Below are 123,993 nucleotides of genomic sequence, written 5' to 3' on the forward strand. Positions count from 1 at the left end.
ATCACATTTTGTTATAGTTGCAGTAGTATAACATATTTACTTGAACCAATTATTAGCCATATTACACTACTAAGCTAAGGAAAATTTGATCCTAACATTACAGGACAATCACCAAACTAAAACCTGAAACATCACATGTTGTTATAGTTGCAGTAGTGTAATAATTAATGCATTTAGCAACCATATTTATTTATTTTTGATTAAATCAAAACTACTTTGTTTTTTACAACAAAGGAATTTTGTATGTCTCAAATGATACCCCTTTGTTGCAACTATTTGAAAACGGAGGAAGTAAAACCTTTTGACAAAAAAAGAAATCACTAAGTCAATTTGATAAACACTTGTAGAATTATAGTTAAAAACCACCAGTAACTTAGACTATATCCATTTTTTGTTACTAGTCTAACAAATTTAGTCAAGATTTAAAGATTAAATACGATGATGAAAGCTAAAAATACGATTGATAGTCATTTGAAAAGAACATTACTCATGCAAGAGATTAAAGGAGTCATAATACTTTTAAAAAAAAAGATTCATCAGAAAATTATTCTATTCAAATTATTTGATTTTGTGTTTTGAGATATTAAATTGTCATTTTGGAATAATGAGATGTAATTATGAGTTTTTTGTTTACCAGTTACTAAATTTAATGATTGTGGGGGTGCATATTATCTTGTCTTTAAATACTTTTTGACCTATAAAGACCAATATGAGATTGTAGATTAGTTGGTGAGTATCTTTGTATTTCAAATGAGATGTTACGTGATCGAGTCTTTCTACACACATTTTTATTGGCATTTAACAGAAGTAAAGAGGATGAACAACAAAAAGGAAGGAGGCAACTTGTATGACTTTAAATTTGTCAAATTTACTTAGACTCTATTTTATTCAATTATTCTGACTAATTTCAATAATAAAAAAATCGAGTCTAATAAGTTAACAAATGCTTTTATAAGTTTCAATAAGTCCAAATTAGTTCTAGTAAATACTAACACCTTAACCAATAAGTGTAAATAAGATAAATTTAGATAATTTAAGTAAGTTGAATAGAACTGAGGTCTTATCGTATTAATAATAATGTGCTTGTTTCTTTTTCTTAATACTTATAATTTGAGTATAATGCTTGTCTTCGGTTTTAGACCTAAGGCTATTTCTTCTCGCCTCAAATATGAATTTTTGTAATCAGAATTATTTTGGTCTGAATTTTTCTAGCCTGATGTGATTTGATAAAAAGGTCCTGTAGTCTTACTAAAATAGACCATATTTTCAAATCCATAAAGAAGACATATTCATATATAAGAGTAAAAAGTAAAAATATGTCGGATTCTCTTAATATATAGTTGTCAAAAAGTAATTTATTATTTTTAATAAGACAAATTAAATGTATTTGGTGATTAGTAAATAGAACTAATAAGCTTCGAATTAGCCTGATTTGGATGCTTCTAATATAGTGTGGTATGAACTGATTTGTCTAACAAGAATAATTTAAGACTCTTCAAAATATTAAAGCCCCTTCCGTTTATGTCATAGTCCCCAATCCCCCTTTGTATAACCCAAATCATTGTCAACATCACGTGTAGAAGGAGTATCTTTGTTGACATTTTTGCACCATGTCAATATTTGAAGAAAGGCATAATAAATAGAAAAATTTGTCATAAACAATCTTTTAAATACAATTTTTTAAGAGAAAAAATCTTTTTAAAAAATTTGGCACAATAAGACATTAAAAGTAATTTTATTTGCGAGGAACAACCTTGACCGATTTTTCGGGCATTGATCGAGTATTTTGCGGCTTTAACTCACTAAAACCAAACATGACAAGACACGTAACCCATATTTCTTATGTTTCAACTCGATTTCCCTTCATATACCGATGAAGTCGATCTCGGAAAATACTTGATCAATGGCGAAAAATGGATAAAACGGAGTTGAAACATAAGAGATGCAGTTCACATGCACTCCACATGTTTGGTTTCAACGAGTCAACGTTACAAAATGCTTGGTCAATGACGGAAAATGGGTCGAGGTTATTCCTCACAAAATATTTCTTCTTAAGGTCTTCTTTTGTTAGATTCTTTTAAAAGGTTGTTTCTCACAAAAAATTGTATTTAGAAGATTGTTTATGATAATTTTTTCCAAATAAATTTGAGTAGTTGTTTGTTAAAAATGTCTTATCAACTGACCAGTCTAGTAATTAAGTTGTTGGAGGGTAGCAGCAAGCCCATTGATGTGTATGCGTGACCAATCCATTAAACAGAGCTCATGATACTTTAGTGAAATAGGCAGGCAGCGGCCCAAAACTAATTTCGTATCAGTATAAATCAAAGAAAAAACGACATGAAGTCATGAACCCACTTACTAGAAGTGGGTAGATCTGTCTCAAACTGAGGTGAATTATCATTATGGCTTTGAAACTAAAAAAAATTCGACATGATGACTTCAAAGTTTGTTTTTCCCTTCTTTCATTTATAGTTTAATACTGAGTTTGAACTTTGAATGTCCCTGCACAAAAAACAAAATACTGAGTTTGTAACACCTAATTTAGTTATCAAATACTACCTCCGTTTCTTTTTAATTGTTACACTTATACTTTTCACGCATGCCGATGCACTACTTTGAGCCTTTATATCTCTAATTTTGTTTTTGTAAAAAATATAAAAACTACATATTAATAAAATACATACTAATACGAATCTAACAAGATCCCACATGACTATGTTTTTATTCACGTATAAATCACAAACGAGGGTCAAAGTGCAATTTGTGAATAGTGTAAAATGTCAAAGTGTAACAATTAAAAAGAAACGGAGGTAGTAGTAACTAATTTATAAAATAGAATCCAAGTCATTACACCTATTTGATGTACCATCTAAAATGTTACATTGTAATTTTAGAATTTTCTCCTGATTCTCAATCTCTGGAAATGGGACGAAGTCATCTCAATAGTCAAAAAGCCTTGGACTGATGTAAAGGCTTTCAAATGCTACAACCTAGAAAGATAATGATATAAGGGCCTCAAAGTAATAGAGAAATCTTTTTCTAGTTAGATTTATATCAATGCAATGAAAGAACCATCCCTTCATAGATCACGTTCCTACTACTATAATTAAGACTGAAAATTTTCTCAAAGAAAAACTACTTTTTGTTGCATCGATCAATTGGCTTAGCAAATTCCTTAATTCTTCAACTTCGATGAAATAGGTTTAGCTCAGTTTCGGCTCGAAATAATGAATGAATCCAAATGCCAATGGGTTGAATTTTCGGCTGTACTAAGTTAAGTGCTTCTTTATTCATTAATTCTTGCTCAGTAGGAAGGCCTATAAAACAACGAGCTACTATCATTTCTTCATTATAGATTGAGATCTTCAATTCACTTACTTGAAACAAGCAAGGCCTTTTAGGGCCTCTAAACTGGAGTTAGAGCATGGTAGTGCGTAGGAGAAGTGGAAGTGTGATCTCCAAGTAAAGTATCAAGAGTTAAGGTTTGGAACTAATCACTAGTAGAATAATTGCTTATATCTGCGCCTGAATTGCCGCGGTTTTACCCATATGCAGCAATACACCACGTAAAAAAAATTAAAATCGAAATTTAACCTATTGCTGCGGTTCTGGGCGAAAACCGCAGCAATAGATGTCAACGATAGATTTTCAAAATTATTTAACCAAATATATTGCTGCGGTTTTCTTTAAAAAACCGCAGCAATATAAACCAAACGCTAATATAAGGCGCGCTACCAAACCCTTCTCTCAATTCTCTCTCAATCCGCGCCTCCCTCAATAAACCCGAAACCAAACACTATACTTTCACTTCTCCCTCACTCCGCACCTTCCTCACTAAACCCTAAACCAAACCCGACCCTATACTCTGACTTCTCCCACATTCCTGCGACTCCCTCAGTAAACCCTAAACGAAAAAAACACTAAACCTGTCATGCGATATCTCTTTCCTCTCTCCTTGACAAAGGAAAAACTAGGTCGTCACTAGCCTCCTAAAATCAAACAAACCTAACTAAATCACTAAACTAGGTGAAGTGATAAGTAAGGGTGGAAATCCGCAGGGAATATCAAGAAGAACACTAATGTTGCTAGTTGTTGCAAGCTAAGTCGAAGATTTAGCAAAAGGTTTGGTTTGTTAAACTAAGAACTAACTTAAGTAATTAACTAAGGTCTTAAGAAAATGCTAAATGATTAGGCAAGAAATTGATTGATAAAAACATTATTGGGAGAAGGGGATAAACACCATCCAATCATGATTTAGGAAACAAGAAGCGCGAAGTATAGGGGGATGGATCTAGCAACGAACCCTCACTCAATTCTCACTCTCATGAGCAATTAAGTAAGAAAATAACATAAACATCAACCCTAGTCTCCTCTCTCAACTTGACTAAGACATCAATCAACAAACATTCTAATCCTAGAATGCAAGTAGATAATAGTTATGCTATTGATCGATTGAGAAATCCAAACGAACCACTAACTTCTTATTCAAATACCAAAATCAATCATGGTTGGGTTTTTGCCCCAACCCCAAACTAATTAACTACTCACTAATCATCATAGTCATCATAATAATACTAATAGAAGGAGAAAATAAATCAAACATGAAGAACTAAATAATCAACACACCATCTAAAACAAGATTAAGATAAAAACTAAAATCTAAACATGGGTTAAACTGATTTTAGACAAAACTTAAATAAATAAAAAGATAAAAGTATAAAAAGTAGAGAGAAGAGGAGATATTACTTAAACCATGAAGAAGAAATGAAGATCTTGCATAAAAACCAATATTTTTATCATAATCCAAGCTACAAAACCATGGAAATCTACTTTCTCTCTCTAGAACTTCACTTTCTCTCACTAGATTAAGCTAAGAACTCTTTAAAAATGATTTATTGGAATAAAAAAGTTAAAATGTCATTAAGTGAAAAAAGTATTTATATCCCCACAAAAGGAGGCTAAAATCAGCGTTTAACAAAAAAATATCGCGAAAATAACAAGGAGCGCCCGCTCCTTATTAAATAGGAGCGCCCGCTCCTAACAAAGTGAGGCGATGGAGCGAGAGCTCAAGGGTAGCTCCTGGGTTGCTCCATCCCTACTGCCAACAAGGTGGCTGCCCAACAGGTGAGGAGCGCCTGCTCCTCAATATAGAGGAGCACCCGCTCCTTGTTAAATGCGCCCCAAGGAGCGCTTGCTCAATGGGAGCTCCTTGGTAGCTCCAAGCCTCTGCCCTTTTCTGCCATCCTCAATGCGCAAAGGAGCGCCCGCTCCTGTTTCCTTGAGAGCGCCCGCTCCTTGGCTCCTCATGCTAGGAGCTCCAGCTCCTTGGTAGCTCCCTCCTAGCTCCAACTTTCTGGTTTGTTTTGTCATGTACATGGGCTTGTGGGAGCGCCCGCTCCTCTTTCCTTTTGCACCTTTCCTCAAATACAAACAAATCAATCAATAGTTAGTGGTCAAAGGAGAGGGGGAAAGAACCATAAATTTCCATGAATTTCAATCTACCTAACATGCACCGTTAAGAGGATGAAAATGAGAAAATTAAAGAGAAAAGCGCATTTAGATTCAAGATTATCATGTAAATCTTGCCAAAATATGCATATGAGTGAGACTAAATTCTCACTCATCACTCCTCAATCAGATGTTCTTGTGTATAATGGCGGTCGTTCTTCGTCGTTCGTTGTTTTTCTTTGTTGCTTTCCATCAGTCGTGTTTCTTCGTCGTTCTTCTTTAATGGCGGTCGTTCTTCAATCCCGTCGTTCTTCATCAGTCTTCGCCGGCTGTTCTCCCTCCTTTCAGATGGAAGACTCGATCTGAAACTCGAAGGTTTCATCAATCTTCGTTGGTTGTTCTTCCTTCATCGTCGTTTCGTTTTCGTCGGCTCAAAGACTGGAATACTCGAATACTGGAATACTCCTTCGTCGTTCTTTTTTTTATTCGTTTTTTAATTGTTTCACATTTTATTTTTTCGTTTTTTAATAATTTCAGATCTATTTTTTTCGGTTTTTTTTATTATTTTAGATCTATTTTTTTCGTTTTTCTGATGTAATGTTGAATTTGTCTCTTTATTTTTTTGTTTATGTGTTAGAATTAGTATTAAGCTTTTTTGATGTAATTTTAAGTTTGTCTTCATTTTTATTTTCAATTTTTATGTTTTGTAGTTAGATTTTGATGAAAGTCTATGAATTTTTGCTATTTTTTTTGAATTTGTTCATCTTTCGAATTTAATGGCAAAATGCAAAAAAAAAAAAATTTTTTTTTTGACCGGTACCTTTACCTATTGCTGCGGTTTTTGCTAGGAACCGCAGCAATATGCTGATTATTTACTCCCTCTATCCCAAATTATTTGCTACATTTGCTTATCACAAAGACTAAGGAGGGAGTGGGCCCACTGCCATAACAAGAATTAACAAAAAAATCAAATAGGTAAATTGTGGGACCTATGTACTATATATGGAAATATTTACAAAAACAAAGGAGGGAGTGATGACAAATTTGTAAATAAAGTGTGGGACCTATGTACTATTTATGGAAATATTTGCAAATGTAGCAAATAAATTGGGACACACCTAAATGACAAAATGTAGCAAATAAATTGGGACGGATGGAGTATTATAAAATAGAGTATATTGCTGCGGTTTGCTCTAGAAACCGCAGCAATATACTGAATTTTGCTAATATAAAATAAATATATTGCTGCGGTTTTCCCTATAAACCACAACAATATGTTAAAATATTGTTGCGGTTAAAAACCGCAGCAATATATTAATTACCTATTGTTGCCCCCTTAATTGTTGTGCGGGCAAAACCGCCGCAATAGGCCACTTAATGACCACAACAATAAGCATTTATTCTACTAGTGAATGTGAACCCTCCAAGAAAGGGAAAGAGAAAAGACCTGATATGTTATCCTTAGAGTGAAGAGGACGGGGACCTCTTCTTTAGCTCTTGCCCTCTCGCGTAGTGAATTCCTTCCTTCTGAGCTACACAACGAAGAGAAGTAGTTTACTTGCTTGCTTAGCTCGAACATGCCAACAGCATTCCGCTCGAAATTCTTCGAGTATACTTCAATATCCCCTTCCGCTCATCTCTCGAAAACTTAAAAATGCACATTTAATAATCCTGTACAGGCTCCCATAGCAATAACATATTTTGGTTCAGACATTTGCTCATATAATCTTACTAAAGAAGGCGTCATAACTATGCTCTAGTATCTCCTGCTTCTGCTTGTTCATGGATTAACGAAAATGTGCAAAATCTCTATTTGCCTCTGCCATTCTATGAGTCTCTCCTAGTTGAACTAGATTTCGGTGTTGCGATATATGTTGGATAATTACGCTTGCAATATCAGAGAACTTTTGAGAGCTTATTTATGAGCTTGGGGTAGGCTCGGAACCACCTGGTGATGTAGGCTGAGACCTACTTGGGTTTCCGGATTTTATATTACGACGTGAAAAGACTCAAAAACCGCCATCTTCTTGAAGTTGCTCGTGCCCAGGCTAGATCACGCTACTAAAAACACCTAAGAATATTCACAAACTTGAGACTACTCTTGTCAAATTTTCCTTTTTGAAAATGCATGTAGTGCTCATTTTCAAATACGATAAAAAAGAAACTGAGAATAAATAGATGAAATGGACATCTCAAGTATGTAATATCTCAACCTCCTTTCATATCTGCTAATAAATCTCAGTAGTTAGTTCTTAGTTGGTTGTTCCAACTTCAAATTCATCTAAAAGTCTAAAGAAGCCACCCCATTTACACAAATTAATGCAGTAAATTAGCCACACCAATTAATTTTCCTTTCTAAAGTACAGTATCTTACACACACACACCTCTTTTTCTAGCTCCCATCCGTTTGATTTCGTCATATTCATTCATTGCAACTTACAAGCTGACTTATTTAGTTGAGAAAACATTAAATTCCTCGATGATGTGTCACTTTTATAGGAAGCATATTTTTCACTGTTTTTAGACCATAACAAATTTCTTACTAACTTTATCATATTATAAATACAAGATCCTTCACTTTTATTCTCTTCATCTATATCAAGATAATTTCTTTCAGTTTTTCTCTTTTGTAATCTTTTAAGATTCTGTATCTGTAATATTCAAATGGAGCTTCATATTCTACCAATCCTCACCTTTCTTTCTGTAAGTTTAATACACTATTTTTCTCAACTCCATTTTAATTTATAATTTATGGGACTTTAAATAGGTAACCACATCTAGATTTAAATAAAATGAACAAGTGGGGGGATTTTGTAGTAAATGCCAACTTTAGCTTGGTCTTTCTAAGTTACGCGTCAAAGTTGAGATTATTTTGAACTAATGTAAAGTTGGGATTATTTTACGAAGATTGGTGTAAGTTAAGAAAATAGTTTTTTCCCTTCTAGGTGATCTAATCTCTCTATACATATCTTTTTGTTTTTCAGGTTGCTCTTGTGGTTTGTCAGGCAGCTTTACCACCTGAAATTTATTGGAAGAAAATGTTGCCAAATACTGACATGCCAAAAGCTGTCAAGATTTCATTGCCTAAGCCTGGTATTGGTTCTTCAACATTATATATTCCTGGAAAGAGTTGTATTTTCTTATTTATTTTGATTTATAGCCGTCCGTTTTCTAAAGATCTCCCTATTGGTGTTTTGTGTGTTCTCTATGCATTCTCATGAAAATTAATACTATCTTCTATAGTAAAATAAATTTAAAAATCATAAAATATTAATATTAGTATAAAAATATCATTGATAAGAATCGAACAAAACCTCACAAATTTATACTCCATCCGTTTCATATTAATCTACACACTTTGACATTTTACACTATTCACAAATTGCACTTTGACCCTCGTTTGTGATTTATACGTGAATAAAAACATAGTCATGTGGGATCTTGTTAGATACGTATTAGTATGTATTTTATTGATATTTACTTTTTATAATTTTTACAAATACAAAACTAAAGATATATGTCCTCAAAGTTTTACATTAGCATGCGTAAAAAGTGTAAGTGTGTAGATTAAAATGAAACGGAGGGAGTATATTTCAACCATGTATACACTTAAAACACTTGAATAGTAATCTCTGAAGATTATTAATTAAAGAAGAGAGGGAGTGTGTAGTACTTCTTTATAATAGAGTATAGTACTTTTATGTTCGATTAATTGAAATTAAATAGTAACTTCCTGTAAAAAAAATAAAGAAATTATTAGTAACTTATATTTTCGGATCAATAATATGATTTTTTCCTACGTTTTGCCCCTATTAAAAATCTATATGGCATCCTTTGTAGACCACAATCTCGATGATCCCCTGTCATTATATGTTCATTGATAAATACTTTGGAGGAGTATTTTATGCATTCTAATCTCGTAGTAGGGTTTAAAACATGTTTAATTAGTTTAAGGAGAAAGCTATATGCAGCCCTAAGGGTTGTATATAAGAAGCTAAAAATGGAAATAAGTTGCATTGATTGATCATTTATTACATCGATTGATGCAAAAAAAACTCATAAATTCACAACTTATTTGTATTTTAAAAAGTACATTTATATCTTATATGCAACTCTAAAAGCTGTATATAACATAACCCTTAGTTTAAACTTCTTGTTTTAAAGCTGCGACAGATCCATAAGTTTTAAAAAAAATATATTAGCGAACGAAAAATACTTAACTGGTGAGAATTTTATCTCATGACATCAAGGATAGGGGTACACGAATCCCACCATGTGAGTGGCACTTAAGAGCACTCCCAATGGTGATGGGTTTGATCACCAAAATTTCCTACTTACTCATGTTTTGATCATTTCATGATCAAATGTATCACCTCCACCCCACTCATGAACAAAAAAACCATCAAACTTCACTTTATCTCTCCTACTTTTCACTACCCCACCTCAACTTTTTCTCTCCTATTTCTCTTTCCTACTTCAATAAATAATATAATTTACATATTAAAAATAAATATGAATCATCTTATGATTACTTAAAATTATAATAATTAATTACCAAAATTAATTATCATTATTGGGTTATTAGTAAAATAAAAATTTATTAGAAAATATGATTTTTTTCCCTCTTTTTAGGTGAGAAGGAGAAGGTAAAAAATTATAGAGAAAAATGATGTATAAATATTTTTAGAGAGAAAGGTGAGGAGGAGAAGTGTTTTTTTTTTTTGTTCTGAAATATATCAATATGGGTATCATTTTATAGAGGGGAAAAAAATATGAATTTTGGTATATTTTTTTTTTTTTTTGAAATACAAATTTTCTGGGAAATTCCGTGGAAATTTCCACGAAATTTCCCAAAAAGAACACAGCAGCAGCCACGTGGCAGCTTGCCACTGGCTGGTGTGTGTGACTAGGCTGATTTTGTCTTCCATTCACACATTTCATTTGCTGATGGATTTGTTCACATGGTGATGGATGACAAAACATGTCATTTGGTGATAGGTTTTCTATCACCAATGGGATGCATGTTTTTTTTGTTCAACCCAAATTTTCTGATTTTGGTGATGAGTTATGTCACCATTGGGAGTGCTCTAAAAGAGGATTCAATCAAATACATCATTGAGAATTAATAAATACCGTGTAAATTAATTCAATTGAAAACCACAGTTGTCAAGTGTCAACTGACCAATTCAAAACGGCGGATTTCGGGCTTGGACGAGTTTGCTAGGTAATTTAGTGGGCCGGGTTTTCTGCGGGCCTTGCTTAAAAATTGAGTGGGTTCAAATTTGTTTTTAGTAGAGGAGAGAGAAACGAGAAATAGAAATATGTTGATGCAGTGCTCTCTATATGGGCCGAATACATCTTCGGTCTTCCTCTGTATTGAAGTGCAAGGAAGCAATTATAGAGTAGTTATAACAAAATTCACCTTATTTTGTTGGCATGGATTAGGGCTACAAGTTGAGTTTATTTTGATATTTTATTGAGAGAAGAATCACTTAAACTTATCCTGTACCTTTCTTGTAAAAGAAACTTGAAATAGTTCCACATTTGCAATTGTTACATCTATCATTACAAAAATTTGACTATTAATATATTTAATTATTAAATAATAAAATTTATAAACAAAATTGATATTTTGATAATATAAACACAAATTATTAAAATAAGTGGTCTATTTTTAACATAAAATTAGACAAATTCAAGCCTATATTTTTCTAACAAACCCATTAAACTCACAAAATTTTCTTTAGAGGAATATAAACCAACCTTTTCTTTCAAAACTACTCCCTCTGTTCTAATTTTTTTTTCCTATTTTCACTTTTCATGTTTGTCGATGTAGGTTTTGTATGATTAACATCTTTAATTACTTATTAGAAAAAATTAGTAAAATCTGATATTCGTATGACTTTTGATATAATTTAATAAAAGCAATATTTATTTTGCATATTAATTTTTTCCAATTTTATATTATAATATGCAGAATATATGGAAGACAAAAGCACATCAGTAAACGTTGGAAAAGGTGGGGTCCATGTCATAACTGGTGGAGCCAAGCGAGGTGGAGGGACCAATGTACAAGTTGGGCCTCACAAAGGGGTCAATGTAAACACAGGAAAGCCCAATGGAGGCCACACAAATGTCAATGTTGGCCCAAAAAGTGGGGTTGGAGTACACACAGGGAAGCCCGGAGGAGGTCACACAGATGTTCATGTCGGCCCAAAAGGGGGAGTAGGAGTATCTACTGGGAAACCAGGAAAAGGAGGAGCCCATGTAGGTGTTGGGAAAGGAGGAGTTGTAGTTAGAGCAGGGCCCAAAAAGAAGCCTGTTTTTGTTGGAGTACATCCTGGCCCAAATCCTTTTGGGTACAATTATGCAGCTTCTGAGGCCCAACTTAATGATGATCCAACTCGTGCTTTATTTTTTCTAGAAAAAGACATGAAAACTGGAAACTCAATGAACTTGCACTTCACTTCAACCATAAATGCAGCCACTTTTCTCCCAAGAGAGGTTGCAAAATCGCTAGATTTTTCTTCTGATAAAATCTCGGCGATTTTGAAAGAGTTTTCGATTACGCCGAATTCCGAAGAAGCCAAGATGATTGAGGAAACAATCAAAGAATGTGAGGCTAAAGGCATCCAAGGCGAGCAAAAGCATTGTGCAACTTCTTTAGAATCTATGATTGATTACGCAAAAAACACCCTAGGAAAGAATGTTAAAGCCATGTCTACAGAGGCTAAAAACATCGACGACAAGGTCCAAAAGTACACAATTACAAACGTACAAAAGGTGGACAAAGACAATAAAATCGCGGTATGTCATAAGCAAAAGTATGCGTACGCTGTGTTTTATTGTCACAAAGCCAAGGCTACGTCCGCATATATGGTGTCTTTGATGGGTGTAGATGGATCAAAGGGTAAAGCAATGGCTGTTTGTCACAAAGATACAAGTGCTTGGAACCCAAAACACTTGGCTTTCCAAGTTCTTAATGTGAAGCCTGGAGATGTTCCTATATGCCATTTCTTGCCTGAGGATCACATCGTATGGGTTTCCAATTAGAATTATGGTGTGAGATAGTAGTTTTATGTTCTTGGTGTGGTTTAAGGAGTCTTAATACTTGTGTTGTTCTCTCTTGTGTTTGTTCTGTTTTTATTTTGCCTGTACTATAAGTATCTTACATGCATGTTTATAATGTATGGTTGATAATCAGTTGTTATAAGAAATACATATATCATAGTCATATATCATTGTTATTATATGGAAAGTTTGTTAAAAAAATACTTCATCCGCTTTAAAATGAATGTACTCACTTGCTTTTTTAGAGTTAAATTTTACAAACTTTGACAACAAATTTCTATTAGTATATAATTAATAACATGGTCATGTGAGATCTTGCTAAATTCATGTCAATGTGTAGTTTTAAAATATATATATTTTTTAATAATTTTTATTAATACGTAATTAAAGATATTCATGGTCAAAATTATACTCAAGTGTTGCAAACATCTTTGCTACTAGAGCAAATTCTCATTGTAGTCAATTCCTTCCTTTTGATGATTCCCAACGCATACTAGTCTCGCTTTTAATCTTAGCAATTTTCCTTCCTCATCTTTCTTTTCAATATAAACCCACTTGCTCCCAAGTGCTCTCTTCCCTTCCGGAAGCTTCTCCAAGGTCCACGTACCTTGATCTTATAAGGCCTTAATCTCGAATGCCATAGCATTTCGCCACCCTTCATATCTCATTGCTTCTCGAAAAGTTCTCGAAATTCGAGCCCGTGTTACTGCAGCAATCAATTTCTATGTTTCGAGGAAAAACAATCATAATTAACAAAATAGGTTATAGGATAAAAAGTACCTGGGAAGAATGATTCCACGGATGACAACAATGGAACTTTATCCGAATAGTATGTGTGACACAATCACGAACTTTTGTCGAAGGATACTCCCACGCTTCCCAAGACCCACTTCTTCCTCACCCGAAGCACTCCTCTCAACCTCCTTGGACCCACTTAAGTATTGTGGTTCTCGCTCACCCGCTGCTAGTGGTGCAGGACACAAAATATACGCTCATGAAATTTAATATCACGGGACACAAAAAACTCACATGTCTCCAAATCAAACAATTACCACCCCTTCTTTCCGAACGGGTAACCAACAAAGATCCATTTTCTAATCCGAGACTCAAATTTATCTCCTTTACTTCTTTGATTATGTGCATAGTACAAACATCCAAACACACGAGCAGGCTCATAAGACGGAATTTTACCGAACAACATCTCGTACGGGGTCTTGTTTTCAAGCAGAGGACTTGGAGTACAAGTAATCAAATAACATGCCGTCAAAGCACACTCTCTCCAAAATTTAATAGGTAATCTATCTTGAAATCTCAAAGCGCATGCCACATTCAAAATATGTTAATGTTTTCTCTCCACTTTCCCATTTTGTTGAGGAGTACCAACACAAGATGACTAAAAAATAATCCCATTTTTGACAAAGTAATCCCTAAGATGATTAAACTCGGTACCATTATCAGTTCGAACCACCTTTATGTCTCTATTTCATTGACGTTTTATTAAAGCAATAAAATTGAGAAAATAAAATTCAACTTCGGTCTTATTGCTAATCAAATAAATCCAAACGCCCCTAGAATAATCATCTACTATTATCAAAAACAAATTAAATTTGCACCACAAGACGAGGCTACCTTGTAAGGCCCCACAAGTCAATATGAGCTAAATGAAACAAATTACTAGCTTTATTTTCGCTAATAGAAAAACTATCTCTAGATTGTTTTGCCCGAGGGAAAACATCACACACATTATTATTCTTCCTAATTAAGTTACTCACAGGCGGAAGTAACTTTAGAACTTTCTTCGACGGATGACCCATGCATTGATGCCAAAGATCATGAATAGGCTCAATTATCTTTTTATATATGGAAATAATGTATACGTAAATATATTTATTCTAAAAATTATATAATAAAAAGTTATTAGTTTTATTGTCAAAGAATAAACTGAAAAATTAAATTTTTTAAAAAATAAATATAAAGAAGACAAGTAAACTAAAGATTATATATAATAGTAACAGATCGGTCCAAACTCGACACGATCACATCTCAGTTCATCAAGTTTCGAGATCGGCTCAAGTTTCATAAAATTAAACAAACACAAGCTGAACTAGTAAGAGTTCCGACTCGGTTTGATCGATAAGTACCCATATTCCTCTACATTCTTTTTGTTGCACTATTTACCTTTTCACATTCTCGAACACACTTATTTGACCATCATGATATCTAAATTCATAAAATTATAAGTTATAAATAGTTGGTTTTTGAAAATATATATGTATTTAGATCAATAGAATAATATACGACCTTACTATGCTTTTTCTTGTGTAACGGTGAAAAAATATTATGAAAATTGATTGATCAATAATAGTTAAATGTCAAATGGTGCAAAATAAAAGTATAGATAAAAGAAGAAGTATGAGAAATCAGGATGATCATATACTAATTAGTGAAGTGTACGTATCTAATTTGGTGAAATTAGTTACTATTTATGACAAAGTTTTTGAGGATAAGTGAGAAAGTTGATGGTAGAGAGTAATTAGTGACATTTTTACTTAATCATTAATGGCCATGCTCAAAAGTTTCCCCTAAAAGGTCCCTTACTCCCTTTTCCATGTCCCTAAATAGTTCCCTCAAAAAATTTCACTTTTTTCCTCTGATTCATTTAAGAGTGATGTGTTGTCAGAGTTACATTGGACATGCATATAGAAACCACATATGTGTATTAGCTCTCCTCTTTTCTTGCTTCTATATGTTTTCTTTCTTCTATATGTTTTCTTTCTTCACATTCATTTATTATTAGTAACCTTAAAATTAACTCACGATGACGCGTAAACAATGCACAAAAAAATTGATTATCTTACTAACTTTCGGATTATAAATACAATATCCTTCACTTCTATTCTCTTCATCTATTGAAAGACAGCTTAATTTGATTTACTACCATCATTATTCTTTTGGAAAATTTAAAGGTTATAATATTCAGATGGAGGTTCAAACTATAACAAGCCTCACCTTTCTTTTTGTAAGTTCAATACACTACTATTTTTTTTACTCGTTCTTGCACCTTGTTGAAGCTATGATGTATAGCGCACACCACATGTGCGTGTCCCACATTGATTAAATAAGAGAGATGAGTTCACTTTATAATGCAAAGGGGTTATATGGTTTTAAGGTGGAACCTCCTTTGTGTTGTGAAGTGGACTCTCTCTCCTTGTGATGGGTGCAGCCCAGGCCCATATTTAACACACCTTTTTATATATGGGTACCCACTTTTGCATATAAATATGCAAATTAACTTTAGGCGGTCTTTTAAAAGTTGGGATTATTTTAATATTAATGTGAAGTTAAAACTTATTTTGAAAATTAAGATAGATATATAGTATTATAAATTTTCTCTTAAATTTTTCTTTCTATGTGAGTGACAAAGAATTATCTTTCTTTGTCAGATTGCTGTAATTGTTGGTCAGGCAGCTCTACCACCTGAAATTTATTGGAAGAGAATGTTGCCAGATGTTGACATGCCACCGGCTGTCATGAATTCATTGCCTACGCCTGGTATTAGTTCTTTAATAGTATACATATCTTGGAAATTTTTTTTGCTTTGCCTTTCTTGATTCTTAATGCACAATTGCACATTACATCATACTGTTGAAAAAAAAAAATTAACGATAAACTTAATGTTAATTTAATTGAGGACAATTACATAGAACAAATAATGAAAAATTAGAAGTAAAATATAAAAAATGCAAAAATACGTATATAATATATAATATATTATATATATATATATATATTATTATATATTATTATATAATATATATTATATATATATATATATATATATATGCTATAGAATAACCTAAATAATAATCATATAGAGTGGTTACTTGAATAAAGGTATTATATAAAATGGTTATTTGAAAAAACTCAACTTTATAAGATGCTTTTGTAGTTGTTGTGTAAGAGCGAGGCCAACTTAGTTTAGTTTCTTTGGTTGTTTTTTAGCATTAGGATGTAATTCTATTTTAATTTGATGTGTATTTTCCTGATGTCAAAAAAAAACTTTATAAGATGGTTAAAGTCGAAAAATTCTAATTTTTAATATGTATGAATTCCTTCTTGTCCTTTTTCCAATTATAAATTATTAAATGGATAGAAGACCAAAGCAGTGGCAGATTATTGTTGGGGCGGGTGGGGGCTTGGCCCCCAAAACTGTATAAGATAAATTAAGTAGATTGTAATATATGTTATAAAACAAAGTGCGGCACAATGGCTTTGAAAGCAAGGTGTAAAAGGAAGTTTGAGTCCTAGAGGTTGCAAGTTCAAACCTTGCATCAACACATTTGGACTTTTTTTGTTTTTCTTCATTTTAAATGCTTCTCTTTTTTTCTTTTTTTTTTCTTTTCCTTCTTTCTTTTGTAGTCCTTTTTTCTTCTCCCCATTTATCTTTGGCTTATATCAATTTGCCTAATTTAGATTAATTTACTATCTTTTATTATTCTTCTCTAAAAAACTTTCTAATTTATTTAACGATAATATTACTTCTTATTTCCTCAATCTCATTCCTAACAATCATAAAATATAAGTTTATCTCTTTTTTTTTGTGACTTAAAGCAATTTAGTAATTTATTTAATTTTTTGTTACTGGAGTAATTTATTTAGTTGCTGATAAACTATACCTTCAATTTTTTTTAAAAATTACTCAATTTCTTGAATATTTCATAATGGAAAAACAAATAAATTGAAACAATTTCTTAAAAATTGCACCTTTGAGGTTTTGATTTATTACATTAGCTACAAGTTCTTTGTAGTCATTAATAATTGTATATTAATAATATTTTGATGTGTATTAGTGTTTTTATTCATCATTTAAAATTTTACACTAAAACTTTAATTTTATCAACTCGGCCCCTGTTAAATAGTAAGTCAAGATCCGCCATTGGACCAAAGCACACCTGTAAACATAGGGCAAGATTATGTGGACTATGCCAATGCTAGGGAAGCCCAAGAAGCAGCTGGAATAGGCCACACACATGTTCATGTTAACCCAGTACAAGGCGTTGGAGTACACTCTAGGAGGGCTGGAAGAGGGCACACCGACGTCGACGTCAATGCATTAAACGGAGTTGGGGTAGACACTGCAAAAGAAGGTAAAGGAGGAGCTAAGGTAGGAGTTAATATGATGAAAGGAGTTGAAGTTAATGCAGGTACAAAACAGAAGCCAGTTTATGTACATGTACATCCTGGATTTAATCCATTCGACTACAGATACCCGCATAAAGGCCAAGCTCAAAATAATGATCCAGGTCGTTCTTTGTTTTTCTTAGAGAAAGACATGAAACCTAGACATTTAATGAGTTTGCACTTCACTAAAACTACTAATGCAGCAACATTTTTGCCAAGAGATGTTGCGAAATCTTTACCTTTTTCATCTAGTAAACTATCGGCGATTCTTAAGGAGTTTTTGGTTGAACCAAATACTGAGGAAGCTAAGGTTATTGAAGAAACAATTAAAGGGTGCGAGGAGAAGGGGATTCAAGGGGAGGAAAAGTATTGCACAACTTCTTTAGAGTCCTTGATTGATTACGTGAAAAATACCCTTGGAAAGAATGTTAAAGCTATGTCAACGGATGCTAGAAATGTCGATGATAAGGTCCAAAAGTACACGATTTCATCAATGGGAAAGGTGGCCGATGATAATCAGGCCATAGTGTGCCACAAACAGAGATATGCGTATGCTGTGTTCTATTGCCATAAGAGTAAGGGCACATCTGCGTATATGGTGTCGTTGATGAGTGGAAGTGGATCAACGTTTAAGACAATGGCGATTTGTCATAGAGATACAAGTGCTTGGAACCCAAAACATTTGGCATTCCAAGTTCTCAATGTAAAGCCTGGAAGTGCTCCTATTTGCCACTTTTTGCCTGAGGATCACATTGTGTGGGTTTCCAAATAGATTTATATTTTTGGAGTGATTTTATTTTCTTGGTGTTGGTTGAAGTCCTAAAGAGTAAAGAGTTGTACTCTTGTGTTGCAATCTTTTGAATACTTTTCTTTGAACTATATGTATAACACATACCGAGATATAATGTATGGTTCAATAACCAGTTGTTATGGAAACTTGTTTCTTACATTATAATGTGTCGATCTTTTGTATACTTTTCTTTGAACCATCGATTTATATCGATATTGGCTTAGTTTTTGGCATTATGCCTTCAACCGGGGTTCAATTCCCATTATGAGCACTTTGAGAATAGGGATCTTCCTTATTCTCAAAGTGTCTAGCCCGTTAATTCGAACAAGGGTTTTCGATTCGTTAAGGCAATTCATCTTACTAATTTGAAAAAAAATTGTTGTCCATATATGACTAGAAAAAGGGAAAAAAAATGTAAACAAAATCAACTACAAATTAAATAGTTTAAGTTTTTTTTTTTGAAAGAGAAATTTCATTAATTGAAAGCCAAACGATATCTACAATAGATATTAAAGAAAAACAAGATACAATTAAACAAGGTCAAATCAAATTCGGCTTTGAAGAAACTACAATGAATCAGATCGTGCAATACAGCGCATCCCCCTTGTATTTGCTAAATCAAACAGCTATTGATGAAGAAGTTTATCATTCTGACATAATTTTGGAAGAGCATTCTTGATCGAGCCATGTTAACCGCATTCTAGATTCCAATTGCAATACCTCCATGTTGAGTCTCGAACTTCAACCACTGAGAATAATTTCTCGTACCTAATTAAAATAAAGAAACCCTACTCACAACTCCCATAGGGGTGAAGGAGACTCCACAACAGAAACTAAAAACCCCATAACAGGATTTGAAGAAATCTCATAAAGACATACTAATTTATTCAACAAAATAAGAGAAGGATTTAAAAACTGGAAATAAAAGGGGAAAAGGGGCTTACCATGGATGAAATCATCCATGACAACCCCTAAATTGTTGAAGAAAGGGTAAGGGAGGCTAGAATTTTAGAGAAAGAAAGAGAGAGAGAGAGCGCCGCTCTATTGAATAACTTTGGAATCTCTAATTAAATAGTTTAAGTTACTAGCTCACAAAAAGCTTCAATATTAAGGTATTATATAACAATAAACTAAAGAATGGAACTAGCTCACAAAAATATTCATAACAAATGTATAATGTTTCCTCCGTTTCTTTTTAATCTATATTCTTTCTTTTTTGGTCTGTTTCTTTTACACACTGGTACTTTTTCTATTCTTGGTAACATGTCGCATCTACTTTCTCATCTTTGTCCACTCGTTTCATCCACTTTTTTATATTCTAACTCACTTTTTAGTTTCTCTATCTTACTATTCAGTTTCTCTCTCATCTTTTCAATTTACCTATCATATTTTTGTACCTCCTCCTTGATTCTCCCCCAAAGTGAAGTGAGTAAACTTAAAAGAAACGCTAGGAGGAAGTAGTATTTAGTAAGTGCTTCATCTGTTTCAAAATACTTGACAGTTGATACATTTCTCTCGACACGCTTATTGATGTATATTTTAAGCCATTAATAACTCTAATTATCTTTAAGTAAAAATTATAAAAAGTTGATATTATAAAATATTATGTCAAGACAAGTCTGACAAAATTCCACATGGCTATATTATGCCTTACATAAAATTCACAAAACACAGTCAAAGGAGAGTTTGGAATAGTGAAAAAGTCAAACTGTGTCAAGTATTTTGAAACGGATAAAGTATTTGACAGACAAATATGACAATTTTAGCTCACAATAAGATTCAATTTAAGGTATTTTTTGACCAAAAGTCTTGAACACTAACTATAACAAGCGGGATGTATTGGCCTAGTGGTTTCATGTTGTGAACGATATATAGGTCACACACAGGTTCGAATCCTCCTCATCTTCTTTGTATTTTGTACTGCTTTCATGACTCATATGAATATTAAAAAAACTATAACAAGCAAGGAGGTTTATAAAATAATACTGGCGAGAAATTATAAAGAAAGACTTCAGTCTAAGGTAAATTCTTAAAGAATATACTAGACGACAGATAAACAAGAAGCTAAAATAGCTTCTGACAAGTTGATAATGTTAATGGTAGTTAATCGCGAACAAGTCCATTTTAGCTTATGAGAATTGATAAGAGTTTTGTCTCTCCTCGATCTCGTAGATCACATGCTGTGCTAACAATTTTATTGTCCCGTACATGAAACTATTAATTTAGTATAACGAGCAAATTTAAGGAAGTATTTATATACACTCTATTTCATAATTTCGATCTCTAGAAATTTATGTAAGCAATTAGCTACTTCAACGCAGTTCGTGTAGGTTTTCCTTGAACCCCATATATATATATATATATATATTGGGCATATGCGAATTGTTTCATATTAAAGAAAAAGGGAGAGAAAATATCATAATCTAAGATAGAGTAACTAGTCAACTATTGTCAATTAGTTTTAGTATGAAACTTCCTTTGGGCTTGTATGTGGACCGAACCGAACCTTTCAGGTAAGTACAATGTATACTTTTCAATCGGGATTAAATTAGAAAATTACATTAAAAAAAATCAAGACAAAGAGTTTGTTCTGGATGTTAATTAGTTATAGTTCCGTTAAATAGTAATTCATGTTCTTTAAAATTGGTTTATTTGTTATATAGAAGAGATTGATCACATTTAAGACACAACAACATTTTTAACGTTAAACTTTAGGCCTCATTAAAAAAAATTCTTAACTAGAAAAATAGGACGTAACTACCATCCCCAATATGAAATATTCTTTTTTTTTAAGGAAGTATCCAAAAACATTAATTTCAATCATCAAAGTCATACGATAATTATAATCGATATTCAGTAACAATATAAACAAATCTAACAAAACTTAATTAAATACTTATGTGAAGAAACTATAAATCCAAAAGGTTGACACTTCGGGACATTCTTGAATCGTTTTCTCAATATAAGAATCTTATAAGGGTGGAAACGCCGCTCAATCATAAATTTGTATAGTAACTGTGGAGACTACGGCTATGTTTGGCAACACTAGCTGAATTGAAGCTAAAATTGATAAGGTGGCTGAAATTGTTAACGTGTTGAAGCTGATAAGTTAGCTAATTGCATAACATGTTGGGTAAAATTATTTATGACTGTAACTGAAATATCTTTTTAGGCTTAAAAAGATAAAAAGAAAATAAAAAAAATTCTGCACCTGATCTCAGACGCTGTATATTACTCTAACTCAATTTCAGTCAAATTTTGGACTTAAATTTTATTTAAGTTCCGCCACCAAACACCACTAATCATATAAGGTGACTTAAAATTGTAGCACCTTATCATTTAAGTCACCTGAAATGCTTACCCAAACAAAACCTACAGTATAGGAATTGATAACTATTATATATTGCAGAAGCACATAACAAATTGTCAATAAACATCTAACACTCATCCTTTGAATGACCTCATACATTAAAACTATAGAAAAAGAGAAAATCCACCAATAAATGGGACATTATCTTATATATACGTACACATGTATACATATAGATTAATAATACCTTGTATTTTTTTGTTTTCCCACTTTATTTTTGGAAATATATCATTTTTTTTTGTTCTTACTTTTTCCCTCACAACAACTACCCATGTACCTTCATATGGTCCATTTTTATTTACATTTGCTCATTGGGTTTTTCCCAAAAGCAAATGGGAAGAACAAATAAATATAGAGGTAGTGCTAAATACCTAAATATAAGCTTGTCTAAATGTTTATTTGGCCCACTGAGAATTTCATGCATTGACCTTGTAAGTTGTTATCAAAATACAGTTATTTGATATCAAATATATTAGTTAAATTTGTACTAAGTTTGATAATTGGTACCAAATTTTTAAGTTGATACCAAGTTATTATTTGGTATCGAAATATATAGTCGATAAATTTGGTATTAGATTGTAATTTGACATCAACTTAATTGTATTTTGGTGATATGGTACCAAATAGAGTTAAATTCCAACAATGCTACGCTGATAATTACACAATGTGCATTTAGTTTAGTACCAATATGGAATACAGTCAAGTTGGTAACAAAATAGATTTTGGTACCAATTCATAAGTTGATACCAAAGTACAATTTGGTACTATATAGAGTTAAGTTGATATCAACATTGTAAATTATTATTACCAATTTAACTATATTTGATACCAACTTGAATGTATATTGATACCAACTTACTCTCCGACTAGTGAAATTATGGGCATATCCTTATTTAATTGGAGTCTAAAAACTCCAATAAATTGTCATCAACACTATTTCCCTAAACATAAACAAGACTTTGGACATCATCATTAGAAATGGTAAATAGAAGCCCCTATATGAAGTACAAGGCTAGAGTGTCTTTAGAGGAAGAGAAGCGACTTCTTTCTATTCGCTTCAAGTCCCACATGAATATATTTATAATAACTACTTGTAATATTATTGGAATATTGGCACACTAAATGCTAAGTAGATTAGTTAGTTAGATGGTTAGAATATAGAAGCTAGGGTGGCATCCATAATAATGATGACATTGAAGTATATAGAATTATCAAGCAGATTATTCCACCTGAGCAAGGTCGTTTTAAAGAGTGTGCAAAAAGTCCAACCGTATTGAGCGCCAACTTGAAAGGCCCTCAAAATTTTATATTCTCATACTTTCTTATGAAAATTGCTTATTTTTTCTTTATTGCGTGACAAAAAAAAATACATTTTAAAATATTTGCTTGTGTATGTACAACCTATTAATTTTAATGATATAAGCGTCTCATTTTCATTTTTAGAATAGGACTCCTAAAATTTTAAAGATTGCCTTACACATAAGCCAATTAACAATAGGTAGATCCTTGAATGACTTCGTATTTTTGTAGAGGCCCGTTGATCAATATTACTAACAGTAATCTCAAACACAATGTCTACCTAATAGTATTTAGTCCAGTCGCAAGACTCTTACCTCAGTTTTTAAAGGTTATAGGTTTAATTCTTATCGAATATGATATTTTTTGAGGGTTAAAAACGAGCTTAAGATTTTAGATAATCACGCTGATGTTTTGTCCACTATATTAGGCCTCATGATAATAATAATAATAAAAATAAAATAGTTTTATATATTATTAATAAAGTACGATTAATGTTCCCTTCATCGTAGTTATATCATTTTACTTTTTTTTTGGCGGGGGTGGCAAACTCTTCACTTAACTAGAGTACAGCGTAGTCTTCAAGTTGTAGTTTTATGATTAAAATAAGTCTCACCCTAGCGAATGTACGGATGTACCCCCAACAACTCCTATAAATAGTGTTAGTAGAAAGCAGTACTACACTACTACTCACAACTCACAAGTCACAACGCTTCCTTATATCCTACCTACTAGGCTACTACTACTACACCCTAAATTCTAATAATAATAATAATAAATATAGCAGTTGCTTCAAATAAGGTTCTAAATATGGCAAAGCTCATCGTGATCCTCTTTTCTTTATTCTCTTCGGTAAGTCCTCTCTATGCCTCACATGCATTTCTTCCTTGTTGGTTCATCGACAAGGAAAATATCCATTTAAATTTTAAGTACCATATGTCAATTGACCTTTACTTTGATCTACTTGGTATAGAGTCTAAATTAAGTCCAACATCAATTGTTAAGTTACTTCTTATTTTTTATAATCGCTCATTGATTCTTTTTTATTTTAATATACTATGTATATGACAAATTTAGTGGTAAACACGATTATTAACTATACAAGAGTGAGGTTGAGATGGTGGATTAGTGGCCCTCATATCCCCGAGGTCTAGAGATCGAACCTTTTGATACTTATTTGAGGATTTCCTCTTATAGGCAAGTGAGTCCCCTTCGTCTGGAAAAAAAAAAAAAAAACTACGTACACAAGAGTACTAAAAGCTATCAGATTAAGGATGCCTATACATAAGCTTTCTATATATTCTTTACTACTTTAGACTTTCTTCGTTTCTTAAAGATCGTTCCACTTTCACTTTTTAGCATATTAATACAAAACTTTGAACATTCGTATCTCTACTTATGCAATCGATTATTTTTTTTATAAAAAACACATACTTAAACACATTTTAAGACGAATCTAACAAGATCACACATGACTATATATTTTCTTTCTTACTTATAAATCACAAGTGATAATCAAAGTTAAATTTGTGAATACTGAAAAATATTAAAAGGCTCTTTCAAAAACGGAGCGAATACATAACAAGAATATAACAAAAATCATTTACTAGTCCTCCTGTAGTAGATTCGTCATAAATTTCTTTCTTTTAAGAAATATACTTTTTATTTGTACGTATATTGCAAGTCATATTTTAAAGCTTCGTCGTTCCATTTTTTGCCAAAAACATGGGTCCATGGGTGGAATTTGAGCAGATATGGCCTGAAATCATTGGAAATTGGAAGGGAATTTTATCTTACAACCGGGTGTATCATGTTCATAGTACATTTAAAGCTATTTTTTAACTCATTGGTCATTTAAAATCTCCAAATAAGTATAATCACATAATAGATAAACTTCAAATGAGCAAAAACTAACTGGATCCCACCAAATCTATTGGATCTAAAAAATGTGGATTCAGACTCTAAAAAATGGGGTGAGTCTAACATGGTCTAAGACAGATTCAGAACTGCTATTATCCCTACTTAAAAAAGATAAGGTTAGTGGATCCTTGTATAGTTATACCAGTAAAAAAAAAGTATAAATTTATACTTCCTTTGTTTTTTAATTGCACTATTTTTTTTTCACGTTTGTCGAAATATTTCTTTAAACGTCAATATCTATAATTGCTTAGGTAAAAATTATACTTCTCTTACACACATCTGTAATTTCCAGTTTTCATTCAATTAATTTCCACTTTTTGCTCTTCTCTTAAAGACATTTGTAAGCACTTTCAATGAGAATCGTGAAATTTGGGAATGTTTTTATTTTTCTACAGCTTGCATTGGTGAGACTGGGTAGCTCTGCATCAATTTCTCCAGAAGCTTACTGGAAGAATAAGCTGCCGAACACTCCTATGCCTAAAACTATCGAGGAGTTATTGACCCCAGCTGGTTGATTTCTAATGCTCAAATCTCATATACAATTTTAACTTCGACTCTATTTGTCAACACATTTAAGTCACTTTAGATGAATAGGTATTAAAAGTTTAAGTCACCTAAAATTAATACATTTTGTTTTTGCCTTTTTTTTTTCCAAGCTAACATATTTCATGAATAAAGATAAAAGCGAATACTAATAATTCGTGAATATTGAATAGGGTGCGCCGTGCTATTCTATTCCAATTTTTGTTATTATTTATTTATTTATTTAACGGGTATTTCAATAAGGCATTAACAAAAAATAGTTGTTTAACTCCTGTGATTATTCTCCTAACTTATTTTATTTGTCAAACAAAATAATTTCTTATTTGGAATTGATAGTTTGTCACAAATAGAGTTCATATCTTGGGAGTTGGATAATGACTTGCAAAGTGAGTAGTGTGCTTAGATATAATATTATGTTACTTTTACTTTCCTTCTCTCTTTTGAGGCCTAGCTATTACACAACTTTTGCTACCAATTACCAAACCCCACCCCGGCACTCTCACGGACCATTATTGCCCCCGTGAGCATAAAATATGTACGGTTCAGGTAGAAGATGGAAAGACTTACCACACCCATTTTTACGTCCATCTTATTGATAATTAGTATCTTCTTTATGTTCAAATTAGATTATCATGGATAACACTTAGAATTGTGGGTTTTGCTTTCTCTTGATGGGGTAAAAGAAACAACATAAAATTAAAAAGGAAGCTAAATTAGGTTCTTGTATATGGTAATTAGGCTACTAACGAAACATAAATTCCGATATGGACCCTTTTTTTTTTTTTTTATCTCCAACGTACATAGAAATAAATCCCTTTTTCTTTTATGTTTAAGTTCGAATATATTCCGTAATAAGTAATCCATTTCTTTGAATATAACGCAGGAGGTGAACCAAGTGATACACCACTTAAAGGACTTCAACCAAGTGCGAAAGAATCATTAGCCAGCATCAACGGCTACAATGGATTGTTATCTTACAGTAAAGCCTCTTTGAGAAGTCTCAATGGTTACATAGGACTTTTATCCTACAACAAAAAACAGTCGTTAGCTTCCTCTAATCCCAACTACTTATCTTATGATAAGCAAGGATTAGATTCAAATAATCCCAACTATCTATCTTACGATAAACAAGGTCTAAACTCCGAAAATCCAAACTATTTATCTTACAATAATAACAAGCAAGGATTAGAATCTACCAACGGTTACATTGGATTGTTATCTTACAACAAAAAGGGATTAGAATCTACTAACGGCTATAATGGATTGTTATCTTACAACAAAAAAGGATTAGAATCTACTAATGGTTATAATGGGTTGTTATCTTACAATAAGAAACAATTAACATCTACGAGTGGTGGCTATGGTAGTTTGTTATCTTACCAAAAAAAACATGCTGATCATGCCAAAGAATCGTTCCATGCAACCAAAGATCAAGTTTTCTTTGTGGAGAAAAGCCTCAACCTAGGAACAAAGATGACCTTACACTTCCAAAAGAGCGTGAAAAAAGGTTTCTTCCTACCTCGCGAAGTTTCAAATAAAATCCCATTTTCATCTAAAAAAGTACAAGAAACACTCCAAATTCTTTCCTTAGACCCTAAATCAAACGAAGCTTATGTTCTCTCAAAGAGGATTGAGTTATGTGAGGAGCCTACAGTCGAAGGAGTCGAGAAGAAATGTGTAACTTCGCTCGAATCCATGGTAGACTATGTAATCTCCAAGATTGGTACAAATGTAAAAGCACTTACAACTGAAGTAGACAAAGATCACTCAATGATGGAGTATACAATCAAAGGGATGAAAAATCTAGTGAAAAATGATCATGAGACTGTAGTTTGCCATAAGATGGGGTACCCTTACGCCGTGTTTTTCTGCCATAGGACGAAGACAATAAGGTCTTACATGGTTTCTTTAGTAGGGAAAGATGGTACCAAGATAGAGGCAATTGCAGCATGTCATAAGGAAACTAATGAATTCTTAGACAATTACGCGAAAAATGTTCTTAAAGTTGTGCCAGGAAGTACCCGTATCTGCCATTTCCCAGCTGCTAAGGATACCATTATATGGGTTCCCAAGTAAAGGAATTTGAGCTTGTTGATAGCTTTCTTAATTTGTTGCTTTACATTATACTACCCTTTGTTTAATTAGTTTGTTGAAATAAGTTACGAATTTCGGACCTTATTGTCTTAAATTTGTCCTCTTCACCAGTTTATGTATTTGTTTGCATAAATATGTAGCTTCACCAGCTTATTGAGAGTAAATGATAATGGATGCAAGTTATGCAATTTATGCTAATTGGTTGTGCAACCAAATAGCTAGGTTTCAGTCTTATATTTTCGTTATTTCTAGCTGTATCTTTTTGGTTTGCTTGAGATGGATTGGAAGCAAAAGAGACGTTGATACAAGGGGCCAGGGGGATATGAGGATATCGGCCTATATAGCACATAGCAGAGCAAAAGTAGCTTTGTATGAACTCAGTAATGACTTCTTAATAATATCTTCCCGGATATTTTTGATAAAGTACAAGTTGCTTTTTATTTAGTATTTACCATACATTAATAAAGTTAGCAGCTAAATGTAGCACTAGCTAGTTTCTCATATAGACACCAGTCTACCATCTAAATGGTTCGTACCATTCAACACAATGAACAAAACAATATATCCTTAATTAACAAACTAAGCAAAAGAACAACACAAAGATGAACATAAGAGGAAATATTTGATGAATAACCACTCAACTTAATTAACAGACAAAGAAAACACAATGAACAAAAAAAAAGCAATAAACAAACTAAGAAACATAAAAATAAAGGTTAACAAAGGAGAATCGTCGAGATTGATGTTCATTGGAGAATAGTTGATGTACATTAGTTTCACATGTTCATTGGAGAAGAATTGATGTATATTAGTTTCACGCGTTTTATGCTTTTTGGGTTGTATTTTGGCACGTGTCTACCATTAAAATGGTAGACACGAGTCCATGATCTACCAATTGAGTTTCTCCAAAGTTTCATCCTATGAAATTACTCCTTACCTCACTCTAGAGGTGATCATTTTGGCCCGGCCCGCGGGCTCGGCCCGGTCCGGCGTGTTTGTTGGCCGGGTTTTGGGCAGAATTTTTTGGCCCGCGGGCCGGGCCCGGCCCGGTCGTATTTTTTTTGGCTTTGGACAAGCCAAAAATGACTTTTTAGTTTATTTTTCGTCCCGACCCATTTTAGCCCGTAAAAGCCCGCTAATTTATGCCCGAAATAGCGGGTTTTGGACACAAAAATTCGGCCCAATTTAGGCCCAACCAATGGACAAAATTTTTTTGACCACGGCCCGGCCCATGATCACCTCTACCTCACTCACTCCTCATTCTCCACATCACTACAATCTTTCTTTCCAAAAGTTCATTTTATAGTAGAAATTTGCTTACTGAAAAACTTTGAGGACCCTTAAGCTCATCTATGGTATAAAATAAATCCCAATTTTCAAAAAAAAATTTGCTCACTGAAAACTCGAGACATGAAATTTGGTCATCTAAGCCGTGGATAAATTTCTATCTTTTTTCCTTCAAATAGGGTCAAACACACGTCCAAACCATGGTACAAAACCTTTTACTCGTTTGCTAAATGCCGCCCTATTTTTTCCAGCTCAAGTATTTATACAAAGCGTTAGTAGGAAAAAATAGGACGGCATTTAGCAAAACTCACCTTTTATGGACCCCCTATCATGGTTTGGACATCTTTTGTAGGCCTCTGACCTTTTTTAAGAAAAAGTAACTCATCCGGCATCGAATTTTTCACACAATGTTGACTTTTCTCGGAAACGTTGAGTTAATTCCGACAATGAGTCACTAATAAGGTATTTAGAAAAACCCGCCCCGAAAATCCGATGACCAGCATTATAAAGTCGGGTCAAAATGTTGTTTCTTAAAATTTTATTGGGAAAAAATTCTAAAATTCGGGTCGGGAATGGACCGCATGAGAACACTTGACGAGTATTCGGTAAGAAATTCTTATAAAAAATTCAGAAGAAATTATAAATCAAGATAAACAAACCAAAAATAAGCCAGGTGCCAGAAAATGTAGATCCATTGATCAACCCAATTACCCAATAAAGCACTCAACAAGATACCAAAAGCATTTTTACAAATAGTATAATACAACTCATAGCAACCACGCACAAGTACTAGCATCACAATTTAACAACAAACTTGAATTTTCACTAATATTTAAAGAGAATTTGACCTCAAAAGAATTAATATAGTTAAAATGGAAAATGAGTCCATTACCTCAATGAGTTCCCAAGCACAAAAAATCTCCAACCAAATGTACCTCTATGGTAGACTAGTTTGAAAAATATAAGGTGACGGTTGAAATTATTCAAAGTTGAACAAAAGTGAAAATTAATTAAGAATATCATAATAGTTCAATTTAATTTATTCTTGTTAATTTTCCCTTTAACATATTACATGCATGATGAATGATGTTAAACCACAACCACTCTAATAACATAATATGTTAAGAACTCTATCATAATGATGTTAAACCACAACCACTCTAATAACATAATATGTTAAGAACTCTATATATGATGTAGGACTCTATATATGATAAGTATTTATCATATATAGACTTTATAAATGTTATACTTATCATTTATAAAGTCTTACATCGCATATAGAATTCCGAACATAATAGTATCACTTTCGTCACAAAACATATTAAACCAAGACTTGGACAGACTATGCCTCCACGGCTCCACCTACTCTACGTCGGGCATTGCTAGACTCGCTACCCAGTAGTCGATAACGACGTGTTGAAAACCCCTCAAAAAAAAAAAATCACATGATAAAAAAAAACTTGAATATAAGCAATTTTCATTTGATATAGTAAATTTTTATTTAATATAATCAGTTTTTGTATAATATAATCACTTTTTATATAGTCTGTTTTTGTATATAACATAGTCAATTTTTTGATATAGTCAATTTTCATACCTTATAGTTTTTTTTTTCTACGATAGTGAGTTTTTGTGTGATAAAGACAGTTTGGGTGTACAAATAAATTATTGTGAACCCGATCCACCCAAAATGTTTTACAATTAGTTTAGCGTCTTGCTATTCCTCTCCCTGTATTTTGTTAGCATCACCCTGTATTTTATGAGCAATGATAAAACACTAACAGGTAATGGTCTTATAGCTTGGCCACTAACAAGGACCTTTTAGCAAAAAAGAATTGGTGGCGGGTTTAACGGAAAACTCGTTATTTAATATATTTTTTTTCAAAGATTACAGATTTACTTTTTGACAATAAATATGATTTCACACACATAAAAATGGGTTGATTTACAAATATATGCGTCTTAAACACATCAACTGTTGGAGGGGGGGGGGGGGCTGACGGATCACGCTAATCGATGCAATTTTTACATTATCAGAGATTACGGTTGTACTTTTTGACAAAAAATAAGATTTAACACACAAACATAGGTTGATTGTAAAGGTAACAATTGTCTCAAACACATAAATACAGGTCGGTTTATAAATAACAACTAGTTATTAGGCCCGGGCTATGCCCCGGGTAAGAAAATTTTCATTTATTAATATTGTACTTTGATATAATAGCACTAAATATTACTTGGTCTAGTGGTTAAAACTTTAGTACATGAACTTGAGGTCACGGGATCAAAACCTATACTATGCAATTTCTAATTTTTTTTATTGTACATGGATTACATGATCTAAAACTCCCTAGGGAGAGCGCCACGTGGCACCATTCCTGGTTTACGCACGCCTTTTAATATATTAGTATAGATTGCCTTAAATATATAAACAATGGTTCTTGTAATTAACTAATTACACATTTTCGGAGAAAAAAGTTCGCAAAAACATACCTTGAGGATCAAGTTGCTTCTTTGCATCAATAAATTTACTCCAATTTGGGTATTTCTTAGAATCTTAGGCACACCTAAAAATGCCAAGTTTCTGTTTTTAGTCAATGTGGCTTAGCTCCGCCTTACTTGAAGAATGTCATTTGCTCAATTTCTTCAAGCACATCTTGATTTTTTTTTGATAAGTCAAGCACATCTTGATTTAGTCTTGGAATTTTAGGATCATCCGCGCGAAAATAATTGAAATCAACAACAATAGAATCCTCGGATTGTACAAGATATGTATCTGATGGCTTGAAAGTTCATTTTTTAACGATGAGAAAACTAAACTTTATATTATTTGAGTTATTTATTAGATATACCTTTATTATATCGATATTTCAATGTTATCTCCATTTTTAGTAAATTCATGAGATTGACTTTTGAACTCATCAACATACATGACTCTACCTTAAATATCTTCAGTAATCTACTCCCAAATTAAAGTTTGTAAGAAATTGATATAAATTTAGTAAATTTAAATAGTGACAAATTCAAAATTTTAAATAGTAAATTATTTTTGAGTATTTGTAAATAAATCTTGATCATAGTAGTACTTAATATATCAATAGTGTACAATGTCATATTTTTGAATTTATTTGAAAAAAACAATCGATATACCACAAAAAAAAGGCTAAAAATAGAGCTAAAATAAGAGAGGTAGATACTATTGAAAATAATGAGATGAAGATCCAAAATATTTAAATAATGGTAAAGGAAAAAGAGAGAAAGAGTAGGTAGTAAAAAAAAAAAAAAAAAACGAAGAAGAAAGAAAAAGCTGGAATTGGCATTGAAAAGATTTGAACCCGCGTTGTGCATTATATAACACGCATGCAATAATTCGTTAGCCAATCTACCACTGGAGCAAGTTGCATGATGATATGAAATAATTACGATGTCTAAGATCTACCTAACGTAAAAAAAAAATGATATTTTTTGGTGGAGCATGTGCCACCCAGGGCCTTAATAGGTATGCCTCTATACAGGGAATGATTTTTTTTTAGCTCTCGTCGTGCTGGCTGATCTCTCTAATCTCAATGATTTCAGATTAGAAAATTTCAGGTGAACTAAACATAGCCTAAGCTATATATATATTTCCAAGTAGTACTTGTATGATTAAGAATCTCAATAATTAAGCTAAGTGGTAGTTGTATGATTAATATAAGCAAACTCTCATCCTAGCACAGTACATAGGCCCCTAAATCTCTTATAAATACCGATAGCAGTAAGCATTTCTAATCACAAGTTCACAACAGTCATATCTTCTATTCTATCTACTACATCCTAAATTGTAATACTTTTTTTAACAGAATAATAGTATAGCAGCTTCAAAGTTCTAATAATGGCAAAACTCCTTTTGCTCCTCTTCTCTTTATTATCGGTAAGTCTTCATCACATGCATCGCTTTGTTTTTGGTTCATCAATTTAATAGGAAAATTCCATTGACGTTATTAAATCATGTTCACCCTATATTGTTATTTAGAACAATGATTAAAGAAATGGAAATATTAAGCAATAACTTATACAATTTACATCCTGCTTTTTTTTTTAGGGCAAGATGAATATCTCTTGCATACAGAAGGAAGATTGGGATCCCACTTTATAGGGGAAAAAATCGAATTTTTGTTACAAAGATAAAAGAAAGACCCAAATCAATTAATTCAACCTTAATTATCCATAATTTACATCCTTACATATATGGTTGTAAATTTACACTCTCTTAATTAAATTGTACACCCATGTTCCCATGTAGCCATTGATAATAGGATAATGTGAGAGATGTATCATACTCTAACTTCCAGACTCAAGTGATGCGGACCCTTTAATAAACTCTTTTCTTTCACTACCTCACACACATAGTTAATTAGTTATATTTCATATGACAAATGTCGTAGGACCCTTAACTATTAACACTCTCTCAATCAACTTTTTTTTCTTTTTTAACTACTATACCAAAAGAAAAAGGCTAATTGGCGAACCGTTTGTTGGCAAAAATATTTGACTTTTTTAATCTATCCTCACGATTAACTTGTACATTCTAATTAGCCATGTTTGTGTATGATTTTTCTTTTAATAATACTTATCATATAATTGAGAAAAATTATTAGTCATATAATACTCATAGTAAAGAGTTTTCAGTAGATGTTAAGTAGTTTAGTTGGTTAAAACTTTGGTAGGTGGTACCCAAAATATAAGATCAAATTACGTCTATATTATCTCCCTTCTGCCTCTCTCTACGCAATAAAAAAAAAAATACCTCCATTTTATTTTAATAGAAGATGAGAGAAATAGAGAGAGAAAAAGAGATAACTCATGTGATGAGGAGGGAGATAGAGAAAAGTGAATACAAAATAAGGTAACATTTCATTTATTTTGAAAGGTCTAAAATAATAAGTGTTTCATTTATTTTAAAATGGAAGAATTAAAGACTTTCAAAAACGAATTAACTAAACTGAAAAATGACCTTAACCTCCCATGAATTGTAACTCATGCGTATTTGAAAAGTGGCTAGACTAATAATCCATAACCAACATGATAGGATTGACATAAACTGACCCAAACTGATAAACCCTACTTGTACTTAACTCGAAATTAAATTTTTGGGTTTTGGTTGAGATTTTCGACTCGAAATAAAAAATGGATCGACCCAACCCGACCTGAAATATGAACGAGATAGGTTTCATGTTGACTTTTTGGACTCGAAAATAACTCGAACAACCTGATTTAGAGTTTAGGTTAAATTTGAGTTAGGTCAACCTGAAAGTATTCCGACTTTTCTAGCTCATGTCACTTATTTTCTAATAATAAACTTGTATTGGGCCAAGGCAATTTATTAATTTGAAGCCGATTGCTAATAAAAGGCATTGAAGTTTGAATCTTAATTTAATTGGCATTTGAAGTTAGGATTTGCAATGGTTTAATTTTGTAGTGTATAATTATTGCAATTATAAAATATAAATCAGAGCATATTGAGTTGGTTTCAGGTCATCGCGAAAACCTGATATGTCGGTTTTAGGTTAAGATTATTGACCTGTCAGGCCGAGTTTAGATTAGAGGTGCATATTTGACCTAAAATAGAAATTAGGTCGACCTAAACTCGACCTGATTGTCACCCCTATAATATGATATAGATGATGATAATGTATAGTTGACTGTGATCCAAATTTAAACCCATATATATATTTTTTCTCTTCACCTATATCATGCTTAGCATAAGTGATAATCATGATATAGCATATAGATGAACAAAAAAAATAAATATGGTGGCTCTACAATTAATCTTTACAAAGTCTAAGCAATTTAGTTAGCCAAAACGTCGCTTTTTTCAGCTTATAATTTTTTTAGGGGGAAATAAATATAATAAAATTAAAATTAGAAAAAATAGTAAAATAATAAAATAAGTTTTATTTAGCATAAATGAGTCCAATTTAGCGAAAGCTAGCTAATAGACGAGTTCAATCTTTTTTTCTTCAGCTTTCTTTGGTGAGATTGGGAACTCCTGCATCAATTTCTCCAGAAGCTTATTGGAAACTTAAGCTGCCGAACACTCCCATGCCTGAAACCATCGAAGAGTTATTGGCCCCGCCTGGTTGATCTCTGATTCTTAGATCTCAAAGTTCAGCTTCTCTTTTCTACTTTTTGTTTGTCCAATTCGTTTTTACTTTTTTTTAATGTCTTTTACCTTTTATTAGCTAACATTCTAGACCTATAAAAAAGGTTTTTTTTATTTCTAACGCTATAGCTTCGTGTTTCTTCAGTTTTTGTGTCATACAACAAACCTATTCCACACATTACCCATAAACATATATATGTAATGTACAATGTCCCTATCATTAACTATGTGTAATTAATTTTGTTTACTTTTTGTAATTTAGCAACTAATTTAACTTACAAAATTCCCTACAACACGTCAAAAAAAATCCTCACAAGACTCAGATTATGCATAAGTTAAATTAGTTTCACAATATAAAAAAACTTAGCGTGCTGAGTTTTGGAAAACCTATGTATCTATACTCTATACTAATATATTAAAAGGCGTTCCTAAATAAGGATTTGTGCCACATGGCGGTATGCATTAGAGTGTTTACTTCATATACTTTACATACAATAAAAAATTAGAATATGCATGGTATAAAATTTGATCCCATCACTTCAAGTTAGTATATTAATAAATATGCATTAGAGTATATTAATGTCTTAACCACTAAACTAAGTAACGCTTGATGTTAAAGTTTCAAAGTCAAATATTAATAAATAAAAAATTATAATTATCTGGGCATAGCCCATACCTTAAAACTAGTTTTTGACCTGAAACGTGGAGTAAGCTTGTTAAAACTAAAACCAACCTTTTATGTGGGTAGTTTTGGACATCTAAACTTGGGTCTAATTCAGGGGCGGAATATCACAAGGACCGGCGGGAGCCGCGGTCCCGACGTTTTGAATTTTTCTAAAAATTAAGGTCAAAAATGTAATTTTATTTAAATAAAATAGCTTAATTTTTATATTTGGCCCCCTCTAAAAATACAAATTATATTTTTGACCCCTTCTAAAATATTTTTCTATTTCCGCCCCTGATCTAATGATAAATATTACCTAATGTGTGGGGAATGATAAGCCCATTTCTTATTTACTACAAGTCTTGTGGCCTAGTATTCTTGGCCGCAACTATTTTTTTGCTCATTACTTATAACGATCTAATGAATATTCTAATTCTAGCATTTTCTTATTTATAGACTTTTCTTATTTTTGTGAAAGGAAATATTTCATCCGTTTCAATTTAGTTGTGTCAGTTTTTATTTTAGGAAGTTTCAATTTAGTTGTAACACTTTCATTTTAGGTAATAACTTCTCTATATCTCTCTCCTATCACATGGGACCTTTTTCTTTTTCTTTCTCTATCTCTCTCTTCTCCAAAAACTGCCCAAAAGTCCGTGATTTTAAAAGTGTCACAACTAAATTGAAACAGAGAAATTAAAAAAAAAAAAGCTCAAGACACCATTACAATTTGTAAAACTCGGTGATATAAGACATTTTTCATGTCTAAAGATGAGAAAAAAAAATTCAGCTTAAGCTACTATGAATCTCCTTTAAAAGATTTCCATTACTTTGGACAAAATTGCAGGAGATGAACCAATCAGTAGGCCAAGTGCAAAAGAATCATTAACCAGTATTAAAGACGACGATGGGTTGTTATCTCATCGTAAACCTTCTTTGAGAAGTCTCAATGGTTACGCAGCACTATTATCTTACAATAACAAAGAGTCCTTTGCTTCCTCTCACCCCCGCAACTTGGAATCTACCAACGGCTATGATGGATCGTCATCTTACAACAAGAAGGGATTAGAATCTACCAACGGCGGCTATGGTGCCTTGTTATCTTACAACAAAAAGGGACTTGAATCTACCAATGGCGGCTATGGTGCCTTGTTATCTTACAGCAAAAAGGGACTTGAATCTACCAACGGCGGTTATGGTGCCTTGTTATCTTATAGCAAAAAAGGACTAGAATCTACTAATGGCGGCTATGGAGCCTTGTTATCTTACAGCAAAAAAGGCCTAGAATCCACCAATGGTGGCTATGGTGCCTTGTTATCTTATAGCAAGAAGGGACTAGAATCTACCAATGGTGGCTATGGTGCCTTGTTATCTTATAGTAAGAAGGGACTAGAATCTACCAATGGCGGCTATGGTGCCTTGTTATCTTATAGCAAGAAGGGACTAGAATCTACCAATGGCGGCTATGGTGCCTTGTTATCTTATAGCAAGAAGGGACTAGAATCTACCAATGGCGGCTATGGTGCCTTGTTATCTTACAGCGAGAAGGGACTAGAATCTACCAATAGTGGCTATGATGCCTTGTTATCTTATGTAAAACAGCCTGATGATCATGCTAAAGAGTCGAACCTTGAAACCCAAGATCAAGTTTTCTTTGTGGAAGAGAGCCTTCAAGTAGGAGGAAGAATGGCCTTGAAATTCCAAAAGGGTGCCAAAGAGGGTTTCTTTCTACCTCGCGAGATTTCCAATCAAATTCCATTTTCATCTGACAAAATTCAGGAAACTCTTCGAATTCTTTCGTTAGACCCTAAATCAAAGGAAGCCTTCGTTCTTTCAAAGAGGATTGAGCTGTGTGAGGAGCCTACAGTCGAAGGAGTCGAGAAGAAATGTGTAACTTCACTCGAATCAATGGTAGACTATGTAATCTCCAAGATTGGTACAAATGTAAAAGCACTTACAACTCAAGTAGAGAAAGATCACTCAATGATGGAGTATACAATCAAAGGGGTGAAAGATCTCGCAAAAGATGATCATGAGACTGTAGTTTGCCATAAGATGGGGTACCCTTACGCCGTGTTTTTCTGCCATAGGACAAAGACAATAAGGTCTTACATGGTTTCTTTAGTAGGGAAAGATGGTACCAAGATAGAAGCAGTTGCAGCATGTCACAAGGAAACTAATGAATTCTTAGACAATTATGCGAAAAATGTTCTTAAAGTTGTGCCAGGAAGTACCCGTATTTGCCATTTCCCCGCTGCTAAGGAAACCATTATTTGGGTTTCTAAGTAAGATATTTTGAGCTTGTTAATGTTGTCTATTAGCTGCTTGCTTTACATTACCTTGGTTTGATGTATAGAAATAAGTTGTGAATTCGGTACCTTATTGTTTTGCCCTCTTCACCAGTTTATGCTTGCAATGTTATGCAGCTTCACCAGCTTGTTAAGAGTACTGAATGATAATTTGATGTAAAATATCTTGGTTGTGCAACATAAATTTGATGGATCCCTCTTGTATTACCGTTATTTTTTTAAGCTATTTTTCTTTTCTTTGTTTTGGATCTATTGGAAATTATTGGTGCACGTAATGTATGTCTTGTAGAAAGTTTTTTTTTTATTCGGTAGTTTACTGGTCCAAGCAAGCACAACCCTCATGAGTTAATTAAGGGGTAAGAAAGGGATCTCAAACCATAAGAAAACTTCCAGAGACTGAAAACGGAGATTTATACCCAGAAGCATAAATCCACACAAACACCCCAAATATGAGGTTGATGAGAATCAAACTCCTGACCATGAGGTTGGGAGGTGGGAATCTCCATGTTCATAGTACTCCATGTTCTATTTATATGAAAATAAATTTGGTAATTTAGATTAATGCAAGCGGGTCAAGAATCTTGTTCTAAAAAAACAACCTCCTAAATAATAAAAATGATTAAACAAAACTTAGCTTGCACCATAGATGAGACAAGGGGTGCTTATTGAGCGAGCCGAGCCCGAATAGTATTGGGCTCAGCTCGAGCTCGTTTAACTTTTCATGGGCTCGGCTCGGCTCTATAACTCTAATGAACAAGTGATTTAACTCTAATGAAAAAGTGATGTAACTCCAAAAAGAATATTTTAGAAAAATAAATTTGTAAAAAAATGAACAAGTGATGTAACTCTAATGAAAAAGTGATGTAACTCCAAAAAAATATTTTAGAAAAATAAATTTGAAAAAAAAATCTTTTTTTGGGCTTGAAGTTTTTCGGGAGTATACCTCCAATGAACAAATTAAATGTTGTAACTCTAAACCAATCGTGTGGTTTAGATTCATTCTCATTTCTCATGTACGGAGGCATTCTCATGTGATACTGCCCCTATATAGAAGTGGTTAGTGATGATTAATCCCATTTTCACAAAAGAACTTTTTGAGGCCTTGCTTAGGAATTATGTTGTCTATCATAGAACTGGCCTAGCATATCATCCTCAGACAAGTGGGCAAGTAGAAGTGTCTAATTGTGAGATAAAGACTATCTTAGAGAAGGTGGTAGCTAAATCTAGGAAGGACTGGAGTGACAAATTAGGTAATACCTTATAGGCTTACAAAACTGCTTTAAGACCCTTATTGGCACCAACCCTTACAGGTTAGCTTACGAAAAAGCATGCCACTTACCTGTTGAGTTAGAGTATAAGGCTTTTTTGACTGTTAAGGAACTAAACCTTGATGCTAAATTAGCAGGAGAAAAGCGCCAACTGCAACTTAATGAGCTTGATAAAGTCCATTTGAATGCTTATGATAGTTTGCGTCTTTATAAAGAGCACAATAAGAGATGGCATGATAAGAAAATTTTGATCAGTGAAGAGTTCTCTATTGGTGACAAGTTCTTATTGTATAACTCTAGACTAAACTTTTCCCTGGTAGGTTGAAGTCTAGGTGAAATCTTATTAGATAGAGATAAAGCAAAATTTATTTAAGACCTAATATCAACACATTAATTACTTTCTTCTGTAAGACCTTAGTAGTTCACAAAAAATCATCCATGAGAAAATATAGTCCTTATTAGTATAAGCTCTCCAATCTCTATATATTTAGAGTATGTTCTTCACTTAAAAAAAATAAGTTTCAGCTTCGATTAATTCTTACTAATCAGGTCCAATCAAATGTAAACATAACATAAGAATAACAGGATTAATACGTTAGATCTAATCTATACAAATATATTAAAAGACGTGCAAAAATAAGAAATTATGCCATGTGGTGCTCTCCATAGGGAGTTTTAGTTCATGTAATCCATATACAATAAAAAAAATAAGAAATTGCATAGTATAGAGTTTGATCCCAAGACCTCAAGTACATATACTAAAGTTCTAAACACTAAGCTAAGTTGTATTTAGTGTTATTATCATAACGTATTATATTAATAAATAAAATTTTTTCTTACCCAGGATATAGCCCGAACCTAATAACTAGTTAAATCTAATAAGTGCACCTCAGATAAGTTCAGGTGAAGGGAGAGAATGCACCTTTCAATCTTACACTTAGCTTTCTATAAGGTTTCCTCCCATGACATAAATAATGTTTCACTATCCTTAATTATTATGATCCTAACCAGACCCGGCACTGGGGCAGGGCAGGCGAGGCACCCGCCTAGGGCCCAGAAATCTGCAATAGGTTAACTAATTAATCCAGCGCTAAAATTGCATATATCGTGTATTGGAAAGATGGTATTGGTGTGCTTCTGTGGGAATGTTTAGTCCGTAGGACTTCAGCGGTTCGACTCCTGTTACAGCAATTCTCTAATTTTTTGTTTCGTTTTTCTTTTTCTTTCTTTTTTCTTTTACAATTGGCAAAGATGTTCTTTTATATTTTCTTCTTACAATATTTCCAACTTATACCTTCATTTCCTTTTTACCACCATATTATATTATTTTATTTTTTTAGTCAGTATGATTTTATATCTTATATACCTTGAAATTGTAAATTATTAAAAAATAATATATACCAACTAAAGCCAATACTTAGATTCTTAACATTATTTATAGGTGTTGGGTGATAAAATATATTTTATATTTCCGATTTTATTCGTCTAGTTATTAGTTTCTATAATTTATTAAAGGCTACTTCATCTGTCCCACAATAGTTTGAACACTTTGTTTTTTATTTGTTCCACTTCAGTTTTACACACTTTTATTTCGGGCACGGCCCCACTATTATTATATGATTTCTCTCATTTTCAGTATTAGTACCTACCAACTCCTATTACATACATCTATTTTTTAAAATAAAAATAACATTTGATAATCATAGTAGAACTTATTTCTTACATTACGTGACCTAATAAGTACATTTCTAGGACGGAGTGAATATTAGATATATATTAATCATATAAAAATAATAAAAATTTATAGTTGTTGATAAACATGAATTAGTCGATTCTCAAATAGTTTTTATCCTATAGACATGCATATTTTGTTAAATGTATACTATGCATTAGGGGCCCTTTTTCATATATTGCCCCGGGCCCAATAATGTTCAGGAACAGCCCTGATCCTAACTATTGAATTGTTTGATAAATAAAGTTTAGTATGACGTACCAAGGTGGTAATATGTTATATATTTTACTTTACAAAATAGATATATGTCATTGCTAGTGAACAATAATTTAAAGAACAAGCTGAAAATATGGGCATATTTACATGGCATATTTTCTTTCATCCTTCCGCAAAGAAGTGGTTTCCTTTGAATCCCTTTCTAAATATATATTCTTGCCGCTTTAGTATCCTCCCATATTTATTTATGGAATATAATTTATAGATCCTTATCCATGCATTTAGTCTCCATACTTTCCTTAAATAAACTAATGGTACAGGTTCACATGAACATCTTTCACTTCAAAATTCTATAAATACTCCATTCTATTGTGTCATTAAATCTTAGTCATTTTTGTTTCTTTTCACTATATGTATCAAGAATAAATTCAAAGTCATTCCCATTTTTGAGAAAAAGAAAAGAAAGAAATACATCTTTGATCTTTCACATTGAGTGTGAGTACATTTTTCATCATACATGCACAAATAGTTAAAAACTTTATGATAAGCTTGCAAAAAGTTTTGATGGAGTCAAGCATCGGGCTAATCATCACATCTATTTGTGTATGTCAATTATCTCTAGGTCTTGATTTCATGATGCAATATTTATTTTTCTCTTTTATATATAGTTGAGTATAGAGACCTATGAAGAACACACAAAAAAAAAAAAACTCTAAAATATGACTTTTTTTTTGTTTTCGAGATGTTTCAACTTAATCCTAGTCATTTTTATGCTAATAAATCCTGAAATTAAATCTATTTTGTTATAATAATATTTAGAAAGTGTAACATCTATTTTGTTGCGGAGGAAGTATATCTTTTCCATTAGCTAATGCTTAAAATTTTATTGTAGCTAGGGATGTTAAGCCATGCAACTATTGCCCAATCAGATGGTGGTATGGGAGCAGGAAATTCGGCATTTTCTTCAGAGTCTCATTCCTCTTCCAGTTCCAGCATGAGTTCTTCCAGCAGCTTTCATAAACAAGAAGAGTACTGGAAGGAACATTTAGGAGAAAATACAAAAATGCCAAAGGCTATCAAGGATTCTTTGAATGGTTTCTTCCTATCAACTCTTTCTTTTTTTTTTTTCAAAATTCTTGTATATAATACTACCTCCGTTTCTTAATACGTGCAACATTTCCCTTATTTGGAATAGTCACAATAAGTGCAACTAAGCTCAAAATGGTAAAAATAAGTTCAATATTATTACAAATATGCCACCAAAAAGTAAGAAGGGACCACAACTTTTTTGTTTCATCACTTGAATTACTCTACTTTATTGTGGTCCCGACTTTTTCTCTACATTCCTTGATATTCCCCCACTTTCTCTATGTTGCACTTATTAAGAAACGGAGAAAGTAGTTTCCAAAAAACCTTAATTAAGATGCACATTAACTAATCGATTTAGCGATGAAATGAATCCATCATGAATTGGGTATGAGCATTTATATATTTGGGTGACTTTTTTAGACTTTGTATTACCTCAAGACACTGATATATTAGACATTATAAATTTATATCAGCTTTTTTAGACTTCTTTTATATACAAAATCCATCATGAATTGAGTAATTGATATAAGCTGAGATAGACAAGCTCTTAGTTTCTTCTTTTCTCTGAACTTTCATCGTCTTGATACTTCTATTTAATTCTCTACCAAGTCTTTTTTCCCCATATAAAACGTCTACAAGTATAATTAAAATGAAGAGGATTAAGGTCAGTGGTAAAAGTAGTAGTTGAAGTACTTTTGAAACATCTAACTTGTTTAAACTTGGTCACTTTTACTCATTATGCTACCTCATTAAAATTTGTATAAACTTAAGAAGTTCTTATATGATAAAACATAAAAAATATATAATTGTAACATATGTATCTTTTGTTTTGTATCTCATTGTAGAGAATAATAACCAAGAAGGTGCTTCACAAATGGATGGTAATTCGATGGTCAAGTTTAAAAGTTATGTTGGTGCTAAAAATTCGGGAAGTTTTAACTTTAATTCAAATAAACAAACGGGAATTGATTTTAATAGTGGCGGCACGGGAAAATCGAAGGATGGAAGTTTTGGTTCTTCAAGCTCAAGCCAAGCATCAAGCAAATGGGCTAGTGAACATTCTAGCCACGCGTCAAGCCAATTCTCAAGATCAAATCAAGCCTCTAGCCAAGCATCAGCTGAGGCTTCTGGAAAGTCTTCAAGTCATGAATCAAACCAACATTCAAGTCAAGCATCAGGATCATCAGAATCCTCAAGTCACTCATCAAATTCTGGACATGTTTCAAGTGAATCTAATCAATCTTCTAAGACACCTACAGATCAAGAATCAAGCCAAGCATTGAGTCCATCAGAAGCCACGAATCAAGCATCAAATCAATCATCTTCAGCCCAATCATCTCAGTCAAATCAAGCTTCGAGCCAACCATCAAGTCAATCTTCTACAACATCTTCAGGTCAAGAATCAAGCAAAGCTTCAAGTCAAGCATCACAGTCAAACCAATCCTCTAGTGAAGCTTCAAAGAGATCATCAGGAACATCTTCAAGCCAAGAATCCAATCAATCTTCAGGTTCATCTTTTGATCAAGGTTTAAATCAAACAACAAAATCACCTCAAGACTCGGATAAGAAATCAGTAAGCACATCATCCGAAAATGACTCCAACAAAGCATCTAATAATTTGATAGAAAATCCTTCAAGCCATAACTCTAACCAAGTATCAGATGCAACATCAAGCAACTCTTCTAATCAAGCTTCAGGCAACGACTCCAATCACACTTTTGAACAATCACCTGAAAATTCCTCAGGTCAAGTGTTGAGTAAAAACTCTAGCCAAGCATCCCAACAATCATCTGAAAAGTCTTCAAGTCAAGCATCTAGGCATTCTTCTCAAAATTCATCAAGTCAAAACTCAAATCAAGCATCTCATCAATCATCTAATATGTCTTCTAGCAAAGCCGCAAATCGCAACTCAAGTCAAGCATCTGAGAATTTTTCTAAAAGTTCATCAAGTCAAGCCTCAAATAAACACAATAACCAAGCCTCTAGCAAAGATTCTAGTGAAGGTTCTGCACAATCATCCGGTGAAACCTCAAAACAATACACTAATGAAGGATCTAATAGAACATCAAGCCAACACTCTGGTCAAGAATCCCAACAAGCCACAAACCACAACTCAAACCAAGCCTCAAACAAGTATTCTAATGAGTCATCTGGTGAATCATTAAATCAACACTCCAACCAAACTTCTCAACAAGCATCAAGCCAACAAGCTAATAAAGGATCTGATCGAACAACTAGCCAACATCAAGCTCATGAATCGTCCCAACAAGCAAATCATACATCTAGCCAAGCCTCAGGCAAACACTCAAATGAATCATCTACTGAATCATCAAACCAACACTCGAACCAAACTTCTCATCAACAAGTTAATGAAGGATCCAATCAAACAACTAGCCAACATCATGCTCATGAATCGTCTCAGCAACATGAAACAAATCACACATCTAGCCAAGCTTCAAACAAACACTCAAATGAATCATCTAGTGAATTATCAAACCAACACTCAAACCAAACTTCTCAACAAGCCTCAAGCCAACAAGCTAATGATAAAACCAATCAAACATCTAGCCAACACTCTTCTCATGAATCCCAACAAGGCACAAACCATACCTCTAACCAAGCATCTAGTCAAGCCTCAAATAAACACTCTAATGAATCCTCTAGTGAATCATCAAATCAACATTTCAACCAAACTTCTCAGCAAGCCTCAAGCCAACAAGGTAACGAAGGATCCAATCAAACATCTAGTCAGCACCATAATAATCATGAATCCCAACAAGCCACAAACCACACCTCCAACCAAGTATCTAGCCAAGCCTCAAATAAACACTCTAATGAATCCTCTAGTGAATCATCAAATCAACATTTCAACCAAACTTCTCAGCAAGCCTCAAGCCAACAAGGTAACGAAGGATCCAATCAAACATCTAGTCAGCACCATAATAATCATGAATCCCAACAAGCCGCAAACCACACCTCCAACCAAGCATCTAGCCAAGCCTCAAACAAACACTCTTATGAATCATCTGGTGAATCATCGAATCAACGCTTCAACCAAACATCTCAACAATCGTCAAGCCAACAAGCTAAAGAAAGATCCAACCGAACATCTAGCCAACACCATTCTCATGAATCATCCGAAAAAGCCACAAAACATGACTTTAACCAAGCATCTAGCCAAGTCTCAAGCAAACACTCAAATGAATCATCTAGTGAAGCATTTGACCAGCACTCAAACCAAACATCTCAACAAGCCTCAAACCAACAAGATAATGAAAGATCCAATCAAACATCTAGCCAACACTCTACTCATGCATCCCAACAAGCTACAAATCACACCTCTAACCAAGCATCTAGTCGAGCCTCAAACCAACATTCTAATGAATCATCTAGTGAATCATTAAATCAACATTTTAACCAAAGTTCGCAACAAGCCTCTAACCAACAAGCGAATGAAGGATCCAATCAAACATCTAGCCAGCACCATAATGATCATGAATCCCAACAAGCCACAAACCACACTTCAAACCAAGAATCTAATCAAGCCTCAAACAAACACTCTAATGAATCATCTAGTGAATCATTAAATCATCACTCCAACCAAAATTCTCAACAATCCTCAAGCCAAAAAGCTAATGAAGGATCGACCAAAACATCTAGTCAACACCATGCTCATGCATCGTCCCAACAAGCAACAAATCACACATCTAACCAAACATCTAGCCAGCACCATAGTCATGAATCGTCCGAACAAGCCACAAATCACACTTCTAACCAAGCATCTAGCCAAGTCTCAAGTAGACACTCAAATGAATCATTTAACCAACACTCAAACCAAACTTCTAATCAAACCTCAAGCCAACAAGCTAATGATAAAACCAATCAAACATCTAGCCAACACTCTTCTCATGAATCCCAACAAGCCACAAACCATACCTCTAACCAAGCATCTAGTCAAGCCTCAAATAAACATTCTAATGAATCATCTAGTGAATCATCAAATCAACATTTCAACCGAAATTCTCAGCAAGCCTCAAGCCAACAAGGTAATGAAGGATACAATCAAACATCAAGCCAGCACCATAATAAGCATGAATCTCAACAAGCCACGGATCACACCTCCAACCAAGCATCTAGCCAAGCCTCAAATAATGAGTCTAATGAATCATCTAGTGAATCATTAAATCAACACTCGAACCAAACTTCTCAACAATCCTCAAGCCAACAAGCCAAAGAAGCATCTAAGCAAGCCTCAAGCCAACAAGCTAATAAAACATCCGAGAAAGACATAGGTCAACAATCAGAAGAATCATCTCACCAAGATTCGAATAAACATGCAAGCCAAGTACCGAACCAAAGCACTAGACAATACTCGGGGCAAACATCTAAGACAACCTCAAGCCAAGAATCTAGCCAAGCATCTAAAACTAAATCAAAACACCAATCCAGCAAAGGTTCAGAGCAATCACCTAGTGAAGCCTCAAGTCAAAACTCTAGTGGAGAATCTAATCAATCATCTAACCAAGACTCCAATCAACGATCAAAACAAGCCTTAGACCATCACTCTAACCAATCATCTAGTGAAGCCTCAAACTACCACTCTAACCAATCATCTGGTAAAGCCTCAAGTCAACAATCTAGTGGAGCTTCTGGTGAAACCTCAAACCAACAATCTAGTGGAGCTTTCGGTGAAACTTCAAACCAACAATCTACCCAAGCTTCCAAGCAAAACTTAAGTCAACAAGCTAGCAAAGAAAATAATCAAGCTTCAGATCAATACTCTGGCCAAGAATCACACCAAGCTTCAAGCCAACACTCAAATCAAAATTCTAAGCATACATCTCATGGAGTCTTTGGGCAATCAAAAGGTGAAGCCTCAAGCCAAGGCTCTAATCAAGGATTTGATAAAGTATCGAGCCAAAACTCACGTCAAGGATCCAGACAAGACTCAAGCCACCATTTTGGGCAAGCATCTGGAGAAGTCTCAAGCAAACAATCTAGTGAATCAAACCAATCAAACCAAACTTCCCAGCAAATCTCAACCCAACGAGCTAGAGAAGAATCGAAAGAAGCCTCACATCAAAACTCTAGCCAAACATCCAAACAAGCTTCGAGCAAAGCATCTGGTGAAGCCTCAAGCCAAGACTCCAACAAACAATACGAAAAAGCAGTAAAGCAACAGTCTAGCGGGGGTACTGAACAATCTTCTGGTGAAGCGTCAAGCCAACACTCTAATGAAGGATTTGATAAAACATCATCTAAACTCTCCGGCCATGAATCCGAACAAGCCTCAAGCCAACATTCTAGCCAAGCATCTGAAGGAATCTCAAGCAAACAATCTAATGAAGCATCTGCTAAATCATCAAGCCAACACTCTAGCCAAGCATCCAATAATTCCTCAAGCCAACATTCTAACCAAGCCTCAAGTCAACAGTCTAGCAAATCATCAAATCAAGACTCAAGAAAACACTCTAGCGCCAAGTCTAGCAAATCTTCTAGTCAATCTTCTAGCCAAACCTCAAACCATGCCTCAAGTTCAAGTAAGGGCTTCTATGGACCTCCTAAATCATCAGCCATAGACATGACAAAAAGCTATGGAGCACCTATATACTCACCCATAAGCACAGAGGTGCCAAACTCTAATAATGCAGTTAAAGGAGGCCAATCCATGCAAGAAGATGTAGCCTCAATTGAGGATTCAGTTGCTTCTCTATTCTTTGCTGAGGGGGACTTAAGCCTAGGGAAAAAAATGAAGCTCCATTTTAGAAAATCAACCAATCCAACCACCTTTTTGTCTAGAGACATGGTTGAGAAGCTACACTTTTCTCAGACCAATCTGCCTGAGATCTTAAAGCACTTTAATCTCAAAGAGGATTCACCACAAGCTACCATTATGAACGAAACCTTGCAATATTGTGAGGATGACAAGGCTGGTGACAAGTGTTGCTACTCCTTGGAGTCTATGGTCGATTTTGCAACCTCTATTATAGGGAAGCAAGTTAAAGCAATATCAGCAAATATAGATAAAGATATCAAGATGGAGTACAAAGTCCAAGGAATCAAGAAGCTACCATGTGGAAATGAAGCAGTAGTTTGCCATAAGATCCCTTTCCCTTGTGCTGTATTCTATTGCCAAAAGGCTGAGAATATGGATGTGTTTATAGCAACTTTGCTAGGCTCGGAAGGATCCAACTTGAATGCACCAGCAGTTTGCCAAAAAAGTACCAACTCCGCGAATCAAGCTGATTCAAAGAACTGCGCCATTTGTCATTTCCTGCTAGATGATGATGTATTATGGATTGCTAAGTAAGTCAAAATGTCACTAAGAAGGTGTAAAGGATTATTACATTGAATTCCTAGCAATTAGAAAATTGCTTGTCTGCCGAAATTTAATTACGATTCTTGTAAGTAAAAGGCATTTGATCAAGGAGAGTAGAAATATAGATTTTGTTTTTTTCACATAAAAGATGTTGAGAAGATTTAATTCGGGATTTATGGGTTCCATGTTTGAAGTCTTCCCAAAATATGCTGAGTGAATACTCCAATTTCTATATATTGGAAAACCTTTTAGAAAAAAAGAAGACATATATATAGGAGGAAAATAAATCAATGAGCAAAAATGACTACAAATGACATAGTGTTGCGTTCATTATTGCTCCCCATGGGCAGTAATACGATGTATATGACAATTTATAAAGTAACCATTTCAGTGGAATAGTAGACTGATATATTATTTTTTTTTCTATAAAGAAGGCGGTTTGTTCCCTATATCAAGCAGTGTGAAAAGCATTAGGTAAAGAAAAGAAAATGTAAGTACTTTCAAAATGTTGTTTTTCTTACCAATTCTCGTATTTAATGAAAAATAGGCAAAGTCATAAATTCTCCTTTCAAACTTATTGTTTATCTATTTTTTGGTTTATTATTCAATTAAATTTCCAAATTTCAACGTTAGTCTTTCGAATAATTAATCAAAGCTCGACATTTGCTAACTTTTCATGCACTAGCTACTTGTATTATAATATTACTAATGCGTATCTCTTGAACCTTGCCTCCGTTCATCTTAGGATAGGGCTAGCATGTATCGTATCCTTGTACCAACTTATATACTTCATATAATTGTATAGAAAATAAGTAGATGAACAATTTCAATGAACCTTTTGCTATATTTTCTATTAGCTACAATAAGAAAATTGTAGAATCCTTACAGAATAGATGTACCTTGTAATACGAATCCTATTGAAAATTTTCACAAAATTTTTTTTATATCGTCACAGAATCCCCTATTAATAAAATTACAAAGAAAAGGTTAATATGAGTACTCTGATGCAATAAGTTAGTGCACCAAAAATTGAACCATGATGGAAGGCCCAATAAGGGAAGAATATACAAGTAGATACTAGTTACAATTGAGTTTGAAAGCGAGTCTGTCATCTGCGGATCTTCAGAGCTTTGACAGGCATCTTCCTCAGATTATATCAGTATCATGTTGCTTCGATATCTGCAGAGAGCACACACTTGTCGGCAGACATTCAGGCCGATAGAGGCATCAATTATCATCCGATCAGGAACCTTACATATCAGCCAAACAAGTCCTGTAGACTGTCATGAAGATTTATGGTGCGCAACAGCCATGCAACGAAGCCTCAGAGAAGACACTCTGCATATACATCCTTGGAAGAAGAGCATGCGACAATCGCATGCAAAAATTCCCAGACCTGCATGCATCTCTCAGCCCTCATCTAGTCTCATCTGCAGTGATCACAAAGCACACATCTTGACATCCCCACACCTAACCAATGAAGGGATACATACAGGAAAGTGAAATTTAAAGACGTTTACCTCAGATCCTTTTTTTCATCACGTTGCATATGTTAACGTCACTTTGCGACCCAATAAGTCACAACAGTCAAAATTTCTTCCCACTGGGTGCCGCCAAAATTGAGACATTGAATTTAAAAAATGGTCATCGCAAATCGTTGACATTAAAAGGCTCCAATGAACCCCAGGTCCGGCCAAACTTCACCTTCACTTGTAAAGGGACTGAACACCAAACAACATTAAGTATATTTATTTATATACCAATAACATTATAATTACAATGCAGAATTGCAGATTATCAACAAAGACCTGAAAGAGAAGCAGCACTCTCCATGCATGTCTTCAACAATAACCCAGCTTCTCCTAAAACTGATGGATCAACTTCCATAACCAACTCATCATGCACCTGGCAAAGAAAGGAAACTTTTTTATCATATTGACATATTATTTAAAAATGTGCTAAAAGATGACAAACATTAGTGTACGACATTCAGACATTGTATATGAAAAACATATTCGAGTAACTAGACGTTCGGTTGTTCAGCATAATAGCATCATACTTGAAGATCTGGCAGATATATGTGCCCCTTCTCAAATGCTAAGCGTAATTAACACTTAGTTTTGGTAAGAGTAAAAACCCTAGCCATCCAACCGTGCTTCCCCTCACACTGACGATGCCTCGAGTCATAAAATTTTAGTTTAAAGCCAGTGAAATATAAATAAATTTCCTATTGTTTGAGATTAGGTTTAGTTGTTTATAGTTCATGATTACAATTTCATCAAAAGTATTATAAATAGATAGTTGGTAATTTTAAATCAAAAATTGGAAAACCAGCAATCAAGTAAACTAATTCTAAAAGGAACTTACTTCATAAGTCCAAATTTTAGATTTTTCAGAAAAGTTCTTTAGATTATAGATTGTAAGTGGAATCACAAGATGTTTTTGTTGATCAACTTTTGTGAAAAAAACATTAGTTAACGAATTAAAAAAATTATGTAATAATTTAATTTTTTGATTTTCTTTATCTTTCTATTTAAGTTCTATGTGTGCGTAAATGTAAGAAGAGTTAAAGCATAAGTGTGTTATAAGAGATTGAACTTTAAATATGTTGAATGAAGTTTTAAAATTAATGAGCATAATTTTTCCCTTTCTTGGTTAATTTGTTAACAATACTTTGTAACATTAGAGTGATGGTAAATGATCTATCATGAAGTTGTAGATTCAAGTATTGATGACACGGAGCCATATTATTTACAAAGAGGAGGGTGATATGTGGCGGCCCACAATCCTTCTCCACACGTTTTGATAATATATAATGATTTTATCTTGTTCAATATTCTTTCTCACAATTCTCAAACAATTTTAATTCTCTAGCTAATCGTTTTCATCCCCGATGATACAAATGGTGCCATATTAGCCCTTCTCTCTCTCCCCCTCCTCTCCCCCCCCCCCCCCCCCCCCCCCCCCCCCCCCCCCCTTCCTTTCTTAGTGCAGGAATTATTATATAGTCCTTGCCTCCTATAAAGCTACTCACTTACCAGGACCAAGGACCATATAATAAAATCCTGCATTAAGAAAGGACATATGCAAGGAGGGATCATACAATCCATAACTCACATGCAAATTCACAGTCTCAAATGCACTACTTTGACTATTAATATCTTCAATTATGTATTAGAAAAAATTAGTAAAAATTAGAAAAAATTGATATCTAAAAACTATAAATTGTGCTGAATCTAACAAGACTGTTATTTTCCCAATATAATGAAGAGAATTTGTGATAAAAGTTGACTAAATATGACCATAAATGTGCAAGTGTTGCATAAATTATGGAGTGGGGGAAACACTTGGTAAGGTTGATGCTTAGTAATATTATTCCCATCAGGTTTGCTTGTTCTGTTTCATTTGTTCTTATTATGAATCCAAATCCCGATGATATCATTCACAAGAAAAGGATTGTTTAGGCAGGATGAATTTGGCCATATCAGTCTGGACTTGGCTTTCACAATGAGATGCAGCGGTTTCAATTTCAGACTCTGAATTGTACTGTGGTGTGTTGATGGACTTGATTCTCATAGTTGATTCAAGTTTCCAAAATTCATAAAATCAAACAACTTTCAATATTCATGGCAAACCTGCAAAAGAATACGGCAGTGGCCCTTGAGCGTGGAAAATTTTGCCACAAGTGCATCATTAGAGCTACGTGTCTCACATCCAGCAATTACAGAGTAGATGTTTATCATTGCTATCTTAATTATGTCAGCAGCCGAACCCTGTAAAAGGAGGATGCAAGATATAGAACATAAGATTTCCTTACCTAAACTGGGGAAACAGAAAATACTTGTCGAAATAGTTAGAAGATGCTACCTGACATATAGAATTCACAGCTTGTCTCTGGGCTTTAGCTTTCTCCTTACTGTCGCCAATTTTTATCTTGGATAAGAAGCGTTTTCTACCCTTAAGAGTCTGCACATATCTACACCACAAAGACAGATATATTGGTCCTTGTTAGTATCAGATGAGGTGGGAAATCTGGGAAGGGGTTGGACCTAAAGGAAGGAAACGGCAGCTTCAGAGGTCATCTTCAGGGAGCTGAAGTTTAGTACTCCTATTCAATAGATAACTTGAAAACATAGAAAGGTTGTTAAATGACTTTTAACTGTTCTTGTGAAAGGTAAAATCAGTAATGCAACTGCACAATCATAGGCCAGGTAAAGAAAGACTGTTCTGTTCTTTCTTCAAAAAGTAGAATAGAAATAAAAACATCACACTGGATCTTTAGCTCAGGACGCTGGATGCACTATGACAATGTAGAGAAGAGACTGGAAAATAATATTAATTGAGATAATATTAATTCACTATTTTAATTTTTTTGGTGCGAATTAATTCATTATATATAGTAGGTTAATGAGATACCAGTGACTAGTAAATGTCAAGGGCAGTCGTCTACTTTTAAGCCAAACCCTGATCTCAAACAGAAGAAACACTCACTGAACAATTTTCTGTGTAATTCTAATTCCATTATCTTAATATATGTCGAAATGCAATTCAGCCTTTTAAATGATGTAGAACTCTTCGTCACTCTTACTACAAGGTGAAACTCACTGTTTGCCTTGAAGTTTGATGTAGTGAGTTAGGTTTCTGGTATTTGCTTTCTCCCAAAGAGTTTGTTTCCTTCTATACATCATACTTAATCACATACATGGTTCCTATGGTACTCAAAACCAATCTTTTACCAAAACAAATTTTAATTCAACAGGACAGGAAAACACAATCAGATACTAATTTAGAGGGGGCGGGGGAGTTGACTAGTACCCGTGTTGACGGCAGAATGCAACAGCTTCATGAAGCCAAGAAGCAACACCAGGGAATGAATTTTTGAAACTTTGAATTTTTGCCTTAGCTTCATCTGCACTGCAGTTCAACTGCTCAGCAAGAGTATTAGCGCCCATGCCATAAAGAATGCCATAGACTAGCCGTTTGGTTTGGTCTCGCTCTTGAGAGCTCACAACGGATTCCAACTTGCCAGTCCATCTAGATGCTATCATGGTAAAGGCATCACCATGCGGATCAGTGAGTAGTTCGATTAGAGAAGGGTCCTTAGAGAAGTGAGCCATCAACCTTAGTTCTATTTGAGAATAATCTGCTGTTACAAGTAGCCAATTTTCCTGTAAAAAGGTATCAATTACTAGCCATGCACATAGATACAGAATATATATATAAAGAGGAGAGAGAGAAAAAAGAAAGAAATGAATCAAGCAGCTGCCTCACCTCAGTTGGGATAAAAAAGTCTCTTGCATTGATTTTATAATCTGTACCATCAGAATCACATTGGGCATCACCATTTTGATGCATTCTAAATTCAACCATATGTTCAACACACTGCAAATTTTCCATGCACCGACAATTAAGTTCAACCTTTTGTATTACTGAATAAGAAAGGAATAATAATCAACTAGAAAGTATGACGTCAAACCTGTAGATTAGGTTCTTCCATGGATAGTCGCCCTGTTGCTGTTGATGTCTGGAGCCAACGACCATGTACTGTATACCTCTGTGTCCTCATAGACAGCTTTGCTAACGAGCATATTGAACCTAGTGTACAATTCAGGAGCTTTGCTAATGTCCGATGCTCCTTTATTACTGGAACTATAGGGTGCTCAAGCCTGAAAATTAGCAAAGATCGCAGAATGCATAGGGAAAAACTTAGATTTTTACACCGTCATCATCACATGCAAAACAAATACATTTAATATGCGATTATGCGATGCATCAATGCATCATATGGTTCTTTCAACATTCATCTCTCTTCTACGTGAAAAGACCACTTGTACTCTGTAGTGCCTTCTTTTTTCCTTTTCGAAGAAAATGTTCTTGTCCAGTGTATGTTTTGGTAATATCCGTTTCCTAAAGAAAAAATTGATAAGAACGGTCCCAGCTATGGGCGTCCTGCCATAAAAAGTCCCACCAATCGAGTATTCTACAGCAGGCCAAACTTTTATCCCCATTTAACAAGAGTGGTCCCACATGACTTGTGACTAGCTAAGCTTGTAAAAAGAAAATTTTCATTTCTATTTTATGTCTCATGCACTCCAATCCGTATCCTTCATCTTCCCCCTCTACAAAATTATCATTCACTCCTTAATTGACCTTCCTGATTCCTGCTTCACTCAAAATCCAATCTTTTTCTTTCCTTTTTTTTGGGTAATTTACTAATCTCTTCCACAAATCTGGGGATTCTTCTGCTTCCACAAAACTATTCTCTTGTTCTGCCATTGTTATAATTCAAGCCTTAGTGAGAGAGAGTTCACACTGCACTGAACCAATTATTCCTACCAACTCACTGTGATCCAATATTTTGATATGATATGAATCACATTTACTCTTAAATAACTACAGCTCTTCCGTATTTTCCTTAGAAAATTATTGCCATATCCACTACAGAAAGTGACAATTTGTGCTAACTGATTCAATGAATCAAAGCCATTTATTATTATCAAAAGAAAGAATCCTCTTTTCTCAAAGGAAACAAATTTCAAAATACCTAATAATTTAAGATCAGAGAAAAAAAGGGTTTATGAGCTTGTAGTAATTTAGCTGAAATTTTGACCCCCCAAATAATTTGGGTCCAGTAGAAATGAAAGCTCCAATGTGGTTGCCAACTTACTGAAGAAACAAGGTCTTCATCTACGTTCAGATTTTTCTGCCTGGCTATAAGATACCTCTTGTTGTTTTTGGCTTTCCTGCTCTAAGTCGCCTTTACTGTTAATTGGTTGTCCACCTTGTGGTGGCTATTTTTTTGCTATTTCATTGATGTACTGTGAGCAGTGTTAGAATCCCTTTGTCAATCCCATGGCAAGGCTTCATTTACCGAAAATCTCTCAAATAAAAAGAAAAAGAAGGTAAGAAATTAGGTATTTAGATCTTAAAGCTACCATTTGCAGATTGCTGGAAAAAATAGGGGTTTTGGGTTTTAACAAGAAAAGAGGAGCGGATGAACATCACATGACCCAAGGTAACCTGCTCTAGCTGATAACTTACCTACTGGGACCACTCACGTAAACTAATCCCTTAAAGTTGCGATTCTTATGAAATAACCAATAGTTGGGACTTTTAAGTTTTAATAGAAGGGTGGCGATAGTTAGGACCTTCCCACCAATTTTTCCTTTCTTCAAACCATCTACAGCACAAAAGTGTCTTAAACCAAATAAATATCTGTCCCACAACTTCACCAAAACAGAGAACCATCAAGAGAGCATCTTATCGTAATTATTATAATCTAGTCTCTCAAACATTGAAGAAAGTAGTCTGATTGTAAGACGCTGTTTAAAGCATTACCTGGATTTTCTTGCAGCCAGCCACAATGACCAAAACTACTTCAGTGATGATGAATATACAGATCAGGAAAAATGGAAACATATTTAAAAAGAGAGCCAGTCTAAGAAGAATTCATGATACATCAGTGATACAATCAAGTATAGGTTTATAATAAGGTAAGCCTGCAACTTAATGTAATAGACTCAACAAGGGAAAGGGGCACTTTTGGTAATGCAAAATAATTCTAGTAGAGGTAGCTTTGGAAAGGGAGCAGAAAGTCTGTTAGAGGTGAGAGAGGGATATCAGGGAGGGATGAGAGACCAGATAATTGGGAAGTTCTTTTACTTTGTTTATCCTGTTCTTTGGGAGTGTCCAACACTCCAGCTACTAAGGTCTGGGATTGTAAGCACTGCTTGATGTGATTGCATCAAATTACAATCAACTTTCAATTTCCCCCTGAATGATTTTCTTCTTCCTAAAAACTATATTCCTAAATTTCCAACCTAATGCACTTAATTTGGCCACTGATATTACAAAACTTCTACAGCATAATTACCAAGGAGCTGCGTTCTCTGTGTGCTTAAATGAAGAAGTGAAGACAAGGTCTCCTTGTAGATTTTGGTGGCAAATGAGAGAAAGTTAGCCATATTAAAGGAGCTGAGCATGAAACATATGTTAAAGCCTCAGTTTAGCAGACTTTATTCAGGTAAAGGTGATACTTTGAATAGGTCGTGGACATGGTATCCCTGTTAATCATGATAACATCATGTGTTCGTGACCCACAGCCTTCAGTTTCAGTTCAGGAGAATGTATCATATCATCATCAAAAGTGTTAACCAAAAGGAAAAGAAAAAAAAAAACTACACAAGACAAGGAGTACTCACTATAAACACAGCAACCCTTTAGATAAAATGGTGATGTTGAAGCAAAATAATACTCCCTACTTTTGAAGAGATTATCGTAGATCAGTTTTCATAGACCTTAGAAATGGTAGAACACTCATCGCAACATATTTTACAAGAATGAGGCACTCGCTTCAAAAGTGAAGGAAGTTGCAACTCAAAACAAGATAAAACCTTGAAGCAAAGACAGCAATTGACAAGAAATTAGATCCAAAAAGATACCTTAGCAAGTCCAAACAATGTTTATCTGTACTGGCATGCTGCTTCCCTTTGTTGTGTCCCTCGGGTATTGGGAGCTTCAAGTGTCCATAAAGCACATTGGCAATATCAGCTGGCATATACAGTGAAAACATCATGCCGGCAAGTTTGTAAGCTTCCTTCTCGAGAATCTTAAGCTTTTTACTCAGCACATGTCGTGCCTTGAGGCAACCTTCCATGTCAACGCCTATTCCCTGATCCTCCATGTCTGCAAGGACATGAACCTGCAGGGAACACAGGAGGACAGAATAGTATAAAGTGAAGAAAAATCCAAATTATAGAGATAGCAGATCAGATCAATCAACACCATCTATGAGCATCGCACCAAAATAATGCACACATAAATTCTAAGCCAAAACTAAATCCAACAAAAAATTATTAAAGCTTATTGGAAATTAATTTTCAATCAAACCCCTACCAAGGGAAGTTCGACGCCCAAAAGTGCTTCAACAAGTTCTTCAGAAACAAGCAGTTTCCAAAGCACAGAGTGCAGAGCCCGTGTTTGAGCAGCACGACGACAGCAACCATTATGTGCAGCTCTTCGCATCTGATTTTTCCACCTTCCACTCTGATTAGCTGCTCCTGCAGCCTCACTAGATAATCGCCTCTTAACTTCCTGATTAGCAAAGGAAGTACAGCAATCAGCACTGATTTATTGATTAAAACCAGGCCCTATGTAAATCTGTAAAACTGCAGCTGTCAACTTTAGAACAATACACAATTTGCACATATCAAGGAAACAAAATACTTATACAGTGTCATACAGTATAGAGAACCACAATTAATCAACAACATACTTCCTCTGTTCCAATTTACTTGCTGCATAAATAATATGGACTTTTACACTCCCCTTTGACCATCTAGTGTGATTGATATCTAAGGTTAAAGTTAAATATAGTCACGTGGGATCTTGTTAGATTCGTCTCGGTGTATACTTTCAAAATATCATTTTTTTACAACTTTTACTTATAGATAATTAAAAAGTAAATGGTCAGAGTTGTGCATTGGGAGGCGTGAAAGTCCATATGCTACAAGTAAATTGGAACAGAGGAAGTAGTTAAAAAGACATTAGAGAGCCATTTGCCTTATGTTATCAGGCTCAGGTATAGGGGCAGGGACTTGATGACCGTATATAGGGACACGCAAAATGAAATACCTTCTCGAGACTCGGATTAGAACTTCTCTCCTCGTCAGGCCAAAGGATCCAGGCTACTATACTGAGGTCAATTCCATCTTGCAAAATAACCTGGGGCAACTTACAGAAGGAGCCGTCAGCAACTTCAATGGTTGTACTTTTTAATGTCTGACTCAGGTTGTTTTTATTCAGTGAAAGAACAGCATTTTTCAACACCTTAACTTGAAGTTTTAGATTCCAAGTGAATTTTCGAACTCCAACCCTCCCTAATAACCTACTAATCCTATTCCATAGGAGATTCTCCGTGAATAGCAAATTGTTCGCATCAATTGGGTTTACATGACCGGAACATTCAATGTTGCATGAGCCAAAATTGCTGTTTTGCAGAATCTTTGCAAGATTTACATAATACACACGTGAATCTTCCCAGCAAATGGCAAGGCCATGAACTTCATAAGCAAGCAGAGAATTTGCTTCAGACTTTTTGTTGAAGTGAATATCAAAATAAAATTCTCCAACAGATTCCCAGAGATCCAAGAGGCTTTCCAAACCGCTTGTGCTGGCTATGTTAATGGGACCCTTGTCATTAGAAAGTTTCTTATTGCCATCACTGCCAGCATTATTAGTCTCCCATCTCTGATCTTCCTTATTCACAATTCCTACAGATGCCACACTAGCACTCTGACCCAAACAAGGAGAAAGTGTCATAACACCAACTGGCACAGAATCTTGAATTGGTGTAGAAGAATCTCGAATAACACCAACACCACTAGGCAGGGTATTGACCGCCTTTCTCTCAGTGGAAATTTCCAAGCTAGTAACTAACTTTTTGGCCGGCCTTCCAGCATCAGTACCTGGGTCACCCTCATTCCCCTGTCTTTCAACTAATTCAACTGACATATGCTTCCTTTTCTGATGAAACGAGCTACTAGTACTATCTTCTCCAGAAGAGGGGGTCGATTCGTCATTGTCAATGGGGATACCAGAAGCAGGTAACAAGACAGGACGAGAAAGCTGGGGAACGTTCAGTCCAAGCGATTGGAATGCGGAAAATGCAGCAACTCTCGCCTCCTCAGCTTTATCAAGGACAATTTTTCTTGCAGCATTTTTAATTTTCTTTGCTATTCCCAATTGAACGCGCCGCTGTGCTAGATCTTCTGTAAAAATAATCCAATCTTATAATCAGAACGAGAATTTCATACCCAGGGAAATTAATGTACGGAACGCTCAATTGCAGAAAAGCAAAACCTTGATTCCCATATAAAGCTATTTCACAAAATAGAACTGATAATCAATGTTCAGTTTCAAAGAGTTCGAAACTAATGCAAAATCTTACATGTTACAATTACCTTAAAAAAACCCTGTTACATACTTTCAAGATTTTCTCATCATTTGAATGCTTTCAATATGAGGACAAATGTAACAAGAATTTTCCATGGCAACAGAACATACAGAAACATAATGATAAGAATTTCCAGATAAAAACTGCTATTTTCATGTGCAAGCTCGCCAAAAGGGGGATTTGATGACCTTGTAATTCATTAGAAAAAGGCATGAAACTTTAGAGCTACATAATTCATTAGATAGGAATAGAAGCTTCTCATTTGGTTTATTCAAAGCATTTCCCGCTAAGTGATGTATACGAATCATTAATGTTCTTTTTAGTGAGTAATAACTTAATCCTTGAACAAGATGCGCTTTTTACCAATAACAATACAAACTTCACCTTATTATTTTTTATTCCTGACAAGAATTGATCATTCATTCGTGATTTAAGGCATGACATAAATCTCATTTCTATTAATATAGAGATCAGAAAAAGATATACGATTCAAAAGCAGGCTCCTCTTTCATTAGAAAGAGAAAATCACCAAGATTTTGTGATCAGTTGCTGAACGTATTCCACTTCCAAGATCTGGATCGAATCAATATTGATGATACCAATTCGATCTGGAATCTTGGAATTTTATATCACATGGAAAAGAAAATGTCCCATACTAAAGGATTTGGGTCCATAACCATGGGTTTGGATGTACGAGATTTTTAGCTCTTATCAATGAGGCCCTAATCCCAATCGACTAGTATTACACAAAAAGAAAACAATCATAGACACAGATACAGTTCGATTAATTCTTTGCAGAAGAACTTGAGATTTGCGATCCCACTTCTCAAGTAAGATCAGCAGGATCATGGGATTTTATTCTATCATATAGGAACGGTTGTTGCACAAAATATACTTCTAAGCCCTTTGTGGAGCTATCTATAAGACAAACAATACAAAACAGTTTTTTGGTTCAACTAATATAACTCGTATTTCTAGAGTCCAATTCTTCCCTATACTACAAATGAACTACAAGTGAAAGAGTCTATGAAAAGACTACTATCAAAGTATCACAGTCGTGACTTACAATATCCATGTGAATCATATGGTTATTCAGTGGAGTAAGAATAATCTATAAATTGACTTATGTCGGAAGAGATGGTTGAGTAGTTGATAGCTCTGGTCTTGAAAACCGGCATAGTCCTTTGGTCAGAGCTATCGAGGGTTTGAATCTATTTCTCTCCTTTTGCTCGTTCAATACAATTGTCTCCTTATTTTGTTAGTTTTGCTCATTGCTACCCGCATGAAATTCAATTCGATACGAGGTACTAGAACCAGTACGCGAAACGAACTATAGCAAATTAGGTTCGATTCGGTACAAAATAGAAAAATAAATATATAATGTGAATATTTGATCAATTGATGAACGTGAATTTTGAACAACAAATAAATGCTTTGATAATTAATTGGGAGTATTATTGCATTTGTGGGGACAAAGTTCTTTTTCCATTAATTTTTTTCTTAGGAATAAATTTTCAAATTGATTTGGATAGCAACTGTTATTTACCGCTTAGTCAGGAATTAATACTCGGTCATTCCTTTACGTAAAGGTCATTCTATAACATACTTGGAAGTTTTCATTCCGAGAAATCCGATTATAGAACACCGCAACAAAAATCATATACTTGTCGCATCAGCGTTCTTTTTTCCATTAATTTTGTTCATGTACACACTCAAGAAAGGAGAAAAATTAGTGAAGGCATTTAAGTTTGGATGCATATGACTTATTTCATATGTTATGACGAAGAAATACTTCTTAAACTATAAATTTGTAAAAATCACATTAAATCCTTATATGTACACATTCAAAAAGGGTGAATAAATTCACGCTCAGTTAGCCGTGATTCGTTCCATATATTTGATACAAGCCGCTTCCGGGGCAACCGTGACTGTAACCACATCAACAGTTTTTTTTTATGCGGTTAGTACCCCTATATATTCATTTATTTAAGGGTTAATTGGCTAGAACAGCACAACCTCTGGCTCAAGTGCAAGGAACAACACAACCTTAAGCGGGTGCAAAGCGTAGCACCAACTTAAAATATGTGGTGCAGAAAATAGCACAAATGGCATCGAAGCACGAAGATTCCACCGCGGCTAGGGAATCTCCGTTTAAGTTATGTTGTTCCTTGCACTTGAGCCAAAGGTTATGTTGTTTTAGCCAATTTCCAACTTCAATCTCAAAAAAAAATTGATCTCCTCTTTACTCTTCTTCGCTGCTGTGCTACTTCCTCATTTTGCGATTTTCTTCCCTGTTCGACGCACCACAGATCTTCACATCATAAACAAATTGCATCAGCGCCAATATTGAAATCAAGTCGTTGGATTTACTTCTATCATCATCAATAACTAATGTGTAACAATTGTGGAGGATGATCTCAGTTTCTCCTAGCTCAATATCCACTGTTGATTCACCAAAGACCATTCCACGTGTTGTTTATGTAAAAGGGTTGGTTTGATGAGTGCCTGCTTCGAGGTCGCGCCATGGTCGCTCAAAGTTTCTCGAACTCTTCTATTTTGTGGTGAATTAGTACGGAGCGCCTGCTCTTGTGGGTGGGAGTAATGCGAGGCTGTGATGGAGATGGTGTTTGGTGTTGTGGGGCAGAGGATTACATTGCTGGAGTGCAGGTGGTGTTTGTTGTGGTTGTTGTGGTGAAGGAAAATGATGGTATTGAGGGAGGTGTTGGCGTTTGTAGTGTTGTGGGCTATGGAAGAGGGTGGTGGTGATGTAGTGTGGTGTAAGGTAGATTTAGTGTGGTGGAGGTTAGGGAATAATGTGTGTTGTTCCTTGCACTTGAGTCAAAGGTTGTGCTATTCCTTGTCAATTAACCCTTAAAATAACGGAGATTCCCTAGCTCCGGTGGAATTTCCATGCTCGGTGCCATTTATGCTATTTTCTACACCACGTGTTTAAGTTGATGCTATGCTTTGCACCCGTTTAAGTTTGTGTTGTTCCTTGCACTAACCCAAGGTTGTGTTGTTCTAGCCAATTAACCCTTTATTTAATGAATTTGACAACCAAGTGCCAAATACCAAAGAACCTAGAAAACACGCTTTTTTTAATGCTCTTCTTCTACATCCTTTTCTTTCTCTCCTCTCCCTTCTCCCTTTCTCCCTCCCTTCTCCCTTTCTCCCTCCCTTCTCTTTTCTCCCTTCTCCGGCAACATTCATGTTCCCGACAATACTAGGTCTAGATGTTTCCTGTTAGACAGCATATCTTGAGTCACAAGTCTGATGAAACGAGTCGCTACCTCCGGTGATTTGGGTCGTGTTTCACCTATGATTAGGAACGTGCAATTTGGGTCATGGAACGGGGGTCCCACCCGCGATCTGGGTAAGAGTTGCTTTGCTTGGCTAGACGAGGTAAAATGTTTCTTTTGGAATTAATATAAAATTACATGCAAAAAAGATAATTGCTTTTGATCCTTGTAAGAAAGAAAAATTGGATCGAATCTTCCTTTTTCTAAAAGAACAAAAGGTTCTTTTATATCATTCCATTGCTTCCTTTTGGTTGAACTTATTCAACTCACAATCGCATTCATCCATGTAGATGAATTTGAATGAAAAGAAAAAGACTACCCTCGTTAAGAAAAACATCTTTCTTTTGTTCAACTTGATTCTAAGATTAGTAATTGCTCTAATCTTTTCTTTTATAGTAACTAAATTCCATAGTGAAATATTATAGATATAAAGCAACATCCTTGCCAGAAAAGGCCCTCCTTAGTTGTTTCTCAACCTATTTTATAAGAGCTCGCCAAATAAATTCAAAATATCGCTTTCTAAGTTTTAAAAAGGCTCAAAGGAAATATAGATATTCTATTTCTTCTGAACTTATAAAATGAAAGAACAAATTGGATCATCAACATAATTCCAGGTTTAAAAAAATATCAACCATAAATCCAATTCTAGTATCGACTATGGGACGTTCCATAGACTGTAATATATTACGACAAACCTACATTCCACTATGTAGATTGTAAAGTCATCAGATGTAAGTGACTCCGTGAAATGGGGATAACCTTCCTTTCACAACAAAATTATTGTCCATCCCATAGAGCAACCAAAGAAGAAATTATGGCTACGCAGCCATTTGCAAAAATTCCAACAGGGGGTGGAAATAAAAGAATAACTTATAGAAAGAAAATCATTCACATGTTCTTGCCTTTTGATCTGCGCTTGGCATAGAGGAAGAAAATCCAAATGAAAGGCAGAGGGAAATTTCATATAGTTTCCATACAAATTCAAGGAAAGAAACTTAAGACCGAAAAGAAGATTTGTTGAAAGACAAGTTCACGTCATGTAATCAAGCTTACAAGGTCAGATGCCCAACACAAAACAAAAAGAGTATCAACCACTTACTTTGATCAAAAACCGCCTCCCCCCCCTCTTAAAAATAAGTATATAAAAAAGCTCCCAGCATATACGTGACTTAAAAAGTATTCACTCCAATTTTCTATCTTTATCCCACCGTTGACAAATAAATACAAAATGAAAAAGAATTTCAGTCCTGCCCTTCTAGTTCATGTTGTCTTCTACTGCCTAGTGCCGATAATAAATAAAGTCATATTCGCAATGAAAGCAGTCTTACAAAAGTTAATTTTGGAACAAACATAAATGACATAACGCAATTATTCAAAAGCATCCGCGGAGTCTCACCTTGAGCCCAAGATAATGATTCAAAGAGAGCCTTAGCTATTTCTGTGACAGATGCTTCAGCAATCGCTAAAGGAGTACGCAAGCCAGCTTTGAATAATGCTCTAGCTCGAGATCCCTAGATTCATAAACACACGATAGCTAGTTTATCAAGCACATTGAAACAATAAAATGCAGGTTGGAAGCACATGATAAAACGGTCAGAACCACATAGAGGTACTTACCTTCACATATGGGATAGTGGTTAGCTCTACAATCTCTGCTCTCACACCAAATGAAACACGGTTCTGAAATTTGGCAACCAAGCCTTCCAGATCAAACCAACCAAGTCTCTCACAAAATAAAGAAACCATTGATGCAAACCTGCCAGCATTTTCTTGTAATGATTGAACCATTCCTCGTGCTACTTTAAAGGCTGCGCAAACCTCACCAACAGGTAGTTCCTTTACCACGTATAGGAAAACATTCAAATGATTTAGTAATTAAATGTCAGCTACACATAAGAAAAGGGTAAACAACAATTAATTATTGATAAGCTAAGCAAAATAGAGATAAAAGGTATGTTTAATAGAGGATAACAAAGCAAAAACTAATCCAATCCCAATCTGCTCCTATAACTAATTCTTCCTCCGTTCATTTTAATTGCAACATTTTCATTTCACACTTGCCGAGGCACAATTTTGACCCTTAACTTTACTTATGTATTTATAAAAATTATGCAAATGAGATATTGAAAAACTACACATTGAGATGAATACAAATCAAATAAGATCTCAGACTATGTATATCCTTGTGTATAGATCATCATACATAGTCAAAGTGTGAACTGTGAATAATAGAAAAGTCAAAATGCTGCAATTAAAAAAGGACGGAGGAAGGTATTCCATATAATAGAAAACATGTAGATGTGAATCTCAATATAATCAAGTTAAGACCATGAACACTCAAGCGAAAACAAAACCTGCAATATCACCAAAATGCAGGCAGAAGGAAAAGGATGACACAATAACACAAATATGAATTAGAATAGGAAGTCCAGGAACAGTAGAAGGACAAAAGACACCGCAGGAGCAAATGATGAAAATGAATGATCAAAGAGATTACCTGCACCAATCGTGACAAAATAAGTGCAACATAAAATCGCCGGCACACACGAAGGGACTGCTCATCGGAGAGGGTATTGGATTTCGAGACTCCTAGTTGGAAATCTAATCTGCTATGCAATCCCTTAATAGCATTTCTTGAACGACTAGCAGTACGTACAGGTGCACCATGTGCCATTCGCATCAAAAACGGCTCTATAACTCCAACACGGTTGCCAACTGACTGCATATTCAAAAGTTTAACAGAACATGTAACTAATCCACGAAAAAAAAGAAAGGTAGCAAATTCAATATCAAAATTTACAAACAGTTGAGAAAGGGACCCACAGTACCTGGTCTAGGGAGGACAACTCCATAAATCTTTCATAAAACAGTTCCCAATCAGGCTCAACTTCAACATTTATTGGTGTTGCCAGATAAACCAAATGCAGATCAGATGCTAGCACAAATCCTTCTCGTGCTCTTGAAAGATCATCCAGAACAATCTGCAGCAGAATGGAGAAACCTTTAGGAGTTGGGAAGAAAAGAAACCCAAAAACAGGAGATAAAAGTCACTTAGTATATATATACTAGAAAATAAACCAAAAAAACAAAGATGGAAATACCAATATCAACATCAAAGGACAATAAGGGAGCAAAAGAGACAATATCAGAAAACCTAGATCGGGATGTGGTATTTTAACAGCAAATTCAACACCAGCATTATAATTTTTAGTAACAGCTTACGAGATAACTGATCACTCAAATCCATTCCGGATAGGGGTCAATTCGGTCAAATCAAAACTGGGTCTACTTTGTATACAGTTCAAGATAGGTTAAATTCGGGTAGCATACGGTCAGCTTAAATTTGAATATGACGTTGACGATTGAATTGTTAGATATCTAGTCAATGTAGGACCAATGACTATCAAGTCAAGTCAGCTTAGATGAATACTGTTTTATTAACATCCAAGAGTTAATTGCCATGATAAAATTGGTTATTAAGTAAAAAAAATTCCTTGCAGAAGAAAGAATGTAATAATCCGTTTTCATAATTAGAATCCATAAAAAATTAAAAGGAAGATTTACATAGAACTATAAACAAATAAATTTTCTTGTCAAATGGAGTGGACCTCAACTGCTTGAGTACTATTCATGTTCGATTCTTCATTGTCAGAGTTGCAATCTGTCTAGGGATGGCGAATTAATCCTAATCCAACCCAAGTCCAACACAATCCGAAGCAAAAAGTCCGATCCGAGTCCGAAATTTAAAAGTCTGAATCCGAGTCCGAAAAATTATGTTTGAATCTGACCCGGACTCTAGACCGGATTTGGAGGCTGTGCGAAGTCCGGCCAGATTACCAGAGTCCAACTTATATGGAAGCTGCTCATGCTCATATATAAGTTAGCTGTTGCATATAAAAACCAAAACAAAACCATATTGGCCTTTTCCACCCCCCCCCCCCACCCCCCTCTTATTTTTTTTCTCATAAATCGTTCTCTTTCTCTCTCATACAGTCTCAACCTTAGAATCTCCATCCCTTTCTCCTTCTCCTACCTTCCTCCTTCACCTTTTGCCTATACGATTGTCACATGTCAGTATAATTATCATTTGAGGTTTTAAGCACCATGTAGCAAAGGTCACAACCACATTTGTGTGTAATGTTCAGATCTGGAATACTCAGGAAGAGTAGCCATCTCACTTCTTTTTTTATCTTCTACTTCACTCCTTTATTTTCATATGTCGAAAAATAGACTTATGACAAAAAAAAAATTAAGCTCTAATTTTCGGACTTAATATACATCTTTATAGAGGCTTGAGATTCTGGAATATTTTTACTGTTGGGATCTATGTTACTCAGACACGGATTGAGTGTCTACTCGGATACGGGTGTCCAAGTGTCCGACTCGGATACTTTGTAAAAAAAAGTCAAGTGTTTAGTTTAAAATTATCCAAGTAAAGTGTTGTGTCCGACACGACACGACACCCTGTTTTAAGGTAAATGAAGGTGTCGGAGTAACACTGGTTGGGATTCAGGCCAAAAACAGGTTACTGTTATCTACTGTGGGATTCAGGTCAAAACCAGGTTACTGTTATCTACTGTGGGATTCAGGTCAAAACCAGGTTACTGTTATCTACTGGGGGATTCAGGTCAGGACCAGGTTACTCTTCACTAAAACAACAGTGACAGGTCAAAATAGTACTGTTATTTTAGTGAAAATCAGGTCAAAATCAGTAATCTTCAGGTTCAGATTTACTTTGGGATTCAGGTCGAAAGTTTTGTCACGTCTATCAGAAAGAGGGCTGGTTGTTCAGGCAATAAACAGTACTTACAAGTGATTCTTCTGGAGACAGAGAACTGCCAAAAGCTGCTCGTCCCAGAGGAGTGGTACTGTATAATTTAGTATCATCATTCCACTCAAGAAATTTTTTATGGCATAACCACCTAAGAGAATCTTGTGCTGATTTCACAACATCTTCAAATGGTTTTGTAGAATTAAGCAACGTACACCTCACATATCGATGAATATCATTAGCTGTTTGGACAATCCCACCAGCCACAACTTCCAGGATAGCATGAGTCATTCCATTTTTATCTTCAGAAAGACAAGATTGCAATGGAGGGCAACTGTCATTCAGAAGGGCTTTTATTCTCTTAACTTCTTCAGGTCTGCAAATAAGCACCTGCCTCAGGAAAAAAAAAACAGTACATAATGTACAACAATCCAGCTGGCCTATTCAGTTGATGATATGAAACAAACTGAAGTAGATGTTAGTCACTCCAAGTGCAACAGTAAGTGGTTTCCGTAGCATATACTACCACTAAGCATCGAACATATTAGAATCCTGAGCAAGGAAGAGATGTATATACGTACACTTTCTCCTTTCGCGTCTATACCGGTTCGACCAGCCCTACCAGACATTTGTCTGTACCTTGTCCCATCGATAAAGTCACGACCAATCTTGGGTTGCCGAAAAATTACTCTCCTAGCAGGCAAATTAACACCAGCAGCTAGAGTAGATGTGGCAGTTAGTACACGTACTAAGCCTTTACGATAACAGGTTTCAACAATTTCTCTTTCCTCAACCTGTAAACAATATAACATGCAGCTCTTCAGAAATTCAACAGCTGACACCTAGGACTAGTCGATTTCTCAGGCTTGAAACAAACAAACAGAAATTACCATGTCCATTAATGCGCCATAGATAACACCTGTAAATCAATGAGAACCATATGTAGGGAAGTGCTTACAGTGAGACCTGCATGATGATAGGCGACACCAGAAGGGAGAGTTTCCTCCAAGACAGGATCTAAACCCACAGGACATCTTCTCAAGGAGTCGATGGCTGAGAAAACATCAGCAAATTCACTTGATTCTTCTTGGATTTTGGCAGAGAACTTCTTGAGATACATTGAGATATGCCTAGCTGTAGATTCGCATCCTTTCCGACTAGAACAGAAGATAAGTACAGAATGACCATCTTCAACAACCTACAAAATTTTATGTCCGACGTACATTAAATTGAATGCATAAGAAATGGAAGTCTCACTAGGCATAAAAAAAAAAAAAAAAAAAGATACCTCGTTGCATAATTCGACAACATGATCCGGATCTTTGCCTCCAAGATTTGCTAATTTAGGAACCGTCCTAACAATCTCCATCTTTTTGTCATAGATATTGTTACCCACTTTGATAAATTCCTCCAAGGGAACTGGACGAAACTCAGTCTGGTATAATGCTGCCTAGAAAAGGCCAAAACAGAGAAGGCAACAGTTAGAGACAAAAAAAAAAGTCATAATGTATTGGCATGAAACATCATCCAATGTTCTTTTTTTCTATAATATCCAATAGAAAACAAATCCATCAAGAAAATGCCAAGGAATCTTGGAATGTTAACCATCTACAGGAGGGTAAGCGCCCACAAAACCAGCACTAAATATCAGTAAATCACTATGCCAGATGTCCACTATGAGTATTTGGCTAACAACTATGCATAAGCCTCTAAAAAGTATCTGAACTCTTAAATTGATGATACTTTTTCTCTCGGGAAAAGTCCACTGGATCTTTTTCCTTTCACAAACAGGCTGCCAATATACCATGTGTCTTCATTTAAAATGCTCAATTTTGTAGTCTCCTTCCAAAGAGACTGATGCATTATTGGTAAACTTGGCTGGAACAAACATATGCCACATAGAGACAAATGTACCTATAGAGAGAAACTCAAGAACATGACACAAAGGTGAGCAGCTACTTTTATTTCAGCTTTAGACTAATACGCATTGTTCGCTGAACTAGTCATTTGGCTGACTAGGCTGGACCATAAGGATACAAATAATCACAAACTCATGTACCTACTACATAGAGAAAGCATGAGCAAGAACATACAAAAGAAGGTGAGCAACTGACTAATTTTAATTACGTAAAAAATAGGTCGCTACTTGCACCCAATTGCAACACTGATTTCTTCTACGGTTCTACCTTTAACTTGTCTTCTAGAATTTCTTTCTTAGTTACAGCTGGTCAAGCAAATGTTCAAAATGGCAGTCAGAAAAGTATCCCTTCGAGGAAACTCAACAATATCAATTGCCTTACTCATCATGCTGCAAAAGCAGCTTATCATCTATAATGTCAAAAACCATCATAGGATTTTCTAGCTTACCTGTAATAAGATAAAAATAACCCCCTTCATAATAATGGAACTACTACAAGGCACGAAACTCCACAAACAGTCCCTAAGGAAATAAGAAAGTTGCTTTCACAATATATAATCCGCCTATGTTCTCGGACCCCCCCCCCCCCGGCCCTCTATGGACCATAAAGCAAATTATTCTCAAAAATCACAGATAAGCCCATAAAGTGGCTATGTAATACATACAGCACCACTGTAGTACAAAATAACTTACCTTCCCACCTACTTGTCCAATCTGCCTGTAGGCTAGCATGCTTAAACAATAATTAATTATATCCTCTTAAACAATAACATTTCCAGGATTTACCCCTCACTCATGGAACACTGAAGCATAATTGCTTTTCACTGTCACCACTCACCACATAATATTCAATTATAAATGCATCCAAGTTCTTGCAGTCATCATAGAAGTTGAGAAAGGTAAGGATATAGAAACATTTATGAAATAGCAAATGAGTGAAACAGTCAGCTGCAGCCTACAGGGTAGTTGATAGTTAATACTATGCATTGTCTTTATGTAAATAGATACTTCATCCATTTCAAACAGGCAAAACACTTGGTTTTTCATAGTCTACATTGCACACATTTGACCATTAGTATCTCTAATTATGTATTAGTAAAAATCATGAGAATTTATATTTTGAAAAAACGAAAGGAAACAAATCAAACAAGATCTCGCATGACTATGTTTCTCTTAAAATTTGGTGTAAATATTGTAGAAGTTTATGAAGTTTGACCTTGAAAAGTGACGAATTGCATTTATTTGCAGAAAAAGGTAGTATAAGATACAAGAAGTAAAATTTAAGTATGTGATCTAGGATTTAGAAGTGCAGCAGGCCAACCACAACCAACACTAGAACTTTGGTTCTATTATTCTACTATCAATTCAGAAGAAGCAAAATCAAAGGGGATCCACTACAATAAAACACGCATAGATACATAGTGAGACAGATGACACAAGTACTGCACCTCGTTAAAATGACAAAGCAGCATATGCGTAAGCGTCAGTATTATGACAACCCATTCAAGGTCCAAACTTGCTGTATGTTTAGTTTCTACAATCTGCCTCCCTATGTTATGCAAAAGCATACGCACATGACGTGTACAAGTAAAACAAAGAAAAGATAATATTATAATGCATGTGACTACTTCTATGACAGTTCTACAGCGGGATATTAAGTTGTTATTGTCAATGCCAACAGTGATGCGTGAGACTTACATGAAGCCAGTCTGCAACTGCTGCCACGTTTGGCATTGTAGCACTCATTCCAACAATTTGCAGTCCTTGAGTTAGGTCACCCTTGCCACTACTTGTGGCCGAGCTATCTCCACTGTGTGATTCCCCATTACCCTCACCAGCTCCGTAGCGAAGCTTTGTCAATAGAAGCTCCAACAGATAACCCCTACTGGGATCAGCAACCTAGCAGCACCAAACAAATTCTACATAAATGAACTTGTGATCAAGCTTACAAATAGCTAGAAAAAGATAACATATAGTGCACTGCACATATCTACCATGTGCAGTTCATCAATCACAATAATTCCCACTTCTGATAATCTATCTTCTTCCAGCAATCTGTTAACTAACGAGTTGGCCTTCTCTATAGTACAGACAGCTACTGATGTATCCTTTGGAAGTGTCCCGCCACCTTGATTTCCATAATAGCTCCGAACCTGCTTGCCAAGGGGTTCCAACAAAACCTCGAGATGTTCCGCCTGAAAAAGGTATCAGTATTTATGCAAAAGGCAACATCAATACATTTGGTGCTGTGTGAAGATCTGACTTCAAGCCAGAGAAAAGAGGTAAAGAAAACCTTTTCAACACATATTGAAACATAAGGTAGCACAAGCAGCGCGATTTTCCCAGAGTCTATGACACGTCTCAACATCAGGATCTCAGCAACAAAACTTTTGCCAGCACTGTTGCAGGAGGTAAAAAGATAATCTGAGATCAATGTCTCAATTGCACAAGAAATATATTCAAAGAAAAAAGGATCAACAAATTAGTCGCCCTGCTTTCAATAAATTCAATTTTGCTCCTACAAGAGCTTATATGCTAGCAGGAGTACAAATAAGTGGAAAAAGAGTATTCTATAGAAACTGCAACATCTTTTTGCTTTCCAGTAAATGTAAACAGCAAATGAAAACGAGGGATCCGATTCTAAGTGTCAGGGTAAAACCGTAAAAGCCGTTGAGGTAAAAAGAATTAGAAAAAAAAACAAGCAGCATACACGTAAGCTGCAGGAGTAAAATCTAAACAAGATCATACCATCAAGGCATCAACAGTCAAACTCCTCATAAACTTCTGTTCAAACTTGACTACGAAAAATCAACTAGAAGCATGCTTGCTTTTAAACTGGAGAAAATACAGTATATTGCAAGCAATTGGTGCTACAAGAGATTTATAAACATCGTCAGCGTGGAAATAGTTTCGGGGAATAGGTGACTGATGGACTAATCCTGAAGCTGAATAATGGAGCCAACACACAAAGTTCGACGCACAAAAGAGAAAGGAGGCCAGATGGCCAGCCACACAAGATTCTGTATTGTGTAAACATTGGAAGAGCTCAATGCTGTGCAGCTAGGTGCTGCATTCTCAACATACGCAAGCCTCTTCTTATCCCAACACTCGATGTCTATTTTATCTGATCGACTTCCAATTAATGGATAAGTAACGGAAGATTCCAGTTAAACCAAACCAGAAAGCTAAAGAGAATGGTCTGAATGTATTAAAGAAGATATATGTGACAGATGAAAAATCCTCTTTCAAGTAAGCTCTGGTATTCCTTCTTAACAGAAGCATTCAGACAAATTACATCTGTATAAAAGGCTGCAAAAGAACCACATAAAGGTGCTACAGATTTTAAATGAACTAATAAATTAATTGAATTACAGGGCACAAATGTAAGCAGTTGCACCTGCATACAGGGAGGGGGGGAAGCCTTTGCCATGGCAGGTGAAATTGGGCTAAAAGTTATTTGAAAATTAGTAAACACCGATAACAACAGCAACAACAACAAATATAAACCAAGAGCATATTTCTTTTGATCATTCACAAAATCATCCTCCTCCAAATTGCCTGGTTAGATGCTCTCACAAATCACAATCCATTTTGTTCATTATCCTTTGTTACTGCCTCCATCCAAGTCATTTTCGGGCTCTCTCCACGTCTTCAAAAATCCACACGATCCTGATTCTCGAGTTTCCTTATACATGCATCTGCTAGTTGACCTTGCACATGCCGAAACCAAGGTAGTAGGGTTTCCCCTATCCTATCCTCAAAATCTGCAACTTCAACCTTCCACAAATACCTTGATTTTGAATTGTATTCCTTAGGATCTTCCCACATATTCATCTCTGCTATACCCATCTTAATGTGATCATTCTTAGCCTAACATTCTAACCCAAACAATAGCGTTGATAGAATATCCATCCAATAGAACTTTCCCATCACCCTTCAATGTATGCTATGGTCAACCAGCTTGTTCACTTGTTCTCCACTAAGCCGCACATAATTAATCTTGTGAGTCACATCTTGGTCAAATCCCTCCATTTTTCTAAAGTTCACCCAAGGTATATAATACTTTATACTCACTTAGGATAGCACTTTACCATCTAGTGTCACTACATCCTCGTTCGGCTTCTTCTAACACTAAATTGACACTACATTACTGAGTTTTAGTCTTACTTAAATACTTAGCTAAATATAAGGTAAATCTTTACTACCTAGTGCCACTACATCCTTGCTTGGCTTCCTCTAGCATAAAATGATAAAATTAACACTCCATGTACTTAGACGTACTCTTATTTCGTATTTCAGCCTAAACACTCATTCTAACATTTGTCTCCATAATTCCAGAAACAGGACATACCTCAGTGCATGCAATTTTTAGTAATCCCAAGGTTTCACATAACAAAAAGAACGGTCTTTCATAACACAGCTACAGGACACATTTGCAGACTATATCAAATGGTCTTTTAGCTTCTCGTTCGAGTATCTTTTAAGGCTCTCTAATAATGACGTAGCATAATTGCCAATTCGCATGCACATTGCATCAACAGTTTCCTTTAAAGACTAACGGTCCTCTAATCAGCTAAAATCCATATAACCAGATTACATTTTTTTTATATAATAATATCTTACCTTGTAGATGCACAATAAACAAGATTTCTCTTCTGCAAAACACCATCCATTTGAAGACAATCAACCTGAAAAGTGCATCAAAAGTTAGACCTAGTGCATACAAGGAAATGTAGATCAAGTTCATGATCAGTATTTCAAACCAAGAAAAAGGCAACTAACAATTACATGACAATATTTGTACCACAAAAGAATTTATAATCGTATAGAATATCAAAATCAACTTTGCCCATGACATCCTTCTTTCAGACCAAAAAGCAAAGAACAATACAGGGTGAAAAATGTGAAAGACCTTACCTGCCAAGGGTAGAGTTTAGCTATTCCTTTGCGTCTATAAATGCTACAAATAGCAGGTGGGAGCCAGTTGCTTAGGTTTAACCGGTCTTCCAATGGCATGGAACTCGAAGGAGTACTATTTCCATCAAACATACCCGGAGCCACAAAATTCGCATTTTTCCTATTTGGTGAAGCAGAGATATTATTGTCAGTGTCGGGACCTACTACACTATGCCTCATCTTTTCAGCTCCAAAAACAGGAGCTGTTTCGTCCAATACTTTAAGTGCTAATGCATGTGACTGAACGTCACTGCCAATCAGTACAGCATTGTCATCTAGTGGCCTCTTATGATCTACATTGCATACTGCACGTTCACTCGCATCTCTATAATCTTCTCTGTTTCCTGAAGAAACACGACCAGGCATACTTTCGTCCAAATTTTTGTCATCACATGAGAAATCAAAATGCTTAACCGGCAATGGGGATGCTTCTCTTTCTAGGATTCCCTTGTGTGTCTTCGGCGACGTAATAGTAAATTCAGCCTGCTTAGTATTGCTAGCATAAATACCAACTGGTACATCGCATTTATTGTTTGAACTCCCTTCACCACAATGGCTAAAAACCTCTACAACTTGTGTCTTGCTGATTCCAGTATCCTCTGCAACTTGAAAAAAATTGTTACCAGTTTGAGGAAACAAACCATCAACAACTTGGATTGCCTCGTTCCAAAATGCTTCTCCTGGTGAAAATATGGAGCTTCCACGAGTTGATACCGGAGTTTCACGTGCACTCGAACTTTTACAAATTGCAGCAGGCGTGGAACACTCGTCCACCAATGAAGTTGAGTTTGTAACTTTACTGCATTTCCTTAAGCTGATTTGCGGCTGCAAAAAACTCTCTCACAGTCAACCTATCGTAAAAAGAAACATGCAAAGAGATCAAGTCATGCAACAATTACACAACCACATGAAGCTTACTCCTAAGGCAGAGTTAACATCTCGTTCCACCTTTTGAGTGACATTACTGCACAACACAAGATCAGAATCCCCTTTATCGGAACTTGGCGTCTCTTGACCCGGCTGAGAATTTTCTTTATCAGCAACAAAGTGTCTTCTCTTCGATGGTGTACCTTCTACAGCAAGCACTGATGGACTCCCACATCTTTTATGCTCATGTGTTTTGTGCTCAGAAAGCGAGCTTGTTTGGATTCTTCTGTACACGGTAACATATGAAAAAATATGAATCACAAGCTAAGCAATTGTCCTCCACCCTAAACATGATTATCTCAAAACCTCAAAATAAGATAACTACCAGGAACCAAAGTGCTGCTATTTCTAAAACAAAAGCATCATGAAAAAACGAAAACATCATAATTCAGTTTCAGAAAACGAAACTTTTGACATGACTGCACCCAAATGAGACCATTACCTGCAATACAATGACAAAAAGTCCAGAGCAAACTGCTTGAGCCCAACGTTTTCGATTTCTTGAACTTGGTCTGAATTATCCCGATTACCTGCTCCGCCAACATTTCCCGCCCCATACTTGTCCACTGGAATCGCTTCCGGTAAAATTAAACCCCTAGTAGCACCATCACTGGGAAGAAATATCTCTTTCTTTTCATTTTTGGAAGATAAATCAATCTCCAATGCCAAACTTCTTTTCACTGAATCATTCTGTGAAGTCACCAAGTAATTTTCCAAAGACCCTTTTGCACTAGGAGAAGAATCTTTAGCAGTTTTCGGTGACAAAGCTCTCTTTTTCTTTGACGCAAAAAACTGTAATTCAAACCACATATTACATAAGCTTTACAACCATTAACAAAGAAACAATTCAACTCAAAATCATCAATTTTCTGGAAACTAATTCCAATTTTTTCAATCTTGTAACATGTCATCACCAAATTCCCAAACATCAATACTTCAATTGAACGACTAACTAACGAAATGAAATTCAATTAAAAGCATAAGAATTTCAATTGACGACGTTAATTAGGTTCGTGAGTAAACGAGGGTTAGAAAAAAAAAACCTGATCAATACGAGTTTGAGGTTCGTCGGAATCCATAATCGAATTGAATTGATTTACCGGAACCCTAGATCGGAAATTATCGGGAAACTGGAGCAGTGTACTAGTGAAGTTTTGATATTTGAGCGTGGAGGGACGAAATTCAAACTTCAAAAGAGCGAAAGACCGCCATCTTCTACAAAGAGAGAGTGTGTCGTCCCGGTAATGAGGAATAGTACTGTATGATGGTAATTAAGTAATTTGATGCCCAACTCGACCTAGATTTGAAAGAATATGAAATTTGTTTGTGAATAGGATTTTTCGACAATAACCACCTTATACAATCAACTTTTTTTTTTTTTCTAAAGCTATGTTCAGTTCACCTTATTTTTGCTTATTTCAGATCTAATCAGATCAGATCAGATCATGCTTATATTTTAAAATCATTATTACTATTAAATATCTTTCATTATATATTAGTAAAAATTATAATAATTGAATATTAATAAAGTACTCATTGAGATGAATCAAACAAGACCCCACATGACTATATTTTTTCTTATATATTGAGAAAAATTTAAAAGATAAGATCTTGTAAATCAGATCAGATCAGAAAAAAATAAGTTAAGATCAAATAAGATCAGATCAGAGAAAATTTTAGGTGAACTAAACATAGCCTAAATGACCAAATTAACATTCATTTTACGATTTTATATCACCTGAAAGGTTTCAGATCACCACCACTTAACAGTTTTGTCCATCAAAACATTAGTGGGGTCCACATATTCTTTTTCGAAAAATGAATCTTGCTTCTCAGTCTCCTTTCACTTATAAAAAAGAACAATAAACTCCATGAAATCAATAAATTCGGCATAATCAAGAAAAATTCACAAATATTTGGTTAGGGGTTTATACATGAAGCATCAATTGATTCCTCTCCACCAAATTGAAGAAATTTCTACAACATTTTTTTGGTGAACAACCAAGATATCCACCGTCGAGATCAATTATTAGTCCCCTCGCCCCAGTTGGTCCATTTAAGGGTAAAAGACTGGCCTAGAATCTCTATTCATTCTCAAAGGTTAAAGAAATGTCTGCATCATTAATAAGTCAAATTTCATACTTTCAAATATTAGGGTTTGTGAATTGGGGGAAAACTCACATTCTTAATATTCTTTGCAAATTTAACATTTTTTTCTTTCAAGTACCTTACTTAAGCACGAATCGTCTACATACCTAATGTTACTAGGTTGATGTTATTTCTAGCGACAAAATTCTTCTATAGCCAATGTTGTAAGCGAAATTGTGACATTCATAATGCCAACTTGATGGTTTGGACAACCTATAGACAACATAATGGAAGTAATTAAGGGTAATTGAAGAAACAAGTTTGTAACAACAATTGTTTCTCCTGATTACATAAACCCTAATTTATGAAGGTAACCTAATTAGTTTGTCGAGCAATTTTAAGCACTCAAGAAATGGATGTTGTTGATTCCACTAAACCTCCCTCACTAAAATCTTAATTAATTAGTTTTAGGTGAGATTTCGTTTTTCAAGGGGAATTCGATTTATTTTTCTTCTTGTTATTCCGATCCTTTATAATGCATGAGGGAAGAAGACCATCCGAAGAGAACCCATCAGGAAAATAGTTAGTCGGCCCTGCTTATATCTTGATGGAGGGTAATTGTTAAGTGATGGTAATTTAAAATATTTTGGTCGATAGAAGGTGGTTATAAAAACTAAAAAATGGATAGTATAAGGTGACCTATAGAAATACTTGGTTTTACAAGGTGGTTGGAATATTGAAGTAGAGAACCCTCTCGCCGGTCGATCTTCGTCTCTTCCTTTTGTCCAATGATTCCTTTGTTAAAAACGATCCTTTCGGATTATATAGTAAGTTTATGTAAGATATAACATTTATTATGATTTACTATTATTATCACATGACCACCTTACAGATAGAATTACAATAAGATAATTATGTTTGCATTGAGGAAACTCAAGTAATTTATAAATTTATATATAATGCATTGATAAATAATACTTGATTGTACTTTATAATTATAGTATTCTTGATGAATTAATTAAGGTGGTTATACGTAAGATATATCTATATCTATTGTTGATTTTTTTTTTAAAAAAAAATTATGTTTATTAATGGCTATTTTTTTTTTTTTTGAAAGATATTAATGGCTAGTTGGTTCAAGTTACTCAATAAGACATTTACACTAGTGCAACTATTACCAAGCGTGATGTTTCACGATTATTTTGCAACGATGTAAAATCTAAACTCACACATTAATAATAATAAAAAAAGATCTAGACATCCTTGACATTGCCCAAGTCAATAACTAATTTGTAACTACTAGTCTCTTTGAATTTTGCCACGTGTTTGTTAACCAACAAAGGCAAGTGGTCATTATTTAAAAAATAAATATGCTGAAGCCAGGGCTCGAACCCCTGACCTTATGTAAGGGTTTTCAAAGAATCACCATCTCATCTAACATCTCTTAGTGATCCATGTTTCCACAAAGTTACAAATATGTGTTGTAATTAGTTAATGTTATTAAACATATCCCTTGCATCCTTAAAAATAAATAAATTTGCATGTTCATTAAAATTAATTATGTATGCATGATACCATTTGAAGAGCAGTGTTGACCACTACAGTACTACCCCTAGGGAGTTTTAGGGGGTGTTTGGTTCACAAAATATAGGTATGAGGTATGGGTTTAGAATGTGCTAAACCCATACCTAGTGTTTGGTTAGTAAAATTTTGATTTTAAAACCAATACCTTAAACCCATGAGGTATGGGGTTTAGAAACCCATGGGGGGAGGTGGGTTTGGCTCATACCAACCCTAGGTATCAAATTATTTAAGATAAAATATATTGCTGCAGAGAAATAATACGTCTTCATCTTTCTCCCTGTGATACTTCCAGGTACTGCATTGTTTTCTCTAGTTTCTTCTACTGCAATTTTTTTTCTTGTCTTTTAGGATATATTAGGATATTGATAGTTGATTTGTAATTCATATACTACATCTGAAAACTCACGATCTCCAACTGTAATTTTGCATACTTAACTACCTACAAATTCATATACTAGAAATCACGATCTCCAACTGTAATTTTGTATACTTAACTACCTAGGATACAGTAGGATATAATAGTTGATTCATAAACATCGTATTAATTTGTAATTCGTATACACTGAAAATTTGTAAACTCATATACTCCATTATTCTATCTAGTTATGTACTGGTTACAAATTCTCATAGTATACTGCAAATTCTCTCCAGCTATGTATTGGTTACAAATTTTAGTAAACTCGTAGTATACTGAAATTCTTGTGTGTTAGGTTCTGATATTAGTGTAATTTTTTTTTACAGAGTAATAAGTGCTCTATATTATTTGTTGGTGATAATAATGCTATTTTTTTTTTTGACAGAGTAATAAGTGATCTCTATTATTTGTTGGTGATAATAGTGCTATATTTTACTTTTGACATAATAATAAGGGCATATATATTATGTGGCAATTCTAAGTAGATGATTTAGTAATATATGACTATTAATCTTGTAGAATTTCAAATTTTTTTCTTATCCTCGTTAATTCATTAAAGTTAACACTTACCACTACTTATAATTATGTGATGAAGTACAGAAATAATGGAGGAATGTGGATTGTTCTTGAGAAGGAGGAGAGACAAAGGGAGCTACTTGTAACTTTATTGGTTATTATTTGGATTATATGCTCTAATCTTCTAGTATTTTAAAATTTTACAATAATGATTTCGGATAATTAAAGAAGTCTAAAAACTGAAAAATATTAGAATTACATTATAGTATCACGGTTGAATTATTCAAAACAAGACATAAGACAAAATAAAATAATATTAATTTCATTCTTGATTCCAGAGACATTGTAAACCAAACACCAAGTATGGGGATCATTTTGATTCCAGAACTGAACCAAACACATGGTATTAGGAATCAAGTTCCAACCCCATACCACTCTTATTTGATTCCTGATTCCAAACCCATACCAACCTACAAACCAAACGCCCCCTTAGTTCATGTAATCTATATACAATAAAAAAAATTAGAAATTGCGTAGTATACGGTTTGATCTCGAGACTTCGAGTACATAACATATCCGGCATAAAAAGGGACAATCACTAATGCAATTAAATCAATGCTTGGCTTTTTTTTCTACAAATTTCTATTTTGATTGGAGTTTGGCTTATGAACTAATCAATAATTAAGAATCAAAGTATCGTGTACATTTGGTGACACATGCTGATGATACACATTTTAACTGACAAGCCAACAATTTGATTCAAAAGAAGCATATTTGCATGATGTAGAACATGTTCTAAAACATGAAGGCATGATTTGAGAATGAAAGAACAGACCCAATGCACTAGTACTCATTCTGTGAACATGTAAGGTTAATTGCTTTGAACACAGAATACAAGTCTATAACTATAATCTTTGTCATTATATCAGCATGAAAGTTACCTTCATATATTTACTACAACCTAATTACATCGAAGCATAATCATTCTCACTTCCTTCATTACATTTCTTCAACTATCTACACAAACCAAATTCAACAATGTTGGTTACCATAGTCACTGACACTAACAATTTCTTCATCGACATAAGCCAACACGAACCTATTCTTGAGATCAAGCACAAAATCGCGAAAATCCTAGGCATTCCTGTAGCCTTACAAACACTTTTCGTGTTAGGCTTAGAACTAATTGATGGACTCGACATGGATGACTATCCGATCATCCATGAAGGCACAAAGATCAATCTCATTTTGAATTATACTCATGACGACTTACCTCCTAGTCCTATGGACTACTTCTACTCGGAACAAACGAGTCACAACTACAAGATCCCAATCACCATAAAATTTTCATCAAAACAAGTTAACATAGAGGTAGACAAAACAGAAACAGTAAGAAGTCTAAAGGAGAAAATACACATCATTGATGGTACCCCTATCAAGAGGATGTTACTATATACTTCAGGGGTTGAAATGGACGACGAATTTCGATGTTTGAGCGAGTATCAAATCACTGAATTTTCTGAAATTAATGTTTTTCTTAAGAGCATGAACCGAATAAAGGTTGAACCTCCTAGTAGGAAGCTAAGCATGGTGGTACAAACTTCAAAAAGCTTGCTTAATGCTGCTAGGATACCCTTGGAGATGAAGGACTCGTGCACTGTTAATGAGGTGAGGCAATTACTATTGACTAGAAGGATTTTGCCTATGGATGATTACATATTTATCCATAAGCAAAGGATTATGCGCGATAATTGTAGCCTTCGTTGGCATGGTGTTGAACAAGGCGATTATCTTTATGTTTTTAAAGGGACAATTAGTAAGGACGGATTTTAGATATATTATGTTGGAGTCTTTGGACGGAATAGTATTTTTTCTTACTAGTAACATTATTATAGCACTAGCCATTACTATATGCTAATACTCTATAAGAGAAAAACATCTTTATGATAAAATTTCCTAGCATGACAGTTCAAGTACTATGTAACAGATTATCAGTTGCCAAAATGAGAAGAGGGATCAAATGTGATCATTTTATATATTTTATTTATATACAAATTTCTTGTTGTTGTGAAGTACTATGAATTAGACAATGGGGGATGCTTGAACACATTAGTTCCGCTTTCCAGCTGCCAAATCAACTGGTATTGTTTGTTTTGATCTATTGCTAAAGTTGCATATCAGTGCATGCTGTATTTCTTGTCATGCTCGAGCCAAACCATGTGAACTAAAAGGCATGACAAGAATTGCTAGCCATAACACATCTATTAGTATTTTATGGGCGATGTTTAACAATTCCCTGAATATGGTTAAACTGAAACAACAAATCAAGTTTCTCTTTATATCTTGTGTTTGGTAAGAAACTGTTTGTTCTTAAATTAGTCTTTCTTAATTATTTACTTGTAAAATTGCAAACAAGAAACTGTGCCACGTGGCGCTCTCCTTAGGGAGTTTTTGTTCATGTAATCCATGTCAATTAAAAAATTTAGAAATTGCGTAGTACAGGGTTTGATCTCGAGACCTCAAGTACATATACTAAAGTCTTAACCACTAGACTAAGTTGTATTTAGTGTTATTATTATAAAGTATAATATTAATAAATGAAAAATTTTCTTACCCGGGGCATAGCCCGGGCCTAATAACTAGTTATGTATATAAAAAGCATGTTTGGCAAAACTAACGGTTCTAGTAGTTGTTAGCTGTTGCAGTAGCTATAGCTGTTGGGGGTCGCTGCTAGTTGTCTACTAGTAGTTGTTATTAGCTATTAGCGATTAAAGTAGTTGTTTAATTAGAAGTGTTTGACAAAAGTAGTTGTTGGAACTGTAAAAGACAACAAAAGACATTTATTCAAATATGACATGGACTGCAACAATTTCATATGTTCGTTCAATAGTCAAATTTAATATTTATTTTTTCAAAGAACTTACACAATAAAGAGTATACGACTTTTTTTGCTCAAAGAAATTTATAAATTTAAGATAATATTCAACCCTCAAAAAAATTTCTATTACTTATTTTAAATAAGATGCTTGTGGAATGAAGAATATAAAATATTGTAAAATATTAATTATATCTTATCTTTAAAAATAAATATTTAGATCACATCTCTGCTATTGTAAAGAAAAAACGATGAATTGTCATAAATTAAAGCAATTAATACACAAAAAAAGAAAAAAGAAATTAAAAACATTGGTTAACAATTCTACCTTATGCTATTATAGTGTATTTTTGCTAGGCCATTACCTATAAATCTCAAATATTACTTGTATTAACGTTCTACAACCGATATCGATAATTTACTCAACCACTACCCGCTACTACAACCACTACATTAGCAAACACTCATAATTTTCCTAAGTAACATTTTAATCTTGTTCAACCGCTATCCGCTATCGAAATACTAGTGTCAAACAGGACCAAAGTATCATGTCAATGTCTCTAATCATTTTGGTAAACCACCAAACTCTCATTCTTTTTTAATTAGAATTCAATTATTATTAATTGCCACTTTGGAGGTGGTACGGTAATACCGCTAATGAAAATATGCGAAGAATATAATATGTTTGAGCAACAAATTTCATTAACATGGTAATGAGAAGGAGATTATCCTTGCAACTAACATAAGATTTCATTTCGGTTGCCACTAAAATTGCCTATTTAAGTGATTGTTATTTCCATCGATTCACTTTGATCTTATTTATTCTTTTAGAAATGTTGTGCTTTATTTTGAAGACGAAGGGAGTATTATTCATAAAATTGAGTATCAAAGGAGGTGTGCAACAATTGCTTTAGCTTGCAATTACATTCGAGCGAAGTCTTTTATTTCAATTTGGTCAATTTAGGTTATTCAAGTCAATATTATCAACATATCATGATAAACTAAGTAACAAATTTCATGTTAACTATCTTATTAGGCCAACTTAATTTCAATCAAATCAATTCAATATGAACTTTAGGTCAATTGAGTAACATTATCTTATATACCATTAAAGTATAAAACTAGGCAAAAATAATTAGCTTTACCCATTTCAATTGATCTAGCCTTTTACAAACTCCTCCTATTTCCTTTTCCCTTTTCCTTTTTTGAGTCACATAACTCTCAAGTATTGCCAATAATATTTATATCAATGTCATATTTATATCAATGTGTGTACCACAACAACAATTGATTACACACCCCATTTGGTTGAAAAACAAAAGCACCCCACTTCCTTTTTTCTCTAGTAACATTTTTGTTTTAGAGTCAAAAAGAAATAAAAAGCTCCTCTTTCCTTTCAAAGTTAAACCAAATTCACACTATCACCATTTTTCTTTCCCTGATTTTACACAACAATTTCCATGACATAACTCCCAAAGTACCAAAACCCTCTCTCAATAAACTCACCATACGACGTCGTTTTGCATCAAAAAATGTGTACGTTACCAATTTTAAACTCACTGACAATGACACACGTACGGTCGTACCCTCAGCGCGTATCCTTCCCCACCGCTTTCCCTCCCACACTCCCCATCACCATTTTCACTCATTTTTGTCAGTCACTCTGTCTTTCTCTCTCATCTCCTTTCTTTCTCTCTCTTCAAAAAAACCACATACCTCCATTTTTCCTTCAATCTTTTTCACTAGATTTCATCAACACACCCATAATTTCCTACTTAAAAACCCAATCTTTTTTACTACCCATTTCAATTTCTCACCTGGGTTTTCCCTTAAACTTACCATCTTCTCCTAAAATTTCTTAATTTCCCCATTTTAAGCTACTACTTTAACTTACTAAAAATCAAATCTTTTTAAGTTTTCACCATCTGGGTCACTTCAAAAACCTCACATTTTCACCCCCATAAAAACCCTCATTAGAACCCAGAAAAAAAAATCACCAACAAAAATAATAAAAAAATGGGGTGTGCACAATCAAGAATAGAGAATGAAGAAGCAGTATCTCGTTGTAAAGAGCGCAAAATCTTGATGAAAGAAGCACTTTTAGCAAGAACAGCTTTTGCTGTAGGACACTCAGCTTATGCAATCGCCCTTAAAAATGCTGGCTCAGCTCTCAGTGACTACGGCCATGGTGAGACATCATCTGACACGACGGCCCCACCACCTGTTTCAGCCTCCAAACCACCACCTCCGCCGCCACCGCCGCCGCCACAGGAGCCACTGCTACCACCTCCTCCACCACTGCCAGTGTTCACACCTTCTCCACTGCAACGGTCAGTGACAATGCCGGAGTTTTCTTCGTCGAAACGAGACGTTTCGAGTATGGGTTCATTGGAGGATGACGCTGGTGGTGGTGGTGGCGGTGATGGTGGTGGTGGTGGTGGAGATGAGAAGAGTGGGAGGAGGGAGGAGGAGAATGGGATGAAAGGAATGGCTTGGGATTATTTTTTTATGTCTGATAATAATATGATGGGTGGCGCTGGATTGGATGAGATTGGTGAGGAAGATGAGGATGATGATGATGATGATGATGATGATGATCATGATGATCATGAGGGAATGGTGGAGGGGGGAAATGAGGGAGTTGAGTTTAAGACACCAGAGAAGAAGGTGGAGGTGGGTGGGATTGAGATGGGGATGGGAATGGGGATGGAGACGCCACCGCCGCCGCCTCCTGAGGCTGATGTGAGGCATTTTGTGCATTCGAATACGGCGCCGGCTGAAGTTTTGTTGGGGAAGATGGAGAGTGTTGATGATAGTGGTAGTAGTAAGGTGAATTTGATGAAAGTTTTAGAGGAGATTGATGATTATTTTCTTAAGGCTTCAGAGTGTGCTCAAGAGGTTACTAAGTTGTTGGAAGCTCATAAGTTACAGTATCATTCTAATTTTGCTGATAATAAAGGTTTTGATTTTGTTCTCTTTTGTCTCTCTTTTTGTTCTTGTCTAGTTTCCTTTGATATGTGGTTAGTTGAGAAGATTATGTATGATTTTATTGTTGTGGTCCCTTTTTTTGGACTTTTAGTTAGTTAGTTAATTACTTTTGTAATTTTGTATGTCAAGGTCAAAGGATAATACTTGGAAAAGTTTGAGTTCTTTTGATCATTTTAGTCTGCTTGTGAATTGTGAAAGCTTGTGCCAACAAAGAGAAGCCATAGTTTAAGTGTTTGTTAGTTGTTACTCTATAGGAAAATAAAGTATTAAGAGTCCACATAGTTGTCTCTTTGTTTATTCCTCTGTTTGTTCATATGTGAGCATTTTCTGTTTGTATTCTTGTTAATAGACCAATTATAATAATTCCTGCTAAACTTCTAAACATGTTAGGGTATAACTTACTCCATTTCTTTGGAGATACTTCTTTCAAGTGTCTATACTTGTGGTTTTAGCTACTCTGTGATATGCTTTTTTGTTATTACGGAACTGCATCTTCTGAGTTCTAAAATGAGCTGGAGATCATTTCCATGTGCCTGTAATTGTTTCCTATGAAAGTTATGTAGGTAAGCATCATAAATTTGTAATGTCTTGAACATATTAAAATACCCCGACTTCTTATGATTTTGGATAGTATATAGGACTTGTAAGTTACTGACTGATGAGAAAAGTCTGTTTTTGGTGAGGGTTTGCTATGATTCTGTCAGACTGTATCCAGTTTACATTTCCATGAATTTCACGCTGGTCAAACTTTAAAATTCTGATGTTCATGGATCTTATCGAGTGAGAATGAGCTACACTCAGTGGTAATTATGGATTATTGAGTGTTTGTTTTCGAGGACTGCATTATTTTGTGTTTGGTTCCGTTTTTTTTTTGCTGAGTGCTAAGCTTAGTTAGGTCTTTTAGGTGTTTTCTGCTGTTTGTCTGTGGTAACTGTTACTGGTTGTATTGAAAATTTTCTTCCATTTCTTCTCAGTTATGCATTATAATATGTTGAGTTGTTGATGAACTTAGTTAGATCCCTTGATTTTAGTAATATTAGAGATTGCTTGCTTGGACATAAAAATTTATACATGTGCACAATTTGGCTGCTATGGAGAACAAATCACTTTGGAAGATGAATGCCAACATTTCTTTTCATGTTTCTTTGAGCCAGTTTGCAATTAAGTTATACAGCTTTAGTTCTTTGTTTCGGATAAATGGAAAGGAAACATAGTTTTAAATTCTGATTTATTTACAGTGCCTGTTGATCATGCTGCAAGAGTTATGCGTGTCATCACATGGTCATCAAAAGGCATTTCTGAAGGTGGAAATAATGACTCTGAAGACAGTGAGACACTCGCCACTGTATTGGATAAATTAATGGCTTGGGAGAAAAAACTGTATGAAGAAGTTAAGGTACATTTATCATCCTGATTTCTGGAGATGTCACCTTATCTTTCATGTTATGCTCTTGTTAGTAGCTTCACAGTAGTTTTTCTCTTTCATCCCAAGGCTATATATGCATGTCAAAATGACTGATTGTTATGTGTATGATGTATTGATCGAAAGCAGACCTGACCTAGTCTCTTAGGGGTTGACATACAAGTCAGCTTTTAAAAATTTCGGTGAGAAACCCCTACAAATATTGTGTTGCCTATCTGAAATATGGCATGAGAATAACTACGCGAAATAGAAAAAAATCTAATACGAAAGATGACTATGAAATGTCGTCATTGGAGATATTGTAGCTGAAGAAATTTTATAGTCAAGTACTCAAGTCTGAGGCTTATGTGGTCATTGAGGCTTTGTCTGGTGATGAAATACATTTCTTTTGTTTGGTTCCTTATAAGAAGAGTTAGTGAGAGAGAAAAGTAAAAATCTAGGTGAAAGGATGGATTGGAGAAATCAGAAGAGAAAGAATAAGGCAAGAAATATGAACAAAGATGTGGCAATATTTCTCTTAGGAAGGAAATGTTTTTAGACCCTTGGGAGAATTATTTTCCATTTACGAAATAACTTTATTTCACCCTTTACAAACCAGATAAAGGAAAATGGAAAAAGTACGTTTCTAGGAAAGTGGTTTGTTCCCAACCAAACACTCTCTAACTCTCCATGTATGACTAGCTCCCTTTCGTTGTGTAATGAAAAAAGTGACAAGTTGAAGAATGAAATATAGGTTAAAAGAAAGGAAACACCAGGGTTTCTTTGACACCCCTGTGTTTGATATTTGAGCATGGTCACAAATCGCTCCTAACCCACTAGGAATCTAGGATAGTTGATTCTGCTTACTTCCCAAGACACATGAGCTGTAGATGTATAGATTTATCATTCATTATTCACCTACATAATTCCTGAAGAGTTGAGTTTTCGGGAAGTTGTCTAAGCTCTGAAAGTTTCTCATGATTTTGTGACACTCAGACCTCAGTTCATGATGATTTTTGCATGCTTTTGCCTGCTAGGCTGGTGAACTGATGAAGCTGGAGTACCAGAGAAAAGTGTCAGTGCTTAATAGACAGAAGAAACGTGGTGCCAGTGCCGAGTCACTAGAGAAAACAAAAGCAGCTGTTAGTCATTTACACACTCGATATATAGTTGACATGCAGTCTATGGACTCAACTGTATCAGAAGTAAATGAATTACGAGATCAACAATTGTATCCTAAACTTGTTGAACTAGTTGACAGGTAATTTTCCTTTTTCTTTTTTGACCTCTAGTGTTCTTTCTAGAATATAGTCTGTTGAAGTAATCTATGATATCATTAGCTAATGTGGAGTCCTGTTGACGGGTTGATGCAGAATGGCTCAGATGTGGGAGGATATCTGTATACACCATGATAACCAGCTGCAGATTGCTACTGAACTCAAATCCCTCGATGTCATACTTACTCCCCGAGAAACTAGCAAGCCCCACTATCATTGCACTCTCCAACTCTCAAATGTTGTTCAACAATGGCAAGACCGATTTGAGACTCTTGTACACCAGCAGAAACACTATGTACGATCTCTCAACAGCTGGTTGAAACTGAACCTCATCCCCATAGAAAGCAACCTCAAGGAGAAAATCTCTTCCCCGCCTCGGGCACACCACCCCCCAATTCAAGCCCTTCTCCATGCGTGGCATGATGCCCTGGAAAAGCTTCCCGATGAGGTTACTAGAACTGCCATCTCCTCCTTTGGTGCTATGATCAAGACCATCATATTGCACCAAGATGAGGAGATGAGGTTGAAGGAGAAATGTGAGGAGACAAGGAAGGAGTTTTTAAGGAAGAACCAGGCATTTGAGGATTGGTATCACAAGTACATGCAGCGGAAGGGACCAGAAGCGATGGATTCGGAGAGAGGTGAAGATGGTCCAGGCAAGGATCCAGTATCGGAGAGGCAGGTTGTGGTGGAGAGCTTAAAAAATAGGTTGGAGGATGAGTTGGAGAAATACCAGAGACATTGTGTTCAAGTGAGAGAGAAGTCACTTGGAACCCTCAAAACTCGGTTGCCAGAGCTTTTTCGAGCTTTATCAGAATATGCTCATGCCAGCTATGACTCTTATAATAAACTCCGGGCTATTGTGCTTTCTCATGGTTCTAATGGTGTTCCTTCTTGACGATGTAAAACTGATTTAGCTGAATTCTTAGTATTTTATGTTTTGTATAAGTTAATTTAAAATGGGTTAGATTAAGCTTTTGCTTGCTGATGTGAATGTGATCTGTATGTTTTGTCGATCCCTTCCCAGATTTTGGTCTACCAAAGGCAAACAGTAGGAGATAAATGCAAGCTTCCGAGTTTGCGCACTACAGGAGCAAGTAGTAGTAGTTGCAGAACGAACTCAAGGAAGTAGCCTTCTTTGCCAGAACTCCTGAGTTGCAAAGATGTTTATTTTGTTGAATGTAAAAATTGTGAGAATATAGCCCTACGCTCCTACCCCTCCTACAGTCCTACTATATCATTCCTGCCAAAAAAAATACTAGCAACAAAATTGAGTTTTATGCCTCTCAATGTAATATTTTGATTCTCAATATCTTTAATTGTTTACAAATAAAATTAATAAAATTGACAAACATATGACAAGAATTTGTTAATTTTGTACAAATAATAATAAATCTATAACGATGGTTAAACCAAAGTATGTGAATAAAGCTAAAGTCACATTGTTGCATTTAATAAAGAATTGAAGGTGTAATATTATAAATAGAAGTTGTCTTGTCGATCATTAATAAAAAGAGTGTGATGGCGTAAACATTTGTACAAATCTATTAAGGAGTTCTACCATTTTTGCATCTTATTAGCCTTTTTCCCACATATAGATAATTCTTTTTCATACTATTACTTAATAACAGAAATAGGGCAACTTCATTTGTTTATCTTTCTGTTATTTTTTGTTCGGCGAAAACGGAAAACATAACATAGTTTAAAGAGTCATTACAGTTTACAGCATAGTACGGTTGCTACAACACTAAGTAAAATCCGCAAGATAATCTCCCAATGACCCAATCCTAGTTTCATTCATACAAAATTCTAGCACTACACTCTCTTGTCATAGCATCCGCAATCTTGTTGAACTTCATTTCCTGAAATGAGCCATGGAAGACCCTATAATCATTAATTACATGGAGATACAAGTCAAGAGAATGATATTACACCAGACCATTTCAATGGCATTTTTTACCGCAAATATGATTGATGTGTTACTATGCTTATAAAGTTCTGCCAAGAGCGAGTTAGTAGCCTAAACTATATTCCATTTAAGCTCTGTCCTTTTGGATTGAATACAACTAAATTGAATCGTACTTATTTGTTAGAATTGAATTGAATTAAAATTGAGAAAGGAAACTAACCGAATTGGATTTTCTTGAACTGAACTAAATTTGTTTGAACTAAACTAAATTTTAATTAGATCATTCCGAAAGAACAGACCTTACTTATCCCAGAGTAGAGAGGAGAGAAGAAAAAAAGACCCAGAACCAAAATGAAGTATTTCCTATCAAATACAGTACCTCTTTACATATCTTTTTACCCATTGTACAGAACCGGAAGCTGATGGTTGAAGCCCCAGGAATAGATCTATACTCTATCATACCTATTGTATATAAATTTGAAAAGTTGATATTCTTAGTACTTTGAAAAGTCATAAAAATGAAAGCTTGGGGTCCCAGTTCCATGAGAGCTTGTGGCAAGTATTAGTCTACCGACAAACTTAGGTGATAACGATTAAAGATGACCATAAATGATTCCAACTCCCAATCTCCAATACTCACAACTCACAATTCACAAATCACAAAAAGAGAGTGTGCTCTTAAGAAAAAAGAATGGCAGAAGGAGTTATTTCCGACTTAGTTGCAAAGGCTCTTGAACTGTTGGCAACATCAACCTTTAAAAAGGCTTCATCCTGGTGGGGTGCAAGAGATGATCTGAAGAAGCTTGGGAAGAGCATGGAGATGATCCAAGCTCGAGTTCGTGATGCCGAAAAGTATCAAGAAGAGGAGGGTAGTGATGCTATCAAACTGTGGCTTCGGAGGCTGAAGCTGGTGCTTTACCAAGCTGGTGACTTGTTTGATCGTATTCTGACTGTTGATAGCCAGAAACAGCGCAGAAAACAAAATCACAAGGTACACTTTTTCTTAAGGTCTAGCTCTCCTGTTTTAAACTGGAAGATAGCTGGAAAAATCAAGTCTATCAGAAAACAACTTGATGCCATCAACTCTGATATGGCTGGCTTAAATTTGCCGTCTTATCAGCATAGAGTAGGACCATCACCTCAAATGGCTCTTTTAATGAATAACAGAGCAACAACCCCGTTTGTGGAAGCGGAGGATGTCATTGGCAGGGAATGTGATAAAGACAAGATAATTGAGATGCTTTTTGATCCTAAATATGATGCGGAGAAGGTTACCATCATCCCAATCATGGGGTTCGGGGGTATAGGGAAAACGACTCTAGCTCAATTTGCTTTTAGTGATCAGAGGGTCCAAAACCATTTTTTTCCTTTGAAGTGGGCTTATGTACCTGAGAAAAATGATCGCAATGCTGTAATGGGAAAAATATTCAACTCTTTCACTGGTAGGAAGTATCATAATCTTCAAATGAAGGACCTTGAAGACGGCATTAGAGAGTCGATAAAAGGCAACAAGTATCTACTTGTCCTAGATGACATATGGGATGAGAGTGGTGATAGATTGATTGATCTTGGGAACTTGCTCAAATGTGGTGAACCAGGCAGTAAAGTAATTGTAACTACACGCTCTGATGTTGTTGCAAAAAGTCTTGGCACCATTAAAGAACCCTACAGATTGGGAACTCTAACTGATGATCAGTCCTGGAATCTTTTCGAAAGATTGGCACTTTAACCACGACAAGAAGGGAGCAGTCTCAGTTCTTTGAGTGAGATCGGGAAAGATATTGTGGAAATGTGTGGAAACGTGCCACTTGCTATCAAAGTTGCTGCAGGTTTCCTCTGTTCCAGAGACACTCCGGAAGAGTGGTTGTATGTCAGAGATGCTCAATGCGCAAAGGCACAACACACAATAGGTAGCGACATCATGCCTATTCTGAAGTTAAGTTATGATGACCTACCACCAGCATTGAAACAGTGCTTTGCCTACTGTTCGTTGTTCGAGAAAGGCTATAATTATAGCCAAACAGAACTGGTTCATCTATGGATGGCTCAAGGATATTTTGAAGCATCAAGCAGAGATATCGGAGACCGCTACTTTTTGGAATTGCTACGGAGGAATCTATTTCAAGATCCTAAAGAAGATCTTGAAGCGAACATTACAAGCTGTATAATGCACGACTTAGTGCATGACTTGGCACAAAATGTAGCTGGTCACGAGAGCATCGTAGCGGATGAGTCGTCTTCATCCCAAGTCAGAGATGGACTCATACATGTAAATCTTGGTACATTTAAAGCTCCACCTTTGTTATTTGAAGCTAGAATGTTACGCTCATTGTTTTCTGCAAACGTTGAATGTGACAGATTGATATCCAACTTCAAATCCTTACGGGTCTTGAGCTTGAAAGATGCTTGGATAAATAGGCTCCCAGATTCTATAGGGAGGTTGGTATATCTGAGATACCTTAATCTTAATGACAATTTCATTAAATATCTTCCCCAAGCAATAACAAGATTAGAGAACTTGCAAACACTTCGCCTTCAAAATTGTTCGCGACTGAAGGAACTGCCAAGAGATTTTACTAAATTTCCCAACCTGAGGCACTTGGCTATTGGTGGGAGCAGTTTGACTACGATGCCACCAGGATTTGGTACAATGGCAAATCTGCAAGAGTTAGATGTATTTGTAGTTGAGGAAAACTTTGGTATAGACTCAATGCCAGCCTTGAATCTTATGGGAACCTCCATATAAATTCTGCAAGCAGCGCAATATGCTGTTTTGGAAGCGCAGAGGGCAAATTTGAAAGGCAGTCAGCGATTAAGTAACTCACTTTAGATTATCGGGAGTTAGCGAGAGAAAAAGCTACTCCCTCTTCTAGTGGAATGAATAAAATGTTAATGTACTTGCAGCTACCTCCAAATCTTATATATCTTCGAGTTGGTAACTACAGTGGAGATAAAATGCAATGCAGGTGGCTAGATGTGTTGTCTAAGCTAGATTCCATTATAATTTCAGAGTGTAATACTTGCAAAACTCTCCCTCACTTGAGTCAGCTGCCTCATCTAAAAAATCTTTATCTTGAAAGGCTTGATGCGTTGGAGTATGTAGAAAGAGGACGACATATGGGAAGATTGTGGTTATCTGCCCATTATTTCACTTTAGAGAACTTAGAGTGATGGATACCACAAAAAAAGGTGGACAAGACCGTCAAAAAGTGGTGGTGAACAGCGACGACAGTTGTTTCCTCGTCTTTTCCAAATGAAAGTATGCAATTGCAAAGAGTTGGTGTCAATCCCTCTAGCACCAAAGCTGGTGTCATTGAAGGTTTCTCGGGGGAATGCAAAACTGTTTGAATCTAATCTGGTGTTACACGATGATATTCCATGTAAGTGGTTAGTTGGGTTATCCAAGATAGTTTCTATTAGTATTTCAGGTTGCAATAACTGCACAGTTCTCCCTCACATGAGTCACCTGCCTCTTCTTAAAAAAGTTTATCTTGAAAGACTTGATGGCTTGGAGTATGTAGAAGATGAGGATGACATCTTGGGTGATGGAGATTGTGGTTACACATCCATTATTTCCCAGCCTTGGAGAAGTTAAATTTAATTAATTTACCACAACTAAAAAAGTGGACAAGACCGTCAAAAAGTGATGGTGAGCAGCGGCAACAACGAAAGTTGTTGTTTCCTCATCTTTTCATATGGAAGTAAAGGATTGCAAAGAGTTGGTGCTGAGCCTCTTGCACCAAAGCTGGAGTCATGGAGTTTTTAGGAGCAATGAAAAGCTATTGAATCCAATCTGGCGTCACCAAATAAAGAAGCATCATCATCTCTTTTCACGTCATTAAAGCACCTGCGTATTGATGGAACTAAGGACTCTTTGTCAATTAGTAGTAGATTGTGTAAACTAGAATCAGTAGAAATAACTCATGGTATGGAATTGAGGAGTTTGATGATTGAATCTCCAAGTTCCATACGGGATCTTCAACTAAATTGGGTTAATAGTGGCTTTTGTAATATACTAAAAGGAGATTTTCCTTTCATTGAGAAACTGACGATCTGGGTGAATAGTGAAGAATTAGAAGAGGGGAACACTTCTACGTATTGGCAAGGCTTGAGAAGCCTCCGTAGCTTGGAATTGGGTTTCATGAAGAACCTGAAGAAGCTCCCTCCAGGCATTGCTTGCCTAACCAACCTTCAGGCCCTTCATATTGCATACATGGAAAACTTGACAGCTCTCCCAGATGAGATCGGTAACCTCTCCCTGCTTCAGGAACTTACAATTACATGTATGGACAAGTTGATAGCACTCCCGGAAGAAATCGATAACCTCTCCCTGCTTCAGAAACTTACAATTGCACGTATGGACAAGTTGATAGCACTCCCGGAAGAGATCGGCAACCTCTCTAAGCTTTCGTACCTTGAGATTAATTATTGTCCAGAATTGCGGGTACTTCCACTATCATTACAAGGCCTCACCTCTTTACAGGAACTTGTTATTGAAGAGTGTCCACATCTGGAAGAAAGATATAGCGTCAAATTCCATGGCCGAGATCGTCACCTCCTTCAACATATTCCCGATCTTCAATTTAGGTGAGTACCTTAATTCTTATGGACCCTTATAATTAACCTTTGTTTCTCTCTACCGCACTACTAATACTATTACGGCCCGTTTGGTAGACGTTAATAAATTGCAGTAATGGGAATGAATTTTAAGTGTAATTTAATTTATTAGGGAATCACCCTTAAAATCTCCATGGGGAGACATTTTTTCTCCATGAGCAAGCAATCTCACTCCTAAACTTGTGTTTTTGTCTCCAAGGGGAAGCAATTTTCATTATCACTCATTACCACCTTACAAGGTGGTATTGGATGGGAATGAAAATTCAAGAAGGAAAGTGGACACTTTAGGATAAATTAGCATTACCATGGCAATGGACAATGATATTTTTCACAAATTTACACACAAATTCATTCCCATTACCACCATTTATGACCAACTACCAAACGGGCCGTTAATACTATAATCTACCACCTTCATTTTTTTTAATTGTTACACTTTGACATTTTTATATTATTCATAAATTTCATTTTAACCATCGTTTGTAATTAATACATGAATAAAAACATAGTCATATAATACCTTGTTAAATTGTCTTAATATATACTTTTTTCTATCAAAGAATATATGAACTATTTATAATTTCTACAAATACAAAATTTAGAGATATTAATTCTCAAAATTTTGCTTAGGCATACATGAAAAATATAAATGTAACAATTATTTGTAAATTAATGAAATATTTGTTTTATTTTAACATGTATTATGGGGGATTGGGGGAAGAAAGTTCTCTTTAGCCAATAAAAGATGCAAATTCTCTCCTCTTCCATTGCATCTTAGAGAATAATTACTATTTTTTTTTATGGGATTATTTTTGTCAATACTAACTCCTTCATTTTTGTACCTTTTTTTTAAAGGTAAAGAGAATTTCCTTACAAGGAAGGGGAAAAATTGGGGATCATATTTGCAAAGGGTGAAAATCGAACTCCTGTCAAAGGGGTGGAAGAAAGATCTTACAACCAATAGGCCAACCTTGATTCTCGCCTTCATTTTTGTACTTGCTCATAGCTTTTAGCTATTGAATATATCGACCTTGACTACCTGAGTGAAGGGAGCACATCAGCACACTGTAATCAAACCTGCAAGGCTACAACTGCAAGGAAGAAGGAGGACCCTTCAAAATAAGCATGACAAGCAACTTCAATAGTGAGCTATAACATCTTGTAGGCTTGTAACTTGACTTGTCACATCAGTTTTTTAAACAATATTGCTTTTTAGGTACAAGTCTCCCAATGATATGCTATAATACGTTGTTGCTAGTATAATCCCACATGACAATTATTATTTTCTAACTTTAATATTTTTATTCAATCATAAGAACAAAGGAAGCAAAATAAATTGTGTCTTTATTGACGATGGAGATGCACTCACAATCATATGTGGTGTGAACATCACCTTCCCCTTTTTCAATTTCAAGTTATATTAATTTTTTGAAGTCAAGCAACTAACTTGGTGTAGCGGTCTTACTCTCAAACAAGTATCGATTATCTTGCTCCAATGATTGGATATTACATTCAAATATTAGAAGGAGGTCCAAATAACCATTGGAGTTGTTGGAGCGGAGCCAAGTTCGATGGATGCTATTTTATGATTTTATCTATTCTTCCATTGCTTTCTATTAAGTTGTATGGTTTTGCCTTTCAAAGGTGACAATTGTTCAAGTTTTAAGGAATTATTTTTTGGACTAATATAATTCATTTTAATTCTTTAGCTTTTACAAGTTATAAGGCTTAAATTTTTGGACTCAGATAGTTCATTAATTAATTTTTTAGGTTCTACAAGTTGTAAGAGTTAATTTTTTGACTACTATAGTTCGTATTTCGTAATTATTTCTGTAGGATTTAGTAAGCATCATTTTCTTTTCTTTTTCTCGATATTTTCATTAATAACTTTGTGTTTTTATTATTTATGTATGATAACAACACTAACTTATTCTCTCTACCATCAACTCATCCTCTTTTATTATCTTTAGTCATACTATTCCTTAGTTTGACATTCATTATCATTCAATACATTATCCTTAATCCAATCATGCTTTTAGTTAAAACGTAATCCCATCTTAGATTATATCGTTGCCATCTATACGACCAAGAATTGTTGGTTCAGTGGATTCTTTCACCCTTAATACTCAAAAGATCCTACTTTGTGACTCCTTTGCATCCCAAGTAGTTCTTATCTTGACACCTCACCCTCTCATATCAATTATGTAGCGTACTTAATCGTAGATTGATTAAGTGTCAAAATTAGAAAAAAAGAAGTGAAAATGACACATTTAATGGTACATATGATCTCAACCGTATAATACTAGCTTCGCGAGCTGATGGTACATAGTTATCAAGTTAACTTGTAAGCAATTTCACTACTGGCTTACATTTAGGTTTTAGCTTTGTATACTCCTCGAATTCCATCAATTATCTTCTTTTTATATCAGTTTGATTAAAATACAGAATAATGGTAATGATCCCCATATTATGTTATTTACAAAACCAAATAGAAAATATTGACTGAATTACCTGTTTTGTGGCACAGGTAGGAAAAAAAAAGATATCAAAGTCTCTTTATGGTTCCAGAATTGACCAATTCCTCTTCTGCCGCTACGTTGCTAGCTTTCAACAGAACAACAATGAACTCAACAATCTAAAGAAGATATCATAATCAAGAAAAATAAACCGAATGAGATCATGAAACCAATGAATTTCACATAGCAATATTTGTGGAAAACAAAAACGACTACAAAAAGAAATCATTTCTACCAGAAATTTAATAGAGGCTAGGCAAAAGCTCAATAACCATTTCTCAAAAGAAAGATTAAGGCTCAATCAATTGAATGTGCATCTGCACACTGCAGTCCGACTGTCTTTTATTTTGACGACAAATGAACTGGGTTGGGACTTGGGAGGGGGGGAAAACTAATGGAAGTTGCTGTCAACAATTGCATTAAAGAGACCAGGCAGCAAAGTCAGGAAGGTTTACATCATTTACATTATTATAGAAGTATTACGCAATACAGGATTGCAGACTAGTGCTTGTCAGCTTGTGCATTTTACCTCACAGGAAACATTAAGGAAAAGAGAAGAGCGTCGAGAAATTACGTGAATCAGTAGTGATTACAATTAAACAAACACTTTTATGTTTATAAGGCAGATGAAATCACTCTGCAATTATCGGGCACTATATCAAAGAGTTTGGCTCCCTTAAAATCTAGCCAATATACAGATTTACCATAGCAGTCATGAAGAGAAACGAAGCAGGTGAGCTAATCAACTACTACCCAGATTGATATTCATTAATGTAAGGTCCGTCATAAAATTGTGAACTTACAAGTTACAAGCTAAAAGGTGCAAATAGCATGTAACAATGTAAGTATCATACAAGTATAGTGAAAGGTGCAAAAGGAGCAGCAACATGATACAAAAGCAAAAGCAGACAGCCAGCAAGTCGCTTGTCTATGTTTAACCAAGAATCAAAAAGTTGGTGCAACAAATTTCAAAATTCTTAATATCCTACAAGAGACGGGTAACTCGAAATTAAAATAATGAAATAAAAGATTGGGAGACAATAGGAGATGAATGTTTTCGACTGGCAATGCAAGCAGTTAAAAAGGTATCAAAAGTTCAATGAACCAAAATATGAAAATTGTTTGACTATACTACCAATAACATTGTTGTTATTTATAACAAAGAGATTATTCTTGCGTAAAGTTTATCGTATCAACACTCATATAATCAAGAAACAAATAGTAATGAAATCACAATCAGAACCAAATTTCAAGCATTTCCACTAGTGCCACCCTCTGCATAAACCTAAATTCTAAAATTTAACCTTATTGCCAACTGAAACACATGTATTGGGGACAATATTATAGTGCTGTAACTAAATTAGAAACTTCAAAGTTTGAAATTGCTCCTTCCCGTGAGATGATACTTGTGTATAACAATTAGTTTGGGTATTCATAAATCATAACAATATTAATTAAGAAAACTCTACGAAGCTATTTCCAGGTGCATATATAAAAAGAATATGACACCAAATACATCAATATAGAAAGAACATCCAATCTAAGCAAACAACATAATGGGTCCCTCATAACTCCTTTCTAATCGTGTCCTTTCTAATCCATGAGAGGTAACACATAATACCATTGACCTCTTAGGGTCACCTCCATAACTGCAACGTGCTTTATCCTATGCCTTATGATACTACAAGTCAAGGTAAGAGTTGGTACCTTGTTATTATTCTCCAGACAAATCTGGTAAGAGCTCCTCGTTATGCATCTCCTGGTCCAGCAGCACGAAGAGGCCAGCCACAACGGCAGCAAACATGCAACAGTCAGCAGTGGCAACAGCACACAGCAGCAAAGGCAGCACGCAGCACACAACAGTCAACTGGCATATTATTGCATGTAAAAGAAATTGAGAGGTGTGAATCAGATGGTGATATAAAACATATAGCATGTAAAAGGCACAAACATCCCAAAATAAGTGCAGTGAAAATATTACCCCCAAAATAAGTGCAGTGAACATATTACCTTATGTAATTCATTTCCTAATTGAACACTCTACGCTCATCGCTTAGCTAATAACCAAGCATTTAAATATTGTGGTCAAGTAAAAGTTGGCAATACATCATGGTTATCAAAGAGGAGTAAAACAGAAATGAGATATATAATCTAGATTCTAGATTACACTACTTGATAAGCATTGAGCACTCTATTTCACAACTGAGCATCCTATACTCATTTAGCAATGAAGAAAAGCTAAATGAGCATCCTTAACATGATAGCAGCTGCATATGCATAATTTAGGCTATGTTTAGTTCACCTGAAATTTTCTGATTTGAACTTATCTGATCTGAACTTATTTTTTCTGATCTGATCTGATCTGATCTGAACTGATCTGATAACAAGATCTTATCTTTTAGATTTTTCTCAATATATAAGAAAAAATATAGTCATGTGGGGTCTTGTTTGATTCGTCTCAATGAGTACTTTATTAATATTCAATTATTATAATTTTTACTAATATGTAATGAAAGATATAGTGATTTTTAAATATAAGCATAATCTGAACTTATTTTTTCTGATCTGATCTGATCTGATCTGATCTGATCTGATTAGATCTGAAATAAGCAAAAATAAGGTGAACTGAACATAGCCTTAGTCAAACAAATTATCCTAACAACTGATAGCAGCTTTCTGTCATGAACTAGAGACAATATTAGGTCTCTTGCAAAATTTCTAACTTTCTGATCTTCTACCAAGAAAATGAAAGGGTTTTGTCCGACAGGTAACAGATACTGATCAGAAGAGATCAGCCTGACATCTTCTAGTGGGCGTATCAGCTTGTAATATTCCAATGAAAGCTCCACAAGTTAAACACACTGCCTGAGTTCCACTGCTTCTGAAGTCCCAAAAATTAGGATAATGAGTAAGTAATAGAGAAAATCAAACTATCTAATAGACTAATAGCTTTAGCACTCTTTAGCTGTTAGACAAGATCATTCCAATTAACAAAAATTGTTTTACATAACATATATAAGTCTTGCCTGGAGTAAAAACTAATGCGTTACGATCAACTCTAAGAACATTCAGGTCTTTGAGTAGACCAACTTCAAGAGGCAAAACTGATATAAGGTAAAACTTCTCAAGAAATGAAAGTTTTGTCACTTCCAAAGGCAATACCTGTTAGTTGTCCTACATATCTCAAAGTTAGGGCAAGTTTTTAAGTTAAAACAAACGCATAACTGATCACACCTTAGCTACCACATGGCACAACAGCACAAATATCCTACCAAGTTAAAGGTTCAGAGAACACTGCAGACCCCAATGCTTCAAAGACTAAACCATTAGCATGAAATGAAAGAATTTATACATGAACCATACAAAAAACTTCAACAACATCCTACATGTGACCTTGGATTCTTATGGGCACATGATAATATGAATTAATTATTGCCTTACAAATTCAATGCACAAAATTCTACAACAACACTAATGTAAAACCAAAAGGACGACTTGCTATTATAAAAGTAAAAGTGAAGGTCAGCAAAGGTACCAAAAGTTCACACTTAACTCCAACCAAACCACCACCAAAATGTTCAAAAAGATTATGTACTTCTCCACTTACGTCAAATAGAATCGAGAAATCCAATAAACAGAGATCAAAAACTTCTGAAGTTTATTTGGAGTTGATAGTGGCTGAGTGGAAGCAAGAAGAAAAGAGGAATAAAACAGGGAAAGGGATAGGTGTATCAAGAAGAATCATATTGGCTCCGGTTTCTTTTGTTGACCCGAGTATATAACAATTATCCTTTTCAAATACTACCTCTGTTTTTTTAGTTGCAACATTTGCTTTTCCACATTTGCCGAGACGATTTTTTGAACATTAATATCTCTTATTGGGTGTAAGTAAAAATTATAAAAATTTGATATTTGGAGTTGTCGCATTGAGACGAATCTAACAAGACCCCACTTGACTATGTTTTTTCTTATATAATAATGCGAGATAATTCACCAAAGTTGGTTGATGAATAGTGCCACAAACCAAATGTTGCAACTAAAAAAATACGGAGGTAGTATTATTTTTTTGGGCACTCAAGTACTCTGTTTTATAAGAACCGGAGCACTTGTTAAATAGCAAATGTGTTTTTTTTCACTGGTGAACACGAATAAAAAGAGTTCACCACGACAAAATTGTCTCTACATTCTTAAGTATCATTTTCCTCCTAATTACCATATGCTTGCAAGTTGCAAGAGATATAAACATGTCCCATGGCAACTACAACTCACCTGTAAAATAAACGGCAGCTACGAGTTACCACTCTCATCCACAAAAATTGTTGTTTATCACCGCATTTTCCATTCTTCCTAAATGGCAAAATTTTGGCTCAAAATTTGTCTTTTGTTAATGTATAGCCATGACATCCTATATAAAGGAAGAAGTGCATTGTTTAGGGAGCATCTACAATCCAACCAAAAGCTAGAAAATTAAACAAAACACAAATCACCCGTAACACACAATTTCCTTTGTGATTTTATAACCAAACATTTCCACTTAAATAATTGGATTTTTGAACTATCACAAGTCCATATAGTGAATTTTAGCTACTTGTCATTCATGGATTTTACTTGCGGAGATATTTTTACATTGTGCGGAGTGAGAGTGCTTATACACTTGTGTTCCATAATTTCTTAGTTTTCACAGGATATAAAGAAAGTGAAAGATATTAATTTTTGTATTATTTAATGTCGTATTTTTATTTAAAAGCTAACGGTCTTTTTAATTTTAATAAACGATTAATGCCTATAAATAAAAACTATATTAAAACTAACAAGTAGCAAAAAAATATTTAATAAATTGAAAATTTTGATTCTAATAATCCAATATTTGGTTGGTTCACACGAATTTAATCCCGCCTATTGACTATTTTCATAATCCCAACTTTTGGGGGTAGCTTATCAAAATAATCCGAACTCTTATTTTTCTTGCATACAGTAAATAAAAGTTCGAATTATTTTAAGAAGCTATCTGCCAAAGTTGGGATTATCTTAAAATAATTAAAAAGTGGGCTTAAATTCAACAAACTGGCCAAAAGTTCGATTATTAGAATCAAGTTTTCCTGAATAATTAACATAGAGAGGAACAAATGTTTGCATGCATCCAAACAAACCAAAATTAACTAATAGGATTACATCAAAATTTTCTAGCATCCAATAAAATTACATCCTTTGGATTTCACAAATTAGCTAATAGTTACATAATTTAAAATTGGAACAATTTTTTAGAACACCATAAAAAGAATACAAGCATTATACTACTCCCTCTGTCCCATAATATAGTGCTTGTTTCTTTTTTACACGGTCTCTAAGACGTAACTTTGACCTTTAATATCTCCAATTTCCTATCAATAAAAAAATATAAAAAGTTGATATTATGAAACTATACATTGAGACGAATCTAACAAGATTCCACATTAATATGTTCTTTTATATAAAAATGAGAATATTCGGTCAAAGATTTCAAAGTTTGACCCACCAAAAATGAAGTAGGCACTATATTGTGGGATGGAGGGAGTACTAATTAAAGTACTCCTCTTTAGTAAAGTACTACTTACTCCACAAAGCAAGGACCATATATAGATCCCACTTAGGTAAAGTACTCAAAAAAATCATCATTAGCAACCAATAAGTCACATCTCAGTCACAACCCAAAAAGATAGTACTAGTACTGGCTAGTGGCTACTGCTAATTTAGAAAATAGAATGGCAGGAGGAGTTCTGTTTGACTTCATTGCAAAGGTTTTGGGATCCTTAAAAAAATCAGCTTATAAACAGGCTGCATCCTGGTAGATCGCATGCGATGACCTGAAGAAGCTTGAGAATAGATCACAAATTCAAGATGATCCAAGCTCGAGTTCATGATGCTGAAAAGTATCAAAGAAGAGGAGGTCACTGATGCCATAAAAGAGTGGCTTAGTAGGCTGCCTGACAGTTGACATCCAGAAACAGCAAAGAAAACATGAGGAGGTAGCTTGAGTTCCTTGACGTCAATCCCTATTTATTTAAGTTGGAAAATGGCTCAAATCAAAGAACAACTCGATACCATCAAATCTGATATGACAGTGGAGATGAACCACATGGCAAATTTTATAAAGAACAAAATCAACCTTGTTTAATTGGCAGGGAAATTAAAAAGATGTGATAATCTAGATGCTTTTTGATCCCACATAAGATGGGAAAAGGGTTACAATCATCCCAATTGTGGGGTTTGAGGTTCGTTCTAAGGAAATGACGCTAGCTCAATTTGTTTTCAATGATGAGAGGGTCCAAAAACGTTTTGATCATACTAAATGGGCTTATGTACCTGAGATATATTATCACACTGTTGTAATGGAATAAAAAAATTGATCAACTCCTTCACCTGTAAGGAGTATAACAAACTCCAGTAGGAAGAACTTCAACATTAAGTATGTTTGTGCTAGATGACAGCTGGGATGAGAGGGATGGTCGATGGCTCGTAAGTAGTAACTCAAGGTCTGTATCCTAACACTCTTTGCTGTATATACAACCATGAATTTCATGATACTCCCTCTGTTATTTAATAGTTGCAACCAAATTGTTTCGCACGTTTTAAAAGCATGATAGATAAGGCAAACGGACAAAAAATTAAAGGAGTTTAAGCACATTGTGGATTCGGAGAGAGGTGAAGATGGTCCAGGCAAGGATCCAGTATCGGAGAGGCAGGTTGTGAATTATTATTATGCTTCCTACACTCCCTTGCCATAGCATCCGCAAGATTGTCTCCGTTCTAGAGAACTGGAACTTGATTTCCTGAAATATGCCATGGAAGACACTATAATAATTCATTACATGGAGATACAAGTCAAGAAAATGATATTACACCAAACAATTTCGATGGCATTTTTTACCGCAATTATGATAGATGTGTTACTATGTTCATAAAGTTCTGCTAAGAGCGAGTTAGTAGTATAAACTATATTCTATTTAAGCTATGTTCTTTTGGATTGAATTCAACTAAATTGAATTGTACTTATTTGTCAGAATTGAATTGAACTATTGTGAAAAAAAACTAATTGAATTGGAATTTACTGAACTGAACTACATTTACTTGAACTAAACTAAATTTTAATTAGTTCATTCCAAAAGAACAGACCTCACTTACCCCAAGAGAAGAGAGGAGAGAAGAAAAAAAGACCCAGAACCAGAATGAAGTATTTCCTATCAAATACAGTACTTCTTTGCATATATTAAAATCTTTTTACCCATTGTATAAAAATTTGAAAAGTCATTTTGAAAAGTCATAAAAATGAAAGCTTGGGGTCCCAGTTCCATGAGAGCTTTTGGCAAAGAATTAGTCTTACCGACAAACTTAGGTGGATGACGATTAGGATTCCAACTCCAATCCACCAACTCCCAACTCACAACTCACAGCCAGTCAGCCACACCTCACAACTCACAACTCACAATTCATAATTCACAATTCACAAAGAGAAAAAAGAATGGCAGAAGGAGTTTTGTCCAACTTAGTTGCAAAAGCTCTGGAACTCTTGGCAACAGCAGCCTTTAAAGAGACTTCATCCTGGTGGGGCGCACGAGATGATCTAAAGAAGCTTGGGAAGAGCATGGAGATGATCCAAGCTCGAGTTCGTGATGCCGAAAAGTATCAAGAAGAGGAAGGTAGCGATGCTGTCAAACTGTGGCTTCGGAGTCTGAAGCTGGTACTTTACCAAGCTGATGACTTGTTTGATCACATCCTCACTGTTGATAGACAGAAACAGCGCAGAAAACAAAATCACGAGGTACACTTTTCCTTAAGGTCTAGCTCTCCTGTTTTAAACTGGAAAATAGCTCGAGATATTAAGTCTATCAGAGAACAACTTGATGCCATCAACTCTGATATGGCTGGCTTAAACTTGAGGGTCTATGACCATAGGAAAGAACCACAACCTCTGATATCCCGTTTCAGGAAGAACAGAGAAACAACCTCTTTTGTGGAAGCTGAAGATGTCATTGGTAGAGAAACAGATAAAGATGTGATCATTCAGATGCTTCTTGATCCCAAATATGACGGGGAAAAGGTTACTATTATCCCAATCATGGGGTTTGGGGGTCTAGGGAAAACTACTCTAGCTCAATTTGTTTTCAATGATCAGAGGGTGCAAAATCATTTTGATCTTACTAAATGGGCTTATGTACCTGAAAAAAATGATCTCACTGCAGTAATGGGAAAAATATTCAACTCCTTCACTGATAAGGAGTATCATCGTGATCTCTCACTAGAAAAGCTTCAGCTCAGCATTAGAGAGTCAATAGAAAGCAAGAACTATCTTCTTGTGCTAGATGACATCTGGGATGAGACTATTCATAGATTACATGATCTTGTGAACTTGCTGAAATGTGGTAAACCAGGAAGTAAAGTAATTGTAACTACACGCTCTGATGTTGTTGCAAGAGGTCTTGCCACCATTGAAGAACCCTACAGATTGGGAACTCTAACTGATGATCAGTCGTGGAATCTTTTCGAAAGATTAACACTTAAACCACGACAAGAAGGGAGCAGTCTCGGTTCTTTGAGTGAGATCGGGAAAGATATTGTGAAAATGTGTGGAAACGTGCCACTTGCTATCAAAGTTGCTGGAGGTTTCCTCTGTTCCAGAGACACTCCGGAAGAGTGGTTGTATGTCAGAGATGCTCAACGCGCAAAGGCACAACACACAATAGGTAGTGACATCATGCCTATTCTGAAGTTAAGTTATGATGACCTACCACCAGCATTGAAACAGTGCTTTGCCTACTGTTCGTTGTTCGAGAAAGGCTATAATTTTAGCCAAACAGAATTGGTTCATCTATGGATGGCTCAAGGATATTTTGAAGCATCAAGCAGAGATATCGGAGACCGCTACTTTCTGGAATTGCTACGGAGGAATCTATTTCAAAATCCTGAAAAAGATCTTGAAGCGAACATTACAAGCTGCAAAATGCACGACTTAGTGCATGACTTGGCACAACATGTAGCTGGTCACGAGAGCATGGTGTTGGGTGAGTCGTATTCATCACAAGTCACAGATGCACTCGTACATGTAAATCTTGGTAGATTTGAAGCTCCACCATTGTCAGCTGAGGCTGCTGGAATGTTACGCTCATTGCTATTACATACAAAAATTGATAAAATTGACAGATGGATATTCAGATTCAAGTCCTTACGAGTCTTGAGCTTGGAATATTATTGGATTAACAGGCTCCCAGATTCTATAGGGAGGTTGGTACATCTGAGATACCTTAATCTTCGTAACTCTAACATTGAATGTCTTCCCCAAGCAATAACAAGGTTAGAGAACCTGCAAACACTTAACCTTTATTGTTCAGAACTGAAGGAATTGCCAAGAGATTTTACTAAATTGCCCAACCTGAGGCACTTGGCAATTGCTGGGAGCAGTTTGACTACGATGCCACCAGAATTTGGTACAATGACAAATCTACAAGAGTTAGATCTATTTGTAGTTGGGGAAAACTCTGGTATAGACTCGGTGCCAGCCTTGAATCTTATGGGGAACCTCCATATAAAATTCTGCTTGCAGCGCAATGATGCTGTTTTGGAAGCGCAAAGGGCAAATTTGAAGGGCAGTCAGCGATTAAGTAATCTCAATTTAGATTATCGGGAGTTAGAGAGAGAAGAAGCTACTCCCTCTTCTAGTGGAATGAATGAAATGTTAATGTACTTGCAGCTACCTCCAAATCTTATATATCTTCGAGTTGGTAACTACAGTGGAGATAAGATGCAATGCAGGTGGCTAGATGTGATGTCTAAGCTAGTTTCCATTATAATTTCAGAGTGTAATAATTGCAAAGCTCTCCCTCATTTGAGTCAGTTGCCTCATCTCAAAAATCTTTATCTTAAAAGGCTTGATGCCTTGGAGTATGTAGAAGATGAGGACGACATATTGGTTGGTGAAGATTGTGGTTATGCAGCCCATTATTTTCCAGCCTTAGAGAACTTAGAGTTGATTAAATTACCACAGCTAAAAGAGTGGACAAGACTGTCGAAAAGTGGTGGTAAGCGACAGCAGAAGCGACAACGCTTGTTGTTTCCTCGGCTTTTGCAACTGAACGTAAGGGATTGCAATAACTGCACACTTCTCCCTCACATGAGTCAGCTGCCTCTTCTTAAAAAAGTTTATCTTGAAAGGCTTGATGCCTTGGAGTATGTAGAAGATGAGGATGACATCTGGGGTGATGGAGATTGTGGTTACACATCCCATTATTTCCCAGCCTTGGTGCACTTAGAGTTGATTAAATTACCACAACTCAAAAAGTGGACAAGACCGTCAAAAAGTGGTGGTGAGCAGCGACAACAGCGACAATTATTGTTTCCTCAACTTTTGCAAATGAAAGTAAAGGATTGCAAAGAGTTGGTGTTGATGCTTCTAGCACCAAAGCTGGAGTCATTGGACGTTACTCTGGGCAATGGAAAGCTATTTGAATCCAATCTGGCGTCACCAAATAAAGAAGCATCATCATCTCTTTTCACGTCATTAAAGCACCTGCGTATTGATGGAACTAAGAATTCTTTGTCAATTAGTAGTAGATTGTGTAAACTAGAATCAGTAGAAATAAGATATTGCGAGGAGTTGAGGAGTTTGATGATTGAATCTTCAAGTTCCATACGGGATCTTAAACTAATTGAGGTTAATAGTGGCTTTTGTAATATACTAAAAGGAGATTTTCCTTTCATTGAGACATTGAAGATCTGGGGAAGTAGTGAAGAATTAGAAGAGGGGAACACTACTACGTATTGGCAAGGCTTGAGAAGCCTCCGTAGCTTGGAATTATGTTACATGAAGAAGCTCCCTCCTCGCATTGCTTGCCTAACCAACCTTCAGACCCTTTATGTTTGTAATGTGGAAAACTTGATAGCTCTCCCAGATGAGATCGGTAACCTCTTTCTGCTTCAGAAACTTACAATTGCACGTATGGAGAAGTTAATAGCACTCCCCAAAGAAATCGGCAACCTCTCTAAGCTTTCTTACCTTGAGATTCATGATTGTCGAGAATTGCGGGTACTTCCACTATCATTACAAGGCCTCACCTCTTTACAGACACTTATTATTGTTGAGTGTCCATATCTGAAAGTAAGATATAGCGTCAGATTCAATGGCCGAGATTGTCACCTCCTTCAACATATTACCGATCTTAAAATTTGGTGAGTACCTTAATTCTTATGGATCCTTATAATTAACCTTTGTTTCTCTCTACCGCACTACTGGAAGTATTATCTTAAAAATAAACTATTAATACTATAATCTACCACCTTCATTTTTTTTAATTGTTACACTTTGACATTTTTATACTATTCATAAATTTCATTTTAACCATCGTTTGTAATTAATACATGAATAAAAACATAATCATATAATATCTTGTTAGATTGTCTTAATATGTATTTTTTCTATCAAAGAATATATGTACTATTTATAATTTCTACAAATACAAAACTTAGAGATATTAATCCTCAATGTTTTGCTTTGGCATGCATGAAAAAGATAAATGTAACAATTATTTGTAAACGGATGGAATATTTATTTTATTTTAACATGTATTTTGGGGGATTGGGGGAAGAAAGTTCTCTCTAGCAAATAAAACATGCAAATTCTCTCTTCCATTGCATCTTAGAGAATAATTACTATTTATTTTTTTATGGGATTTTTTTTGTTAGTACTAACTCCTTCATTTTTGTACCTTTTTTTAAAAGGTAAGGAGAATTCCCTTGCAAGGAAGGGGAAAAATTGGGGTATCATTTTTGCAAGGGGTGAGAATCGAACTCGTGTCAGAGGGATGGAAGAAAGACCTTACGACCAATAGGCCAACCTTGATTCTCACCTTCATTTTGTACTTGCTCATAGCTTTTAGCTATTGAATATATCGACCTTGACTACCTGAGTGAAGGGAGCACATTAGCACACTGTAAGCAGACCTACAAGGATACAACACACTGTAATCAGACCTACAAGGCTACAACTGCAAGGAAGAAGGAGGTCCCTTCGAAATAAGCATGAGAGACAACTTCAATAGTGAGCTATAACATCTTGTAAGCTTGTAACTTGACTTGTTACATTAGTTTTTTAAACAATATTGCTTTTTAAGTACAAAGTCTCCCAATGATAGGCTACAATATATTGTTGCTAGTATAATCCCACATGTCAATTATTATTTTCTAACTTTAATATTTTTATTCAATCATAAGTACAAAGGAAGCAAAATAATTGTGTCTTTATTGACGATGGAGATGCACTCACAATCTTATGCAGTGTGAACATCACCTTCCCCTTTTCCAATTTTAGATTATATTAACTTTTTGAAGTCAGCAACTAGCTTGGTGTAGCAATCTTACTCTCAAACAAGTACCGATTATCTTGCTCCAATGGTTGGATATTACATTCAAATATTACAAGGAGGTCCAAGTAACCATTAGGTTGCTTGGAGCGAAGCCAAGTTCGATGGATGCTATTTTATGATTTTATCTATTCTTCCATTGCTTTCTATTAAGTGGTATGGTTTTACCTTTCAAAGGTGACATTGGCTCCAAGTTTTAAGGAATTATTTTTTGGACTGATATAGTTCGTTTTAATTCTTTAGCATTTACAAGTTGTAAGGCTTAAAATTTTGGACTCACCTAATTCATTAATTAATTCTTTAGGTTCTACAAGTTGTAAGGGTTAATTTTTGAGCTGATATAGTTCATAATTATGTCTGTAGGATTTAGTAAGCATCCTTTTCTTTTCTTTTTTGGATATTTTCATTAATAACTTTGTGTTTTTATTATTTATGTATGCTAACAACACTAACTTATTCTCTCTACCAAGCTGCAAAATGCACGACTTAGTGCATGACTTGGCATAACATGTAGCTGGTCACGAGAGCATGGTGTTGGTTGAGTCGTCTTCTTCCCAGATCACTGATGGAATTCTACATGTAAATCTTGGTAGATTTGAAGCTTCAGCTCCACTATTGGTATTTAAGGCTAGAATGTTGCGCTCATTATTATCTGCTACAAGAAGTGTTGAATGCGACAGATTGATATAAAGATTCCAGTCCTTACGAGTCTTGAGCTTGAAAAATTCTTCGATTAACAAGCTCCCAGATGAGTGTCGCTCACCTCTTTACAGACACTTGTTATTGATGGGTGTCCACATTTGGAGGAAAGATATAGCGTCGAATTCAATGGCCGAGATGGTCACCTCCTTCAACATATTCCCGATCTTCAGATTGCGAGGAATTGAGGAATTGAGAGTTACGTACCTTGTTATTACTCTTCAGACAAATCTGGTAAAAGCTCCTCGTTACGCATCTCCTGGTCCAGTAGCACGAAGAGGCCAGCCGCAACGGCAGCAAACATGCAACAGTCAGCAGCACACAGCAGCAAAGGCAGCACGCAGCACACAGCACACAGCACACAGCACACAGCAGTCAACTGGCATATTATTGCATGTAAAAGAAATTGAGAGGTGTGAATCAGATGGTGATATATATCATATAGCATGTAAAAGGCACAAACATCCCAAAATAATTGCAGTGAACATATTACCTTATGTAATTCATTTCCTAATTGAACACTCTACGCTCATCGCTTAGCTAATAACCAAGCATTTAAATTTTGTGGTCAAGTTGGCAATACATCATGGTTATCAAAGAGAAGGAGCAAAACGGAAATGAGATATATAATCTAGATTACACTACTTGATAAGCATTGAGCATCCTATACTCATTTAGCAATGAAGAAAAGCAAAATGAGCGTCCTAAACATGATAGCAGCTGCATATGCATAATTTAGTCAAACAAATTATTATCCTAACTGATAGCAGCTTTCAGCCATGAACTAGAGACAATATTAGGTGTCCTGCAAAATTTCTTTCTTTCTGATCTTCTACCAAGAGAATGAAAAGGTTTTGTCCGACAGGTAACAGATACTGATCAGAAGAGAGCAACCTGACATCTTCTAGTGGGCGTATCAGCTTGTAATATTCCAATGAAAGCTCCACAAGTTAAACACACTGCCTGAGTTCACTGCTTCCGAAGTCCCAAAAATTAGGATAATAAGTAATAGAGAAAACCAAACTATATAATAGCTCTAGCACTCTTTAGCTGTTAGACAAGATCATTCCACTTCACAAAATTTTTTACATAACATATATAAGTCTTGCCTGGAACAGACACTAATGCGTTACGATCAACTCTAAGAACTTTCAGGACATTGAGTAGACCAACTTCAAGAGGCAAAACTGATATAAGGTAAAACTTCTCAAGAAATGAAAGTTTTGTCACTTCCAAAGGCAATACCTGTTGGTTGCACAAAAGATATGCATCCAACAGCAGCTAAAATTTGGCCATGCCAGCATAATAGAGAATCTAAAAATAAATAAAGTCTGACACTTTGATGGCATCATATTTACAAAACAAACTATTACGTGTTCCAGGCTTCCAACCTTCATTGCGAACAAGTGAAACTGAGAAAGCAAACAGAATATTGCTAGGTGAGGCCATGCTTTAACAACAAATCAACAATATCTCTTATTTGATTACTCCCTCCTTTTCTAAATTGGCTGTCCTACATACCTTAAAGTTAGGCTAAGTATGTAAGTTTTAAGGAACCACTAGCAAACATTCTCACCAAAGCTCTTCCTGTTCAGCAGCATAACAAGCTTCTATGCAAGATGGGAGTGCAGCTTTCACCTCACTCACATCTTGAGAGGGAGTGTAAAGAGACTAAGTAGTAATTCTCACTCTGATATCATGTGAGCTGCACATGTTATCTAGCTTAGGTGTCCTAGTACTCCTAGTCTCTTTTTTGTCTTTACTTGTAATCTTTCTAGGGATTGCTTCCTTAGTTTTCTCTCTACTATATACAAAAAGGTTGTGCCGTCATTGAAGGCCACCAACCTGAAGACTCTATCTTGCTTATTGCTATTAATTACCAGCAGCATTCATCCTCTCTCATTCATCTTCTCTTCAAAATCTATAATGATGGTTAAAGCAAAGTATGTAAATAAAGCTAAAGTCACATTGTTGTATTTAATAAAGAATTGAAGGTGTAATAATATAAATAGGAGTTGTCTTGTCGATCATTAATAAAAAGAGTTGAATAGCATAAACATTAGCACAAATCCGTTAAGGAGTTCTACCATTTTTGCATCTTATTAGCCTTTTTCCTACATATAGATAGATAAAAAAAAAAATTCCATATTACTTAATAACAAAAATAGGCCAAAAATAGATAGATAATTTTAATTTCCATATTACTTATAGGCCAACTTCATTTGTAATCTTTCATTTATTTTTTGTTCGATGAAAACAGAGAACATAATATAGTTTTAAGAGTCATTATGACATAGTACGGTTACTACAATACTAAGTAAAATCCGCAAGATAATCTCCCAATGGTCCAATCCTAGTTCAATTCATACAAAATTCTAGCTTCCTACACTCCCTTGCCATAGCATCCGCAATCTTGTTGCCTCCGTTCTAGAGAACTTGAACTTGATTTCCTGAAATGTGCCATGGAAGACCCTATAATCATTAATTACATGGAGATACAGGTCAAGAGAATGATATTACACCAGACCATTTCAATGGCATTTTTTTACCGCAAATATGATAGATGTGTTACTACGCTCATAATTCATAAAGTTCTGCTAAGAATGAGTTAGTAGCATAAACTATATTCCATTTAAGCTTAGTCCTTTTGGATTGAATTCAACTAAACTGAATCGTACTTATTTGTCAAAATTGAAGTGAACTAAAATTGTGAGAGAAAACTAACTGAATTGAATTTTCCTGAACTGAACTAAATTTGTTGGAACTATACTAAATTTTAATTAATTCATTCCGAAAGAACAAACCTTAGAAGAGAGGAGAGAAGAAAAAAGACCCACAACCAGAATGAAGTATTTCCTATTCTTTGCATATATTATAATCTTTTTACCCATTGTATAAAAATTTGAAAAGTAAATAATCTTAGTACTTTGAAAAGTCATAAAAATGAAAGCTTGGTGGTCCCAGTTCCATGAGAGCTTGTGGCAAGTATTAGTTTACCGGCAAACTTAGGTGATAGCGATTACGATGACCATAAATTTTTTTCAACTCCCAATCTCCAACTCACAACTCACAACTCACAATTCACAAATCACAAAAAAAGAGAGTGTGCTCTTAAGAAAAAAGAATGGCAGAAGGAGTTATTTCCGACTTAGTTGCAAAGGCTCTTGAACTCTTGGCAACAGCAGCCTTTAAAAAGGCTTCATCCTGGTGGGGTGCAAGAGATGATCTGTAGAAGCTTGGGAAGAGCATGGAGATGATCCAAGCTCGAGTTCGTGATGCCGAAAAGTATCAGGAAGAGGAAGGTAGCTGTGCTGTCAAACTGTGGCTTCGGAGGCTGAAGCTGGTGCTTTACCAAGCTGATGACTTGTTTGATCAGGTGCTCACTGTTGATAGACAAAAACAGCGGAGAAAGCAAAATAATGAGCCACACTTTTCCTTAAGGTCTAGCTCTCCTGTTTTAAACTGGAAAATAGCTCGAGAAATCAAGTCTGTCAGCGAGCAACTAGATGACATCAAATCTGATATTGCTGGCTTAAACTTGCCGTCTTATTAGCATAGAGTAGGACCATCACCTCAAATAGCTCTTTTACTGAATAACACAGCAACAACACCGTTTGTGGAAGCGGAGGATGTCATTGGCAGGGAATGTGATAAAGACAAGATAATTGAGATGCTTTTTGATCCTAAATATGATGCGAAGAAGGTTACCATCATCCCAATCGTGGGGTTCGGGGGTCTAGGGAAAACGACTCTAGCTTTTAGTGATCAGAGGGTCCAAAAGGGCTTATGTACCTGAGAAAAATGATCGCAATGCTGTAATGGGAAAAATATTCAACTCTTTCACTGGTGAGAAGTATCATAATCTTCAAATGAAGGACCTTGAAGACGGCATTAGAGAGTCGATAAAAGGCAACAAGTATCTGCTTGTCGTAGATGACATATGGGATGAGAGTGGTGATAGATTGATTGATCTTAGGAACTTGCTCAAATGTGGTGAACCAGGAAGTAAAGTAATTGTAACTACACTCTCTGATGTTGTTGCAAAAGGTCTTGGCACCATTGAAGAACCCTACAGATGATCAGTCGTGGAATCTTTTCGAAAGATTGGCACTTACACCACGACAAGGAGGGAGCAATCTCAGTTCTTTGAGTGAGATTGGGAAAGATATTGTGAAAATGTGTGGAAACGTGCCACTTGCTATCAAAGTTGTTGCAGGTTTCCTGTGTTCCAGAGACATTCCAGAAGACTGGTTGTATGTCAGAGATGCTCAACGCTCAAAGGCACAACTCAAAATAGGTAGCGACATCATGCCTATTCTGAAGTTAAGTTATGATGACCTACCACCAGCATTAAAGGAGTGCTTTGTTTATTGTTCGTTATTCCCTAAAGGCCACAAGTTTAGCCAAACTGAATTAGTTTATCAATGGATGGCTCAAGGATATTTTGAAGCATCAAGCAGAGATATCGGAGACCGCTACTTTCTGGAATTGCTTCGGAGGAACCTATTTCAAGATCATGAAGAAGATCCAAAATCGAACATTAAAAGGTGCAAAATGCACGACTTAGTGCATGACTTAGCACAACATGTAGCCGGTCATGAGAGTATGGTATTGGGTGAGTCGTCTTCATCCCAAATCACTGATGGACTTGTACATGTAAATCTTGATAGTTCAAAAGCTTTATCATCGTTACTTGATGCTAGAAGACTGCGCTCTTTGCTATTTGTTAGAACAAGTCTTGAATGTGATGGGTTGATATCCAAATTCCACTCCTTACGGGTCTTGAGCTTGGAAAATAGTTTGATCAAGAGGGTCCCAAGTTCTATATGAAGGTTGAGGCATTTGAGATACCTTAATCTGCATAACACTGACATTGAATGTCTTCCCCATGCCATTAAAAGATTAGAAAACCTGCAAACACTTAATCTTCGTCTATGCCTCAACTTGAAGGAATTGCCGATAGAGTTTACTGAGTTACCCAACTTGAAGTACTTGGCAGTTGCCTATCGCAGTTTGGCTTTGCCATCAGGAATGGGCAGAATGACATCTCTGCAAGAGTTGGATGAATTTATTGTGGGGAAAAGCAATGGTATAGACTCAGTGCCAGCGATGAATCTCATGGGGAATCTTCGTATTAAATTCTGCAGGTGGCGCAATGATGTTGTTTCAGAAGCGAAGAGGGCAAAAAAGACAGTCAGCGTTTGAGTATTCTTACTTTAGATTTGAAATTTGATAGAGGAGTAGTTAGTCCCACTCCTAGTGAAATGGGTGAAATGTTCATGTACTTGGAACTACCTCCAAATCTTACGTATCTTCAAGTTCAAAACTAAGTGGAGATGCGATGCCATGTAGATGGTTAAATGTGTTGTCTAAGCTAGTTTCCGTTACACTTTCATGGTGCGATAATTGCAGAGTTCTCCCTCACTTGAGTCACCTACCTCATCTGAAAAATTTTACACTTGAAAAGATGGATATCTTGGAGTATGTAGAAGATGAGGACGATATATGGGATGGTGGAAAATGTGGTCCTGCAGCCCATTATTTCCCAACCTTAGAGGTCTTAGAGTTGGCTAGATTACCACGACTAAAGGGGTGGACAAGGCCGTCAAAAAGTGGTGGTCAGCAACAGCAACAGCGACGACAAATGTTATTTCCTCGTCTCTTGCAAATGCAAGTTGTGGATTGTGAAGAGTTGGTGTTAATGCCTTTAGCACCAAAGCTGAAGTCACTGAAGGTTGTTTCGGGCAATGGGAAGTTGTTTGAATCCAATCTGCCATTATTAGATGAGATGAAATGTAAGTGGTTAGTTTGGATATCCAAGCTTTCCATCATTATTTCAAATTGCAATAACTGCAGGGTTCTCCCTCAGTTGAGTCAACTGCCTCATCTAAAAAATCTTTATATTAGAAGTCTCGATGCCTTGGAGTATGTAGAAGATGAGGACGACATCTGGGTTGGTGGAGATTGTGGTTACGCAGCCCATTATTTCCCAGCCTTAGAGGACTTAGTGTTGATCCGATTACCACTATTAAAGGAGTGAACAAGACCATCAAAAAGCAACGCTGAGCGACAGCAACAACGAGAGCAGTTGTTTTCACGTCTTTTGAAAATGAAAGTAGACAATTGCAAAGAGTTGGTGTCAATGCCTCTGGCACCAAAGCTGGAGTGATTGGAGGTTTGGTACGGTAATGGAAAGTTGTTTCAATCGAATCTGCAGTCACCAGTTCCAGATGATCAAGAAGCACCACCAACTCTTTTCACGTCATTAAAACGCCTGAACATTTTGGGAACACATGATGGACTGGTATCTTTGTCAATCAGTAGTAGATTGTGTAAGCTAGAATCAGTAGAAATAAGAAGTTGCAAGGAATTGAGGAGTTTGATAATTGAATCTCCAAGTTGCATTCGGGATCTTAAAATAAGTGGGGTTAGTAGTGGCTTTTGTAACACATTAAAAGGAGATTTGCCTTTCCTTGAGACACTGAGGATCTCAGAATGTAGTGAAGAATTAGAAGAGGAAGAATTAGAAGAGGGAAACATTAAAATGTATTGGCAAGCTTGAGAACCCTCCGTAGCTTGGAATTATATCGCATGAACAACCTGAAGAAGCTACCTCCAGGCATTGCTTGCCTAACCAAGCTTCAGTACCTTAAAATTGAGAATATGGAGAAGTTAACAGCTCTCTCAGAAGAAATTTGCAACCTCTCCCTGCTTTATAGGCTTTATATTATTAATTGTCCAAAATTGGCGGTACTTCCACAAGCATTACTAGGCCTTACCTCTTTACAGACACTCTGTATTAGACGTTGTCCAGATCTCAAAGAAAGATATAAGAGGCCCAATGGCCAAGACTTTCACCTCCTTCAACATATTCCTGACCTTATTATCAAGTGAGTATCTTATGAACTTTTTATATGGGTTCCAAGTTGTAAAGGTTAATTTTTGGACTCACCTAGTTCATTGATCAATACTTTCGCATTTATATATTTCTTTTTGGGATATTCTATTCCATGTAAATCCTGTTCTTCATTCTATAGTGTGATAATGATAATGATATTATTTTTTTTGTGCTAATTACATTCTTTTAATCATTCATTGGACAAACAAAGTTACACAAATGAAATAAAGGAAGAATTCTCCAACTCCCTTTTCTTCTAATGAACTCTAGCTTATTCTCTTTATCACCACTCCATCTGACCATCCCCTTTTATCATCATCTCTAATCAAGTGCGAAGACACAAACCCAATTACCCAACACAGCATTTGGAACTTCTCTCAAGGTTAAGGCCTTGTCGGACAAAAATTAAACATGTATTAAGAAAAGTTTTCAGATGAGAATTACAACGTATCGTGCAAAATGGAAGGACCGGCTTGAACAATCATAACTCATGACTTCATAAGTAATCTCTGAATCAAAAAGCCAAAGTTCTCAGATATTACATTAGAGAAGTCCCCAAAAATCTCATAGTTTATGTCTAATCTTTGTATGGTGTAACCAACTAGATATAGGTGTGACTTGTGACATTAGACAATTGACATCCTCCTAGTCCAATATTACTAGTCTAACTCCATGGCTGTAAGTTTCCAGTTTTGCAATAATAGTATTGAATCTTCTCACTTCAACTAAAATATACTTGTATTTCATCAAAGTAGCAAAAGTCATGATCTCACAAACTTATTTATTCTTTGGAGTGTGGGGATAACAATCACATATAAGGAACGAAATTCTAAAAAGAAGTGCAAAATCTCCATCATCCATCCTTCTTCCTCTATAGACTATAGTTAGTTTTCCAGTAGCAAAATTCAAACTAATCTATAAAGCGCGAAACTAAAATCTACTACGATGATTTACAACAAATTAAACAAAGAAGTTGCTGCCCAGAATAAAATTGAAAGCAGTGACGTAAGAGAGAGAGAGAGAGAGAGAAAGGATACCTGTAAATTTTGAGTAAATGTTGAGATTTCCGATTGAATTATCAAGGCTCAGTAGAATTTGAGTTTTATATCTGAAAGGAAAGCTGCTCAATTAAGCTGCCTTCAAAGAAATAAAACTCAAATACTGCAAGACTCCTTAATAAATATAGGATCTTTTTAGGTAAGATGAAGGTAATTCATTGGAATAAGGAGAAATACTCAAATGAGTTTCATGAGATTTGATCTCTAAATCTCAATAATATGAAGTGGGAAGTGATATCAAGTGAGGAAGGGTGGATGAGTGGAGTGGAGTGAAGTGCGAGGGGCAAGGGGAAAATATAAAGACAAAAATATGGACAATTTTTAATAAAGACGGATGGCAAGTAGTGATAGGAAAATTGAATTGGGGGTTAATAGATTGGATTGTAGTTTCTACTTTGTAGGGGTGAATGATATCACCCGAAGTTCAAGATTGAGGGTCTTTCGGTCCCTCTCCAATTCTCCCCTCCCCATGTGGAAGTTTAGTAATTTCTATTATACAAGGGACGGGAAGAGCTACGGTATCCCCCATTTGAATATATTGTTTTAACCTCTTCTCTTTTAAAATTTACAATACCAATTTAAACCAAAATGAAACTTCAAAAAAACTGTCGGAAATACAATTATATCAATTAATCACAAGTCAACTGAAATCAATAGGATTGCATAATTCACGTTATAAAAATAACTGAATGAGGAAACTAACTTTACAAAAACAAGAAAATTTAGTTACAAATTATAACCCATTAGCAATTACATATTCCGTTCCCAAGAACTATTTAGAATTACATACTAAAAAAATTACCAATACACTACAACGTCAATACAAATTACAAACTAAGAAAAACATACGATTTCGACGAAAAGATTCACATTTGTCCATTGGTGATATGCGAACTTCTAAAAAAGGTACATCAAGTTATTTCAAATTAGTTGAAAAAAACAAACTCTTATGTTCAAATTACATGAATAATTTAAGTCTCTATTGTATGGTACAAATTTCGAAATAATTATTTAAAAATAAGTTAATATTTGTAACAAAAAAGGCATTATAAAATATAAATGAATTTCGAATACAATAATAATGAAAAAAAAAAAATCAAACTGAAAATGAAATAATTCGTTCTTGACGCACTTTTATATAGTGATACTGTTAACTCGGAAGGAACTACAAGAGGCGGTGAATTGTAGTGTGGAACTTATTGCTCAAATAATGCGGAATTTAAAACATAAGCGATAAGGAACTCAAAGTGCAAGAGAAATTTTTACGTGGAAACTTCTTGTCTCAATACAAGAAGAAAAACCACGACCTCCTCAGGATTTAAACTCTTCACTGTAATAGGGAACCTCCTCTATTACAACCTATTACCTGCGCAAGTACCACTCGAAACTCCAACACTCTCACAAGTTCCACTTGGAACTTTGACTCGCTAGACTTAACTCTAAGTCCCTCAAGAGTTCCCACAACTCTTTACAATAGGTTTATTCAAACCCTTCACCCCCAGATAGACTTGACCCCAAGTTTACGCATAAACAACAAGAACTTACTCAAGTTTCTAACTCGAACTTGATACAATAATTCACTTACAGTTTGTTTGGTAGAAGGAATTTGGAAGGAAAGGAAAGGAAATGGAAGGAAATTTATTACTTTCCAATGTTTGGTTCATTAAAAAAAAATTAAGTGAAAGGAAATGGGAGGAATTGGAAGGAAAGATTCTTTAATAAAATTTCACTTTCCTTTCCTCCCAAAAGCGGGGGAATTCGGAAGGAAAGAGAAAATTTATACCAAACATGAGAAATTAAAGTTTTTTTCCTTTCTCTTCCCTTCTTTTCCTTTCTCTTCCCTTCCGATCTCTTCCCTTTCTTTCCTTTACTAAAAATGAACCAAACACACTGTTAAACCCTTTACCAATTTCCCATTACAAGAGTTCACTCAAACCCTTGAACCCCAACTCAAATACAGACGATTGATAATTTGGTTTAACTCTAATATATAGAAACTGAATAACTGTAAAGGAACATGACACTCGTATGAACTTGGAAATAGAGATGGCAATGAGTCCTGGACCCGACCCAGACATGCGAGGATCCGACCCATTTATAAGGGTTTGGGTCTAGAAATTTTAGACCCAAATGGGTCTGGGTCTTGAAGAGCATGGGTCGGGTTCGGGTTCGCATATGCTAGACCCAGACCCAGACCCAAACCCTCCCCGCGGACCCCTTTACATATTAGAAATGTTTTTTTACCTAAACTCTAAGGTTTTATGAGTTGTGATTTTGTGAGCTCATTAGTGTTGTAACTCTATCTAAGACTTGTAACTTTGTAAATTGTAACATTTTAATATTTTATGAGTTTATTCTTAAAATTTTGTTTAGAGAATGGTTTAATCATGGATACAGGAACCTACATATATTAGGGCGAATTTTTTTAAATTACATATATTCAAAAATGTGATGAAAACTTAAAACTAATTAGAAGGACCTATTTAGGACCTAGTTAGGACCCATGGACCAGCTAGACCCAGCGGATCTGGGTCAGAAAATCTAGACCCAACGGATCTGGGGCGGTGAAAAGAAAACGGGTCTGGGTCTTGGTGCAGGTGGACCCGATCTAGACCCGCCCCATTGCCATCCCTACTTGGAACTCATAGGAACTGAGTCAAACAATAAATAGAAAATATAATTCTTTTGTGAAGTTATTCCTTAAGACAAACTTATGGAATGACATAAGTCAGACACTATGGAAAGACATTAGTCAGACATTATGGAATGACACCAGTCAGACAACTTAAAATGAATACATAAGCCTCTATTTATAGTACGCTTAAGACTTGAGCTGTACTTTCACTTATTTCTCCACTAACCCATGATCAATAAGTTAAGAGAAACTCGGGGAAGAAGCAGTCAAGTTCTTGGGCACAACTTATGTCACGTTTATAATAAAGCAGTTAGAGTAAAAATAGGAAACAAAAAGAAAATAAATACTTGGAGAAAAGGCAATGTTTTATCAAAATATAATCTAGGAGATATTTTTCCAAAACACACTTTTTATTTATTTTCTTATGCAAAAATATTTTACTGCAAACTTTTTTTCATAAACTTGACATAAGTACATGAGAACCTGTGCATTAAGAACTCGCATCAAGTTCCTGCACTCACAAAACTCATTATACGTAATATAAATCTAAGCTTTTTGTTTTCCAAAATTGATAAGATAAGATTAAATAAACTAAAGATATAAAATCAGAATCCTAAAATAAAGCCAATTTTATTTAAAACTAATCTTTTACTAAAAAACTAAAACAACTAATGTATATTATTTAAAAATAATTAATTAAGTAGAGAGTTATTAAGAAACAAACTCTAAATAAATGCTATAGATTAAGATAATAATATTAATAATATGCAACAGACTAACTGACTCTTAAATATTTTGACTCTAAGTTCCACAAGTTCCTTTTTTACACCTTGTTTCATTACCTTTCACGTTTTCATATATTTACATGAATCCTAGAAAATAAACTCATATTTTCTGCCTTCATGCTCCATGCTGCTCCACCTCTGGAACTCTTAGACGTGCTAGTTCCTTTAAGGAACTTCGCACTTATAATTACTGCTGCTCGGGAATCTCTTGTTTCAACTCTGAAACTTCAGGAACTGCTCCCATTCAGGAACTCTTCCACGCAGGAACTGCTCCCATTCAGGAACTCTTCCACGCAGGAATTGCTCCTACACAGGAACTGCTCCAGCTCAGGAACTACTCTAACTCAGGAACTGCTCCTACTTAGGAACTGCTCCCACTTAGGAACTGCTCCTACTTAAAAACTGCATATTCAATGTTCCTCTTAGGATATATCTAGGAACTGCTCTCTTTATGTTCCTTCTAGGAACTCTTCTATGAACTTTGACTTTCTTTGGATTTCTTCCCCGGGAACTTCACTTATTGGATTTGGTCTAGGAACTCCTCATGATGTAATATATTTAACCTTCCATGGCTTGTTCTATATTAATGTAATATGCACATTTCAAACACACATGTTAGTTAGATAATCATCATTTGTTTACAATCATCAATATGACTCAATAATACACTCTCGTTTTTGGGGATAGCCGGATAGATCACGCGATACCAGTAGCATCAAAGGATCAAACGTGGGAATCAGGAAGTCACTCATTATCCTTAACTGCACAACACAAATATCAAGATTACTGGTTTGTGCAAAACTAATCAACTTGCAAATTTCTTTTTTTGAGGTAAGAAACAGAGAGAAAGTACTAAGAGACTCTCCTTACGAGTAGAATAATGGTGTGTCTACAATAAGGTGGGAAAGACTGGAGTTACTATATTAAGTTTGATGGACATTTCATTAGACACAAGACCCACGTTAGCAATCTATTCTCATAAAGGCAGAGACGGTAGTGCAGGAATGCTTGTACAGAGATGAATATGGTGACTACGGGTCTGTTCGGCACAAGCTTTAGAAGTAACTTTTACTGTTTTGACTCAATCAAAATACTAATGAAGAAAAATAGTAATGTTTGGTTAAGTAGTTAGTAGCGTTTGTAAAAAGCTACAATTTGTTGGGGGAACGTTTAGTGATGTATAAATTATATATCGTTTGAGTTTTAAGTGGTTATTTGTAGATCGATAGCTTCTTTAACAGTTTCTTTACCGAACATCAATATTTTATACTACTATTTGGAATACTAATAACTACACACCAACCACTAAAAGCTACCAGCATAATTAATAGTTACTCTCACAACTAAATACTAGTAAACTACTATTACAACTACTATTGCCGAACACGACCTACATAATTAAAAGGCCCAACTACACAAGTAAACCCATCACCCTCTGTATAAACTTGCACTGTGGTGTATTACTAGCTCCGTAAAGCATGGAGTCATGTTAAGTTGTCTTTTTTTTTTTTTTTTTTTTTAAAAGAAGGTTTAGATTAACAGGGCCATTACCAGCCGAAGTACCCAATTGTTCAGCATCTAAAGCAATTATTTTAATAAAGATAGGGGGGTTCTTCCAAAATACAAAAAGCATTAGTTCTAGGCTCCTTCCTATAGGTTGGTTTTGAGAGAAAACCATTCAACAAAGGCCCAAAGGATAGGTTATTTTGTGAAAGATGGAGTAAGGTTAGCCTTTCTAAAAATCCAAGCATTTCACCTAATCCAAATACCAATATCAT

At 35.1% G+C, this 123,993-nt stretch overlaps 10 protein-coding genes and 1 long non-coding RNA gene across 23 annotated transcripts; 9 read left to right on the forward strand and 2 right to left on the reverse strand.

Annotated features, from left to right (window-relative positions):
* The first annotated feature begins 7,994 nt into the window (after positions 1-7,994).
* On the forward strand, positions 7,995-12,700 carry LOC104884754 (BURP domain protein RD22). Its single transcript, XM_048639173.2, has 3 exons — positions 7,995-8,151; positions 8,433-8,541; positions 11,426-12,700. The coding sequence occupies exons 1-3, from the start codon at positions 8,113-8,115 to the stop codon at positions 12,499-12,501; spliced, it is 1,224 nt and encodes a 407-aa protein (XP_048495130.1). The 5' UTR covers positions 7,995-8,112; the 3' UTR covers positions 12,502-12,700.
* A 2,799-nt stretch (positions 12,701-15,499) lies between these two features.
* On the forward strand, positions 15,500-18,472 carry LOC104884743 (BURP domain protein RD22). The gene is made up of 3 exons (XM_057393022.1): positions 15,500-15,505; positions 15,963-16,077; positions 17,568-18,472. The coding sequence occupies exons 1-3, from the start codon at positions 15,500-15,502 to the stop codon at positions 18,470-18,472; spliced, it is 1,026 nt and encodes a 341-aa protein (XP_057249005.1).
* Positions 18,473-23,856: 5,384 nt separating this feature from the next.
* On the forward strand, positions 23,857-27,947 carry LOC104884735 (BURP domain-containing protein 2). The gene is made up of 3 exons (XM_010669424.4): positions 23,857-24,008; positions 25,472-25,586; positions 26,503-27,947. The coding sequence occupies exons 1-3, from the start codon at positions 23,967-23,969 to the stop codon at positions 27,693-27,695; spliced, it is 1,350 nt and encodes a 449-aa protein (XP_010667726.1). The 5' UTR covers positions 23,857-23,966; the 3' UTR covers positions 27,696-27,947.
* Positions 27,948-32,769: 4,822 nt separating this feature from the next.
* Positions 32,770-38,322, forward strand: LOC104884727 (BURP domain-containing protein 3). Its single transcript, XM_010669414.3, has 3 exons — positions 32,770-32,913; positions 35,007-35,121; positions 36,654-38,322. Exons 1-3 carry the CDS (start codon positions 32,875-32,877, stop codon positions 38,093-38,095), a joined length of 1,596 nt encoding a protein of 531 aa, XP_010667716.2. The 5' UTR covers positions 32,770-32,874; the 3' UTR covers positions 38,096-38,322.
* Positions 38,323-39,178: 856 nt separating this feature from the next.
* LOC104885038 (uncharacterized) lies at positions 39,179-48,730 on the forward strand. The gene is made up of 4 exons (XM_048638806.1): positions 39,179-39,365; positions 39,521-39,699; positions 42,224-42,425; positions 43,266-48,730. The coding sequence occupies exons 1-4, from the start codon at positions 39,179-39,181 to the stop codon at positions 48,728-48,730; spliced, it is 6,033 nt and encodes a 2,010-aa protein (XP_048494763.1).
* An 833-nt stretch (positions 48,731-49,563) lies between these two features.
* LOC104884718 (helicase and polymerase-containing protein TEBICHI) lies at positions 49,564-76,891 on the reverse strand. 2 transcript variants are annotated; one of them, XM_010669407.4, is made up of 27 exons: positions 76,608-76,889; positions 76,007-76,356; positions 75,556-75,790; positions 74,599-75,462; positions 74,305-74,369; positions 71,975-72,080; positions 71,676-71,876; positions 71,380-71,580; positions 69,052-69,213; positions 68,722-68,961; positions 68,345-68,557; positions 67,803-68,153; positions 65,821-65,973; positions 65,490-65,711; positions 64,610-64,828; positions 64,389-64,503; positions 58,373-59,508; positions 57,635-57,832; positions 57,181-57,440; positions 54,216-54,405; positions 54,011-54,121; positions 53,555-53,907; positions 52,607-52,715; positions 52,375-52,512; positions 50,548-50,644; positions 50,260-50,460; positions 49,564-50,169 (listed from the first exon to the last, which is right to left on the reverse strand). In XM_010669407.4, exons 1-26 carry the CDS (start codon positions 76,641-76,643, stop codon positions 50,384-50,386), a joined length of 6,402 nt encoding a protein of 2,133 aa, XP_010667709.1. In that variant the 5' UTR covers positions 76,644-76,889; the 3' UTR covers positions 49,564-50,169; positions 50,260-50,383. The 2 variants fall into 2 exon arrangements, with proteins under 2 accessions (XP_010667709.1, XP_048495124.1); XM_048639167.2 differs by lacking the exons at positions 49,564-50,169; positions 50,260-50,460; positions 50,548-50,644 and having other exon boundaries at positions 52,472-52,512; positions 52,607-52,862; positions 76,608-76,891.
* A 4,314-nt stretch (positions 76,892-81,205) lies between these two features.
* LOC104885029 (uncharacterized) lies at positions 81,206-82,000 on the forward strand. The gene has a single exon (XM_010669741.1). The coding sequence runs from the start codon at positions 81,206-81,208 to the stop codon at positions 81,998-82,000; it is 795 nt and encodes a 264-aa protein (XP_010668043.1).
* Positions 82,001-84,636: 2,636 nt separating this feature from the next.
* On the forward strand, positions 84,637-89,682 carry LOC104884645 (hypothetical protein). The gene is made up of 4 exons (XM_010669331.4): positions 84,637-86,001; positions 87,269-87,426; positions 88,470-88,693; positions 88,806-89,682. Exons 1-4 carry the CDS (start codon positions 85,059-85,061, stop codon positions 89,605-89,607), a joined length of 2,127 nt encoding a protein of 708 aa, XP_010667633.1. The 5' UTR covers positions 84,637-85,058; the 3' UTR covers positions 89,608-89,682.
* Positions 89,683-91,155: 1,473 nt separating this feature from the next.
* On the forward strand, positions 91,156-96,544 carry LOC104884658 (disease resistance protein RGA2). Its single transcript, XM_057393023.1, has 4 exons — positions 91,156-92,343; positions 92,464-93,317; positions 94,398-95,205; positions 96,091-96,544. Exons 1-4 carry the CDS (start codon positions 91,310-91,312, stop codon positions 96,092-96,094), a joined length of 2,700 nt encoding a protein of 899 aa, XP_057249006.1. The 5' UTR covers positions 91,156-91,309; the 3' UTR covers positions 96,095-96,544.
* Positions 96,545-102,898: 6,354 nt separating this feature from the next.
* On the reverse strand, positions 102,899-119,240 carry LOC130590388 (uncharacterized). 10 transcript variants are annotated; one of them, XR_008968203.1, is made up of 4 exons: positions 118,775-119,225; positions 109,628-111,218; positions 104,414-104,560; positions 102,899-103,132 (listed from the first exon to the last, which is right to left on the reverse strand). It is a non-coding gene; the product is annotated as an uncharacterized LOC130590388 (long non-coding RNA). The 10 variants fall into 10 exon arrangements; XR_008968205.1 differs by lacking the exon at positions 102,899-103,132 and adding an exon at positions 103,139-103,653; XR_008968207.1 differs by lacking the exon at positions 102,899-103,132 and adding an exon at positions 103,646-103,783.
* On the forward strand, positions 104,623-111,421 carry LOC104884666 (disease resistance protein RGA2). Of its 3 annotated transcripts, none has more exons than XR_008968196.1 (3): positions 104,623-108,950; positions 109,500-109,835; positions 110,611-111,421. XR_008968196.1 is itself a non-coding variant. In XM_057392699.1 (2 exons), the coding sequence occupies exons 1-2, from the start codon at positions 105,250-105,252 to the stop codon at positions 109,501-109,503; spliced, it is 3,705 nt and encodes a 1,234-aa protein (XP_057248682.1). In that variant the 5' UTR covers positions 105,182-105,249; the 3' UTR covers positions 109,504-109,990. The 3 variants fall into 3 exon arrangements, 1 of the variants encoding a protein (XP_057248682.1); XR_008968197.1 differs by having other exon boundaries at positions 110,655-111,421; XM_057392699.1 differs by lacking the exon at positions 110,611-111,421 and having other exon boundaries at positions 105,182-108,950; positions 109,500-109,990.
* Positions 119,241-123,993: the final 4,753 nt, after the last annotated feature.

This window comes from Beta vulgaris, chromosome 2 (assembly GCF_026745355.1).
Source record: "Beta vulgaris subsp. vulgaris cultivar EL10 chromosome 2, EL10.2, whole genome shotgun sequence".
NCBI classification, from domain to species: domain Eukaryota; kingdom Viridiplantae; phylum Streptophyta; class Magnoliopsida; order Caryophyllales; family Amaranthaceae; genus Beta; species Beta vulgaris.

What these genes read in the sequence shown, in the direction of transcription:
- LOC104884754 (XM_048639173.2), top strand. Translation starts at nt 8,113, where the DNA reads ATGGAGCTTCATATTCTACCAATCCTCACCTTTCTTTCT. An exon ending in CAATCCTCACCTTTCTTTCT is followed by an intron (nt 8,152 to 8,432) that starts GTAAGTTTAATA and finishes TTTGTTTTTCAG; the next exon opens with GTTGCTCTTGTGGTTTGTCA. An exon ending in GATTTCATTGCCTAAGCCTG is followed by an intron (nt 8,542 to 11,425) that starts GTATTGGTTCTT and finishes TATAATATGCAG; the next exon opens with AATATATGGAAGACAAAAGC.
- LOC104884743 (XM_057393022.1), top strand. An exon ending in ATTGCCTACGCCTGGTATTA is followed by an intron (nt 16,078 to 17,567) that starts GTTCTTTAATAG and finishes ATGTTAACCCAG; the next exon opens with TACAAGGCGTTGGAGTACAC.
- LOC104884735 (XM_010669424.4), top strand. Translation starts at nt 23,967, where the DNA reads ATGGCAAAGCTCATCGTGATCCTCTTTTCTTTATTCTCTTCG. An exon ending in TCTTTTCTTTATTCTCTTCG is followed by an intron (nt 24,009 to 25,471) that starts GTAAGTCCTCTC and finishes ATTTTTCTACAG; the next exon opens with CTTGCATTGGTGAGACTGGG. An exon ending in GGAGTTATTGACCCCAGCTG is followed by an intron (nt 25,587 to 26,502) that starts GTTGATTTCTAA and finishes AATATAACGCAG; the next exon opens with GAGGTGAACCAAGTGATACA.
- LOC104884727 (XM_010669414.3), top strand. Translation starts at nt 32,875, where the DNA reads ATGGCAAAACTCCTTTTGCTCCTCTTCTCTTTATTATCG. An exon ending in TCCTCTTCTCTTTATTATCG is followed by an intron (nt 32,914 to 35,006) that starts GTAAGTCTTCAT and finishes TTTTTTCTTCAG; the next exon opens with CTTTCTTTGGTGAGATTGGG. An exon ending in AGAGTTATTGGCCCCGCCTG is followed by an intron (nt 35,122 to 36,653) that starts GTTGATCTCTGA and finishes ACAAAATTGCAG; the next exon opens with GAGATGAACCAATCAGTAGG.
- LOC104885038 (XM_048638806.1), top strand. Translation starts at nt 39,179, where the DNA reads ATGATTAATCCCATTTTCACAAAAGAACTTTTTGAGGCCTTGCTTAGG. An exon ending in CTAGACTAAACTTTTCCCTG is followed by an intron (nt 39,700 to 42,223) that starts GTAGGTTGAAGT and finishes ATTTTATTGTAG; the next exon opens with CTAGGGATGTTAAGCCATGC. An exon ending in TATCAAGGATTCTTTGAATG is followed by an intron (nt 42,426 to 43,265) that starts GTTTCTTCCTAT and finishes ATCTCATTGTAG; the next exon opens with AGAATAATAACCAAGAAGGT.
- LOC104884718 (XM_010669407.4), bottom strand. Translation starts at nt 76,643, where the DNA reads ATGGATTCCGACGAACCTCAAACTCGTATTGATCAG. An exon ending in ATCATCATGCAGGTCTCACT is followed by an intron (nt 68,558 to 68,721) that starts GTAAGCACTTCC and finishes TATTGTTTACAG; the next exon opens with GTTGAGGAAAGAGAAATTGT. An exon ending in ATCATTATCTTGGGCTCAAG is followed by an intron (nt 59,509 to 64,388) that starts GTGAGACTCCGC and finishes TTATTTTTACAG; the next exon opens with AAGATCTAGCACAGCGGCGC.
- LOC104885029 (XM_010669741.1), top strand. Translation starts at nt 81,206, where the DNA reads ATGTTGGTTACCATAGTCACTGACACTAACAATTTCTTCATCGACATA.
- LOC104884645 (XM_010669331.4), top strand. Translation starts at nt 85,059, where the DNA reads ATGGGGTGTGCACAATCAAGAATAGAGAATGAAGAAGCAGTATCTCGT. An exon ending in TAATTTTGCTGATAATAAAG is followed by an intron (nt 86,002 to 87,268) that starts GTTTTGATTTTG and finishes ATTTATTTACAG; the next exon opens with TGCCTGTTGATCATGCTGCA. An exon ending in CTTGTTGAACTAGTTGACAG is followed by an intron (nt 88,694 to 88,805) that starts GTAATTTTCCTT and finishes GGGTTGATGCAG; the next exon opens with AATGGCTCAGATGTGGGAGG.
- LOC104884658 (XM_057393023.1), top strand. Translation starts at nt 91,310, where the DNA reads ATGGCAGAAGGAGTTATTTCCGACTTAGTTGCAAAGGCTCTTGAACTG. An exon ending in CTTTTCGAAAGATTGGCACT is followed by an intron (nt 92,344 to 92,463) that starts TTAACCACGACA and finishes CCTCTGTTCCAG; the next exon opens with AGACACTCCGGAAGAGTGGT. An exon ending in TGTAGTTGAGGAAAACTTTG is followed by an intron (nt 93,318 to 94,397) that starts GTATAGACTCAA and finishes AGCAATGAAAAG; the next exon opens with CTATTGAATCCAATCTGGCG.
- LOC104884666 (XM_057392699.1), top strand. Translation starts at nt 105,250, where the DNA reads ATGGCAGAAGGAGTTTTGTCCAACTTAGTTGCAAAAGCTCTGGAACTC.